The sequence below is a fragment of the Danio aesculapii genome, chromosome 8 (assembly GCF_903798145.1).
Source record: "Danio aesculapii chromosome 8, fDanAes4.1, whole genome shotgun sequence".
Lineage (NCBI taxonomy): Eukaryota > Metazoa > Chordata > Actinopteri > Cypriniformes > Danionidae > Danio > Danio aesculapii.
In genome coordinates this window covers 10588064-10732242 of record NC_079442.1, presented here as the reverse complement: position 1 = coordinate 10732242, position 144179 = coordinate 10588064, and the positions used below count along the sequence as shown (strand labels likewise).

At 37.4% G+C, this 144179-nt stretch overlaps 4 protein-coding genes across 4 annotated transcripts; 2 read left to right on the top strand and 2 right to left on the bottom strand.

Moving 5' to 3' along the window:
* Nucleotides 1-38226: 38226 nt before the first annotated feature.
* Nucleotides 38227-39448, top strand: foxb2 (forkhead box B2). Its single transcript, XM_056464509.1, has one exon. It carries the CDS (start codon nucleotides 38227-38229, stop codon nucleotides 39178-39180), a length of 954 nt encoding a protein of 317 aa, XP_056320484.1. The 3' UTR covers nucleotides 39181-39448.
* A 16248-nt stretch (nucleotides 39449-55696) lies between these two features.
* Nucleotides 55697-57139, bottom strand: LOC130234253 (C2 calcium-dependent domain-containing protein 4C). Its single transcript, XM_056464526.1, has one exon. It carries the CDS (start codon nucleotides 57137-57139, stop codon nucleotides 55973-55975), a length of 1167 nt encoding a protein of 388 aa, XP_056320501.1. The 3' UTR covers nucleotides 55697-55972.
* A 12373-nt stretch (nucleotides 57140-69512) lies between these two features.
* inpp5l (inositol polyphosphate-5-phosphatase L) lies at nucleotides 69513-134952 on the top strand. The gene is made up of 16 exons (XM_056463157.1): nucleotides 69513-69934; nucleotides 96668-96709; nucleotides 97923-98023; nucleotides 98909-98996; nucleotides 107437-107500; nucleotides 109913-110016; nucleotides 113643-113695; nucleotides 114027-114146; nucleotides 116852-116936; nucleotides 117021-117116; nucleotides 117766-117840; nucleotides 117947-118020; nucleotides 119712-119823; nucleotides 119975-120043; nucleotides 120244-120308; nucleotides 133351-134952. The coding sequence occupies exons 1-15, from the start codon at nucleotides 69875-69877 to the stop codon at nucleotides 120283-120285; spliced, it is 1185 nt and encodes a 394-aa protein (XP_056319132.1). The 5' UTR covers nucleotides 69513-69874; the 3' UTR covers nucleotides 120286-120308; nucleotides 133351-134952.
* A 3719-nt stretch (nucleotides 134953-138671) lies between these two features.
* Nucleotides 138672-141728, bottom strand: nkx6.3 (NK6 homeobox 3). The gene is made up of 3 exons (XM_056464460.1): nucleotides 141296-141728; nucleotides 139224-139393; nucleotides 138672-139004 (listed from the first exon to the last, which is right to left on the bottom strand). The coding sequence occupies exons 1-3, from the start codon at nucleotides 141711-141713 to the stop codon at nucleotides 138774-138776; spliced, it is 819 nt and encodes a 272-aa protein (XP_056320435.1). The 5' UTR covers nucleotides 141714-141728; the 3' UTR covers nucleotides 138672-138773.
* Nucleotides 141729-144179: the final 2451 nt, after the last annotated feature.

Here is a 144179-nt window from a genome sequence, read left to right as displayed (position 1 = left end):
AATCTTCTGAATCCCTTGAATGGGGGGTGCTAGAATCCTCTGAATCCCTCGAATATCAGGCACCAGATATCTCTGAATCCCTCGAACGGCGGGCACCAGGCACCTCTGAGTCCCTCGAATGGCGGGTGCCAGGTATCCCTGAATCACTTGAATGGCGGACACTAGAATCCTCTGAATCCCTTGAATGGCAGGCGCCACACACCTCTGAAATCCACAAAAGGCCACAATCGCAACCTGAATCCCACGAAAGGCCAGAGCTGAAAGGACCAGAATTACCACCTGAGTTCCACGAATGCCTCCCAGAGCCGTGTGACTTCCCAAAGCAGCCTAATCCGTATGAACCTTCGGTGCTTCCTGAACCAAAACCCCCTGATCCACTGGGGTTATACAAACTGCCAGTGACTCCTGAACCAAGGCCTCCTGATCCGCTGGGCTTGTATGAACTGCCAATGCCCCCTGAACCAAAGCCTCCTGACCCACTGGAGTTAAAGGAACTGCCAGTGTCCCCTGAACCAAAGCCTCCTGATCCACTGGAGTTAAAGGAACTGCCAGTGTCTCCTGAACCTAAGCCTCCTGACCCACTGGGGTTAAAAGAACTGCCAGTGCTCCTTGAATCAAAGCCTCCTGGTCCACTGGGGTTGAAAGAACTGCCAGTACTCCTTGAATACAACCCTCCTGACCCTCTGGGGTTGAAAGAACTGCCAGTACTCCTTGAACCAAAGCCTCCTGACCCACTGGAGTTAAAGAAACTGCCAGTGTCTCCTGAACCAAAGCCTCCTGACCCACTGGGGTTAAAAGAACTGCCAGTGCTCCTTGAATCAAAGCCTCCTGGTCCACTGGGGTTGAAAGGACTGCCTGTACTCCTTGAACCCAACCCTCTTGACCCACTGGGGTTGAAAGAACTGCCTGTACTCCTTGAACCAAAGCCTCCTGACCCACTGTGGTTTAATAAACCACCAGTGCTTTCTGAGCCTAAGCCTCCAGACCCACTAGAGTTGAAATAACAACTGTGCTCCTTGAACCAAAGCCCCATAACCCACTGGGGTTGAAAGAACTGCCAGTGCTCCTTGAACCTAAACCTCCTGACCCACTGGAGTTAAAGGAACTGCCAGTGTCTTCTGAACCCAAGCCTCCTGACCCACTGGAAGTAAAGGAACTACCAGTATCTCCTGAACTCAAACCTCCTGACCCACTAGGGCTAAATGAACTGTCAGTGCATCTTGAACCTAAGCCTCTTGACCCACTGGGGTTGAATACACTGCCAGTACCTCCTGAGCCTAGGCCTCCTGACCCACTGTGGGTGTATGACATGTCTATGCCTGCTGAACCAAAGCCTCCAGACATCCCACAGCTCTATGATCCAGGGCCACTGCAGCTCCACGCTCCAGGCCTACTACAGCTCCACACTCCAGTTTCAGGTACGCCTCCGCTGCATGGTCCTGGCCCTCCATCCCTCCCCCTGTTCTGCCTCCGCTTCACCTCCCGCCTGAACTGTATTAGGAGCGCCTGGAAGCCTCTCTTTAGAGGGGGGGCTTTGTCACTATCACCAGCAATCTTAACTCTCTAATTATAATCTCTCGCTGGAATTCACTCAATCGCTTATGGACTACAAATCCGCCAATGTTGGACTACATTTTTATACATGCACTCCACTCACACACTCATGCTTCCTCATTCTGACTGATTACACATGCACCACCTGAAAATTGTCAAAGACTGATTACACACACTATTTAAACAGCACACACACTCACTCAAGTTGCCGAGTCTTGTTTACATCCTGTGACATTACAACGCGTTTCCTTTGTCTTGTTTTGCCGTGTATTTACCCTCACTTTGTTGTTTTGTTTATCCCTGCCTGCTGCCAGCCTTGTCAGCATCTGCCTGTTATTGTGACTATGATTCTGGATTGCCTTCATGCACCTGTTGCCTGTGTTGACCATTGCTTGCCTGACTGCCTCAAACCTGCATTTGGATCATCACTCTGTTGTCAGTGTCACAATCCTGTGGTTACAAGTATTTACATGACAAGTATGCATAGACTCAATGCCTGCCCTTAATAGGTGTCAAAAAGTGTCAAATCTGAAGCTTAACAAGACTTAGTATTCCTTCATTCATTCATTTTCTTGTCGGCTCAGTCCCTTTATTAATCTAGGGTCGCCACAGCGGAATGAGCCGCCAACTTATCCAGTATTTGTCTTACACAGCGGATGCCCTTCCAGCCGCAACCCATCTCTGGGAAACATCCACACACACTCATTCACACACATACACTACGGACAATTTAGCCTACCCAATTCACCTGTACCACGTCTTTGGACCCACGCGAAAGCAGGGAGAACATGCAAACTGACCCAGCCAAGGCTCGAACCAGCGACCTTCTTGCTGTGAGGGGACAGCACTACCTACTACACCACTACGTCGCCCGACTTAGTATTTGAAATTTTACAAAGTTTATTCATAATTAGGCAGTTAAGAATATTAGTTTAATTTCTCTGGGTGCCAGCACATATGGGTGTAGATAGGAATGAGGAAGCTGATTTGCTGGCAAATAAAGATTTAAATCATTTGCAAATGGAAATTAAATTAGCTTTAAGCAAAATTGAATTTAAAAGAATGGTTGCAGTTGAGATATATAAAAAGTGGCAACAGGTGTGGAGCAATAAAACTAAAGGAAGACATCGGTACCAGATTAACGAATATGTTGAAAATGAGAGGAAAAGGTATGGAAATAGGAAGAAAGACGTCATCATTACAAGATTAAGGATTGGCCATCCATCATTAAAATACAGCCTGTATAAAATAGGAAAGGATGAATCAGGGAAGTGTGATAATTTGAGATATGGAAACAGTGAAGCATATCAGTTTAGAATGTCCTGCTTATAAAAGAGAGGTTTCAGTTAATCCATGAATTAGGGAAGCTGGATGTTGAGATAATTTCTTTAAAAGTTTTGTTAAGAAAAAGAATTCAGGAAATGTTAATGAAATATTTGAAAAACAGGAATAATGGATAGAATTTAGTTTTTTTTTTAAGCTTAAGCTTGAGTGTTTTCTTTCTCCCTAAAATATGTACAATCATAATCTCCAGTTCAGTAGGTGGTGGTAATGCACCTATACGTTGGTTTGCCAAACCGCCATAAAACACCAGAAGAAGAAGAAGAATAGAGTATTTGCATCAGGTAAAGATCGGGTATGATATATAATGATGTCTAATTTAAGTGAGATATATATATATAAAGATAATTTACTGGAATTTTATAATAGGGTATGGTAGAGTGGTAAGTTACATAGAACATGTAAAGATGCAATAATAATTTCAATATGTAAAGCAGGGAAGGAAGGTAATAGGCCAATTGATTACAGGCCAATTGTATTAACTCCTCATATATGTAAAATTATGGAATGATTAATAAAAGGTTAACATACTACACGGAAAGTAAAGGATATATTGTAAATTATCAAAATGGATTCAGAAAAGGGAGAAGTATTATAGATTCTAAAGTGTGTTTAGAGTAAGTGTTTAGCTTATGACATGATTTGATGAGAAGGGATGATAATTAAATTAAAGAAAGCAGGAAATAATGGAGAAATGGTAAGATGGATTAAAGACTTTTTATTTGGAAGAACTATCCAAGTTAGGAGTGTTTGGAAAATGGTACTTCTCAAGGAAGCATAATTAGCCCCTTGTTATTTTAATATATGATTAATGATGTATTTTAGGTTGTTCTCTGTTTGCAGATGATGGTAAAGAGAATAGATGAGAATCAAGAGGGCAATTCTAATATTCAAATGGTGCTAAAACATCTTAAAGTCAAATATTTTAATCATGTTTTAATATATACAGATGCATCTAAAGATCGTGGAAATATAGTGGGGGTAACATACACAGTAATAGATTTTAGAATAAAAGTTATTAAAAGAATCTCAGATGATCTTTCAGTTTGTACTGGAGAAATGGTGGCAATACTAATGGCACTTAAACGGGTTGAGGAAAACAGACCAATAAGAGCACTGGTATGTTCGGACTCAAATTCATCACTGATGACATTAGAGAGTGGGCGTTCTGAGAGCAGGAAGGATATGTTGCTTGAGATATTGCAAACACTATCACATCAGATGATGGGATTAGAAGTCAAGTTCTGTTAGGTTCCATCTCATAGTGGAATAACAGGGAATAAGTTGACAGATAAGAGTGCTAAAGAAGCTACAAGAAACCTAATTATAGACATGAAAATAAAATGTAGTAAAAGTGAGATGAAGGATTTAATCAACCGATTTTTATTTTTAAATATGTGGCAAAAACAATGGGAGGAAGGAAAAAATGGGAGGTGGTTGTTTAGTATACAAAAAAGGGGGATAAAGGAAGAATAACAAGCATAAATAGGAGGGAAGAGAGTATAAGTTCAAGACTTAGATTTGGACATGCAGGACTCAACAGTACATTGTACAAAATGAAACAACTTCGGACTGGAAAATTTGATTATTGTGGGCAAGAAGAAACAGTGGAGCACCTTATTATGAAATGTCCAAAGTACAATAGGTAAAGGAAAGTATTTATTTAAAATATTATAAGAGTTAAAATGAATTTTAATTTCGATAAAGAGCTACAAAACAAGTCAGATGAGGAATGCACAGAGTTTTTAATTCTATTTTTGTGTAGGAAGTTTTTTATTGGTTCGTTTGTTCAGGTGGCGGACATGCACCAAGAAGTTGTATACCAACCTCCAATAAAACTCAGAAGAAGAAGAAGAAGAAAAAAAAAGAAGGAACATGCAGCACCGAATGAAACTCAACGAAGTCTCTGAGTTTGGTGGTATATTCATGGGTGATTACGTGTGGGTAGGTAGGTTAGTCAGGAATTTCATGTATGCAGTGTCAATAGTCTATTTGAAAGATAGGAGGCGGTAATGCACTTAATAGTCTGCGATCCACCGTTAAACCACAAGAAGAAGAAGAAGAATAGGAAGCGAGTTGTGTTTGGTAGAGGGAACAGCACAGTGAACTAATGGCCCATTTCCACTGAGTGGTACAGTACGGTTTGGTATGGGTCACCTTTATCAGGCTTGCGTTTACACTGCTAAAAGGGTACCGATGGTACTCTTTTGGCGGGCATGGTGTATGACAGAAAGTTTCAGTCAACGTCATTTTCGCTCGAGAAAATGTCTACAGTAAAGCTGTACTGTCGTTCACATATCATATGAGAAGCACTTTTCACAAAACAGATGCTTTATACACATAAATACTTCTGTATAAATATTTATTACTAACTTTTCTATGAACATAATTTGAGTATAACTGCAGATCAATGACTCAATGATCAATGAAATAGCCGACTGTAACGTCGGCAATTATATAAAATAAATAAATAAATGCAACATATATGAACACATACAGACCCTTACAGTCTCCGATATGTTACCAATTAAAGAAAAACTACACACAGCATACATTTAGTCCTTATTTAGGTTCAAAAACACCATGAAATATAGCCCACAGTTAGAGCAAACCTCTCATCTGTGTCTTTAATTTTAAGCAGCACATGTAACCTTTTGTTAGAAAGTTATTCCATCATTCAAGTTCATAATAGTTTAAAAGGTGATGATAATAGTTAAACATGGCAGTTTGCTGAAGAAATAATTTGCTCCTTTGTTTTTTCTGGCTTCTGCTTTGTTTTTTCGTACGTCACTCTCGCGCTTGTCAGTTTCTGAAACGGATCGGGTTTCAAAAGCACGTCAATAATCAAGCGCACGTTATTATCATCAGCTCAAAAAGTTTGTTATTTTAAATATAGACGCACTTGTGAGCGCAAGCAAGAAAGTGAAACCGCTTGCGCTTTAGACTGACTCATCAAGATGACGACCAGGTTTGTTATAACTCGGGTCGACCATGGCTCGTTATTATATGTATATATTATTATAGTGTAGTCTCTCGGCTGTGTATTTAAAATTTGGCGGTTCCTTTGTTTTCATTCTGGCTTGTTGCGCGAGCAAATGACATATCTCTGAAAACCAATAATGTTCAGCTGCGCGTCTAGCTCTGCCTTTTGGTACCCTTGGTACCCTTTGCAAAGGGTACCCAAAAAATGGTACGGTATGGTTTGATTTGCATTTTGACAGTGGAAACGGACATAAAAGCGTACTGAACCAAACTGTACCGTACCATACCACTCAGTGGAAACAGGCCATAAGGCTACCAACTCACTCTGGTGTTGGTATTTTGACATTATTGTTGCTGCTCAAATGTGAGTGTTTACATTTGAGTGTATTTTCAATATTTAGGACTTGTTGTCCTGGAGGTTTCAATGAATGGTGATAGTTTGATGCATACTTTCAATGGACTACACTGTGATTGTTGATTGGTTTTTAAAGAACATAATAAATGGTCATAAGTAGGGTTTCCAGAAAGTGTGGCGGGGAGAACTATCACAGTATTCTGAGACTTGGATTGACACGGTCAGTGACTCTTTATTCTACATTTCTCTATCGTATTTACCAGAGAGAAGATTTGTGGATATCATTGCATCGCATTCAAACAATCTAAAGGATATATTCACCTCACCATCTATACTGTATAATTTAAACAGACTGTTTATGTTCAAAGTTAAAAAAAAAAAACAGGCTTGTGAAGTTAAATTTCAGTATGGTTGAAATTCTCTGAACTCCCTCAGCATAACATCATTCAGAGAGGTGTTACACTTTAATGACAGGTCCAAACTGAGGTTATGATAATTCCAGATACATTTTAAAATAACATGCATTATTTAAAAAGGTTTAAAAAAATAAAAACAATTGTTTAAAAAGCCAAAAAATTTCCAATTTACCAGTAATGTGTTCCATTTATTGTGAATTCAAAGACTGTAGTGAACGAAGATGTCATATTACTGCATTTATAGCAGTTGTCAGACTGTAGTGAAATCTTCAAAAAAAAAAAAGAATATATATATATATATAGACAAAATTATGAAGTAACTATATATATATATATATATATATATATATATATATATATATATATATATATATATATATATATATATATATATATATATATTTATTTATATATATATATATATATATATATATATATATATATATATATATATATATATATATATATATATATATATATATATATAAAGTATTCCCCTCACAAATCTCTGTTTTATCTAACAAAAAACTTCTGATAATGGTCTAAAAACAAGTACACAGAAATGTACATGTTGTAGAAAAAAATAAATACAAATTAAAAAAAAAGAAGAGAAGAAGAATCAGGAGAAGCAAAAAAAAACCCACAAAATTTTAGTTGAGTTTTTTTTTTTTTTTTTAATATTTTGCTTGAATTTAATTGTATTATCTTTCTATTTCTAAATCTGTTTGGATGTAAATATATCTGTTTAATAAATCTGTTTTGTTAAAATGCACCAAAATACATTGGCAATATAAATATTAGTATACTAATAATACACAAATTTGGATCTCTCAGATTAGTCTTGGTCTCAGTTCAGGTGGTCTTGACTACAACACAACCAGATACTTCAGTATGTGAGGTGACAAATGCTAATATTTTTTTGTATTATTATTATCTTGTAAATATTCAGAAATTAAAATATCCAAATATACTGGTTTATCACTTGTCTAGGAATTAGAACTATAAAACTGATTAAATTATGAAGGTGAACAGGATTTTAATAAAAATTACAGCACAGACGTCCAATAAGCATACACGTGATGAAGTGCATTTAAAATTGCCCCCTCTCTGTGTAAAAAGTATAAAGTGCGCTAGATGAAAAAGTACAAGTGCCACAGCACAGAGGGGGTATACAGAAAGCCAGACTTTTTGATTAATACTCCTCTAAATTAACTGTTTACTCTACAGACTCTTAACATTCACAGATTATGATAATTTTGTGACAGGCAGAAAGATTGATGTTTGAGAGCTTGTTTTAATTAATGGTTTTGTTTGTCTCTGGAGAATGGATTTTTTTCAGCTCCTCTTCATAGTTGCTTTTGAACACTTTTTTTAAGGAGCTTCTCTGCTATGTAATGGGACCCCCATGTGTGTTTTATAGTGTGTGAATAGAAAGAAAAGAATTGTCTACAATGATTATTTTATGTTTGAAGGAAAGGCTAATCACACATTTCGTGGTGTTTGTTTTTTTACATTAATGTAGAAGTGTTTATCTCATTTTTATGACTTTTAAAAAGGATCAGAAATGAAATTTGATTGTTTTGAGTGTGTGATTGTAGTGCAATTGTTAACCTTACTTTATGTGTTATTATAGTTGAATGTTCCATATTTTGTCGAAGTTTTAAGTAACTTTGTTTGAAATGCACTTAAAGTAGCATTATTTCAACTCTTGTTTAATGCAATTTCTTCATAAAAATGTACTTAATTAGGTTTAATCAGTATGAAGACAATGATTGTGCTGTTTATTAAATTCAATTCAAGTTTGTTTCTGTAGCGCTTATCACAACAATTATTGTTCCAAAGCAACTTTACAAAAGGTGCATGTTATTACATTACAGGCAAAATCAGAAAAGTCAAGGTGTTGTAAGGTGGACAGTGTATATAGTCAACCTAGAGTTAAGTGTCCTTTTCAAAAAGTATATTTGTGTATTGCTTAAATGCTGTCGTCAAAGTCATAAAATGATCTCAAAGACTAGGGGCACTATTTTAATGATCTAGGCGCAAATTCTAAAGCGCATGGTGCAAAAGCATTAAGGGCATGTCCGAATCCACTTTTGCTATTTTTAAGACAGAAAAATATGCTTTTGCGCCCTGGCACATGGTCTATAAGAGTTGTGCTTATTCTCTTAATGAGCTATGGATGTGTTTTGAGCATGACGTGTATTAAACCAATCAGAGTCTCATCTCACAATGCCTTTAAGAGTTAGTTTCGTCGCCCATGGCACATTTGCTATTTGCATGGTGGACTTTGTAAGAGGAAAAACTTATTGCTGTGCTAGCAAGAAAACAGTTAAACAAACCATCTGCAGTGCAAGGATAAAGAACGAGCCACCTCCATTCTGCCTCTTTACTATACTTTCTCTTTGTTTTACTTTTACTCGTCTTTACTCCTTTATTTTCGTGGATAAGGAAACAGTAGAAACTCACTCCACTAAAGGTATCCATTAGCCTACATATTTAATTTTGTTTCTTAAGCATAAAGATTTGTTTCAAAACTATTTCTAAATTCAGTTCTACAGACTGAAACTAATAAATAAAGAGCAAATGAATAAATAAACAATAATAATAAAGCCTGGTTATATGTAAGAGTTATATGCGAACACACGTCCTATTCTTATGCCCCTATATGGTGATGCATATATCTCCAAAACCCAACAGATGGACAAATTTAAACTTGTTTTTATTAAAAACAAATATAAATATGCATACAATAAATAATACTGCTAATAATAATAACATACAAATGAAAATTGTCATGAATATACTGAAAAAAGCACCCCAACATGAAGAAGGCATGAGATAGTGGTTTTTATATTTATGTAGGAAATAATATTTTTTTGTAATATTTTAATCCTTTAATTTTTTTTGTCATATATAAAGATATTTGTGTATTGCTGTACATTCTGTGTGTCTTAAGCAACGTGTTAGTGTTTTGGACCTGCATAGGCGTAAAACTAATGCACTCTGCACTGAACTTTAGACCAAGTTTTAGTTGGTCAATGGTGCTGTCTATTTCAGTTCTTCAAAATAGCAATGCGCCTTAACACACTTTCTTTTTAGACCGGAACACCCATTAGTCCACAAAGTGGTGCAAATGGATTTGCTAATATAACAACGTGGCACAAAACATGAAAATTAGGGCTGCGCTGGTCTGAAAATAGCAATAAATCGCGCCAAAAACGTATTGTGTCTTTTTGCACCGGGTGAATGATAGGGCCCCTAGGACTTGAAGAGATGCTGCCAACCCTATAAGGGTTCTATAGAAGTATATTTTGTGAATTTTTTTAGTTTGTGCACTTAAATTTAATAAGTTCAGATAAAGAACAAGGACTTTGAAAATTGACTGTAGAATAAAAAAGCTGCCATTTTATTACTGAAGAACAAATGTGGCAACAGGTACCCAAACACACTGCCAAAATGACACCATAAACATACATATCGTTTTATAGAATTATGTTGATGTACTTCTGTTGCTGATGAAAGTAGTTTTATTCCCTTGTAGGTCATTATTATACAGTGTATGCAAACAGATTACTATTATATACTACTTAATAAATATATACTATTCCAAATACTGACAGACAATATGAGAAAAAAATGTAATGTGTGTTTATACAGTGCATTTAGCGTGTATGGCCATACACCCAAAGCACTTCGCAATCATGAGTGGGGTCTCTCCACACCACCACCACTGTGCAGCATCCACTTTGATGATGTGACAGCAGCCAGAGGACAAAGGCGCCAATGTGCTTACCACACACCAGCTATTGGTGGTGTGGAGAGACAGTGATAGAGCCAGTTTGGTGGATAGGGAAGATTTGCAGGCCATGATTGGTAAGGACCGATGGTTGCGCCAAGGTTACGCCCCTTCTCTTTATGAGAAGTGGCATGGGATATTTTTAATAAACACAGAGACCATGGTTTAACATCTCATCCGAAAGACAGTGCTCACTGACAGTATAGTCTTCACTTTGCTTGATTGGGGTATTAGTACTTATATAGACCACAAATTGAGTGCCCCTGCTGGCCTCTCTAACACCACTTCCAACAGTAACCTAGTTTTCCCATGTGTTCTCCCATGCAGGCACTGACCAAGCTCAGCCCTGCTTTGTTTCAATGAGTTTTGGGTCTTGGGCTGCAGGGTAATATGGCTGTTACTAAAAAAGTAAAGCTGACAGGAACACCGTATGCAGCCAGTCCATTATTGTCACCTAAACATGGGGATTTTGTCAGACTTGGCCTATGGGTGATGGGCGCATGAGATAAAACCTTTTAATAATAAATAAGCATAAAAAAGATTTTAATAGTAATTCAGTATTCAGTATTTATTATTATTATTTTTTTTGGAAGAGCAAAATATGTTATTTTTTTTCTAAAAATATTCTTCAAAATATGTGCTATTTTGTTTTTTGTTATGGCTGTACACTTTCTCCCTGCATGCCCTCCACAGGTAGCAACTGTTAAACAGTGAATTTTGGCTTCTCCGACCTGCCATCATTATGTAGAATTGCCTAAGGTCCAAACTCCTGCTCGATAACTCATGCCCCGTGCAAATTCCCATGCAAACACAGTCAATGCAAAACACATTTCCTGCTGTCAACAACATTGCTGGCAAGAATCAATCAACCGTTCATCCATTTACTCTCTTTGCATACCCTTATGTCAAAGAAAAAAGCGCTTCGAGACTCCACAGCTCTTCTGAGGCGATCGTTCCATCGTTCTGAAGAATCCATCAAGCCGTGTTTGATTGATAAGTCTGTCTGTGTGCACAGCAGTACAGCTACAGCAAATGGGGTGGCAAAGCGCGAGCTGACATAATGCAAGTCTGCTCAAGTTTGGGAGACAGACTGAGCATGTCCGTGGGGGGTAAAAGTTTGATGCGACATGCTACAAGACACACACAGCACTGGTGATGGCACACATAAGGTGCCCCCCTGTCCAACCCTCCCGCAAAGACAGAGTTCAGCATGGGTTTGTAGAAGTGTTTTAGTGCTTTACACCATTGTAGATTTTACGTTGCAATTTATTTTCAGATATACAAGCGTATGTTTATCAGTTGTGGCACAGTTGTTTTTGGAATAAACTTTTGATAGATCCAGCTTGAAAATACTTAAAACATGGATCACTGAAAACGAAAAGAAAAAAAGAAAATCTGAGTGTCAAAGTAGTTGCGTGAGGAAAAAATACATAACATGCTGGTAAAAAGGTCCATTTCCACCAAGAATAATGTCCAACTATTTGAATTGTGTGTTTGAATCTTTACACATTAATTGATCACATCTGAAATGAATGAAATTTTCCAGTTTTACAAGCTTGGGCATTAACCCTTTAAATTTGGAAAGAAATCAAAATGTGCTTGTTATAAATGTGTCTGTGCCCTTCATTATTTAGTAAAAAATTATTTGACCTCATATTTGTAAATAAAATATCATAACCTTTCCTCTCCCCTTGAAACAAATTTCCCTAACATCTGGTCGGTCTCATGGGTGGCCTTTTGGGTGGGGATATTTTGTGTATGTCTCAGTCAAATAAATATCACACAATTCCATCTGCAAAATTTAGCTCCCCGTTCTTGTCACCATCGGGCATCTGAAAACATTCTGCACCAGAGTGTGCATGTCGACTGTGATTCTGGTGGACACTAATACTCCACAGCTGTGTACAAACTGGCATTCAAATCATCCAATGATCCATTCGATTCCCAAAGTACAAAATCATGCCTCAAATCAAGATTGTGGAGAGTGTTTTTCCTCATTAAGTGTTTCATATTTTAGGTATGTTTAGTTTGTTAAATCAAACTGAAAATATTCATATGTGTGAATTAATTAAGAATGTGTTCTTATTGTCACTGTTTCACCATTTCAGTTGTTCTCAAAAAAAGAGAAAGAATACAATCTACATTTGGATTATGCACTAATTTCATGTCACTATTACACTGTAAATGTGCATGGTATTTTGAAAACAATGAGTTTTGAGTATCACCTTGTATACATTTGAAAAGAACAACACAATGTAAATGCATTTATTTTCTTATTTTTATTTTATTTTAACATATATATATATGGGGCAACGTGGTGGCACAGTAGGTAGTGCTGTCGCCTCACAGCAAGAAGGTCGCTGGGTCAGTTGGCAATTCTGTGTGGACTTTGCATGTTCTCCCCGCATTAGCGTGGGTTTCCTGTGGTGCTCTGGTTTCCCCCACAGTCCAAAAACATATGGTACAGGTGAATTGGGTAGGCTAAATTGTCCGTAGTGTATGTGTGTGAATGAGTGTGTGTGGATGTTTCCCAGTGGTGGGATGCAGCTGGAAGGGCATCCGCTGTGTAAAACATGCTGGATAAGCTGGCGGTTCATTCTGCTGTGGCAACAGCGGATTAATAAATGGCCTAAGTTGAAAAGAAAATGAAATGAATATGTATGTGTGTATATATATCATAAAGTTAGCCTTAGTACATGCTCAGACACTGAGATGGCAAGTTTTCTCCTCATCTCTAAATTATATTGTGTGTGAAACAAAAGATGTGTGGAAAGTGTTTTTCCAGAGGTGATCTGAAGCCGTCCTTGCTGTCTCCAAATGCATTTTTTTTATTATGTGGAGATCAGGACTCAGTACACCAGTACTCAGTAGTCTGTTTTTTTTTTCATTGGAATTGGTTGGTCAAACAAAGTGGCATTGATGATCAAATATGTCTCATAATATAAATCTATAACGTTTGCGAATATTTGAGAAATTAATCAAAATTACATCCGGCCTCTTTGTGACCCTTTTAGTCTTAAATAGTTTTTTTCCTAGATCACTTCACTATGTTACACATAGCAGTTTGTAACTTTCTGCTTAACTGGCTATGGAGCCATTCACATATTGTGTCTAAACCTCCACAAACACAAGGCACCTCCAACAAGCATATGTGTGTGTTGTGGTCAATGTTCAAAATAGATCAACTTTTGCCAAAGTGTCAATTAATATTGAATTTATGTCATTGTTATTACTTGAAGTTATGATGAAGAATGTGCTGTATGTACAAATGCTGCTGTTGTACATCAATATTTTTATCTTGCATTGGGCTCACACATATACTCTGTGCCATGGCTACTTGTTGCATCAACACTGTCTTGGTAAGCCACGATGGGCATTTAGTTTCCAACATGTGCACTAGACCAGTTACAACAGAATGGGTCATCGAACCAATCACTGCAGATTAGTGTCATGGAGGGGTTTTGGAAAAGGAAGGTTTGGAAAAATGAATCACTGAACAAATCATATGGGAGTCGTTGGCATAATTAGGTAAAATGAAATGAATTTTGTATAGTAATGAAGAATTTTTTTGACCTTGCATGCATGACAGCCTGTTGTTGGGGACTCCCAAAACAAAACTACTTTTATAATCCATAACAAGGACACTTTAAATAAACAGTTTAAATTAACTTAACCTTTAAATAAGTAGAATTAAAATAAATATAATGTAAACTGAAACTAATTTCTAAATTAATCAAGTTGGTGTGAAAATAAACTAATAGGCTATATAATAGGCTACATGAGATTATATATATAATGCATCACAAACTGCTTGAGAAACTGTTCTACTATGATAATTGGTTATGAAAATAAATTATGTTCAATAAGATGTACTTACTGACTGTTTCAGTTAAACATGAATTTTGAACTGTAGGCCTACATAGCTCCAAACAGCGATTTTTGATTATCTTAATCCGACTACAGTCATAACTGAACTAAACAGAAATGGAATTAAGACATGTGGAGTATGCATATATTAGTGTACATGTGTCAACTACAAGGCCCGCGGGCGAAATTCGTCAAAACATTTAATCAGGCCAGACAACAAGATTTGATAATGAAGTTTAAGTGGCCCGCGCTCGCTTTAAATAGTAGGTCTGGGACCATTGCAACATTGCGACACAGGTGGTGCTGTTGCACTTCACCCTGCTCTCTAATTTAGACGTTAGCATAAATGTAAACAAGGGCTGTTTCTCAATTCCAAGAACGCAGAGAACGGACTTGTGTTCTTGTGAAGATTAGTCTTGCCAGGTGTCCTCGGAAGAAGGAACTCGGGAGACCGCAAGGAACGCATCCTCTGAGAAATGAGATGCTCCGTTCTTCCTGATGGCCACATGACCTTCTTGTGTATTTAATGGAAAATTACTTAAACATTGCAGCATTCTCTACTAAAAAAAACTGCCTAGACCAGCCTAGGCTGGTTGGCTGGTTTCAGCTGGTCAACGAGGCTGGTTTTAAAGGGGTTTTGGCCACTTCCAGGCTGGTTTCCAGCCATTTCCAGCCTGGTCTTAGCTGATCAAGCTGGTTTTGACCAGCTAAGACCAGGCTGGAAATGGCTGGAAAACAGCCTGGAAGTGGCAAAAACCCATCTAAAACCAGCCTTGTCAACCAGCTACAACCAGCCAACCAGCTTAGGCTGGTTTAAGCTGTTTTTTTCAGTAGGGTTCATACAACGATTTATTGTTTTTCCCCTTTTCAAAATATATACTCTGCATAAAGACTTAACAAATATATGCTGCACAATACAAATAAAACAGATTTTAATATGAATTTCAGCAAATAAACACCCTTAATGTGTTTATTCCTTTATTAAGATGCTCATGGTAATGTTTATATTCACCGTTTCATTTAGGGAAACTCCTGAGATAAATAAGTGATATCTTTAAGTCTATATAAAATGCTGCGCTTCCCACCTCCAGTCGCAATGACTTCTGGGACTTCCAGCGCGAGTTCGGTGCTCTAGTCTGCATCGGCGCGTCCTCGATATCAAGAACACATCCGGGAAGTTTCACGCGGCAGCTGATGATGACGTTACACGAGAACACGGATGCAAGACCGCTGAAGAACGCATATTGAGAAACAGCCAAGGTAAAATAGTTCTGGGACTAGCACAATGGCAAAAAAACGCAAAGTGGATAGAGAATATCGACAATTTCAACCAAGGTGGGAAACAATATTTATTCATATATTTATTCATATATTTATTCATATATTACAAGTGTCCTTTGAAGCAAAATAATCGAAATAATAACCTTTCTTACCATTTATTTTTTATATAGGCTACCATTTATCTATAATAGCTCAATAATAAATATATTGCTTCAGTTGTAGGCATCAACAGATGGCATGGATCATTTCATGATTAGGTTGCCTTTTTAAAGCTAAAAGAATAGGTTTAATAATACAATATCAGAAGCCATCTGTTGCTTGTTACAATGTGGTATATCAGTTGCTGGCTTTTTGTTTTATTATCAGTTTTTCTGAATATGAAATTGTTTTTACAGTAGACTACTGTTCTATGCTAGCCTACTGTACTGTTTTATACTTATATTGGTTAGAGACCTTATTTCATGTTTTGATAGAGATAAAAGCTGCTGTGACACAAATGTGGTCATAATTAAAATGAAATTTAAAACCTTGCTATTTTGATAGATGTAGTTTAATGAAGTGTAAGAGATGTTATACAGTTGTTAATACACTTTTATTTTCTCCAATAAATACATTTTTTTAAATGTGCATGTACGGCCCCTGACTTTATTCACGACACTCAGTGCGGCCCTTACCAAGTTTGGATTTGACACCCCTGTAATAGTGGTATTATTGAAGTAAACACCGCAATCAAACTATTACCATCATGTAGGACTTTTCGGCATATTTACCGACAAGATCCACACAAACGGCTGTCAGTAAAGGACCTCACACACACACGCACCCACACAGACACACACACATCACGAAATGCAAAAGTTTTTTCTTTCCATCGGCGTGCGTTAGTAAAAATGTTTAATGAGTTAGTGTGAAACTGCCAAATTGCAGTTAAAGTCAGGCATCCTGCTGATTTGATTCAGAAGGGCACTTGTTTGTCAGACGGCTCACCGGTCTGGTATACATCCGCGCTAAAATATCAAGGTGGAAATCATCATAGCTTGCATAGAATAGACCGAGCTCCAAACCCAACTTTGAGAATAGATTAACGGCGATATTTTTTTTATTGCGCGATAAGAGATAACGGCCCACCACTAATATATATATATATATATATATATATATATATATATATATATATATATATATATGAAGAGTGCAGATGCAAAAACCTCTAAGTGCCATCTGAAATTTCTATTGAAAGTTTACATTTTTCTCCTTTGTTTATGTTATTTTACTTTATAGACCAGGAAAAGAACTTATTCTTTGCCTAATATACACACAGGAGCCCTGATAAAAATAAAAATTTTTAAGGAATATACATATATGTATATATATATATATATATATATATAGAGAGAGAGAGAGAGAGAGAGAGAGAGAGAGAGAGAGAGAGAGATAAAATTGTTCTAACATTTACAAAATATAATTTGCATTTATAAACAAGAATACATAAACAAACAACAACAGAACAGCAGAAGCAGCAACAATAACAACAAAACTGTCAAGCATGATTCCTTTGATTATCAGCACAAAGTCTTTGGATCTCGGGTTAGATTCATCCAATAAATCTTAGCCCTTTATTTTGATTTGTATTAGGAAGATGTGTCTTAATGAAAAAGGTCCTTAAAAACAAGACAATCTTAAGGCCAGTGTAATGGGTCTCACACTAGGGGCTAGCTGCACACAATGTTATGCCCTCTGTGCTGAGAACAACCCCCCTATGTATAGCACATTATTCTTTGGGGGGTATGTTGAAGCGAAACGACCCATTCGCCTGTGGGACACGAGAGAGGAATATGGGCCCCCTCTTCAATTTGAGTCCCTAGGAGGGCCACCCAGCACCTGCTAACCAAAGGCAGTACTCATCAGAAAAGCATTTAGCGTGCTTGCTAACTCCAGGCCATAATTAGTGTGGGTAATTATTTACAGGCAGCACTGGGCAGAACTGGCCTAGCATAAACAAACAGGCGGCTTGGAGACACACGACAAACATCGTTAGCTCTTCGTTCATTTTCACCCAAACAGCAAAAACACTAGCAGCATGTAGACTCACTCCTGGGGCACTAAATTTCTGGTTTGAAAGCAATTCTTTCCCAAATAGCTAGAACATTTGAGACACACAAGCAGACTTATTGTAACATCTGTAATGTGCTTTACAAACATACACACACACACACACGCACACACACACACACACACACACACATATATGTAAAGATACACACCAAGACTCACAGGCTCATGAATATGATAAAGTGTGAAATGACAGATTTATTTGTGTGTGGCTCCAGGGTTTTATCTCTAGCACAGTTCATCAACTCCTCAGCACGAGGACTACTAACCAACGCAGTTCCTGCACATGCTAATTACTGGACCATTGTTAGCTAAAACCTCGGTTCTGCTCCCATTGCTATATGCCCTGCTTTTTATGACAATTTTATAAGACTGGGAAAAAGGAGTAAAGGTTTAAAATTTAGAGATTTTTATAGTGCGTGCTACAATACTAATGAGCTAATACCATTGTCAGCAAATTGAATATGATGTTTTTGTACACACAATCTGTTGTTTATTTGACTACTATTCCCATATTAAAATAAACTAAAATCTTAAAAAAGGGAAAACATTTCTTAAAGAGAATCCATCAAAATGATCACCACCAAGCTAACATGGCTAAATATTTTGTTCTTATAAACAATAATGATTTCAAGGATCGTAGTTACCAATCTGTTAGAAGTCTACATTAAGTTCACTTTATGGAATACTGTATCAAAGTAATATTGAACTCATTCATTTTCCTTTGGCTTAGTTTTATCAGGGGCCACCACAGCGGAATGAACCGCCAACTATTCCAACATTTGATATAAAATCTTGCAAATGTGTTAGGTGTGACCCAGCCCACAGCTCTACAGAGAAGCGGCATGTACTAACGGCCAAAAGAATTCAGCGCTTGTTAAGCATGCTCTCACTCCTGGGGGACATGGCTCACCGTCTTGAAAAAGACATGTTGCCTGACCTGTTGCTCTCTCAGGGAAAATCTGTTCTTTTAAAAGTACCCAGCAAAACACCCAGAGATGGGAGAATCACCTAGCTCCACCACCGCAGTCTACATCATCACCTGTACTGTATACGTAAAGTTTGATTCCTCTGATCTCTCTTGCTTGCTCTCTCACATGAGGCTTCTAAATGATTAACAGCTAATTTCACTACAAAATACGGAAAATAACTGTAAAAGATCTAACCTTTGTTTTTGTAAATAATGGGTTTTAAACTGCTTTAATTGAGCTCTTGATCCTTTATGGTTAAATTCTAATGTTTCTGAAACTCATCACTTGACAAGAAATGCATAGGGAAATTGTATATAGTTAACTGATACAGATGATTTAGTAAATAGTTAAGTCATAAACAAATTACAGCTTTCCATGAGAAGTTTACAAACAATTAAAAGAATTTAATGATGTTTCATGTTTTCATCAACTGTGTTCATCAACACATTTAAGACACACAGCTATCAAAAATCAGGATATGAACATTAACTTGGGTTGCTATATAAAATAAAACTGCTAAATTAATTCATGCCGCAATGCATGCTGGGTGCCATTGCAGCATGAATAAATTATGCAGTTTAATGTTCCTACAATTTCTTTACTTGCCATTATTTTATTTTGGGGGTAAAAAAAGTAGTTTGTTTTGTATTGTTCTGGGTAGATTTTTTATTTTATTTTTTATTGTCACCAATGTTGAGATTCAAAGAACTGTTGATGTGTGTGTTTTTAAGTTCTACCATAGTTCAAACAATTCCATTGAATGTTTTGTGCTTCAGTTAAAAGAAACTGTTAAAGAAAAGTAGCAATTAGTACTGAAACAAAAGTGCAACATCTGTTCAACATTACAAAAAAAGCATAACTCCTGCTTTCTGGTCTTGACATCAAGTTACAGTATTTACAGAAACTAGGACCTGGACCTTGTCTGACAGATTAATTGCACCTAGTCCCATAAAATGTTTTTAAAATACTTTAAAAGAGTACCTCAGGTTTTGTGAGAATGCAAGTTCAATGCGTAAATCACTAAAAGGATAAAAAATAAAACACATGCATTTGCCACATTGTCCAAGTTTTTGGATGCTTTCAGTTATGATTCCAACACCTTCACAAAGGTCTGTAGCATCTGCCTCTTCCTACAGGAAATGACGAGATGGTTTCCTCAGGTGGTTTTGTACAGCAAAGTTTGGGCTTCATCATGTTCAACATCCTAAAATCAAGAACAAGTACAAAATAAACAATTACCAGTAGATCAATGGTGAAATGAGTTCCATGTACCCCTTTAGTTTTGGAGGGACTTGAAGCAGACAACAAGGCTGCTTTCACATTTTCTTATGATGGTGACATTCTAAACATTGTAAAATGTATCAAGAGCCACTAAGGAATGGAAAGTTTTGCTTTTAAAAGTGCAAAAGCATAAAGCAATTCCATGTGACATTTGAAGCTTAAGAAAAGGAATTAATCATTGATTTCAGATGCAAAATAAGCATGACATGAATCACTAACTAATTATTGTTTATAATTACAATGAATTGAGAAAACCTACCTGATCCAATGCTGTGATCCTACTTAGGCCCAATCCCAATTCTATTTTTGTACCTCTAACCCTTCCCCTTGGCCCCTAAAAACAAGTGTGTAGGGGAAGGGCTTCAAATGTTACCCCTAAGAAATGGGACAGCACTACAGCACCTGTACACGTCCTCATATGTCATCACCATCTCTTGCTTCATATGAGATCAGACAATCGCGACTGCTGTAGTTATTCCAGTTGTGTTATTTTTTGGTATTTATCTTCAGGAAATTACAAAAGGCATATATTATGTTATCATAACCATCTTATGTGGCAATAAGATCGTAATTATACTGTGCATTTACAACATGGCCATATTCAGATGTAAACACACCAAAATCAACATTAACATTATAACAGACACTGTAAAAAGGTCATTCCCAGCCACTAGACTTTTCTGACAGGGTATTCGAGTGTCATCGATTGACAGAATGTTGTGGGACTGCCATACAGGAGTCATTATTAGGGATTATAGATTTTTTTATTTTAACATTTTTTAATAAAAGCATGACAGTAAAACATGAACACGGTTATAAATATATTAAAACATATGCTTGTTTGTTGTAAAATTTTTTAATAATGACAAAAAGTACTAATTTGTAGATCTTCTTACTTCCGGGTGCAACTATCCTGCCGTTGTAGCTGGTACATTCTGGGAAATCTTCGTACCCCTTGGTTTCGAGGTTTGGTCCTAAAAAAATCTTTATTCAAAAGGGTATTTACCCCTTCCCTTTAGCCCTACGCCTTCAAGCTAAAGAGAATTGGGACACCCCTACCCCTTCACGGGACCGCGCAAAACAAGGAGTATAGGGGGGGAGGGGAAGTGCTAAGGGGTAGAATTGGGATTGGGGTTTAATTCTGCAGAGACCTAATATAAACAAATAAATAAAAATTGTCAGGTTGGCAGCTGATAAATACAAGATAGGGCATAGGTTAATATACAGCACCACGAATAGCATTCCTTTAGCAGCACTACTGCCACATTGTCTAAAGTGAAGTATTTTGGATGCCTTCAATGATGATTCTATTAAAAAAATATCGGAAATAATTTACAGAAAAACACTGGCAGCTGTGGTTGACAGAATTTTTCTGTAAAAAATACAGAAGTTTTATAGAACTGTTTAAATTTACGGAAAAATAACCATATTTCATTAACTGATACAATGTTCAGTTCACAAAAATGTAGCTTAATGCACAAAAATGTAAAATCATTAAATGCATTAATGTGTTCATATGTGATTGAAACTAGCAAACAGATTTCCACTACATTAGTAACTACACAGTTAACTTTAAATAAAAAAGAAGCAGCATAACGTCAGACATTCTTAGTTCATCTTGGACTTGAACACAGGCGCTACTATCCTGCACAATGGTGACACAAAAAAGGTTTTACGCTATTGTGCTGTTTTTTTTCTTCTTCTTGATTTTATGGGAAAATACTGGCAGCTGTGATGACCAGTAATTTACTATTTTTAACATTTGTAAATTCTAGTTACAGAATAATTCTGTTAAAAATACATTCCACAGTGAACAAATTTAACCCCTTAAATCGCAGAGCAAAATCATCACTAGTGTCCTCACTACAGAGGGTTGAACACTAAGATAGTGATGAAGTTAATGAGATAATTAAATGTCTAATTAAAGGAGGATTGAGAATAATTGATGAACTGCTAACAAGCAGAATCACTTAAGAAAAGTAACACAAGACCAAATAACACAAATTACAACCAAAATTTTTCATAAAAATAATAATTAATGAAGATAAAACAAATTACACAATTAAAAATTTGGATTTTTCAAGATCTCAGAAGATCATTAAACATCTCCACAACCATCAGGAGCTTCACTTATTATTGACCTTATAGGCTTTATTTCTGTCACATGAACAAAAGCTCTTAAATTGATGTTGCTCATTTTAAATCATCATGATGGAGGTCAGCATCTGTTTTAGTTGGGCTCTTCAACTTTTTGTTTGAACACTAGTTTTTATTTTGGTTGCTATAATTAATTGTGTTAATAACACTATTTATATGACATGAAAAACCAAAAGAAAATATAAGAATAAGTCTGATGAGATTAACTGATATCAAAATCATTCTCACCTGCTTGTGTGCTCATTGAATATCTTGTTAGCTTTGCATGAGAAATTAATAATGTATGTAAATTAAACCACTATACACCATTCACAATGAAAATGTTTGATCTATGGCAGAACTTAAAAACACAGAGACATCAACAATTTGAATCTCAACATTGGTGACAATAAAATATAAAAATCCACCCAGAACAATACAAAACAATCTACTAAAATGTTACCCCCAAAAAACAAAATAAAATAAAGGCAGAGAAAGAAATTTTAAGAACTTTAAGCTGCTTAATTTATTCCTGCTGCAATGCGTGCTGGGAGTTTTGTACTACGCTGGCACCCAGCATGCATTGCGGCATGAATGAATTATGCAGCTTTTTTTTTTTTTTTTAGCAACCATGCAGTTGAGGTTCATATCCTGATGTATGTGTGTCTTAAATGTGCTGCTGGAGCTCTCACGATTTTGTGTATCAAACTCAATTATTAATTCCTTCATAATTGTTTGTTTACCCTCCTGGGAAGCTGTAGTATCACATAAAATAAAAATAAATAATTAGCTATTTTTTATGACTACTTTGGTGCTTTAGATTGTGCTTGTTAGCAGCAGGTGTTCATCAGTGTCTAAATTCACTTATTTATGGTCATTTAGTGGACTAATATAATTGACTAATTTGAGGACTAGTGAATGAGGCTGTATGGTGAAATTTCAGACACTCTGATTGTACAGAAATGAGCTGATAATCATTTAACAGGTTTTCACTGTATGTTGTTAGTTAGGGCTTCATCCTTTCATAATTTAGAATACATGATGCAAAACACAGCAAAAATAAATAAATAAATAAATAATATATACAGTTGAAGTCAGAATTATTAGCCCCCCTTTGAATTTTTTTTCTTTTTTAAATATTTCCCAAATTATGTTTAACAGAGCAAGGAAATTTTTACAGTATATCTGATAATATTTTTCTTCTGGAGAAAGTCTTATTTGTTTTATTTCGGCTAAAATAAAAGCAGTTATTAATTTTTTATGAACCAATTTAAAGTCAAAATTATTAGCCCTTTAAGCTAATTTTTTTTCGCCTGTATACAGAACAAACCATCGTTACACAATAACTTGCCTAATTACCCTAACCTGCATAGTTAACCTAATTAACCTAGTTAAGCCTTTAAATGTGAGTTTGAGCTGTATAGAAGTGTCTTGAAAAATATCTAGTAAAATATTATTCACTGTCATCATGGCAAAGATAATATAAATCAATTATTAGAAACGAGTTATTAAAACTATTGTGTTTAGCAATGTGTTGAAAAAAAATCTTCTCAGAAATTGGGGGAAAAAATAAAGAGAAGGGCTAATAATTCTGACTTCAACTGTTTATATATATATATATATATATATATATATATATATATATATATATATATATATATATATATATATATATATATATATATATATCTAAAGATGTCCATCTGTTCATATCACCCAAATTTCAATATATTTCAATAGTAAGTAGATTTTATTTTAACTTTATACTATATTAGCTTATTGTTGTTTATATATTATTTGTACTTGAAAATTATTTTATTGGAGAACTACAATTTTATTTCTATTTATTTATTTTTACATTTTTAAACCCAGCAAATATAAATAAAAAATTGAACACAATTGTTAATAATTATAATCCTAATAATAATAATAGTAGAAAGCAATTTAAGATTTAGATTTCTTTCCCCTAACTGTAGTAAAACTGAACAAAACTGTGAGTTAAAAACCAAGATACATACAGAAATATTATTTAAGTACCACTAGTTTGCAAACAGTGTCTATGTAGCAACTTCAAGTGTTTTAAAAGCTTCAACCTGGATGTGTTAGATGAGCCACCATCTCTGCACAGCCAGATGTAGATGTAATAAGACAAACTGTGAGAAAAAAAGAGAAAAGAATGAGAGTCAACAAATAATAATATTGGTATTAATAATATAAAATCATAATATAATATAATAAAATAAAATATTCATTTATTGATTCATTTTTGGCTTAGTCCCTTCGTTAATCAGGGGTTGCTACAGCAGAATCGCCATCTTATCCAGCATATATTTTACGCAGTGAATGCCCTTCCAGCCACAACCCAACACTGGGAAACACCCAAACACTCTTTTATTCATACACATACACTACGGGCAACTTAGCTTATTCAATTCACCTATACCGCATGTCTTTGGACTATGGGGGATACCAGAGCACCCAGAGGAAACACACGTGAACACAGAGAGAACTCCACACAGAAATGCCAACTGACCCAGCCAGGGCTAGAAACAGCGACCTTCTTGCAGTAAAAGTCAAAATCAACTGGTGGTTGATCTTTCTCATATCTGGCACCTAAACTCTAACACTCTGTCAGTTTAAAACTAGATTAAAGACACATCTCTTTGCATTAGCATACACATAAAACACAAATGCTTTTGAAATCCAAATCCTCTAAAGGATTGTTAGTCTGCATTATTTAAGGCAACCGGAGCCGGGAACACTTCTCAAAAGACATTATAATTTGAACGGCACCTGTGCTTGTGTTAGTCTTTTTTTATTAATCCAGAGGTTTCCATAATCCTGGACCAGGCCCAGGGCTTAATTTGTGCCAGAACATTTCGGATCCAGATTTTTGGCACCTCTGAAATCTGATCCGGCACCTCATATACCAATGCCTCTCCTCTACCGTCCTCCTCCCCCATCAGCTGTTCACTTTTACTTTCTTCCGCAACTCCCCAACCTTCTTCACTTTCTGCGACATCCCTCCACCATCCAATGCCCCGCCACAACCCAACAAGACCCCCCCCCCCCCCCCCCCCCCGCTCTTCACTTTCATCCGCGACACCACCTCCCTCAACGTGCCGGATCCGTTACCCCTATCTTTTCCGGGACCTCGCAATTTACAAATTAAACACTGACCAGGCCATATTCTGAGCAGCTACGTTGGTGGTCATGGAGGAGTTGAGAGCATGAGACCAAGTGAAAAGTTGTTCAGAACCTAAACACCAGTCGGTGACCTCTCCCACCTGCAGCTTCTTCACGATAGACGTCCAGCTCCTGGACGTGCCTAGACTGCAGCTCTACACAAGAAGTTTGGCCATAGGAGAAATGGTCATGCCCAACTGAGCATGCTTTCTCTCTAGGTTTTTTCCTTCACTTTGGCCAATTGGTGAAGTTTGTCGCAACTGTCGCCACTGGCTTGCATGGTTCAGGACTTGTGGAGCTGCGCATCGATAGATTTGCTCTTCAACGTTTGGACTCTCAGCAGTGAAAATCAAACCACAATGAACTGAACTAGGGTGACGTGGTGGTGCAGTAGGTAGTGCTGTCACCCCACAGCAAGAAGGTCGCTGGTTGGCATTTCTGTGTGTAAATTGCATGTTCTCCCCGCGTTCGTGTAGGTTTCTTCCGGGTGCTCCGGTTTCCCCCACAAGTCCAATGTGGTACATGTGAATTAGGTAAGCTAATATTGTCTGTAGTGTGTGTGTGTGAATGAGAGTGTATGGGGCGAGTGTATGTGGTGACCCCAGATTAATAAAGGGACTGAGCTGAAAAGAAAATGAATGAATGAATGAATGAATGAATGAATGAATGAATGAATGAACTAAACTGAACTTAAACTCTGAAAACTGGACTGACACTGTTTTAATTTACTAAATTTGTTTATGTTATGCTACTTTGACACAATCTACATTGTAAAAGCGCTATAGAAATAAAGATGAATTGAATTGTGAGGCGATCTTGCTACCCACTGTGCCACCCTTAAAATATAATTTAATATAATAATATAATATAATATAATATAATATAATATAATATAATATAATTACTTATTACTTTGGATGACAGCATCAGATTATATTATATCATTATCAAGTTTTATCTGGGCCTTCCAAAACTTTACATTTTTAAAGGTCTGCCAATAAATAAGAACATGTAACACAATTTGTAAGTTCACTTGGTATAAGTTTAACGTTAAGTTTACATAAATGGAGAAGCTCCTCCAAACTCCTACCTAAACTTTGCAATTTAATGTATCTCAGATCTTTGTGTGATGGAATTTCAACATTATCAATGTTCAACAAGTATATAAAATAACACAACCAAGTGAAAAAAATAATGTTAGAGATTCATTCATGTGTTTTTGTGCTAGATTGCTGGGGCTTTTTCTTATCCCTGATCTCACATTGCTCTAACTTAAGAGCAAGGTGAGAGGGACTTTTTTTTGCCTCTCTTTCCTGATTGTATTTTATTTCCTGTTCCACCTCCTGTGACCTGTCTTCCCTGGAGTTGTGATGTCTGTGCATAGTCGGGGGGTTCCATTTACCTGCATTTCGTTGCCTTGTACTTGTACATGTGTGATGACAATAAATTGAATCTAATCTAATCTAATCTAAACTTTAACCATGAGGTAAACACAAAACAAAACTTTTCATCCGGAGCTCCTTCACGGTACTCCGGGCTCACGCAGCTCTCGGTCCCGCCCACACTCGTCAGCGCTACCAAGCCGACCAATCGCAGAGCTTGTGCTATGCGTCGTTGCGACGTGTAGTTACATTTTTTGAGAGGTGCGCATCAGCGATGTCGACAGCCATGGCGAGGACTATGCGTATAAATCAGCCTTTTAGTCAAACTTACTTTATAAACTTCAGTACAGTTTGCTAAAGTTTGAGACATTGAGTAATTACTTTTACAGTGTGGTAAACAAAATAGGGTTATCTAAAAGTTGTCACTGAACGGATGTGCAAATATAAGACCAACTTTACCTCAATTAATTGTTGACATTGCTGAGGTTTACAAGCTGATTCTCTATGTCTCTTTGAACCAAAATTCTACCATAAAGCAAGTTGTTTTGCATGCAAACATTATATTACACTACTTTCATTCATTCATTCATTTTCTTTTCGGCTAAGTCCCTTTATTAATCAGGGGTCGTCACAGCAGAATGAACCACCAACTTATCCAGCACGTTTAACGCAGCGGAGCCCGTCCTACACTACTTTTAATAATGAATAAAACATTGTATAACATCTGTGTTATCACAACACTACAATATTATTGGTAAAAGCAAAAAACCCCGATATAATTAGCCATTCGTAAATTAACTGTAAGTAACAGCACATGGGTGACAACAGAGAGAGGATCCATGTGCAGCTTTATTCAGAGGCATAAGACAGGCAATGGTCAAATGGATACATACTGTACAGGGAAATTTGGGAGGCTCTGAGTCAGGAGGTACCAGTGGTTTAGACAACCCTAGTGGGTCAGGAGGCTCAAGTTCAGGAGTCACTGGCGGTTCACACAGTTCAAGTGGGTTAGGGGCTCTGGTTCAGGAGTAACTAGTGGTTCAGACAGCCCAAGTGGGTCAGGGGGTCAGGTTCAGGAATAACTGGCAGTTCAGACAACCCCAGTGGCTCAAGAGGCTCTGGTTCAGGAGACACTGGAGAGTCACATGGCTCTGGTGGCCAGTTGTGGGACGGCCGTACATGGGATTCAGGCAGTGACCACTCGTGGAATTAGGAATAATCTGGCACCCAGCATTCAGAGAATTCAGAGAAATGTAGATTTAATTCAGAGTGGTAAGCCCTGCAGCCAGCAGGTCTTGCTGTGGTACAGGTACAGGTGATGCCAGCATTAATGTAGCAGTGGCGTGTACAGCAAGCTTCATTGCAAACTGGTTTTGCTGTACACTGCCCCAAATAAATATTTAGGAGATTCCTCCTCAACCTCGCCAATGGTGAAGGATGAGCCCACAGTAAGCGGTGCAAAGTCCAGAAATTTCAATAGCGTCTGCGTCCCTCGAGAACCAATACAGGTAAGTATGCTTTTAAGCCATAGCAATATCACATATCAGCCAGAATTCAACCAAATGAACCAGAACTGACCCTATTCCGGGCCACAATTGGCTTTTATTCTGGCCCAGATCTGGCCTACACCTTACACTTGCTGGGTGTGGCAAAGTACAAAAATCCCAGCACGCATTGCAGTATGAATACATTCTATAGCTTATTGATGCTCCAGTTTTCATTATTTGCTGTTGATTCTTCTGTTTATGTTGGTGTTGTTGATTTTGTCACTTTTAGTATCCTGTTTATGATGTTTGTGAGTTTTGTTCATTTTGTTAATTGTCACCGTTGTTAAGGTTCATATGCTGACTATTGATGTTTCTGTGAGCAGAAGGTCAACCGTAGAATATTTTTTAGCTTATAAACCTTCATAATTCTATGGCATGTGCAAGCATGTTATTATGTTACTTTTAATAATGGATTAAACATTGGTTTACATCAGTGAATTACATTATTTCATCACAGGTTGTGTCTCACTTTTTATTTTATTTTATTTTATTTTTTTACTTGGCTTGTTTGCTGTAATCAATAAACTTTTCAAGGAAAGTTCTTAAAACTTACAGCAGCCCAAAAGAACATTCATATTAAGAGGTTCAGGGCTAAGAGCCCAACTAAAGCAAACACTTTTCTCCATGATGGTGACTTTAGTCTATGTGGTCCACATATGTTTTAAGATAACTGGGCCACATTTGCCATATCTTCTTTGGGTCGCTTTAGGCTCACAGCCACATTAGCCAGAGCTAACTCTGCCAAATATTTGCCAAAAGTGGCCCTTATTTGTTTTAGGATAACTGGGCCACATTTGCCATATCTTCTCTTGGCCACTATAGGCTCAAATCTACATTAGCCATAGCTTACTGTGTCGAATATTCACCAAAAGTGGACCACATATGTTTTAAGATAACTGGGCCACATTTTCTATATCTTCTCTGGGCCACTATAGGCTAACGGCTGCATTAGCCAGAGCCTACTGTGCCAAATATTTGACAAAAATGGCACACACATGTTTTAAGATAACTAGGCCACATTTGCACTTACACGTGAGCCACTTTAGGTTTAGACCCAGACTACCCTTAAATGACTATGCCACATTTTTGCCAACTGTGGCCCACATTTGTCCTCCATCATTTGGGCCAAATTTATCATTTTCCACATGGACAACATTAGGCTCACTTTCAGATTACATTTTGCCATAAGCACCAAATCTTTGCCTTAAATGGTCCATATATGAATTTGAATCTTTGGCCCCCCTTTGCCTTTGCCATTGGACAGGTGGGCCACTTCAGGCTCACATCCATTTTGTCTGGGCTGAAGGAATACCACCAGTGCCGCATAACTGCCTAAAGTGGCCCACATTCGCATGCTATCTGGGCAGTTGTAGCTGGTGTATTCTGGGAAATTTTCTTACTCCTTGGTTTCGAGTGTGGTCCTAAAAAAAACTCTATCTAGCCCTCCCCTTAGCCCTAAGCTTTTAAGCTCCCCTTCACATGAACATGCAAAACGAGGGGTAGGGGTAAGGGCTAAGAATTGGGATTGGGCCATATATGAGGTATGAACAGGGCTTTACACGCATACATGATCTCTTTCTCCTGCACACTCTGTCTCTGTCATTGCTGATTCAGTGGGGGAACTAGAGAATCTAACATGTCAAAACTGATGCAAATTCAGATTTTAAAAAATTGCCCTGCAAAGAGCAAAACTAGTTTGAACTTGAGTACAGGCCTACCTTAGCAAATGGCCATGGAACAAGCGGGATGATAAATGGTCATATGATTCTTTGCCTTCATGTCATGCATTAAAATCCTTAAACACACAGTAAACTATTGATTATCCCTTACATATGTGCACCTTAATTTAAAGTGCTACCGGTAAATCATTAGTTAAGATTAGGGTATGATTATTGGTAGGTTAAATATAATTTTAAATTCAATTTTTTTTTTTTTTTAAATCACGTAAACTAAAAAACGAATTGCAATGCGACATGTGTTGGCAAACTGACATGCATCCCAGAGTTTGCTCATGTATGCTTGAGCAGCATCACACAACATAATAAATTTAAATGAATGAGCACGGATCTCCACATCACTTTGGTTGAGTTCAGTTATTTGAACTTGTGTGGGAGACAATGCATTCTGCATCATTAGTGCTGTGTGGCAATTATTTAGTTTCCATTCATGCATTAGCATTGATTTTACATGTAATCTACTCACACGATTACTTAATTCATGTTTTTGGTGTAAACCATACACTGTAAAAGATTTGGACGTAGTATCCGTGACGTAACCCATAGGTTTCTGAAGAATGCAAAAGAAGCTACAAGTAGGTGTGGCCAACCGTCGCCATTTTGTACGCGCGTCATCGCACCAACTCTGAAAAGAGGCAGAGTGTGAGCGGAGCTACAGACGCCTGCTAGCATTTTGCTTAGACAGGGTTTTCTTTGGGAGAAATGCTTAATTCTTCATTACCTGTGACTCGTGCTTGGTTGTATACTATATCAATAAAGTGTTTAGACTTTTAAAAACACTGTTGTAATACATTGAGCCACTAAGCATTGTTCTTATGACGTTTTTCTACAGGAGGAAAACGCAAACTACTTCCAAACACTTAAACTATAGTCTGTGTTAGTAAATGCAAGGCTATTTATGAAATCCAGGCATAACACTGTATGACAACATTTCAGATAACTGTTCTAGAGCCTACAGCTAATCAGTCTGTCAGATTTTGGAGTGCATTCAAGTGCATTCTGCATACAGAATCATCCTCTTCTGCACTGCACCATAGTAAAAAATCACTTTGACACCCCTACTCAAGTGTTTTCCTAACTGTTATGAGTGTTATTCTTCTGTTCAACACAAAAGAAGTATGGTGAATACCAGTAGCCACTGACATCCATATTAAGAAAAAATGTGGCTACACATTTCCAAAAAGAAACAAAGTATGGTCTTAGCTTGGCATTTTTTAAGTCCATCTGAAGCACTGCAATCTCCAGTAAGATTTCTATGGTTATTGCCACACTTGACTAAGTATCATTTTGTCGTTTGCACAAACACATGTGGATGCATTCAGTTTCATGCACTAATCAAAGCAAGCTTTTTCAGTCCTTTTGTAAGAATTTATGGCCTAATCCTAAATGCTGTGCTCATGGCTTTGTTCTCTTCTCAAACACAATTAGAAGATAATATATAAATATATACATATTGCAAATGGCATGCATATAAAAGCTTCATTTGAAGCCCGCTCAGGTCATTAGTAACCCAACAGGGCGCTACAGAGCCGCCGGTCCCTTTCTGCCAGTCGACCAGTGGAGATTTATTTGATATTAACTCCCTAATGGCCTAGTTCCTTTTCTAGTAAAATATGCACAAAAGTCCAACATGAGCTCTGCCATTCAGTTGAATGCTTATTTATTCACTAAACGAGGATCTAATGTTCAATGTTCCCTGGATGCTAAGGTAGTTCTGGGGGAGGAAGTCTTCCCCCTACAGCTATATACATCATTTATTTTACACATATCCCGGTATCACACACTGGGCAGTGAGGGGAAAAGAATGGCTTTATGAAAATCAGAACAGTGAGTGTTACAGGGTACATTAAGAGTTGGGGGAGAGCTGCGGAAGTAGAATAGGGGAGAGTAAAAACGTTGTTGCTGGAGAGAGATGATGTCTCTAGTCGGCCACCCACAAGCAGCGGGCTGTGCTCGACACCCCTCGGATAGGAAGCGAGCTTTTACTTACTGTGTCTTTTGAACTCTGAGACCCTAGCAGTCAAGACAAATGGTTGTTATTGCACAGGTTTTTCACTTGAATTTATTTAATGCTTTAAAAAGTATGTTTATCTGCTGTGTTGTTTTTAATTGTAGTACTCATGGTGATGAGGCTGGGTGAGACTGTGTTTTTTTTGTTTATATTGTGTTAACCAAAGTATTGCAGAATTTAACATTTTGTATGATAAGCTATCATCTGTTTCTGATCACTTTTGCCTACAAATATTTTTTTACTGCTCTTCAAAAGATACAGAAAATACCCAGAATACAAATTCTAAACATTTTACCCCTATGCTCTTGATTCAGTAAGTGTTTGAACCTTCTTTAATTTAACCTTCTTAAAAAGATGAATTTCAAAATCACAGAGATATTACACCCCCCCCCCCCCCCCCCATGACATTGTTAGATAAAAAATGCTGTTTTACAGATGCTTCAAATGTGGCTGTCAAATAGCAGGTTGCTATCAAATATCACCCCAAATTTTTGACTGATGAAGAGGGCTGAACTAAACCTCCATCAAGGGTTAGTCAGTGTTTTAAGTTTTTGTGCAGGAGGATTTTGGGTTCAATAAGGAATACATCAGTTTTACCTCAATTTAGTAATAAAAATGTATTAGTCATCTAATTTTTTTATATCAGCTATGCAATCTGTTAATTTTGTGAATTTGCACAAATGATCAGGTTGATATAGAGTTATAGAGTTGTTTATTGTTGGCATAACAGTGGTAATGAGGACAGCCTTAATTTGGACTGCTGTGATTTGAAATATTAATATACAAATGTGTACATTCACTTTAAACTCAGACTTCGCCAACTGTTAAATATAGGTGTTCTGATGTTCGTGAGCTAAGAAATGGCACAAGTGTGAGTATTGAGTTTCTGCTGAGTCATGTGTTTGAATCTTTAAATTGACATAACCTGAAGCATGCACATTTGATGCATTGACTGTGAAAGATGCACTGTAAACTGTGGAGAAATGAACATAGTTAAACTGTAATGGGACTGAATAAACTGCGATGGGTCGTAACTACAATAACACACCATCAAACTGCTTCAAGAGGTCAAAATTGGGCTGTGCAGAGTGAGTGGCTGAGGAGGTGTGGAGATAGTGAGAGAGTGAATCACATCAGAGAAACATTCTACCCTAAACTCCTGAGTATTTACCAATTTTAATTCACAAAGTTAAACACAACTTCCATTTTTACTAGAAGAGAAATAGATTGTATCCTTCTGGCGGCACAATACATTAACGCCTGTCACAAAAAGAGAGAGGAGACCAATAAAAACATAAGTGATGCGCTTGCAAACACACACACACATGCACACACTCACACACACACACACACACACACACACACATTTCAAGATGGTTGTAAATTAATTATTGTGAATATACTGATCAATATTACTGTAATATTACTATCGTAAAATGGAGATTTTTAAAATGCTGTTTATTCTAATTCATTATTATGAATTCAATTTTGAAAAGCATTCATTCACTTCGAATGTTGACTACTGTGTGTGTGTATATATATATATATATATATATATATATATATATATATATATATATATATATATATATATATATATATATATATATATATATATATATATATCAACATTCAAAGTGAATGAATGCTTTTCAAAATAACAATATAACTATAAATATTTACAATATAAATCAGCTTGAATAAAAGCAGTTTTTAATAAAAAAATTTTTTTTTTTAATGTTTTAGGTCAATATTATTAGCCCTCTTAAACAATACTCAATATATTCAATATTTCATTGTTTACAGAACAAACCATTGTTATACAAGGAAATGCCTAATTACCCTAACTTGCCTAATTAACCTAGTTAAGCCTTTAAATCGCACTTTTAAGCTTAACACCAGTATCTTGAAAAATATCAAGAAAGATATTATTTTACTTTGTATTATGTATTATGTCATCATGGCAAAGATAATTTAAATCAGTTATAAAACATTATGTTGGACAAATATAGTGGCAGCAAAAAATTTTTTTTTTAATATATAAGGGGTAGATAACTTTAATAATAAATAATAATGCATTCATTTAATGATGAAATAATAAAATTAATTCACAGTGTTTTTATATATATATATATATATATATATATATATATATATATATATATATATATATATATATATATATATATATATATATATATATATATATATTTATATATATATTACTGTTTAGCCCAACAGTTTCAGTAGGCTTGAATAAATAAATTTTGATAAAAATTTTTGCTAAAAAAAATCTTTGACAGTTGTATGCTTTGAAATAACTAAAAACATTCAGCACAGTGAAATGGAACTGTAATCCAGTCAGTATCTCCTTGGAACTTTAGAGATGCAGTTCACTGAAAATAATTGCATATACCTTAATGTTCACAAGTCAATTAAGCATTCAATAACCTATAATATAATATAATATAATATACGATAATATAATATACGATAATATAATATAATATAATATAATATAATATAATATAATATAATATAATATAATATAATATAATATAATATAATATAATATAATACAATACAATACATGTTTACCAAATATTTTTAGCACAAATAGCCAACTGCCAATATAGGACATTTTAAGATTGAAGAAGGGTACAAGTGACATAAATGTCAAAGTCAGTGGTCCACTGCTTTGTAATGATGAACAAAATAGATTTTTAAAGGTCTGCTGGGAATGGATTACAACAGGTATTAAAGTATAGGGAGAAATGTTGATGTTATAGTGAAATAGGTATGGTTAATGAATTGGAATAAGCATTTTTAAAGGTAAGGAATAATAATAGGGAAAGGGTTTGTTAGGTAAGGGCCACTGACTGAGGGCCCCTTAGTGTGTCTGGGGGTGTGAGTGGATTGTATACCAGCTGCACGATTCACTAAGCTCTCACCGGGGGATAGAGATAGATAGTTTTAATGTGCGTAAGTTGAAAAAAAATGTAAGTAAGAGAGAGAGAGAGAGTGAGAGAGAGAGCGAGAGAGAGAGAGAGAGAGAGAGAGAGAGAGAGAGAGAGAGAGAGAGAGAGAGAGCGACAGAGAGAGAGAGAGAGAGAGAGAGAGAGAGAGAGAGAGAGAGAGAGAGAGAGAGAGAGAGAGAGAATGCAAATACAGAAAAACTAAAATATGTATTCCATATTATGTGAATAGGTTTTATAGTCTGTTGCGTATGTCAACTAGACATATGCAGGTACTGTAAGAAGATAAATTAGTTTGTCTATATTAAATATATAAACCAGAGGCAACGAGAAAGGACAGTTATACTGTACACCAAGTGTCCCTTTACAGCATCATATTTGTCAGAGTTTGTGGACAGATAAAGCATAATCTTAAAACTTTGCTTTAGGGTTGATATAACCAAGCATTCCTCTGATAAAAAAAATGCTCTGAATTTTTAAAGGTGTAAATGGATGACCAGGACTGCCTTAAAATGAGACATTAAACAGATGAACTTGATCACTTTAAGTGTGATGAGGAACTCATATGTTAATCGGCATCAATAAATCATTTGGAGGCCATGAAGTCCTCTTGCTGGTGCCAAAGTCTCATTTCCCAATAGGATCACTCTAATTGATTTAAATGCTTCACCCTTGCGGCAACCGCTACTATTCTCACTAAGTAAGGGGTCTTTAACATTATTATTATTACCGATTCTCTATTTTCTATCGTACGACGTTAGTCAGAATCTTTCGCCCAAAGCTGAAAAATATTTATTAGCATCTTGCAACAAACAGACGAGCCCCCAGCATTCATCGCCACCCCCCGTAGCGGCCCAGAGCCGACGCCCCCTCCCGCCTCGACCCTCCCTGCACAGCCCCGCAATAGCGCACTCATCTCCCCATCTCCGTTTTTACCACGTTCAGCTCTTAATTTATGCCAAATTAATTGATACATCTTTTATAATTGATGTGCTGTAAAATTAATGAGTAATTTATGTAATTAGTCAATTAAGGCTAATTCCAGCATATGTTCAATATGCCCAGAAGGTGCGCTTTACAAGTTGTTATTTGTCCAGGAGTTGAATGCAGCGAAAACTCGACTAATTAATTTCTTATGCATATCAGTGTGTTGTCTACTTAACACTGCGCTTTGTGGGATTAGGTTTAATATTGATCTAAACAACACGGTTAGGAGGAACACGCGCGCTCCCGCTGCTGCATCGGAGGGCCTTTCCTGTGCCAAGAGCTCCACATGATTCGTGTCAAAGGCGCTTTTAAATGCACGTTATTCTTAGGTTGAATTTCAAAATACATTTAGCCCGGAGGATAATGACGCTGGGTGTTGCCGCGTGTGAAATATGCACGCGACTCGACCCTTTAAACTAGAGATAAACCATAGCTCTTCAGGAAAATAATGAGAAGGATCTGTTGGCTAATTAATTGACACCGTTTTGAATATTCATCTCTAATATAACCACTACGCCTTTAATTATATTGTTGGACATCTCTCTCTGGAAGGTAAATCACAGAAGGCTTAATTAATATAATGTATTCGCTACCCGCCGGGAAGCCAAGTAAGAAGGCGCCTGGTGGGACCGTGCCGTGACACCTGGCCGCACAAGAGCGGCGGCGCTTTTGTTATTTTGTTTACCGGAGTAAATGTTCTCAGGTTTTGTAGAGAAGCGTTTATCTTTGTGAAATACGAGTAAAGCGCAAACAGCTTGACAAGTTTACTTTTTTTCTCGGCCCGATGAAAACTAGCGCGCTCTTGAGAAATGTATGCGCTTTCAGCTTTTTTGTCACAATAAAAAAAATTAAAGACAAACAAAAAAGAAGAAAAAAAAAAAGAAAATGCTCAGACATAGTGAAGGAGTATAAATATGTTTGCAGGTTAAACTGTGGTTTTCGGGTGGAAGCAAAGGCCAGAAATAATTAACGCATGCATGAACTTTGATGGAATTTCGAAGTCTTTAAACTAACAGTCAAACGGATATGTTATTATTACACATTTCAGAATAACATAAATGTTATTTAAACCTAAAAAACGATAACAAAATGTGCATAATTAAACATTATTCAAGAGAATGTGCAATTGTATGATATAATGAAGTATAGAAAAAAATAAAGATTTAATCTAAATGCACGTCTGTATTCTTTTCACACTAAAAAATATTTAAAACAAATGAACTTCACTTCACTATAAAATATTTTAATCTCTCATATTATTAGTCATTAGTCTCGTAGAACAACAACAAAAATGTATGTATATTGAAGTGCATATTTTACATCTTTAAAATAATTTTTATATTCTATACATATACAATTAAGTAATAAGAGCAGACTGAGATGTAGGTACAATAAGGAAACAGCATAAAATATGATCAAATGTACATAACAGATTACCAAATAATAATATAACCATTTTAATTAGATAAATACTTTGGCTTGTACCGGGAATGCCCGTTTTGTCGTATTGATTTACTTTTAATTTTACAATGTTCGTGTGTGAGAGAGATAAAAATATCACAATGCAGTGAAAGTAAGCATGAAGTATAATCTTTTTTTCTGCAATTCGACACGTTTAAAAAATGTCAAAAAATTCATTTCTAGCGCATGAAATCCAACATGCATAGCATTAGTCTTGCAATGTGTGTTATCATTATCAGACTCATTAGTGTGCGCGCTGCTCTTTGGCTCTGATTGGTGCAGATGAATGGGTCTAAACGCATATGAATTTAGACACTCCCCTGTTTACCCCTTATTCGTCCAAAAGTCAGTGTCATCATAATAAAACGCAACTAGCTGGGGGTCTGGACCTCTGCCATTCTTACAAAAGCGTCGCGGATCCTCTGTGTGTCTAAGCCAAGTTCATGCATCCCCTGCAGGAGAAGTTCTTGCGCTCTGAGAGGACACCTGTGTCGCAGGCACTTGAGGAGTATCATAAGAAAGGTAACTTTGTAAATGACTCGTTCTGTTTTACATTGGTTTGTCTTACTCATGTTGATATTTATTATTATAATTATTATTTTTTAAATTAATTTATTGCTTTACTTTGAGAAATGTATCCATATGGTTAATTAAAGCAGATGTAAAAATGCAAACAGGTGAAGTAGTCTAAATCAAATTAATGCTATAGTGTGCTAAATAATAATTGAAAGAAAGCAAAAAAAATGTTTTAACATTTAATGTTCATATTATTATTATTATTTTTTTTTTTTTAAATAGAGAATATGCTGGCTTGCTTCTGATTGAAGCAATCTGAGAATTTTAAAAGCCATGCCCCGGCCAGGGAAGAACTCCTACAGTGACCAGAAACCTCCATACTCATACATCTCTCTGACCGCCATGGCCATCCAAAGTTGCTCTGAGAAGATGCTCCCTCTCAGTGACATCTACAAATTCATCATGGACCGTTTCCCATATTACCGTGAGAACACTCAGCGTTGGCAAAACTCACTCCGGCACAACCTTTCCTTCAACGACTGCTTCATTAAGATCCCTCGACGCCCTGACCAGCCTGGCAAGGGAAGCTTCTGGGCCCTGCATCCAGACTGTGGAGACATGTTTGAGAATGGCAGCTTCCTGCGCCGCCGCAAACGTTTTAAGCTCCTTCGAGTAGAACATTCGGCATGCAAGAGTAGCCCCTTGCTACACTCCTACCATTCTCACCATCATACTCAGCACTCATTGCATCAGTCCCACCATCATTCGGGAAAGCTGGGTGTGGGACATCCAGAGTACCTGAGCACCATGGGCCGACTTTCCCACTTTCAGAGCTACACGCTCAGTGGTGGGCAGACTGGCAGCTTCAAGCATCCGTTTGCCATCGAGAGTCTGATCGGCCGAGACTATAAAGGAGTGATGGCTAGCGGTTTGCCTATTGCATCGGTCATGCATCACCTGGGCTATCCCATGCCCCCTCAGCTGGGTGGTATGGTCAATTCTGTGTGGCCACACGTTGGCATGCTGTCCGAGCCAGTGTCATCAGACTATCCCCCATTCAGTGTGGCAGTGAAGGGGCTTTACCATCACCATCCTGGAACCCAGAGCTTGCCTGCTGTGCCCATGCCCATCAAACCTACACCAACCCTGGGCACAGTGCCCTCCTTAACTGCCATTACACCAGGAGTTACACAGTTATGCCCAAGAACAGCAGCAATGATGGAGAGGGATGCAGCTCTTATTGAGGAAAAAAGTGGGTCTCTTCATCCTGCTCACCTGCAGTCTTGAAACATAAACTGATGACGAGAGCACGTTTTGGATCTCTTTGGACTTAAGATGCCAACCTTTTCCTGAAGATCTGTAGTGTCATTTAAAAACTGTTAAAAAAGCACTTTTGGCTTTGTATTTTAGGCTACTTTATATTATGCAGAGGGCAGATTTTATCAGAAGTTTTGCCGTTTTCTGCTTCGTGTTTAATGAGGTATGTGTACATGCTTTAACTTCTTTAAAATGTATACTGTACAAACAAAGGACTGTATAAACTTGAAAAAGAAAATACGTGACTGATTTAACTTTTTTAACATTTAATTAAGCCTTATACATGTTACTATAACTACACAAACTGTGTGAAATTAAATAAAAAAGGATGGGTTTGCATACAACTATGATTTGCATGCTAGTACGCTACAGTTAAATCAACCAAGAAGACTGCTGTGTATCTGGAAAAATATCAACTAACCCATAGTGAATTTTGCTAAATCATTGTATGTAAAATAGAAATGCATTTATGTTAAACATGTTGTTATTTATTGTAATAAATGTTAGACGGTATATCTATAGAATATAATGACTATCATCATTTGAATTGCACTTGTAGTACTTACCAATATCTGCTCAAAACATTTTATGAAAATCAAACAGTCAAACAGATAATTAAAGTAAATAAAAGTTGACCTTGGCTGTATGATATTTTAAAGTGATATGAGTTTCAAAAGTGAGCAGTATAACTGTATAATTTTCTGAAAATTAAATGTTTTTACAGTAAAATCGTGTCTAGTCACTGCATGTTTCAGCATTTGTGTGTGTGTTAAATAAGAAAAGAAAAAAAAACAGATTAATCAAATCAGTCGTGTGTGTGTGTGTGTGTGTGTGTGTGTGTGTGTGTGTGTGTGTGTGTTGTATACTGTATGTGCCTTTAATTCTATTTAAAAGAAAGGAATTTTTCAAGGAAAAGAAAAGGGAAGTACAATATAACAATTTGTTCCACTTTGTAGATTATTTATGCATCTATGATTTCTCACAATACTCAAGCATAACAGCATAAAATAGCTTCACATCCTCACCATTTTTGAACATTAACACAAATTTTACTCCAACGGATAGAGATAAAATCCGAGTCTGTTAGACTCCAGAAAGACTCCAGAAAGCATGATGCTGTCCAGCTGAGGAGCATTTGACTAATAATTTAGTTGCTAAATGCTGGTTTATTATGATTATTATTATTATTATTATTATTATTATTATTATTTATATTATTATATTATTTATGTTGCTATTCACATGTTTGATAACCAATTAATTTTCAGGTATTGGTATTTTATGTTCCTTTCTAATGTGGCGAGGGATATTTCATGAGCTCCATAATTAGTGGAGAGATGTATCTCTTTTCTAGCTACGTTTTTTTTATACATAAATTATGGTCATTCATTATTAACTATTTAAATTTAGTCGTTCATTTAAAGTATCAAACGTAAATTTAAAAGGGCATTTAACAACAAACAAGTAAACAAACAAACAAGTAAACAAAACATAATATAAAATTTACATATAACATGTGTAACAAAACTAATTGCTAAATAAATGCAATTTAGTTTCTTTCTTTCTTTCTTTCTTTCTTTCTTTCTCTATGTTTTGCTGATATAGATACACATAAAGTTAAATGAATCATGATGACAATAGGGTCAATTAAGTGATAAATTTTTATGTCAGCTTAAAAAAAATCTACTAATTTTCTTTGCCAGATTATGAATGATTATATATAAGAATCCTTAACTGCTTGCTCTCTCTCTTTCTTTCTCTGTGTCTGTGTGTGTTTGTCTGTGAGTGTTTGTCTGAGATGCCGTGTTTCACATAATTTACCAGAAGGAGAAGGCCACATTACTTCAAAAGCAGCCGTTTCATAAAGTTGTTTTGTGCTGCTCTTCTTGACATAAATTTCACCTTTGAAGCTGACAAGCTGGTCCTCTTCACAACACAAAAGCTGCCAGTTGGGAGGCCATTTAGAGTGTCACTGTTTAGCATGGCAAAGGTTCTTTTATACATCTTGATATGTGCACACCAGGAGTGAACGGAACCTGCTCTCTGAACAAATAAGATGCACAAGTGGCTGGCTCATATAAAGACTACACCCACCTCAAATCTAGTCAATGTAATCTTTCTTGCACTTGTTCTTTTCATTTCTCTCTGATTCTTGACATCTTAAAGGACATAAAATTTGTCATGTCATAAGCAGCTACATTATACATTTCAAACAAAATGTGACATTTTGCTTATGTAAGTTCCTGATGAAAAAATAAAATACACTGTGTGCAAGAAATCATCCCATTTAAAGCAAATCTGTAACCATTTACTGAAATTATGATTATGCTATAATATTTCAGTAAGAAAAATATGATGATTTTTTTTTAGCCCTTGAGTCTTTTTAATATGGATTATCTGGAAAACTATGATGAATAGGAATGAGGTCATTGTGAAGTTGCTGGTTTGCGGATTGTAAAAGCCCAGAATTTAATATGAGGTATTATTGTTAATTACTGTGCAACAGGGTTGAGGTGACACATTCATGCCTGTCTTAATGACTGCAAAGACTTTGCCTTTGTAATGAACCTTTTTATTCATGAATCTACTCGTCTCAGCAACACCACAGAAAATTAGTATGATTGCATAATTATTTATAAATGTTATAATATAAATTTGGGCAGCACATTGGAGCAGTGGGTAGCACTCTTGCCTCACAGCAAGAAGGTCACTGGTTCGAGCCTTGGCTGGGTCAATTGGCGTTTCTCTGTGAAGTTTGCATGTTAATCCTGTGTTTGCGTGGGTTTCTTCCGGGTGCTCCGGTTTCCCCCACCAGTCCAAAGACATGCTGTATAGGTGAATTGGGTAGGCTAAATTGTCCATTGAGTATGTGTGTGAATGGAAGTGTATAGGTGTTTCCCAGTGATGGGTTGCAGGTGAAAGGGCATCTGCTGTGTAAAACATGTGCTGGATAAATTGGCAGTTTATTCAGAATCAGTTTTGGCTACAGAAGCTTCCAGTGTCATAAAGTGACAAGTGACAACACAAAATAAATATAAGAAAAAAAAAAAAAAAAGATAACATTAAACAGATGCGGTTAGTCAAGAAACCTGGATGTTGAGTTGTATGTACAGATTGTTATAAATATACAGGTTATAAGGTCCTGTGTACAAGTGCGAATGTAGAAAGTATTGCATTGTATATTGATATAAGGTGCTGTGTACAAGTGCGTATGAGAAAGTATTGCACATATTTATTGCACAGTAGGGGAATATTTAACTGTTCATAAGGTAGACAGCCTGAGGAAAGAAACTTTTACGCTGTGGTGACCCCAGAATATTAAAGGGACTAAGCCGAAAAGAAAATGAATGAATTAATAATATACATTTATGTGTTCTTGCAAGATTTCATATATAGTTTATTTTCTTTTATATTTAGTTTCTTTCTTTTCGTTTTGATTCATGCGTGGCTGTTTTCAGTTACTGGAGTTCAGTGAAAGCACATAGATTAAATTTTTTGGTTAATTGTTTGGCAGGTTCTTTTTGCTTTTCACCTTCAACACACCTCGAGCCATAAGTCACCATCTCATAATAAAAAGCTCATCTGCTGTGCATTAACAAAAGATGAGAAGAGGTCACCAGAGTTGTAGAGCTGATCACTAAATCTCTTTCTCTGTGATTCAAACACCCACATTCAGATTGCCCCCTGGGCTAATTGAAATGGTTGGAGGTTGTCCTTTTAACAAGGATTGTTAGATGCAGCCAAGTCCTGTGTTAATGGTCCTCAATATAGCAGATTGTCTGGTGCTAAACTGCTTTCTCTTATTACCTCCATGAATTTTGAACAATTAATGTCAATTTTTGAGACTTTTTGGAAACAATTTTAAGTATTTTATAATTTTCAGATATCCTAAAAAAATAGAGGAGACCAGAGTTAAGCATAGTCTTAAAAATAATAATAATAATAAATATTAATAATAATAAATATAATAATTATCCTTGTGACAACATATTTCATAGCATTTAAGGAAAGCTTTCACACTAGATACTGACATTAATCACCTGAGCATTATGACCACACTAAACTTCTAAATTTCTTAAACTGGTTCTAGACTGTTTTTCAGCAACCGTGTGATGCTGTACATCGATTTGATCTCTTAAGAAAAGCATCCAGCACCTTATTGAATCTATACCATGAACAATTTATGTAATTGTAAAGGTAAAAGAAGGCCCAACATGGCATTAGCAAGATGTATATTCATATAAAGTCTTTTGTAATTAGTCTTTTGTCCCAAAACTTCTTTGACTGTTTGCAGTGTGAATTAGTAGTTTTCTTTTAAATGGCAGTAGCTATTTGCACTAAACAACAGATGCTATTTACGCTCAGTATTAGAATATAGTTGCTATTTTACACTCAGTGTTAATATATTGCACTTCACCTAAATAATAATCAAATGAAGCGTGTTGTAAAGATGCAGGATGACTTACTATGGTGAAATTTACAGTAGTGTCAGTGCATGAGGACATACTATACATGTAAAAATAGCTATGTTTCTATCCAAAGATGTTAATTAAATGTATGCGCAAAACTGAAATATTGCATAAATGACGTGTGAAAGATGTGAATCAGAATTTCAAATGATCACATGATCTCCTTTAACAAAATCACATGACTTTTTTAATTCAGTGCATAATGAATTTTTTTCGGTCAAAGTGTTTCCATCATAGTTTACGCTAATTGTTTCATATCGAATAAACAGTTTATCCTACTCAGTTATTCAAAAATCTTATGTGCATATTCAAAATGTATGCGCATCTTGGCCTTACCATCGTTTTTTTTTTATTCATATATTCAAAATACACTTAAAAATAAGTGGATGGAAACATAGCTAGTGTGTTAGGGTAATTTAATTTGGTGTAAATTGTATACAAAAAGTTAATAATAACATCAATTATTTAAATTGATTCATTCATTTTCCTTCAGCTTAAGCCCTTTATTCATCAGGGGTTGCCACAGCGAAATTAACCACCAACTTATCCAGCATCCATACACACTCATTCACACACATACACTACGGCCAATTTAGTTTATTTAATTCACCTGTACCGCTTGTCTTTGGACTGTGTGGGAAATTGCCGCACCCGGAGAAAACCCACATGAACATGGGAAGAACATGCAAACCACAGAATTGCCAGCTGACCAAGCCGGGGCTCGAACCAGCGACCTTATTATTGTGAGGCGACAGACAGTGCTAACCACTGAGCCACTGTACCCCCCCATTATTTAAATTAAATCTGAAAATAAACAGACAGGGCTGCACGGTGGCGCAGTGAGTGGCAAAATCACCTCACAGCATAAAGGTCGCTGGTTCGAACCTCAGCTGTGTCAGATACTTGCACTGTAATGAAAGAGGATATGGCAACAGAGGTGGAGTTCCAAATGCAGCTATTGATTTAAATACGGATGATCATACAGGCATTGGTCAAAAGGAGCAGACAGCAACCAGTGCAATGCAAAAAGCATGATCAAATGAAACAGGCAACTGTCAGGGCAGGCAGAAAGCAACCATAATCCAAAAAAAAACTGGCAGACAAAACAAACCATGCACGAGTAGAGCAAACAAGAAAAAGGTGGCTCAAAAAAGTCTGGTGAGTATGCTACTTGTTGACCATGACATAGCAACCCCCCCCCCCCCCACCACCACCACATACAAAGCGGCTTCCAGATGCTGCCTGAACAATTCAGGAGGGTGGTGGAGCAGAAGCGGAACAAGGGAGGGATGGAGGGCCAGGTTCATGAAGTGGAATAAGGAATAGAACATGAAGCTGGGGCAACTCTGGAGTTGAATCTCCCCTGAAGTGTGGAGCAGCGAAGGGCCTGGAGCGTGAAGCTGAGAAGAGCCAAGCTTAGGAGAACCTGAAGTGTGCAACAGAGGAGGGTCTGGAGTGTGGAGCTGTGGAGGCCGTGGAGCACGGGAATAAGGGCTCAGGAGGCACTGGCATGTCAGACAACCCCAGCGGGGCAGGAGGTTCTGATAGGTCACACAGTTCTAAAGGTACTGACAGTTCACATGGCTCTTGCAGCAATGGAAAGTGACATAGTGGGACTCAGGGACTAAGATGGCTGCTCCAGCCATTCGTGGCACTCAGGTAGCAGTGGTGGTGGATCTGGCAGTTTTGGCAGCGACAGAGGCTCTATCAATGACAGCTCAGAAGGTGGCAGTGGCATCTGTAGCAGTAATAGCTCTGGAGGCGAGGTGGCAGTTTTGGCAACTCTGGTGGCTGTGGCCATTCCTGTAGCTCAGGCGGTGGTAACTTGGGAACAGAAACCATGACGGGAAGAGACTGAGAACAGGAAGGCAACTTGTGAGCTAGACTAGCAGTAGCCATTTTGTGAGCTAGTAAATTAGCAGCGGACATCTTTTGTGCTGGTGGATTGCCGGTGACCATATTGAAAGATTGCAGATTGATGCTAGCCGATGTGCTTTGTTAGTTGATGCTCTAGTAATTTTAGACTAATAATTCATACAACAACACTACAACAGCTAAATGATACTTTGTCAGCTTATATCATCAGTGAACATCATCTGCGTGATCACATAGATCCAATATCCACATGTGTAGTTTAATGTTAGCATTCAAGTGACACTTGAAATATCTATAAAAATGGGTGTCAATTTCAGGCCCCGTTTACACTAATTCCACTGTTAATAGGTATATGGAATGTTCAGCAGTAGGTGAGGAAGAACTGTCTAAACTGAAATTCATCCAAATCAACAACATCTATGCTAGATCCTATACCAAATTATTAAAACAATTGTTTTTAGAAGTTTCTGAACCTGTTTTAACATTTTGAATTCATCCCTACTTTTAGGATATGTTCCTAAAACTTTTAACATTATTATTAGACATTATTAGAAGACATGGGATCAGCTTTCACTGCTATGCAGGTGATACTCAATTATATATTTCAAATAAACCTGACGAGATGTCTAAACTGTCCAAGCTAACTGAGTGTATTAAAGATGTTAAAGACTTGATGACCAACAATTATCTTCTCTTAAACTCAGACAAAACAGAATTATTACTTATTGGGCCTAAATCCTGTACACAGCAGATCTCACAACTCCACCTACAATTACAGGGATACAAAGTTAGCGTTAGCTCTACTATAAAAGATCTGGGTGTCATATTAGACAGCAATTTAACTTTTAAAAGTCATATATCCCATGTCACAAAAACTGCTTTCTTTCATCTGAGAAATATTGCTAAGTTACGAAGTATGCTATCCATCTCAGATGCAGAAAAGCTAGTCCATGCTTTTATGACTTCTAGGCTGGACTACTGTAATGCTCTGTTTGCTGGCTGCCCAGCATTCTCTATTAACAAACTTCAATTAGTACAAAATGCAGCTGCCAGAGTTCTTACCAGGTCTAGAAAATTTGATCACATCACCCCAATTTTATCCTCCTTACACTGGCTGCCTGTTAAGTTTCGTATTGAATTTAAAATATTGCTTCTTACATATAAAGCTTTAAATAATCTAGCTCCTGTTTATCTAACCAACCTTCTGTCTCGCTACAATCCAACTCGCTCTTTAAGATCTCAAAACTCAAGACTTCTGGTAGTACCTAGAATAGCAAAGTCGAGTAAAGGAGGTCGAGCCTTCTCATTTATAGCTCCTAAACTCTGGAATAGCCTTCCTGATAACGTCCAAGGTTCAGACACACTCTCCCAATTCAAAACTAGATTAAAGACCTATCTGTTTAGTAAAGCATACACTCAGTGCACTACTTAGCAGGCTTTCACACAGGTTTCTGCACCTTGTTTATATACACTATGAACATCAGCTACGCTAATTATTCTCTTTATTCTCCACTTCCACCTGGGGATACTTTTCTCGAGGCCCTCAGACTATGCAGAGTCACTGATTCGATTCAAGACCAACGAGGAGATGATCCCAAGGTTTCCATATCCTGGACCAGGCTGTATCCTGAGCAGCTACTGTGGTGGTCATAGAGGAGTGGATAACATGAGACTGATTCCTGTGATGCTCCAGGGACAGACGCCGCTGAGACTGCAGCTCTGCACAAGACGTTTGGCCAGCGGAGAAATTAAAATGGTCGTGCCCAACTGAGTCTGGTTTCTCTCAAGGTTTTTTTTCTTTACTTTCGCCAATTAGTGAAGTTGTTTTCCCTCTCTGCTGTCGCCACTGGCTTGCATGGTTCGGGATCTGTAGAGCTGCGCATCGTTGGATTTGCTCTTTAGTGTTTGGACTCTCAGTAGTGATTTTTAATCCACACTGAACTGAGCTAAACTGAACTGAACTTAAACACTAAAAAACTGAACTACACTGTTCCAATTTACTATGACTCATTGTGACCCATTACATACTATGACTCATTGGGAAGCTGCTTTGGCACAATCTACATTGTAAAAGCGCTATACAAATAAAGGTGAATTGAATTGAATTAACCCTCTTAATAAAAAAACACAGTTTGATCTAAAAGAACTAGTAAATTATAGACCCTTTTCAAACCTGCCTTTTCTATCAAAGATACTAGAAAAAGTTGTATCTGCTACTATGTTCCTTCCTAAAAAGAAACAATATTTATGAAAAATTTCAATCTGGATTTAGAGCATTTCAAAGCACAGAAACAGCACTCCTAAGAGTTACAAATGACCTCCTTCTGTCATTCGATCGTGGTTGCATTTCCTCTTAGTGTTATTGGACCTCAGTGCTGCATTTGATACAATTGATCATAATATTCTCCTTGGTAGGCTTGAAAATTATGTTGGTATTACAAAAACTGCATTGGCCTGGTTCAGGTCTTATCTATCTGAATGTAATTTTTGGTGTCTGTTTTGCTAATATCAAAATAAAAATAGGGAGTTCCTCATATCATGTTTTCATCTTATTGTTAAAAAAGTGAAACAACATAGCCACGGTGATGTGAATGAGATTATAAAGTGCACTGTTCCCTTTGAAGATTTACCCGATGTGTCCTCTGGAGTTTGTTTTCCATATCAAACTTGCGAAGTCTGATCTTACAAGGAGCCCAGCTTGCAAAATTCATGTGGCTCAAATCTAGCCCACACTGGACACTTACATCTGGCCCACATACCGCATGGAATGATGGCACTTGGGCGGTCCACTCCTGTTTGCCAGATCTGGGCCACAATTAAGCCATAGCAATATCACATATGAGCCAGAATTCAACCAAATGAATAAGAACTGACCCTATTCTGGGCCACAATTTGCTTTTATTCTGGCCCAGATCTGGCCTACACCTTACACTTGCTGGGTGTGGCAAAGTACAAAAATCCCAGCATGCATTGCAGTATGAATACATTATATAGCTTATTGATGCTCCAGTTTTCATTATTTGGTTTTGATTCTGCTGTTTATGTTGACGTTGTTGATTTTGTCACTTTTAGTATCCTGTTTGGGATGTTTGTGTGTTTTGTTCATTTTGTTAATTGTCACCGTTGTTGAGGTTCATATGCTGACTATTGATGTCTCTGTGAGCAGAAGTTGAACCATAGAATGTTTTAGCTTATAAACCTTCAAAATTCTGTGGCATGTGCAAGCATGTTATCACGTTCCTTTTAATAATGGATTAAACTTTGGTTAACATCAGTAAATTATATTATTTCATCACAGGTTGTGCAACACCTAATTTTGTTTGCTGTTATGAATAAACTTTTCAAGCAAAGTTACAGCAGCCCAAAACAAAATTTATAATAAGATTTTCAGGGCTATGAGCCCAACTAAAGCAAACACTTTTCTCCATGATGGTGACTTTAGTCTATGTGGCTCACATATGTTTTAAGATAACTGGGCCACATTTTTCATAAATGCTCTGGGTCACTATAGGCTCAAATCCACATTAGCCAGGGCTTACTGTGCTGAATATTCGCCAAAAGTGGCCCGCATATGTCTTAAGATAACTGCGCTACATTTGCACTTACACATGTGAGCCACTTTAGGTTTAGACCCAGATTACCCTTAAATGACTATGCCACATTTTTGCCAACTTTGGCCCACATTTGTCTTCCATCATTTGGGCCAAATTTTGCATTTTCCACAAGGGCCACATTAGGCTCACATTCAGATTACATTTTGCCATAAGTGCCAAATCTTTGCCTTAAATGGCCCATATATGAATATAAATCTTTGGCCCCCCCTTTGCCATTGCACAGGTGGGCCACTTCAGGCTCACATTCATTTTGTCTGGGCCGAAGGAAGACCACCAGTGTCGCATAACTGCCTAAAGTGGCCCACATTCACATGCTATCTGGGAGAGGAATGCAAGACTGAACTTTGTTTAGGCTACTTAATATTGAGGAAAAAGCCCCAATCATATAGGCGAATGTCTGCAGCGCCGCCTCCGTTTTCAGATATCTCCATTTTCCCCCGTCCACACTAAAACGGAGCAGCAGCGTTTCAAAATGAAAACGGCCCCTTCGTTTTCAGAAGCGTTTTGAAAAAGCTCTGTTTTCGGCGCTCGAAAAATCCACCGTAGTGTGGACGGATGGCGTAACCGTAGCAAAACATATGCGTTTTAAAACTAAAATGTATTAGTGTAAACGGGGCCTCAGTTCCTGGAGGGCCAAAGCCCAGCAGAGTTTACTTCTAACACTTACTCAAAATACTTAACTGTAGGCAAGCCTGAATGACTTAAATACGTTTGATCTGGAGATTATATAAGATTGAAGCTAAACTGTGCAGGGGTTTGGCCCTCCTGGACTGGAGCCTGACAATCCTGGTGATCAGGCAACTTGAAGTATAGAGATAAATGGTAAGCAGCAACTCAGTTGAAGTTTAAGTGAAAACTTTAAAAGCATAATTTACTTAAATAAAAAGCTGTAGGTTATTTACTAATTCTCAGGCCATCAAAGATATATGTGATCCCTTTCACCCTCAGTCGAACATTAAATATGTAAATGATAAAACTATGGTCCTGGGTGATTAATAAAAAATAACTCTTTGAGAGTGAAAAAATTGCAGTTTTGAACATTAGTATCCTTCCCTTTCATAGTACTTATTTCATGTTACATATAATGATGCATGTGCAATGTAGGTGCAAAAATGTATGATTAAATGGAGATAGAGCAGATGCTTATGCTGAATTGCTAATCAGAATAGCCCATTGATGCTGGAAGCTAAAGGGAAAACTGTTTGTTCATGATTTCAGTTAGGAAGACAGATGTTTAACATATTCCCAATGCTTGCAATACAGAGACTATTGTTTTTTACTCTTCAAGTGAGATTTGTAACTTTTGATTTATGATATGACATCACTCACCATGGTCCACAGTTAAAAGAAAAAATGTTTCTGTTTTATTGGAGGAAGAAGTCACCTACGTCTTAGATGCAATGGCCCGATGGTGACCTATGCATTTAACCTAAGATAGAAAAGCAACAAAACAGCTGCCCACCTTGTTTTTAATTATTAGGCTTAATTCTAACCATAATTCTACATTTTTTGCTTTTTTAATTTGGCAGGTTATTATCAATTAGTTGGCAACTAACTTTCAATTCAATTCGTTATTTCTATAGCGCTTTTAGAAAGTAGATTGTGTCAAAGCAGCTTAATGAATACATTTTTTTTGTAAAAACAAAATACAATGTAAAATGTTTTTACAGAAATTTTTACCATAGCTGCAAGTATTTTTCCAAATCATTACAGTTTGTTCCCTTGCATATATTCTTTATTTGTATACAATATTTAAAGAAAAGTACACTTTGGCTGAACTTATTATACTTAAAAAAAAGAGGTAACTAATTTATATATATATATATATATATATATATATATATATATATATATATATATATATATATATATATATATACACAGTTGAAGTCAGAATTTTTAGCACCCCTGTTTATTTTTTGCCCCAATTTCTGTTTAACGGAGAGAAGATTTTTTTCAACACATTTCTGAGCATAATAGTCTTAATAACTCATTTCTAATACCTGATTTATTTTATCTTTGCTATGATGACAGTAAATAATATTTACTACATATTTTTCAAGACACTTCTATACAGCTTAAGGTGACATTTAAAGGCTTAACTAGGTTAATTAAGTTAACTAGACAGGTTAGGGTAACTAGGCAGGATAGAGTAATCAGGCAAGTTATTGTATAACGATGGTTTGTTCTGTAGACTATCAGGAAAAAAAAATTGCTTAAAGGGGCTAATAATTTTCACCTTAAAATGGTTTATAAAAAAAAAAAATACGTATATATATATATATATATATATATATATATATATATATAGAAATTCAGTTAAAAACGTCTTTCTTTCTTTCTTTCTTTCTTTTTTTTGACCAACTAGATATTATACTGCATAATGAAAGCCTAAATGTCCAAATTATTAAATTGACAAACAAGGCTATTAGATATCTGAATAACTTAAATAACCAACATAAATATTTATAAATAGGCCTATAGAATAATATAACTATAATAAAAGAATCACCCCAGGATTGCGCATGAAGTAGCTCATGCAAGTTTATATATTTTTTCATATATTTGTTAATGTGTTAATGTGTGTGTGTATGCATGGATGGAGTTTATATGTATGTGCGTGTGTTAATGTGGGTGTGTATGCGTGGATGGAGTATATATCTATGTGTGTGTGTTAATGTGGGTGTATATGCATGGATGGAGTTTATATGTATGTGCACGTGTGTCGATGTGTTTGCATAGATGGAGTTTATATGTATGTGCGTGTGTGTGTGGGTGTATGCGAGTGTCAAGTTTATATGTATATACACAAGTTTCATATATGTTGTTTTGAACATCTAAAAGTATAGGTGTATATGCGAGTAATTTATAGGTGTATATGCACGTGTTTATGTGTGTGTTGATAAGCAAAGTTTGATTTAAATCCTACACGGCGCCTCATAGAAAATAAGGGAAAGCCCAGTCAAAAGTTCTCATTCATCAAAAAATAGCTTATCCTTAATTACTTGTTAAATATATTATTTTAATTCAGAAATTTAAATATTAAATACTGAGCACACCTGCCGACTCAAAAACATGAAAGTTTTAAAGTTAATAAATCTAAAAAACAACTCCTGCTCACAGATGTTGATTTTCACAAATAACACTGTTTCAACTGAGAGGCTTATGGGTGTTTTTATTGCTTACTGGTAAACAGACATTAAAAGAAAAGTTTTTTGGATGTACCTCTTTTACCCAGAATCATATTTTAAGCGTGCTGAGGTTTTCCACAGACATAATTCTTTGACCCTGTAACAGGGATAGGGCTACAATTGTAACAGATTCAGTCACCGCTAGGGGTCGCTTGTGGACAACTTTTTTTTTTTTTGCAGGTAAGCACTTATGCCTATAATTCTAACATGGTCTGGTGAAGTCTCAAAACACAGTCAAGTGCCAGAAATGCATACAATACATATATTTTTATTAGCAGCAATAATAAATTAAGCAGCTGTAGTGCATTGTCTCACTTAAATAGTGTGATTACATACACAGGCAGGGCTGAACTGGGACACAAAAAAAACAGCCCTGGACATCATCTAGATCCACCTACCATGCACTCACATGATTTGCTATTCTGTGGGGACAGCCTTTTCATAGGCAAAATGGTTGTTATATTGTACTAACTGTACTTTCTATCACACTACACTTAAACCTAAGTGAACTGAGTAAAATGAGTTGAGATAATGTGTGGTCCCTCTCTAAATTGAGTTTAAGCTACTCAGCAGCTGAGTTAAAGTTAATGAGACAGTGAAAGAATTAATTAAGTGATGATGGAGCACTGATGATGAACTCCTGCTGTTCAGTGCCACGTCCCTCATGTTGGTTTCATGCTTCACTGTTCTGGGTTGCTCCCTAAACTATGTTTGCTTCACTATAAACAAAGGGCTTGTTCCCTCAAAATATAAAATTGCCCCATAATTTTCTCACAATCAAGCAATATTGTCCCTTAAACAGTCAGGAGTGAAAAATAATAAGCAAAATTTAAATTTAAAATTTAAATTCAAGTAAATTTTATATATAAACTGGACCTACTGTAACTAAAACCTATCAAAATACATTTTAAAATATTTGATGTATTAAAGAGTAACAAGGTGGCTCAGAGCACACTGAACCAACAGGCTGCAATAATGGCAAATTTACTGTATGCTGGGCTAACATCAAAGGGGTAATTAAGTATTTGCACGAGTTGCATATAAATAAATGCAAACGTGAGAACAGAGGTGGATTACCATCCTGCAGGCGAACAACACAAAATATTCAATGTGTTTGCACTGAATGTGCAGAATTTTGCATCATTTACGTCTTTTGCATTTGGTGTGAACCCAGCTGTGTTGGCCAATCAGAAAGGAGAAAACAGCACGCACGCTGATGTCATGAGTACAAAACTCCAGTTGTAGTATCTACATGACAACACTGTACCTTTAGTTTTGGAAAATCTTCACCCTGGTCTGAATTTTCAGAAAGTTTTGGTTTCAGTCACCTGACACTGCGCTTCAGTGTGGACGAACAGCGAAACCATGAAGAGAAAAAGTGTGGTTTTGACAATGCCCATGTTTGTGTAGACAAGGAGAAGCCCAGATCAAACCTGACTCTTGACAGTTAACTGTTTAAGCCTATATTAAACTAAATCAAAAACATATCAACATCATAAAACATATATTAAATGTCTAATTTACATTTAAAGAAATGGTGCATTGGTAACTAAGTGAAAGAGAACAGCAAAGTTTAACACTAGATTTAGAATATTCTGTGAAGGCCGCAGCTGCACAGTTTAGTCAACATAATCTTACAGCAATTCGTAACGTTTTGATTTAGTGGCTAATTCGTACTAATTCGTACAATTTAGTATGATTAGCTCATCCCGCAATGACGGTTGGGTTTAGGGATGGGGTTAGGTGCCACGCCTCCTTTTTAAAATTAGCCACTAAAGTGACAAAACATAAAATACTTACATTTTTTAGTAAGATCAGGCTGGTTTAGTTACAACTCTAATTAAACACACCTGATCAAACAAATGGGCTATATGCACAGCTAGTGTTTTTCAGTCATTGATAACTTTCGGTGAGAGCTTTGTGTGACTATTTTCAATTTCATAAGGTTCTTTTTACAGTTTCGATGTTGTAATGTAATTCAAATACAATCAGTTAAATAAACTTAAGCATCCATTTGGTTGTTAAAGTGTAAAAAGAGAAAAGATGAGTAAATGCTGGCAATGTCATTAGTCGCAGGCTAGCGCAGAAATTCCATTGAAAATACTGGCAGAAAATAAATTTCCATATTTTAAATACATGGTGCAGAAAAATGTAATTTAATGCAATGCTTCTTGTTTGGCTTACTGGTTTTTAAAGAAATCTGATCTTAAATGCAGCGATTTTGTATGGGATGACAATTGACCGGAAGCCCAGGGGCTGGCTGATTGAAATTAAAAGTCTGTGTGCACATACCCCATTGAGTCCTTCAGGCTTGTTCGAAACCTACAGGTAAAATATGTTGGAATTTGGTTGAAACTAAACTGTGCAGGGCTGTGGCCCTGCAGGAACTGAGTTTGACACCCGTTTTAAAGAAAATAAAGCACAACCAAAATGTAAACATTATGATTAGCACAACATTGATTAGATATTTTAATATACACAATGTAATTTAAATAATAATTTTTTTTGTCATTACAACTGGATAAAATATTATTTAGCCCAAAATACACTAGCAAACATTTACAGTTTTTTTTTTTTAACAACTGCTTATGCGGTAAATGTTCCACTCCATAAACCCACACATAAAAACCACATCATAAGACTGAAGAACATAAGTCTGAAAAAGCATGCATATTAACATATTCCTCTACATTAGATATTTCGTTCAAAAAAACATTAGCATTTAAGTGCAACACTTATTTAATTCTTACATATATTTAATGACTGTGTGAATTATTTATTTATTTGGAAAGCAAAACATTAAGTTTGAAACAAAACATCTTTAATGATTATATTTCTTTTTGACTATCCATTTTAGTCATCACCTTTATTTCTATATTTATATAACAGTTTATACATGACTATACATTTAAGCTTTATTAAATTTTAAGAAACATGTTTGTCTGATCAATAAACCAGATACTTTTTGATCATGTAATGATGATCCTTCATTGCTCAAAAATTCTTCCTAGCTTAAAGCTACAAACAGCTTTATCATAGTCAATAGTTTAAGAAAAGGAATCTAGAACATTTTGTTTTCCAATAAAAGACAGTAGCGGCGTCCCAAATGGCATACTACACTATCCACTTATGCACTATACACTATGCACAACATAGTACATGTATGTAGTGTCGTCCCAAGTGGAACACTAATGTTTTTTTTTTTTACTAAGCAGGAATTTGAACCGTGTCCCAGATGACGTTTGAAGGTTGCCAAATTAGTGAAATAAATGACCAAACTATCAAATAAAACCTGCCATGAGTATAACCGCATTCATCGGGAGGCGGTAAAATCACTCTCGAAGGAGAATTTTGCTTTCACAATCTCAAATAAAGTAATCCAACATCAGTGCCCAAAGCTCCACCCCTTTTGCTACGTGAGCAAAGCTGCGACTGTTGAGTGCGTGAAGTGTCCAAAATTCCACACTTAATTTTAACGTTTGAATAAGTGCATCATCCGTTAAAGTTTACTTATTATTTTTAGACTTTTCAGTGTGAATGCACTTACACTATTTACTACAAAATGTCATAGAATAGTGCATAAGTATGCAATTTGGGGTGCACCTAATGTCTTTCACAGTGGCACTAGGTGATATAGAGGTTTGATGACAATACCCAGCACTATTCCTCTGCCCATTCCTGAGGCCTTGTCCAAGACCTTCAGTCTGAGGGCAAAATCTCTCAGACTGCCATGCTCCTCTGGCTCTTGGAAGAAGAAATCTTCATTAAACACAGGGTTACGGCAGTTCCTGATGATGGCACTGTTTTGTTGCTGTAGCTTGCCTGGGATTATGGTCAGGGTCAAGCTGCAGGTCAGTGGGCGAAGGTCTCCAGGATCTCGCAAGTCTTCCACTGATACAACACGAATGCGAATTGTTGTAGAGCTCCCAGCTGAACTGCACCTGAAGGCAGAGATGCGCACTCTGCCTCGCTGAGGAAGAGGAAGCACATGCTCCTGATGGAAGCGTTCTTGGCAGTGCAGCATGTCCAGTGGGAACTGGACTGGTGGGGCTAGTTTGCTGCAATGGGATGTTTGAAGAACTTTAGCATGCTGAAAGACTTTTGGAATAAGCTTTTTGTTTGGAGTGGAGTAAACTTTCTTTTTCTCATTTCTAGAAGCATGAAGATCTTTTTGAAGTGTATCTCCAGAGAATGCATATTCACTTGTGAAATCCTTTCTTCTGAGTGGTGTTGTTGAATAAGGGAAGGAGTCTGCAGAGGGTGTGTCACTCTCAGCGTGGGCTATCATCACAGCACTGGAGGAATGTTTATTTGATTTGATGGTCATTCTCTCCACATTGTAACTGGTAAGCGCAGAATGGAACAATGATTCTTTTCGACGTGTGTTTGGACTCTCAAACAAACCAGACTCAAAGCATGTCAGTGAATATGGAAGAGGTTTGAATTTGTTCAAAGCTGTTGTAGATCTGTTCATACTTGCTTTCAGTGGCTGGGTAGTATCAGTTCTTGGCAATAGTGTTTTTGGTGAGTTGGAAACATTTTTTTCTTCATTCAAACACTGTGAGATTTTTTCTGTGTCTACCATGTGGCAGCGCTTGGCCAACTTGGGTGGCAGGAAAAAATCAGGAATTTTATCACGTGTGAGGACTTTACTGTGCATTTCATCGAAGACGTTGGTCTGAAATCTGGCTGAAATCTCCTCTTTATTGTTGCTGATGAGATGACTGATCTGCAATGGAAGACTTTGTGCTCCTTCTTGCACTTTCTGAAGGATCCACATTGTGAATGATGATGATCAGCTTACGCAATTGACGATATGTTCTCTTCTTGCTGGTGCAAAAGAAATTTTATAAACTTACCCATTTCTGCCTGTTAATATCCAACATTCCACACTTTGCTTCTTCTTTGCTATATATGAGCATTATTAATTTAAAAAGTTAACAATCTTTTACAACGTTCTTTATATATTTTAAAGAATCAAAATTAATACAATTCATATTTGGTACCCTGGACCACAAATAGTTTTGGAAAATGAAATGTGCATATGAAAGCTGAATGAATAAGCTTTCCAGGATTTTTGTTAGGATAGAACAATATTTGCCTGAGATATAACTAATTGAAAATCTGGAATTTGATGGTTTTGAAAAATCTAAATACAGAGAAAATTACCTTTAAAATTGTTCAAATTAAGTTCTTAGTGATACAAATGACTATTCAAAAAAGAGGTTTATATTTATGGAATATATTTACAAAATATCTTCCTGCAAGATGATCTTTACTTAATATTCTAATGACTTTTAGGAATAAAATAAAAATGTACAATGTTTTATTTTGTGATCCAGGGTCTCATAGTATAATCATTTACTGTTGTCGTTTTTTAAGGCTCACAATGAAGATAAAATCTTCTATAAAAAAAGCCACAATTGTTATTCATACACTTTTCTACATTGCTGTTGTTTTTAATCAATACTTTTATTCAACAAGGATGTAACTAGTGATTAAAAATACATTTAATCTTTAAATATCTAAAAATAATTCCATCACAGTCAATAATATTTTAAAATATAATAAAACAGAAAACACTTTACTAAACATTATTAACCATTTAAAAAATACTGCCATTGTCTGTTTCTCTCTGTTCATCTATTTGATGTCTTTTCAATATTCCTCACTTGCAGTTAATGATTTCTATAAATAATGATGATTTTTGTCCTTACCTGTTTTGGATGATCTGTAGCAGAGATATTCATCTATGTTTAACTGAATGTGAAAGTTTTAATGTTCAGTTTATCTGTTCGTGTTTTTTTTTTTTGATACACAGTAGCCAATCACACTACATGTTCTATTCTAAAGGCCACCTCTCTATTCTGTATGAAGCTTGACATTTCCTTTTAATCTAAAATGGCCACAACTGTTTTCAGACAAGCCTCGCACCCAATACCCTTCCCTATAACAGATATATCACAGATAGCCACACTGTTCTCAGACCAGATGGTTATGGATAATTAAATATATATCTGTTTCCCTTTCACATTTAAAGGTCAACAATGACATCACTTGTGTCACTTCAAAGAGAAACCTTTCCCTAGAAAACAGTCTGGGGTGTGAGGTTCCCAAAAAACAACTTTACTTGGAGCTGAACTACACTGTACAAAATGAACATGAGCAGTTGTTGACTTTGTTGAAAGCACTATTTTATTTATTCATTCATTCGATCATTTTCTTTTCAGCTTAGTCTCTTTATTTATCAGGGGTCGTCACAGCGGATTGAACGGCCAACTTATCCAGCATATGTTTAATGCAGCAGATGCCCTTCCAGCTGCAACCCATCTCTAGGAAACACCCATGCACACTCATACACTACAGTCAATTTTAGCTTACCCAATTCACATATAGCGCATGTCTATATTTTTGTACAGTTTTTGATAATAGACATGGCCAATAATAGTTTTTTACAACTATATTCTATATAGTTACACATGAATTATATAGTTGTATAATATATTATTCTCTGTGGGCAATACTTGCAGGTTCACTATGTGGTCTGAAAAAAGCACAATAGGAACCTCGAGCAGCTGGATGGGCCGGGGTATTAAGAAAATGTGAGAGTGGGCTGGCCCGAATTGCTGGCAGACTTCGCTGACCAAAAATGCCTCCAGATACCCGACCCTCTTGACCGATGGTAACGCAGCCAGCAGAGCTGTCTACCTAGATAGAATCTTTAAGATACTGAGTCGAGTGGATCGAGCTGACCTTGCCTACAGAGAGATCTCCAAGAGGGCATAAGAAGGGCCCAGAATTGATTTAATCATTCAGCGTCTCGCACCTCTGGTAACTGGATGATGAGGCAATACTTTCCCAATGCCGTCATCCCTGCATCCTCAGAGCGGGGCTGTTCATAACGCCAACCCCTCAGTGCGAAGGGGACAGCTTTAGCTCCAGCCAGCTGACGGAGTATAGCATCAGGGTCCTTCTTGGAGAGAACCACACCACACAGTGAATAGACTCCACTTCAGGGTGTAGGCATGCCTCGTAGAGGGTGGTCTAGCCTGAGTGATGGTGTTAAACAGCGAACTGGAAGGTCACCTAAATCCTCCGCACTCCATCTATGGACCACACGTGAGGTTCCAGAGATCTGGGCATGGGTGCCAGATGGTGCCTGTCCCAGAGAAGAAGGACTTCCTCAAAAGGCTTTGCCAGGGAGGAGCCATCACGAGGAGAGAGGGTTCTGATATGCAGGTCCGGTTGGGCCAGAGAGGTGCAATTTCCCCCTCTAGCACCGGTAAAAAAATGGCGCAGCACAAGATCTGCCACCAGCTCCAGGCAATTGATATGCCAATATAACCGGGTTCCTTTCCACGTACCCGCAGCTGCATGGCCCAACACACGGCCCCCAGCCTGTACTGAAAGCATCCGTCGGAACGACGACATGCTTGGAAACGCAGGGTTCATCCAACGGCTGAGGCCACGGTGACACAGAGGAGTGACAACCACCCAATGCGTGCAAACGTGCCATGCTGAAGCGGTTTTATTTGAAGCAATCTGAGCAGCGTGACAGTGGCTGAGGATGCCATATGCCCCAGGAGCCTCTGAAATGATTTCCTGTTGAACTCTCTCACACAGGTCAGTATCAGCTTGGCGTGCTCTTGGGAAAGGTGCAACTACCTGGTGATTGTGTCCAGCTCCAACCTAAGAAAAGAGATGCTCTGCTACTCTTTTTCTCGGTTGACCTGAGACCCGAACAGGTTGAGGTGCCGGAGTACCCTGTCCCCATCCATAACCAACTGATCCCATGAGTGAGCTAAAATCAGCTAGTTGTTGAGATACTTGAGTATGTGGATGCCAGCAAGCTGGAGGGGCATTAGGACACCCTGTGAGCTTGGAGAAAACCTACGGAGACAGGAAAAGCCCGTAATAGAAGACTTTGTACTGACATTCTCGACCCTTGAATGAAAACCGCAGAAACTGTGGAACTGTGTGGAAGAATGGAGACATGAACGTATGCATCCATCAGGTCTATCGCTGCAAAGCTATCCTGAGGACGGATGCACTAGGGGATGTGCTTCTGCATGAGCATTCTGAACAACTGCTTGTGAAGGCAGCCGCTCAAAACGCACAGAATTAGAATTGGTCATAACCAAGGGGCAACCTTCCGCTCTCCCTCGGGAAGCCAATACGGAAGTAACTAAAACTGCAATTCATCGACTCGCCTTGGGGGGCTGGCTCCAGGAAGTCCAGGTCATTTCTGACTGCAATGGGAAATTGGCCATTTTTACAGCTGATAAAAACATGCTTACAGCCTGGTACAAATGATGGCTTTGGTGCATATAGCCATGATTAACCTTCATGACAACTGTGAGGGGGGTGAATTTTTTTATAACTCATCCGTTTCGTTTTATTAAGTTATATTAAATCTGCATAATTAAGGCGTGGCCACTTGAGTGACAGCTAGGTCTCGCTGCTCGCTGTCTCGTCACCTGAGCTGATTACGGCTAATTAGCCGATAACCTCGCCATATACATCACATTTTTGTGTTGGTTAATGTTTCTTTATACAGTCAATTGCCTTTTGGGATTATTTCCTACAATTATCAGACGATATGGTATGCTGTGTGCACTTAATTGTGCTCACAAACCATTCACGTGGCCTCCATTTCCCATGTGAGTAAAGTTATATACTTATATACCATCTCTATAAATGTGTGTGTTTTATTTAAGATCATTTATCATTTATAATGTTCTTTAGAGCTGTAATGCCCTTCAAAATGTGACAGATTGATTAGCTGTAGGCTAATAGTGTTGTAATACAGTGTTTTGCCTGGATTTCATCAATAGTCTTGCATTTACTAACACAGACTATAATTGAAGTGTTTGGACGTATTTCGGGTTTTCCTCCTGTTGAAAAATGTCATAAGAACACCGCTTAGTGGCTCAATGTATTACAGCAGTGTTTTTAAAAGTCTAAACCCTTTTTGATATAGTGTACAACCAAGCACATGTGGTCAGAACACAAATGAGTCACAGGTAATAAAGTATTAAGCGTTTTTCCCAAAGTAAGCTCTGTCTAAACCAGGTCCAAGCAAAATGCCAGCACGTGTCTGTAGCTCCGCTCACTCTCCACCTTTTTGCCCTTGTTTGGTATCCCACCGTGGGTGCGATGACGCGCGAACAAAATGGCGACTGTTGGCCGCGCCTGCTTTTAGCTTCATTTGCGCTCTTCAGAAACCTATGGGTGACGTCACGGATGCTCCGTCCATATATTTTATAGTCTATGGTCAAAACCCACCACTCTTTTTGGGTACAATGAAGTAAAGGCTGTAAAACCCATACCTCATCTCGGCTGGAGGGACTGACTTGATTGCATCCTTCACCAGGACAGCAATCTCCTCGCAAAAGACAGGGGCAGACACAGGGCTGATCCCAATCGGCAACCTCCCGCTCTCCCTCGGGAAGCCAATACGGAAGTAGCTGAAACTGCAATTCATCAAAATTCCGCTAGTCCTGGCTCCATAATAGAGCAAATTTTAATTGAGCCCACTGTTAGAATGGCCAACTTTACAGCAGAAAAAAAGGTGTTTACAGCCTGGTACAAAGAACGATTTTGGGTCATATAGCTATTATTACCCTCCATGACAACTGTGAGGGGGGTGAATTTTTTTATAACTCATCCATTTCCTTTATATTAGGTTATAGTAAGTTTGCATAATTAAGGGTGTGGCCACTTGAGTGAGAGCTAGGTCCCGCTGGTCGCCGTCACTACACCTCAGCTGAATCCGGCAGATTAGCCACTGATCTCTGCATATTCATCGTATTTTTGTTTTGTTTTATGTGGCTTTACACAGTCAGTTGCCTTTTAGACTTATTTCTTACAATTATCAGATGATATGGCATGCTGTGTGCACTTAATTGTGCTCACAAACCATTCACGTGGCCTCCGTTTCCCATGTGAGTAAAGTTATATACTTGTATACCATCTCTATAAATGTATTTGTTTTATTTAAGATCATTTATCATTAATATTTTTCTTTAGACCCGTAAAGCACTCCAGAATGTGACAGATTGATTAGCTGTAGGCTCTAGAACAGTCATCTGAAGCGTTATCATACAGTATTATGCCTGGAGTTCATCAATAGTCTTGCATTTACTAACACAGACTATATCTGAAGTGTTTGGAAGTAATTCGCGTAGAAAAACGTCATAAAAACAATGCTTAGAGGCTCAATTTACAGTGTTTTTAAAAGTCTAAACACTTTATTGACATAGTATACAGCCGAGCACATGTGGTCAGAACACAAACGAGTCGCAGGTAATAGAGTACTAAGCGTTTCTCCCAAAGTAAAGTCTGTCTGCCAGGTCTAAGCAAAGTGAAAGCAGGTGTCTGTAGCTCCGCTCACTCTCCGCCTCTTTGCCCTTGTTTGGTATCCCGCCGTGGGTGCGATGACGCGCGAACAAAATGGCGACGGTTGGCCGCGCCTACTTGTAGCTTCTTTTGTAGTGTTCAGAAACCTATGGGTGACGTCACGGATACTACGTCCATATATTTTACAGTCTATGGCTGACCCTGGTGTCATACACGCTCTTGAACTTGGGGGCAGTTTAGTGACTGAATCGCATAGCCGAGTCTGATTGTCAGAATGAGCGCAACGGGCTGGGCAGCACTAACCAGGCTGGTGGAGCCTGCGTGAGTGACATCAGCTCAATCAGTGACACACCAGTAGTGGGCAGCAAGGGATGGGATAGCTCACCCCGGGAGGCGGTGCGTCCTGAGGAGAAGTTGAAAATAAGAGGTTTTATCTTAACTTCTTCCCAAAAGCCCGCAAGGTGGATGACACTGCGAGAGAAAGGAGCCCATCCTCTGGCACTCTCAGAGCCTGTGGCAAAGAGCACTGATCCTGTGAGCTGGAAGGCATAGCGTGCCAAGCTGGCAGTGTTTTTTCTCCGAGTGGCCCATCTCAGGGCCACAGACGAGCACCACTGACAAGTAGCAACCGAAGTGGATGGGTCGGTGGGGAGAGGGTTTTGAGAGCCCACCTGTAGATGACTATCCCCATCACACTTGACTGCTTTTTCACTGTGGTGAATTCCTGGGTGAACTCACCCACGGTGTTGCCGAGCAGGCCAGCCTGGGACATGGGTGCATTAAGAAACTGTCAACGTTATGCATATCTGCCAAGTTTAGCCAGAGGTGGCATTCCTGGACCGCTAGTTTGGCCATTTTCTTTCCCAAAACACTCGCAGCTGATTTAGGGGTTCTCAGAGCATAGTCGATTGCAGTGGATAGTGCATTAAGTCTGGGTCGGAACCTCCCTTGTGCAGCTGGGACAATGCCTGCACCATGAAGCGCTGATATGTGGCCATAGCAAGCAAAGCGGAAGCAGCCTGGCCCACAGCAGTGTAGGTACAAGGGACGCAGACAACCTACATGCTTTGGACGAGAGCCGAGGCTTGTGGCGCCAGGAAGAGGCACCATGTGGGCAAGATTGACCGCGATAGCACACTTGACCTGGGGAATTGCCTCTTACCCCTTGGCTGCTCCATCATCGAGGAAGGTGAGGGCAGAAGCGCATGCAGACCGGGCAAAAAAGGTAGACCGGGAAGCACTCACTTGGAAAGTACAGAATTTCAAGTGCAAGTGATGGAAACTTCTAAGGCAGGCACTCGGGAAACTCCAGAAGAGAGAGGATGATTAGCAGAGGCAATTAGCAGAGGCTTTGCCTCTTTTGTATGATGAAAACAAATGCTTTTTACATGTTCTTAGTCATGTTGAAGATACTGCATTTCCTTCTTTCTAGAACATTCCATTCAAAGTGAAAATTAATCAAAATGGCCAAGTGATAGAAGCTACCTTAGACACTGGTGCATCTCTTTAGGCTATTCAAGCTGATATTGTTAAAACTCACCCTAAATTTACAGCTAATATTAAACCGTGGACTACTTCACTAATTTTAGTGACTGATGGTAGTACTTGTGATGATGTTGGCTTTACCTAGTTGAATTTTGGATTCATGGAGGAGAGCTTCTATCTCCGTTTTGCTGTTGTTACACATCTGCCACCTACTTTGGTCCTTGGTATGGACTTCATGCAATGTGCTTCAGTCTCCATTCACATTCCTTCAAGGATGGTTGTCAGTGGAAACAGTCCCTTGATTGCTGATGAAATGGAGGTGATATAAATGATTCAGGAAGTAGTCTGTTCCCCAGCGGGAGGGGAACTTCAATGCTATATGGAAAACTTCCATTTGGGGGATTTCGCCAGAAAGCCAATCATCTGAAGAGAAATAAAACAGGCCAATGAAATGCCAATGAATTGGCTGCGCCAGTGCACGCAGGTGGCAGCAATCACAATGAATTGTGTAAAGAATGCCAGCCACACATCACAAAAACACATTTTAGCTTTCAGAAGCTTCACGTGAAGACTGAAAGAGATGTTTTGCTGTCATCCTCTGACTTAGTTTGAGAGAGGGAGAGAGTGAGAGAAAGCTGCTAGAATTAGATGTTCGGGCGCCAGTTGTAGCGTTTTGTGCCAGATAGCCAATAGGAAAAAAAGAGCTTAAAGATTAGCCTCCTTTGGCATAAAAAAATAAAAATACCCTTGACATTACAAGCCATGGTTGTGTCCATTGCAAGTTGTCACAGTAGCTCATTACAGCTCATTAACATTACTAAAAAGCTCACCTAACTTCAACTATCCCAGACAACCACACAGTCCAGGAAGCAATGACCAATTGCACATTGAAAATGGATTGCACCTTCATATCCACTGATATCCACCGTATCATAGTTAACGTGCATAATTTAAATTTCAAGGGTTAATCTGCCCCATCCATCATCTTTATGATGACACGTGAATAAACATAACATAGACTAGAATTGGGTTAACGTCAAACATTTCAAACAGGAATAAAAATATGTACCAACTGAGCTCATACTGAATATGTAACATTATTGAGTACAAGCAGAAACCGTAAGACGAACGTTAATGACACTCACGCTTCATACAGCACATCTTTGCACCTGCATATTTAACTGTAGTCTACGCATCTTTCTTAAAATGCAATAGAGCAAAAGTTAAAGTTAGCTTGGCAAGAGGTTTTTAAAAATAGCGCAAGGACGGTTGATGAATTTAAAATGAAAAGGCATGACATGATTGGGTGAACAAAAAGCAACTGTTACTCATTTACGCTTTATGTAATCAGATTTCTAAAATTGATTTGATTTTTAATTTTTATTTGTTTTGGGACGCCACGGTGACTCAGTGGTTTGCACTGCCACCTCACAGCAAGAAAGTTGCTGGTTCAAGTCCCAGTTAGACCAGTAGGCATTTCTGTGTGGAGTTTGCATGTTCTCCCCATGCTCTATTAAGTGAATTGAATAAACTAAATTGGCCATAATGAGTGAATGAGTGAATGCGTGTGTGTGTGTGTGTGTGTGTGTGTGTGTGTGTGTGTGAATGATAGTGTGGCTGGGTGTTTCCCAGTACTGAGTTGTGGCTAAAAAAAAATAAAAACTGCCCTCTTCCCAGGAGATAACACATGTACTGTAGATCTATGCAAAAGCATAAAAAACCAAATGACATAATGTGTTAAAAATCTACACAATATGCCAGATTGTGATGATAAAAAAACTATTAAATATTTTTTGTTTTTAAATTGTGCATTGAATAACAGAAAAAAAAGTTCAGTTATTGAACTCTTCATATACATTTATATCAAAAATCAATTAAATCAAATTTTTTTATTTAATTATTACTCATTCTGATTTTTCTGTGTATGATATGCTGTTAAATGAAAGAATGACGTTTTTTAATTCGTTTTTGACTTCTCTTGCGTTGCAATAGTGTCTGTATCTTTTCACTTCAGAATGGCCGCAGCACCATCTAGTGGCTATTGCACAAATAGCTACAGCTTCTTTTCTTTTGCTCTTTGGTAGAATTAACTTCCAGTAAATTGAGTACACTTGCTAAACTTGTTTCATTTTGGTTAACTTGACTATAAGGTTTTACAGTGTGCCTTTTCATTGTTTTTTTTTAGCCCTAAAGGGGATGACATCACCTAAAAGAGAATACCTCATCTTTTTCCTATTTTTGTTCACAAGTTAACAGCAATCTTGAACCACACCCTAGCTTGTGCAAGGACTTGCCCTTGTCTTCCCATTAATCAAAGATCAGTAGACTGACACTGTTTCTCTCTTATAAACCAACTTCAGCCTCAGTATTTTCTTTCAAACAGGTATTTTCAAAGGTATGTTTATTTTAAACAAAATAAGCAAGACTCAAACTTAGGCTTCTTAACTGATACATCTACACCTTTTTACAAATGTGTTTTGATTATGAAGCTGATATATCCTTCAGGCTTTATAGAAAAGGCTATTATAATGTCATGCTTTTATTATTTATTTTTTACTGACTCTTTATGGCCTCTCCCTCTATTAACTGAATGTGTGCGTATGTCATAATAGTTTAAGGGATTAAGGTAGTTGATAAAGCATTTTTTGTATTACAGTCTGTTTTAATGGTTTTGCTAATAACTGTCGTCCCTAATCTGTCAAGGTTATGCGGGTGACAGAAATAAAGTCAAAGGTCAGTAATAAGTGAAGCTCCGCTCCTGATGTTTTTGGAGTTGTTTAAAGATTCTCTGCTGAGATCTTAAGAAGGAAAAAAAAAATTATAAAAAAAAAATAAAAAAAAAATAAAAATAAAAATAAAAAAAAAATAATATATATATATATATATATATATATATATATATATATATATATATATATATATATATATATATATATATATATATATATATATATATATATGCACAGTTGAAGTCAAAATTATTAGCCCCCTTTGATTTTTTTTTTTTCTTTTTAAATATTTCTCAAATGATGTTTAACAGAGCAAATAAATTTTCACAGTATGTCTGATAATATTTTTTTTTTCTTTTGGGGAAAGTGTTATTTGTTTTATTTTGGCTAGAATAAAAGCAGTTTTTAATTTTTTAAACAATTTTAAGGTCAAAATTATTAGCCCTCCTTCTAAATGCTCCTTTAATTCATTCATTTTCTTGTCGCCTTGGTCCCTTTATTAATCCGGGGTCACGACAACGAAATGAACTGCCAACTTATCCAGCACGTTTTTACGCAGCGGATGCCCTTCCAGCCACAACCCATCTCTGGGAAACATCCACACATACTCATTCACACTCATACACTATGGACAATTTAGCCTACCCAATTCAGCCTAACAAGTCTCAATACCAATATGCTCACATTAATAAGACATTATAAATATTGTTTTATAAGCAAATGACAGTTGGCTAATTTAAGAGTAGTCAGTTCAGCAAATAAAACGAGGTTACTCATTCATTCATTCATTCATTTTCTTTTCGGATTAGTCACTTTATTAATCTGGGGTCACCACAGCGGAATGAACCGCCAACTTATCCAGCATTTGTTTTATGCAAACCCACGCAAACGCAAGGAGAACATGCAAACTCCACACAAAAATGCCAACTGACCCAGCCGAGGCTCAAACCAGCGACCTTCCACTGCGTCGCCCACAAGGTTACTCAAATGTTTGTAAATTAAGATTGCATCAGTTAATGAAATACAGTTACTTTCTGTAAATTTAAACAGTTCTATAAGACATATTTTTACAGAAAACTTACGGCAATCAAATCTGCTGGCATTTGTATGTACTTTTTTTAAACAGAGCAACTTTTCTGCCAACTGTACAAAACAAAAATCACAGAATACCTGTGAGACACTAATATAGTTGTAAAATAACTACTTTTTATGAGATTTTTACAAAAGTATAGTAGTGGATATATAACCCCTTCATCTACATAGTTAAAGAGAGTAATACATATTTCCTCAGATAGTCTGTTTTTATATAATAATTAAAAAAGTAACACTGTTTAAAAATGTAAATGAATTGCAAATGCAACATTGCTACCACATCACATTACGGCTCAGTAATAACAGGATAATACTATGGTAATATCTACATTATCACCTAAGAAATTACAATTTATGTTATTACCAAGCTATAATATGAAGTAGTACATTGTTGGTAGTCTTTTCTAACCTTGAAGACCTTGGTCCTGTCTCTTACCCTTTTGATGGCCCTGGAACTGCATCCGTTATCCTAGTTATCCTAATCTTTTTTTCTATCTCTTTAAGTATGTTCTCTTTTTTTTTTCTTTACCTTGTCTTCTTTTTCTGCCTCCATCTCTCCTATTCTTTCAGAAGATGTCTCCTTTCTCTCAAGATCTCATTTAGTCATGGCCAACATTGCCTTTGTCTCTCAGCTGCACTAACTGGAGCCATCTAACTGCAACCTATATAAAATGGATATAATTAGTCACCATAACTCAGAGATATTATAAATGACAATTATGTACTAAGATGTCATTAATAAACTAAGTCAACCAAAAACAAACAAACAAAAAAACCACAAAAGCAGTGCAGCAAAGTTCTGTGTAAAAGAGGGTCAAAATTATAATTTGTCGATACATAGACATAAAAACATAAAATACTTTATTTACAGTACAAGCTTTATTTGTTGAAATGTTTATTTATATTATTTGCAAAAAATATATAATAATAATAATATAAATAATAAAAATAAACAAAAATAATAAAATAATAACAATGCCATTCAGTTGTCATGTCATTTTTGAACATTTCCAGAAAATGAAAAAAAGCTTTCAAATGATGCCTTGTTTTTGATAGATGTTTGAATATTTTTTTTAACAAATTAGGGTAATAAATTCTACAGACAAGGCCAGACGGTCTGTGAGGTGAGGTTAAACTACCATTACACTGTCTGCTAGCATAAAAACTGTAAACATGAAATCAAGGAATTGTATTTAAGGCTTTTTGAAAAGTTTTGATTTTAAACAATTCCATTTTTTTTCTGGAATGTTTTACCGTGACATGTCTCATAAGCTCGTCCTTTTTATTTATTTATTTTTAGTTAAATAAATAAATAAATAAATAAATAAATAAATAAATAAATACCCCTGATAAGAAGAAAAATGATTCTGTAAATCCTATGCAAGGCCTAGATATTTTAACTCACTTGACTGACGCACGGAAACTTTGACGCTGAGCATTTGAACAGCAACTCACAGTAACAGTACATGTGCGGGGCGGAGCTTCACATGCAACATAACACTGACAGCGCAACTAGTTTGGTTTTGCCTGGCACGTCAAGAACTCCAAGACTACATGCTTCAAAGCTGGGTTAATTCAGTTTAAGAAATGCAAGTATAATTACAATGAATAAAGGCGGAGATCTTCATGTCTACAGTTGAGCAACCGAAGAAATAAAAAACGTGAAAGTGAATATTTCCTCATGACAGAAGGACAAGAGATGCAGTCGTCGCTCATGTGGGCTCTGTCTTCAGGGCGAGATAGCTAGTCTTTCCTAATCTTATCTGTAAGCCGTTTGTTATTCCACCTTTAAAGAGCTACGAGTGGGATTCCCTACATCTGATTAGACTTTTCTACAACTTGTTCTTATCATGGAGATGTACACGGACATCTTACTGGTCACTGCAAACGTGGGATCACTGTTTGACAATGTAAGTAACGTCTGCTTAAACCCCTTATTACTTTCCAGCTTCATATAATGCGCCTTGTAAACGAGTAACGTTAGTGAAGCAAAATATTCTAACTTTGTTATTTCACCGCTGGTTACTTTACTCCACGCAGCTGACATGCGGTTTAACATTATCTGTTTCTTAAAAAAAAATCGTAAAATTATTATAGGCCAATACACCGTCCTAAAAAGCTGCCGTATTAAACGGCCCCGAAACAATTTCAGTAGCGTTATTTGTATAAGCCAGCCGTTGTGAGTGAAGCCTTCTTGCGTCATTTCGCGCTGTTTTAATTTACTATGTAAACACGCGGTATACTATTGAGTCTTATCGTTGCATTTTTTTCTGCGTTTTGTTTAAGACGCCTAAAGAAGATTATTTTATAAAACGCTTCTCGAGAAACCTATGCTGCGTCTCGCTGTTTTTGAACGCAAGAACTCGTTCTGCTCGAGAGGGCCCGATGCCTCTTTCAGCAGTAATACAGTTGGACGTTCTCGCGCGGCTCCTCTATACTAGGGGTACTGCAGTAAACACGTCGGGTTTCTTCGCTCTATTGGGCCTTTCTAGCACATGAGTCCCCAGTCTAGAGTGATATCGTTTCCCATCCACCGTGTGCTGTCTTGCAGCACCTCCCCATAGGTCTAATGACCTATCACACACTGCGCGCCCGGCCTGCGTGTGTATTCAAATAAAACAGGAAACTGAAAGCCAGTTCAAAAAGCTCTACCGCGAAAGTGGTTATTTGAGCTGCTGCAACAGGAGGCTTCAGTTTAGTCTAAATTTAAAAGAAAAAGAAACACAAGTGATTTCATAAACACACATTTATGTTGTGAATAACTGGAAAATAAAGTAGGGCAGGGTTGTCACACTCATTTCATGAAGGGCCACAGCTCTGCAGTTTAGATCCAGCCCTGCTTCAACACACCTAGCTGTAAGTATCAAACAAGCCTTAAGCACTCGATTACTTTGATCAGGTGTGTTTAGTTAGGGCTGGAACTAAACTGTGTAGACTTTGACACCTGTGATGTAGGGTGACTATTTAGGGTGGCACGGTTCACAAAATCGTTCAGTTCGTATCACAGTGTGGTCAGTTTTACAGTTGACTCAGTTTACATGGTATAAAAAAAACCCTATTTTAACATATTGAAATATCACACACCAGAAAATAAAATACACATCATAATTGTCATATCATAAGGATAAAATACACAGCCTTACTGTTTATAGCAGGGGTGCCCAAACTCGGTCCTGGAGGGCCGGGCTTCTGTGGAGTTTAGCTTCAACCGCAATTAAACACACCTGAACCAGCTAATCAAGCCCTAACCAACTAATCAAGATCTAGGTAGACTAGAAACTTCCAGGCAGGTGTGATGAGGCAAATTGGAGCTAAACTGTGCAGGACACAGGCCCTCCAGGACTGGAGTTTTGGCATTTTAGTTTTTTAAAAAGTTATTCTCTATGTAATCAAAAAACTGCAAAAAATAATAAAAAAAAACTAGGCAGCTTGATATTAGACACATTATTTTAATATATGACATGTAATTCTGATACAGAAAGTGGGGACATATAATTTAGGCAGCTGTCATTTAAAATATAAATCTCAAGAGTGTTTACCTAACTTTAGTCTGAGATTAGCTAACTGTTAGAGATGGGGATTCTAACGTTATGTTTCATGCATTCAAGCCTATATGAACATGTATATAAAAATATTTTAGTATTTGTGAGCTGACTGAGAAATGCACAAGCGAGTATTGAGTTTTTGTCATGTCTTGCATTAAAATCTTTAATCTGAAAAAAACCTGATACATGCAAGTTTGCAGCATTAACTGAAAAAATACACTGTACACTCTGGAGAAAGTAACAAAGTGAAACCATGATGGGACAGAATAAACTGCAATAGGCCATAGCCATAGTAACACACCAACAAACTGCTGCAGGGGCCGTTTACATATCATGTCTTTTCTGTGTGCAAGTTTGCTGTGAAACAGCAGTGTCTTTGAAGAATTATTATTATTTTTTTAAATAAACAGAACAAAAATCCTAAACCCATCTGTACACATCGTCACCTTGGAATTATAAGGTTCTATCTGTGTTCTGAATGATTTTGAGGTATTGAGCTTCAAAGTTTTTGCATTCCATAGCAAACAGTATGTGTGTAACATTTGCTTTTTAAATTAAAAGCCTTAAAATGTAAACAAGTTGCCATAAATGTAAAAAAATACCATAATGTAAATAAGTTGTCATTTAATAAGAATATGTCAATAACTCAATTTTGACAAAAATGTCAAATAGAACCTTATGATTTTAAGGTGACGATATGCGTACCGAACTGTGAGAGGAGAACTGTTCAACAGTTTATTTTTTTAATGGACCATCCCATTATTTTTTCACCTTCATTCATATTTTAGCTTGCAAGCATTGACAACTGTTACTGAATGGGCTACATAAAATAAAAACAATTATTCATTCATTTTCTTTTCGCCTTAATCCCTTTATTAATCAGGGGTCGCCACAGTGGAATGAATTGACAACTTATCCAGCATATGTTTTACCAGCGGATACCCTTCCAGCCACAACCCAACAATGCCCACACACACTCTTTCACACATACACTACGGCCGATTTAGCTTACCCATTTCATGTTTCATAGCTTACCCTATAGTGCATGTCTTTAGACTATAGGGGAAACCCACGCGAACACGGGGAGAACATGCAAACTCCACACAGAAATTCCAACTGACCCAGGCGGTGCTTGAACCAGCGACTTTCTTGCTTTGAGGCGATCGTGCTACCCACTGCGCCACCATGACAGCCCAAAAACATCATTAAATTATATTAAACTTTTGGCCCTCAAAAATAGAATAATAATGAATAAAAATATTTAGCATTAAATGCACTTTTACGTGACAGTTTTTTTTTCAATGGGTCAAAGTAAAATAAATGTAAAAAATCAGTTGAAATTAAAAAAGAAAGAAGTTCAAGCTTTATTGTCATTCTGTTACTTGTGTGGACATATAGTGAAATGAAATGTTGTCTCGCAGGACCACAGTGTTACTTAAACATAATCATAATTGATTAATCACAGTCATAATTATTGATAAAAACACTTAGCAGCAGGAATAGTGTACTGCTGCTTTAAGAGCCATACAGTTTTGTTTAGGTTTTCACTTTCACATGCCGTCTCATTCTTAACTTTATGTTCAGTTATATGTGGATAAAGTGCTATTGTGCTATTAGATATATTTTTGCATGTATTTGACCATAGGCACTCTGGTGTGTACAGTATGTCACAAAAGTGAGTACACCCCTCACATTTCTGCAAATATTTATTTATATCTTTTCATAGGACAACAGTGCAGAAATGACTCTTTGACACAATGAAAAGTAGTCACTGTAAAGTTCATTTAGGAGTGTAAGTTTTTTTGTGCTCTTAAAATAACTAAAAATACAGCCAATAATAGCTGAACCCCTAGCAACAAAAGTGAGTACACCCCTAAGTAAAAATGTGAAATGTCAATATTTTGTGTGGCCACTATCATTTTCTAGCATGGTTTTAATTCTCTTGGGCATGGAGTTGACCAGAGCTTTACAGGTTGCCACTGGAATTCTCTTGCACTCCTCCATAACAATATCATGGAGGTGGTGGACAATTGACACCTTGTGCTTCTCCAGCTTCCTTTTCAGCATGTCCCAGAGGTGTTCTATGGGGTTTAGGTCTGGAGACATGCTTGGCCAGTCCATCACCTTTACCCTCAGCCACTTTAACAAGCCAGTGGTCATTTTGGAGGTGTGTTTGGGGTCATTATCATGCTAGAACACTGCTCTGCAGCCCAGTTTCCTAAGGGAACTGCTTCAGTATGTCACAGTACATGTTAGAATTCATGTTTTCCTCAATGAAATGTAGCTCCCCAATGCCAGCAGCACTCATGCAGCCCCACATCATGACACTCCCACCACCATGTTTGACAGTAAGCAGGACACACTTGTCTTTGAACTCCTCACCTGGTTGCAGCCACACATGCTTGACACCATTTTAACCAAATGGGTTTATCTTGGTCTCATCAGACCACAGGACATGGTTCCAGTAATCCTGGTCCCTAGTTTGCATGTCTGCAGCAAATTGTTTGTGAGCTTTCTTGTGCATCATCTTTAGAACAGGTTTCCTTCTAGGATGACAACCATGCAGACCAATTTAATGACGTGTGCAGCGTACGGTCTGAGCACTGACAGGCTGACCTCCCATCCCTTCAATCTCTGCAGCAATACAGGAAGCACTCATCCATCTGTTTTTCAAAGAAAATCTTTGGATGTGACGCTGAGAACGTGCACTCAGCTTCTTGGGCCGACCATGTCAAACCCTTTTCTATAAAGAACCTGTCCTCTTAAAGTGCTGGATAGTCTAAGCCACTGTGCTGCAACATAGTTTCAGAGTGTTGGCTATCTTCTTATAGTCTTGGCCATCTTTATGCAATGCAAGAATTTGTTTTTTCAGGTCTTCTGAGAGAAGTTTGCCATGAGGTGCCTTGTTGAACTTTCAGTGGCCAAGTTGAGAGAGTGGAAGAGCTTTTATACCAAATTTAACTCACCTGCTATCTGGTGACACTTGAGACAGTGTAACACGAATAAATCACATGACACAGGGGAAGGAAAATTACTAATTGTGAGCAATTTGTACATTTTCACTTAGGGGTGTACTCACTCTTGTTGCCAGGGGTTCAGCTATTATTGGCTGTATTTTTAGTTATTTTAAGAGGACAATAAATTGACACTGTTATACAAACTTTACAGTGACTACTTTTCATTGTGTCAAAGAGTCATTTCTGCAGTGTTGTCCTATGAAAAGATATAAATGAATATTTGCAGAAATGTGAGGGGTGTACTCACTTTTGTGACATACTGTATGTGTGTTCTTATAATTTCTTCTCACACACACACAACAGCATGCATTCTCTTTCACGCTTTTAAAAACATGAATGAATCAAATACACGTCAATAAATGAATTGCATGCCATGCTGCAAAAGATGTTTTGAAATGTTTTTTTGGTCATTCTAAAATGCTTAACCAAATACACACAGTCTTTGTGAATGGCTCTACAGTGGTTGCATTGCTGTGTGCACAACATCTGGACTGACTGTCGTAAGAGCACGTAAACCGAACCTTGAATACATACAGGGCTTGTGCAATGAAGGTAAAACACTGGGCAATTTAGTGTTGGAGGTTTCATGGCTAAATTTGACCAGCCTGGTGGTCAATCTTTTAAGAGCAGAGTGTGAAGGTTTAGTCAGCAAGGTAATAGCAGTTCCCCTTCATAAGGGAACTTCTACGTGTGTCTGTATAAACAGACTTTGGGAGTGCTTTAGACGACCAATCACTTCTGAAGATAAGAAAACGGGCCAGCTGAAACTGATGAGCCAATTAGGGCTATATCAGTCGGCTGCTGGAGCCAGCTCATCAGAATTGTTGCTTTAGACCCGATCTGAGACTGAAGAACCCTTCTGCTGAGCTGACTTCCAACACTGAAGAAAGCATTATTCTCACCAGTGCGGGGGAAGACGTTCTAGCGGCAGTCGAGCTGGGTTTCCCGTCTCCTTGGCGTTTCACTGGTGACCTAAAAGAGCAGTTTTTTGAAAGAGCAGAATTCCCTAAGAGAGCACATGGTCGTGCAGCGCGTCTTTTTAAAGATGTCGTTTCAACCGTGCGTTTCTGGATGCGGTGGTTTCCTCGCCCCGGATGACAGGCACGAGTACTGCATCACATGCTTGGGGGTCCAACATGTTGATGCATTGCTCGCGGACAGTTCTTGCCCGCATTGCGATGGCTTGACTGTTGCGCAACTGAGGTCGCGGCGAGCTCGTTTATTAGGGCAAGTCACCCCTGCTGCTCCCCGGAAAGCGGTTAGCACTCGGGCAGGCCTGAGGGTTACAGTGGGGGCTAATCCATCGCCTTCGGGCCCGCGGCCCCCTCGCTCCTCGTCGTTGCGCTCTGTTTCTGCTTCAAGTGTTAGCACTGGTCCAGTCACGTCGCGGTGGCTCATACGGATGGTCAGACTCGGCTTTGCGATTCAGTTCGCTATTCGCCCTCCCAAGTTCACAGGTGTCCTTTTTACGAGGGTTATCCCCGAGAGCGCCCCTGTCTTGCGAGAGGAGATTGCTGTCCTCCTGGCGAAGGATGCAATCGAGCAGGTCCCTCCAGCTGAGATGAAGTCCGGGTTTTACAGCCCGTATTTCATCGTGCCCAAAAAGAGTGGGGGGTTAAGACCAATCCTAGATCTGCGCAGACTGAACTGTCATTTACACAAAATGCCTTTCAGAATGCTCACGCAGAAACGCTTGCTTCAGAGCGTCCGTCCACAGGATTGGTTTGCAACCATAGACCTGAAGGACGTGTATTTTCATGTCTCTATTCTTCCACGCCACCGTCCCTTTCTCTGGTTTGCGTTCAAAGGATGAGCGTGGCAGTACAAAGTCCTCCCCTTCGGGCTCTCTCTGTCTCCGCGGGTTTTCTCCAAGCTCGCGGAGGGTGCTCTAGCGCCACTGCGGTTCGCGGGTATCCGCAATCTCGACGACTGGCTCATTCTAGCTTCCTCTCGCGATCAGTTGATGATGCACAGAGACAAAGTGCTTCGGCACCTCGACTAGTTGGGGTTTCAGGTCAACCGAGAGAAGAGCAAACTTTTCCCTGTGCAAAGGATCTCTTATCTCGGGCTGGAGCTGGATTCGATCACCATGGTTGCGCGCCTCTCCGAGGAGCGCGCCAGGGTAATGCTTTCCTGTATAAACGAGCTCCACAGGAAGATGGATGTTTTCAGAGGCTCCTGGGGCATATGGCATCCGCAGCGACGGTCACACCGCTCGGTTTGCTTTATATGAGACCATTTCAGCGTTGGCTTCGCGATCGAGTCCCCCAGACGGGCATGGCGCGCGGATACGCACCGGGTGCACATCACTCCGCTGTGTCTCCGCACCCTCAGCCCCTGGACGGATCTGGCTTTTCTACGGGCCAGAGTGCCCCTAGGGCTAGTATCCAGGCATGTTGTCCCAACGACAGATGCCTCCAGCACGGGCTGGGAGGCCGTGTGCAATGAGCATGCAGCCGCGGGTTCGTTGTCCGGACCCCGCCTGCATTGGCATATCAAATGCCTGGACCTGTTGGGAGTGTATCTGGCTCTCCTCCGCTTTTTTCCGGTGTTGGAGCAGAAACACGTGCTGGTCAGGATGGACAGCATGGAGACGGTGGCTTATATCAACCGTATGGGGGGTATACGCTCTCGCCACATGTCTCAGCTCGCTCGCCGTCTGCTCCTTTGGAGTCACACGCGGCTGAAATCGCTGCGTGCCATTCACATTCCGGGCGAGCTCAACCGTGCAGCCGATGCGCTCTCACGGCAGCTAGTGTCCCGAGGAGAGTGGAGACTCCACCACGATTCGGTCCAGCTGATATGGGTGCGCTTCGGGGAAGCTCAGATCAATCTGTTTGCTTCCGCCGAGAAAGCACATTGCCAGCTGTTTTATTCCCTGACCGAGGCCCCCCTCGGCACGGATGCACTGGCTCACAGCTGGCCATCGGGCACGCGCAAATATGTGTTTCCCCTAGTGAGCCTAATCGCACAAACTTTGTGCAAAGTCAGGGAGGACGAGGAGCAGGTCTTGTTTGTTGCGCCCTCTGGCCCAACCAGACCTGGGTTTCGGAGCTCACACTCCTCGCGGCGGCCCCTCCTTGGCGCATTCCCCTAAGACAGAACCTCCTCTCTCAGGGACGGGGCACCATCTGGCACCCACGCCCAGATCTCTGGAACCTCCACGTGTGGTCCATAGACGGAGCGCGGAGGACTTAGGTGACTTACCGCCCGCGGTACTTAACAACATCACTCATGCTAGAGCACCCTCTACGAGGCATGCCTACGCCCTGAAGTGGAGTCTATTCTCAGAGTGGTGCGCTTCTCGCCGAGAAGACCCCTGAACTTGCCAGATTAGCATTGTGTTATCCTTCCTTCAGGATAAGCTGGAGCGTAGGCTGTCACCCTCCACACTGAAGGTTTACGTGGCTGCGATCTCCGCTCATCATGACGCGGTGGATGGCAACACGCTCGGGAAGCATGATCTAATCATCCGATTCCTCAGAGGCGCACGGCGATTAAATGCATCCCGCCCCCCTCTCATGCCCTCTTGGGATCTCTCTATAGTCCTGGTGGGTCTGCAGAGAGATCCGTTCGAGCCACTCGATTCGGTATCTCTTAGAATTCTGTCATTTAAGACAGCTCTGCTGACGCATTGGAGTCATTCAAGAGAGTTGGGGATCTGGAGGCATTTTTACGGTCAGCGAATCGTGCCTTGAATTCGGGCCGGGTTACTCTCACTTTGTCCCGAGACCCTGACCTGGGTGTGTGCCCAAGGTTCCTACCACCCCATTTAGAGATCAGGTGGTGAACCTGCAAGCGCTGCCTGCGGAGGAGGCAGGCCCAGCCCATTCACTGCTTTGTCCCGTTCGCGCTTTGCGCCTTTACATGGAACGAACGCAAAATGTAAGATCATGTGAACAGCTCTTTATCTGTTATAGTGGTCGGCAGAAGGGAAGTGCCGTGTCAAAACAGAGGTTGGCCCACTGGTTAAGTGATGCTATCGCCCTCGCTTATCAATGCCAGGGCGAGCCCTGCCCTCCTAACGTGAGAGCGCACTCTACTAGAGGTGACACCTAACACATTTGCGAGGTTCTATAACCTCCGAGTAGAGCCAATTTCCTCCCGGTTATTGGGTAATCCCAATCAATCCGGGGGGGAATTAAGCTCGGTGTCACAAACGCTTGCTGCGCCAGGCTCCCTAACCCGGAGATGCGTGCGCTTTTCCTATTCTACTAGTAAGTTCCCCTTCCCAGGCGAACCCTAGAGAATTCCTCTGAGGCCCCCAGCATCGACTCAGCGGAGGAGTCGAGTGCATGGCTCAGTGTGCGGTTGGTATGCCTATTAGGTCTACACGCATATTGAGGATCGGTGCCAGCTATGTGCATCCCCATTTGGTGATGCCTTATGCATTATTACCATGGTGTGTTCCCCCTTATTAGGCGATGCCGTGTCTTCCCTAAACCGCTAACCAGCTTATCATATGTAGCACTCCCCCTCATTAGGGCTAGTCCATATGTCTCCTTACCATCAGGTCTCCCCTTCTAGGGTAGCAGGTGGTCTCCGCTGCGTCCTCCCCCTTCGGGACTGGCACGCTTTCCCAACGTACTGTTGTATTTCCAAAATTCCTAGTCTATATTAGCTAGGTAAAAGCACACTTACGACCCCCGATTTAAAACTTTATTCCCATGTAATGGTAATATGTTGGGCCTAGGGGACGTTGGAAGGTTGCGCTCTTGGTGATGTCAGTGCGCTCACGCTTTGCCTTGGCAAACTACACATCAGGAGCACAACAGGCTTAGCTGTTGTGGCGCTTTCCATACAGTCTCCCAAAGTCTGTTTATACAGACACACGTAGAAGTTCCCTTATGAAGGGCAACGTCCTGGTTACGTACGTAACCCACGTTCCCCGAATAGAGAACGGAGACGTGTGTCTCCACTGCCACAGCACCTGAGTCTCCAGCTGGGAGCTGAGCAATCGGCTCTTCAGCAGGCAAATTCTGATGAGCTGGCTCCAGCAGCCGACTGATATAGCCCTAATTGGCTCATCAGTTTCAGCTGTGGAGCTAAGCTCCGTCAATTCAATTGGCATTTCATTGGCCCGTTTTCTTATCTTCAGAAGTGATTGGTCGTCTAAAGCACTCCCAAAGTCTGTTTATACAGACACACGTCTCTGTTGCCTATTCGGGGAATGTGAATTACGTACGTAACCAGGACGTTTTGCTTAAAACATTGCAATGCACACAACATTATATCAGAGTTCAAAAGAAGACAAATTGTTGGTGCACGTCTCTTTGGTGCACCTGTAATCAAAACAGCAAATCTTAGTGATGATTGAAGAGCCATGGTATCTAGGGAAATGTCAGCATACCACCAAGGATGAACCACGTCCAACAGGAGTAACTGTGGACTTAAGACGAAGCTGCATATTTTTTTAATTTGTTGCGTTGTGAAGATTTGCCACACGTATACTGTCAAACCGATGACGATCTTTTCTTAATTTGCATACCATAGATAAGTAACAACAAACTGACAATGAAACAGCAATGAAGACAATGACGGTGACAGCCACCAGATGACACAAGCAGCAGAAACCATGTGATAAAAACAGACACAGACAGGACAATGCGCAAACACACACATAGCAGCGCATAACACACATAAAGACCACACACAGACCCATAAACCGTCATAGCCCATATAATTGATGATTATTAATAGCAACCTGTACATATATTCATCTATTGTAAATCTCTGTTTATAGCTAATACAACCTGTATATAATGTAGTACATCTATCTGTAAATATTTTTACAGATATTTTATTATATCCATAGTTTTTCTATAATTGCACTTTATAACTTATGCCTATATCCTGCATTTCATTGCCTTGTACTTGTACATGTGAAATGCCAATAAAGTTGGACCTATATATATATATAAAGAGAGAGAGAGAGAGAGAGAGAGAGAGAGAGAGAGAGAAAGATTTTAAAAAATAAATCATTTATTAAAAAAAAACACGTATATTAGCAACCCTTAATTAAAGCATCATTTATATTAAAATAAGAGCAACCTCTTTTTACCAACCTCTTGAAATTGTTCATACAACTCTGCATATCCATCTTTCAAGTGCTTCGCTAAATTAATTGTATTAGCATATTTGCTTAGCACTACTCTGTAGCAATACTTTTATGGGCCTGTTTGTGCTCTTCTTTGCTTATTTGTACGTTTGTTCACGAACCCAAAACCTGCTCAACCAAAACTGGTCAGTGTTGCTTCAGCACTTGACATCTTGCCACTGGATACCGAGAAGTTGGGGCTGTGGGCCCTCATGTGCAGTGAGAGAGAGAGAACAAAGCTAGTATAGATACTAACCAAAAGCAAGACTATCATTTTAAATATTCCAGTATCTATACTCATAGAAGTACCAATATTTTTAACAACACTACTGGAGACTTTTACTCCTCTCAACGGCCCATCCCTCGGTCTCAAAGCTTTCATAGTCCTTGTGCTGTCAGTCTGAGCAGATACAGTATCCTCCTGTTTGTGTACCAATTGTTAATGATTTAGCAACTTTTCAGACCTCATTAGTGACTTTATTTTTAAAATAGTAATTTCTTGACCTGCAAGCAGGAGGTATTGCTTCAATGGCCCATTCAGCCCTCTTCTTCTCCTTTGTTTTAAATTGAAACAATTCAATTTATTGTTAACAATATACAATCACAGTGCTTTATTGGCACCAGAGTCTGAATTAGTTTATATCTGAGATCTACACTGTTTTATTGTAATCAAACAGGAATAAATTTAATGAAACTGATATACATATATAAAGCTTTGTTCAAATATAACTACCACTTTATTAAACCATACACTGTATTAAACAAACATATAGTTGGGAGTGATGTCATTAGCAATATACAAATTTACACCTTACCTCTTTTAGCAACATTTTGAGCAAAACTTAGCTACTTTTTATGGCTGTACTGCTTTCCTAGTTTTTCCAGTACTGGGTTGCTGCTGGAAGGACATCCGCTGTGTAAAACATATGCTGGATAAATTGGCAGTTCATTCCGCTGTGGCGACCCATGATAAATAATAGACTAAGGCAATGAAAATGTATGTACTTTCCAAGTAAACCAGTTGTCATTCATTGAAGCCATTAGTCGATCACCCTAATCACCCTAAGGCTGGGCCAATAAACAATATCCTATTGAATTGTGATCAAATTTATTTGGATAACGATAAAAAGCTCTGGACAATTACACTCAATATTGATCAAAGAGCCAATCACACAGCAGCAATATGAGACGGTAACTAATGTTTTGTTACCACCATGATGAAGCAAAACATCAAGCTGTATGTTTTTTAACTACACATACATAGGCCTATATATTAGGGATGTTAACGTTTACCCTGATCAATTGATTGTCGGTAAACCTTTCAATCGATAAGACCTAGGGGTGGGCGGTACACCAGTGTCATAGTCATCACCGGTGTGACATTGCGCCACGACATGGATTTTCTAATACCGTCAATACCGTAATAAATCAATTATGCGCCTTGAACGGCTGCATTTACATCAATAATAGCTAATTCTAAATAATGAGGCATTCAGTTTTCTTCAAACGTTCAGTTGTGGTCTGAATACATGTCCTTATACTACAGGGCTCGAAATTGCTACCATTTTGGTCGCATGAGCGCCCGAAATTTAATCTATGCGCCCTCATAATATATGGGAGCATTTGTGCGACTGAACATAATGGTTGTAGTGCAATCTGATTTGATTTTCTCTAAAAACTTGCTGAAATGCTCTACCCTGCTGCTGTATTGGTTCATATTAGCTGTCAGTCACTCAACGCTTCCCGCTGTCAGATAACAGGGAGCTTTTGTTACTGCAGGAAATGCAAACGGCTGAAGAGTGAAAAGTGCACAGGTTTGCAAACCTCACCTAAAGTTATAATAAAAATAATGGCGCAGATGACAGCGATCATGACATAAGGTAAATGTTGATCCGCCAGCTGAGATCAATCGAGTGTTTTCGGAGAAGGTGCCCGAATCTCGATGCGTTGCATTCACCGCGTGTTCAGCGCAAATGTCCGCTAAATATAAAATCTAACACTGTACACATCATCGCCAAAGAAACTCACCTTTACTAAGTTTACACTGAAACTACGGCTCATAACAAAGAGCGGAATTGCGCTGGTGGTCATCGCGAGAATCCTGCTCTGTCTGCTCATAAATTGGTGCGGCTGACTCGCCTGCTTTATTCCACCAACACAGAGAAATGAAGATCAGCTCATAACGAGACTGAGCATTTACAATGACCCAAACCAAAACTTTTAAAGAGTGATAGAAGTGAGACTTTCTTTTGTCCGTTCTTCCTTGAGATGTATATTATTCTGCTATTGAAAGTAATACCATGATATTATACCGTCACCGTTCAAAAGATGAAAAATACCGTGATATTAATTTTAGGTCATATCGCCCACCCCTAATAAGACCTTATCAATGACAATTAAGCGTGAACATTTAATTGATAAGTTATGCATTGTGCATTGAAATTTAAATACATAATTGCATCAAATTAAATTTGTTTTTAAAAAAAAAATTCTGACAACAATATATGAATTTTATAGTTTTGTGCATGCCCATACGATACACAGCTTTGTGTTTGTTACACTTCACGGTAAAATAAGGATTTAATTATGCTCCACTGTAATTGCATGACAAAACTCTGTGATATATATTGGCTACATTTTTTATAAACTTAATTTATACAAAATTATTACATGCTATAAGCCTAGCCTATAGCCTACTTTAAATAAGTCAACATATATGCAATTTGTTGTTTCTCATCACCGCAACCCTAGCATGCGAGTCTGTTTGTAGCTTTTTTTTTTAAAGACCTACATTTGACCAGCCATTTAGCAAAGCCTATACTGATGTTTCTGTGCCAGTTTGACACTATTCACTACACTGAGCATAGTTTAACTAATTCAAAGCACTGAGTTCAGTCAACTGAACTCACCGCAAGTGAGACGGAGAAAATGAAAGCGCATCGCTGAGGTAAAATCAGATTCTCAGGTGATAATCTTTAAAATGGCTTATATTAAAAATGTTTATTTTTCTTACCTCGTAATGCCAGACCTTAAACCGATTAGTCTTTTTGAATGTATTTTACTATTTGTTTTAATTTAAGGCCAAATGTGTAATCTGCTTTGTTAATAAATAATATTTTAAATTGTAATTTAATGACTGTCTAATTTTTGTTGCATCGGTCATTGTTAGGATAATAACTTTTAAAGCTGGAAGCATTAACAACTTGTATTGAAATTTATCGTTACTGTTTAAAATGGGAAAAAAATATATTGAGTTTGCATTTTTGCCACATCGCCCAGCCCTAAATCACCCAGTTATTAAGTTTGATTATGAGTGCTTAAGCAAATATGGGGGAAACAGTTAAGAGTTTAAGGCCTGAGAAAGAATTTTATTTGTAACATTGTTGAAATAATAATAATAGATATTAAATACTAATAAAGAAATACTATAATAAAAAAATTTAAAATTTAACATTAAGGACTTGCACAGGCATAAAACGGAACCAATGAATTATATGCTTTTAAATGGGTCAGGAAAAAAAATCACAATAATTTGATTCACATCATCATATCATTTTGTCATACTGTACTGAGGGGCTCCAAATAAAATTCTGCTTAGGACCCCCTGAAAGATTGGGCTGGCCCTGTATTGATTGCCCAGCCTCTGCTACGCCATTTAATATAATAGACTATTAACAGTTTGATTTCCTATCAGTCATTATTTGTAACAAATTCAATATAGCAGATACTGCCATATTTTTACTGCCAGTTTGCTGGCTTTGGTGAAACATTTTTCAGGGATATATGCAATGATCTAATTGGGACTGCTTTTATTTAATTGATTCATGGGTGATTAATCTAAAAGTAATCGTAATCGACATTCAGAATCTATAATCAATCAAATTTGTCCAGGTCAATTTTTTTCAGTTACTTTCCCTACCGTGTGTGGAGTCACGTGACCCCGCTTTGTTAAGGCTAATTTATACTTGTTATATTATGATTTATACTTATATTATTCTGACATTATACTTCTATTAAGCGCATGGTACAGTCTGGCGCGTTTTAGGCAATGTGTGTTTTAGTTTCAGTTGTTCAGCATTGATGTTCAATAATCATAGTAGATGATTAGTAGTGTGTGTTTCCATCAATTATCATAACCAAGTTAAAATGTCCAATTAATCAAGATTTTGATTTTAGGCCTAATCGCACAGCCCTATTCATGATAATGGAGGAAATAATAGCAAGGTAATATGTTCATAAAACATCTTCATATGTTTTTAATATTTTTTTAAGTTTAGTAAAGATGTGTTGTTAAATATTACAATATATTAATATTTTTACTTCAGCGATTGAATAGTATTTATTTGCTTCAGTTTCTAGGTTTTAGTAATGATTTCCCACATGAAACACTATAGTACTTTATAGTAAATATTATATTGTTTTTGAAACATATTGAAGTACTTGAATTAATTTGTGGTAATAGTTAAAAAATATATTAATTACTGTCACGAGTATTAGCTGGAGTACCCACTAGACTTGAGGGGACTATTTTCACTCCATCAGCCAGCCATTCATCCAGACTACACCTACCATAAGTGGTGTAACGGATCACAAATCTCACCAGTCACTGATCGGATCATTTGTTTGATCAACCAAAAAAAGGAGGAGACAAATGTAATTTGCTTTCTATTTATTACAAAATAAGTAATGCAAAAAACTTTTGGTTTTAACAAACCTAACATAGAACCTATTTTTATAAAAATAAAATCAACAAATAACCAGCTGAATAAAAATAAATGATAAAATATTCAATGCTGAGAAAAATGATCAACACTACTGATGCTGACAATGCTAAACATAGAAATCTAACATTATAATTTGTACTACACATCATTTTTATTTTAAGGATTATTTTAATCATAATTAATGATTCTGTAACTTATTCAAAATACTTTATTAGATCTATGTTTCTTTATTAGATCTATCATTTTTGAAGAATTATTGAGCGGCATATTTTTTATGGCTGCTTGGCCAACTATTGGTTAAGTAATGTAAGTTAAAAGCATAAGAGGGCGATTGAACAGTGATTTTAATCTTCACCATAAGCGTCAGTGTTTATATCTGAACTATAAACTGTTATCCAATGGTAGAAACAGTTTTTCAATCTGGACACTGATTAAAATGACAGCTGCAGCATATTGCACCCACTATTCCAGCACCACACTCACACTTTTTGATTGTGGGATATTGTTTTGTGTCGTGGACTTTTGTTCTTGGTTTTGATTCTCAGTTTTGATTCTCAGACTTTTTTTTGTTTTATGATTGTTTGTCCCCTGCCCCAACCTCTGCCTGTCTATTGAATTAACCCTTTTTGTACTATCCTTTATATTGTTGTTTGCTACCTGCCTGACCATTCTTTATAATAAAGATGAAAGTGGAACTTTACCTTCACTGCCACACCCTCATCATTAAAATACATTTGCTACAGTTTAGCAAAAGATAGAGTATCAGTTTAAGATAACACTACAGAATGCAGTATCATTCATTAACCCATATTACTATATGACTATGTTATACAGTATTTAAAAAGTTACTATTGTAATAAACATACTATACACTGCGAGGTTTAGTGCTCAAATCTGATTTTTTTCAGATCTGATTTTTTTGCATGGCTGTTCACATTGTTGTTATAAATGTGGCAAATATCAGATTTGCAGTGTGAACAGATCATGGTCCTAAACTGACCGGCATATGCAAAAGTACAGTTACAGACAGCACAAAATGTCTAATTATGCACACAGTGTGTATACTGCATGAAGCACATTGTCAGATTATGCTTACTATGACTATTGCCCTTTTCACAGACAACCATGGTGTATTTCATGAACTATAAAGGGTTGTTCTGCTACTACTAATGTGTATTTCGACATTTGAAACCTAAAATAAGTCACTTGTGATTGAAAATACTGATCATTTGGGATTTATGACAACCGTGGTGCCCGTCTTTCTGACCACCGATGTAGTGAACTCATCAAGGGTTAATGAGCAGCCGCAGACTGAACTGTGAAGGCGGAGTTGGTTTATCTCTGTTTGCTGAGTTATTTCATTTTACTTTGTTATAAACAAAAAGCACGTGCAGAAGGGGGGCTTAGGTTTTTTCTTCTCAGAGAGAAAGTTTATCCTTAAAATGAAAGTGCATTTCCTTTTCGCACGAATCCCCTATGTGCAACAACCCTCTTCAGCTTTGCGATCAACCCGTGCCCCAATCGTTAACCAGATTGGTTAACAAGCACCAGTTTTGCCTTCAGAAATTTTTTTTCAACATGAACAACCAACTTTCTGTGGTAAAGTAATTGCCCTGTGTGCCATTCTACTATGCTGCTAAGGAGTAGAAGATGATGTTTGCAGCACAGAATGATGGCGTATGTCGCTCAAAGATTATGTAAAAGTCACATGAAATCCGCCATAACCGTTCACACTGCAGTCGCATTACAAAACATCAGATCTGTGTCTGATTTAATACGACATATGAAAGTGGCACAAATCTGAACTGAAAGATTCCATGTGGTTTGGGCTGTTCACACTGTCATTACAGTTACATTACATTAATGTAATGTTACATTACATAGCAGTCACATCAGATTTGTGAAAAAATCAGATTTGGGCCACATTACGCTGCAGTGTGAATGTAGCCTCACAATATTGTTTGTTTTTATATTTTATTAAAAAAATAATATAAAAATAAGTAAACAAGTTAAAGAATATATAAATTAACATTTTGTTCATGGGCGATATACTGAATGTGCAGAAATTTGGTAGGAAAATGCTCCCATCTACTAAAAAAAAAACTATTTTTTTTAACTAAGTAAACTAAATAAGGCAATATTAAGATCTTGAATTTGTTTTGCAGAGTGCAGCTTTAGCTCAGCTAGGATTTTGAAGCTTTAATAACCAATTATAATTTGTGTTCAAGTGAGAAAGTTTTTCTAATCCGCATTTAAACCACATCCAGGGCTAGAGCCACATCCAGGGCTTGCTGGGCTAAAATGGAGATTAAGGTCGCTTTAAATGATTCAGAGTCCATGGTAGAAAAAGTCAATGAGTATGCAGTCCAGCAGAGATGTATCATTAGAAATGTCCTGACAATTGGTTACGTGGTCCTCAAGGCAATTGAAAATTTGCCGGTTACAGTTGATAATACATTCAAGCCCATTGAAACTGCTTTGGCTCACCTCTTCCAAGTAGTCCAGGGCCGGCCAAATGAATTCCATTCAGGCACAGTACATAGTGCTCACAAAAGTCAAATGAAGTGAGGATCGACGTGCAGTTTATTAAACAGAATGGTCGAACAGGCAAAGTTAACACGGACAGACAGGAGCATGCAGGTAATCCAGAGAGTAGTCAGTAAAGAAGGCAAATGGTTGGGACTGGTAGCAAAACAACATAAACAGTGAAACAAAGCTAAGGTCAAAACACTGGACAGCTGGACAAGGCAAGGGAACTGATTAGAATTGCTCACTTACATCTTACAAGACTCAGCCACGTGTGTGTGCGTGTGTGTGTGTGTGTGTGTGTGTGTGTGTGTGTGTGTGTGTAAGTGAGATGCATTTTTAGTACTGGTAATCAGTCTATCATGAGATTCCAGCTGTGTGTAATCAGGGGGATCAGGAACTGGTGTGTGAGTGCAAAGACTTCTGGGAGTTCTTCAGTAGTGTAGTTCTCCAGTGATCGGCAAATGCTAGACCGCTGCTGATCGAGTTTGATTACACCCTGGGCTTGTTCATACAGAATGCACACTACATTTCCATTGGAAACACATGCATAACAGAGGTGCATGACAGTTGCTTGCGTCTCATGAACGCACATAAGCACCACGTTTTTTAAACACCATGTCATGTTAAAAGAACTTTGAAATGCAGAGCCACTCATCAGTGTCAGTTCCAAAGCAGTGAACCAATCAGAAGAACTTGGAGGCAAGGAAAATGTTGCAAGTTTCTGTTTACAGGCTCTCATAGGCTGTGTCCAGATATGCTTTATTTCATGGCTGTAAAACTCCTGGAGGAGTTCCTAGAGGGCTGCAGCTCTGGACAGTTTAGTTCCAACTCTTATTAAATACACCTGATCAAACTGAGTCCTTCAGACTTGTTTGAAACCTATACAGGTAGATGTGTTAAAGCGGGGTTGGAACTAAATTGTGTAGAGCTGCGGTTCTTCAGGAACTAAGTTTGGCACCCCTGCTCGATTTAAACATCAGCCCTACAGAACTGAGTTTGAGCCCCCCCTGTTTCAAATAATCAGGAAACTGTACTAAACAGATAAATCGGTCCATTAAAACAACAGAAAAGCTTTTATTGTAGATTGAATTCAGTAATCTTCAAAACAAATCTCTTTTAATGAAATGTTATGAGTGCTGCATCAGAACTGCTGAAAACATCCCAGTTCATGTATGGCCAGCATACTCACTGGACATGTCAGACTTTTCTGGGTTGCTCTGGATTGCATATATCGGCTTGTTTACACCTGGTCACTTCATCTGATTTCTGAAAATGGATTAATTTTCATTTGACCACATAATTGCATCTCCGCTAAACCGACATGATCCTGATCCTCAAATCCCATGCAAATTTAATTAAGGTATGTAAACTAAAGCATCAGTTACACCATGTTTTATTCACTTAATATTCTTCAAAGAAACATAAGCTAAATATCTTATTTGGTATTCAAATTATTTTATATGCAGGCTGTAAAACATCATTACTAGCACACAAGGCAGGCTCCATGATTACTTTCATTATAGTTTAAATTAAACATCTATTTTTGTAATACAGATGTGCATGCAAGACATCGTTCAAAACTAAAGGGTTTAAAGTAATTAGTGTATAACACTCTCCCAAAAACAAAACAATATGCCTTTGTAAACAATGAAACGTTACATCTTTTTATTATTATTTCTCTCTTTCATGAAGATGTATAAATAAAAGCATAAAAAAGCTATGACTTTCAAAGAAGGAAAAACAAATATGGGAGTCAGTGGATACATGTTTGCAGCATTCTTCAAAATATCTTTTTTTTGTGTTCCACATAAGAAAGAGAATCAAACAGATTTATTACAAGCAAAGGGTGAGTAAGTGTCAGAATTGTTAGTTTAAGATGTACTGGTCCTTTAGGCACACTACATGATATGCTCCACTAAGGGTAGGAAATATTTAAGCCTAACATCATTTCTATGGAACATTATCAGACTTAGTTCTCCCACATTTCTGTGCAGTTTATGATCATTTCAGGCTATATTGACTGCAGTGCCCATGTGTGTGGTGAAGTTTATAGATCTATCTATCTGTCTGTCCGTTCGTCGGTCCGTCCGTCTGTCTGTCTATCTGTTTTCTGCAGCATAAAGTTCCAAATTACACACATAAGAGGACAGGCATGACCTAATTTATAATGATAGCAAATAGCTTACCTTGTTATTGCTGGGATTGACAGGCATTTTGCTGATAAACTTTTTAAAATCCGGCAATACATCAAACTCCTGCAGCAGTAAAAACTTTACAACACTTAAAACAAAACATACTTCAGTAAAAGTAAGTCAGATTATCTTTTTTAAGTAAAAAAAGATTATCTCAGCAAAGGAGAAGTGCTCACTTATGTCGAAGTCACAAAATGTCACACTTGTGTCATGGTTTTCAAAGTTATCAGATCGCACTTTTCACACTGCATAACTATCTGGGGTAGCATTCAGTTGCTGCTGTGTTCACACTGCACAATTCATCAGGACAGGAAGATACACTTTGCATGACTTCACTAGAAACAGTCACCAACAGTGGTCGAAAGAGTACTGAAAAATCATACTTAAGTAAAAGTACCATTACATGCCCAAAAATGTAGTGCAAGTAGATTAAAAGTATCAGTTGTAAATATTACTCAAAGGATGAGTAAAAAGTAGCCATTTTAAAAGTACTCAAGAGTAGTGAGTATAACACTGCGAAAAGCTGATGCTTTTACATACAGTTTGTGCAGGGATGTGTAAACGTACCATTCTGTAGTGCATTTAGTAATCTTCCTATTTTCGTTTGTTCCTTCCAACCTTCCTTCCATTGTTTGTTTGTTTGTTCTGTCCTTCCTTTATTCATTCGGTTGTTCCTTCCTTCCTTCATTCATTTGTTCCCTTCTTCGTTCCTCTCTTCATTCATTTGCTCATTCATTTGTTAGTTTGTTCATATTTTTTGTTTCTTCCTCCATCAGGTCCTTTGTTCATTCATGCGTTCATTCGTTCCTTACTTAGTTTGTTCAGTCCTTCTTTAAATCCTTCGTCCAATCATTTGGTCCTTCCTTCATTCCTCTCTTCATTCGTTTGCTCATGCATTCATTCGTTTGTTCATTCATATTTTGTTCCTTCCCTCATTAGGTCCTTTGTTCATTAATTCGTTCTTTCTTTCCTTCGTTCCGTAGCTTGTTCAGTCCTTCCTTGAATCCTTCCTTCTATCATCTGGTCCTTCTTTCCTTCATTATTTCGGTCCTTCCTTCATTCGGTCCTTCCTTCCATTCCTTGTTCAGTCCCTCCTTCATTCGACTCTTACTTCCATTCTTTATTCATTCCATTTAGTTATTGTTTAAGGCTTTTTGGTGATTTCAGTCATCATACAGTCAAAGTTTTTCATTTTCTCATCAGTGACATGAAGTCTATAAAATGTCTCAGGGTCATTGCGTGTAAATATTTTGGACATCTTCTTGGACATTTTTATTGCTTCCAAAAGGTTTGCTGCATTTAAAAAGCGCCCATGTCTTGAGGTAGTTCAGTATGATTTGATTTATTTGCTATGTGTGATTGGACAGGAATCGCAGGACTGATTTTTCTACTGTAGCCAATCACCATAGAGAAGTAAAAAATAAAGTAGTGATTGCAGGTTGAAGGAAAATAGTGGAGTAAAAGTGCTGATACAGCACTAAAAATGTACTCAATGGAAAGTAAAAGAACACATTTTTAAAACTAGTAAATTACAATTCCTGACAAAACTACTCAATTACAGTAATTGGAGTATTTGTAATTTGTTACTTTACACCACTGGTCACCAACATCTCTGACTTACAAAAACACACAAGAACCAATAAGTAAATAACTCAAGATTACACATGAGACTGAAGTTGAGAGTGGGGTCAATAAATAATTGTGCAATGTGCTGCCGTGGAAAATGTTTCAGCTTTGCTTCTTTTTAATGTTATTGTAAAGCTTATTTATTCTGATGTTGTGGTTATATCTTCACCTCGAAGAGGCCTGATGTGTTTTTCAGGCAGAACTAATTTAACAAACATGATTTTGAATAGCCAATAGGTCAAGATATTTAGTATGGATATAATATATAAGAGAAATATACCTTTTGTATACATAGAAAAAGTTTTAGATATTTGGGTTTAGCTCATGAAAAATGGCACAAATTCTATTTTTTATTGAGTGCATGAAATGTATTGTTTCATCATCGATATTGCAATGTGCAAATCTTCAATAGTTACATCACAGATTCGGCAATGAGTACATTTACATAGACACCAATAATCTGATTTTAAAGGGCACCTATTGTGAAAAATCTACTTTTCAAGCTGTTTGCACAGACATGTGTGTAGATATAGTGTATAGACAGTCATATTGGGGTAATATAAACACACCCAGTCCTTTTTTTCATTTTAATAACATAAAAACGGTGGACCAATTGGAGCGGTTTTCAGATCGACCGCAACTTTAAGCAGGAGTTCAATCCCCCCACCCACCGAATTGATTGACAACTGTGCGTATTAACTTGTCCCGGTAGTCACGTGTATAATCATATCAACAAGACCAGACGTGCGCAAAGCAACTGGGAATAAAAAGTCTATTCAGTTCGCTAGGATCCTTAATCATCATCAAATGTGATCAAGAGTGAGTTTTACAAGTTTAAAATGCTTTTAAAACAGTGCATGTGTGTAATGAATTACAGCGATTTAGCTTAACTTTACTTCATCAGCACAGCCACGTGTCAGAACAATTATAAAGAAAGATGCTTCAATCCCGGTTTGTGGACGTTAAATCAAGTTTATTTTGTTCATTAACATAACAGATATCCATACTGCTGTGAAGATTAACCTGTATCCTGTCACATAAGCGTGAAAACAGAGTGCGAAAGTATTAAAATATAGAACAGTATTAAAATATAGAAATTAAACAATTGAACATCAAAATAACATGGTTATCACTGTATAAATATAATAATATCTTTATCCTTTAATCTTTAATAAATAATCAAGTCTTGCGATGTGACTATTGCGGAAACACACAATGTGATATCGATTTTCAAATGATGTATTGGTCAGCCCTAATAAAATGTCCTATATACAGTATATGGCCAGGCTACTTTAGCCAAAACTTGGTCACTTGAGTCCACATTCACTGTCTTTCCCACATCTGAGAGAGTTAAGGTGTGGAGAAGCCCCAAGGAGTCACACCACCCAGACTGTTTCATGCCCAGAGTAAAGCACGGCAGTGGATCAGTGATGGTTTGAGCTGCAATATCATGGCATTCCCTAGGCCCAATACTTTTGCTAGATTGGCGAGTCATTGCCAAGGACTTCTGAACCATATTGGAGCACCATGTGGACCCAATGTCCCCACCATAGTATCCTGAAGATGGTGCACAGCAAGACTGATGACAAAGGGGTTTCATGAACATGAAAGTGTAGTTGAACATCTCCCATGACCTGCACAGTCACCAAATCTAAGTATTATTGAACGACTTTGGGGTGTTATGAAGGAGCGAGTCAGAAAACAGTTTTTTCCAACAGCATCTCATAGTGACCTGGCCACTATTCTGCAAGAATGGCTCAAAGTCCCTCTGGCCACAGTGCAGGACTTGTTTCTGTCATTTCCAAGATGAGTTGATGCTGTAATGGCCACAGAAGGAGGCCCTACACCAATTAATTATTGTGGTGTTGAGTGTGATGATGGTAATGATTTAATTATATGCCCTTTATAAATCAGAAAAACAAACTATATACATTACCACATACAATAAAAAATACATAGTTTTTCCAGTGTTGTGGAGCCCTAATATAAATACACACATATTTATGTTAAAAAAAAAAAAACTCATAACCATAACATTTCAATACTTGCATTGTGTCTTTGGCTCAAGGCTTTTCTGTCAACATTTTTTTTTTTGATGGAAGGACTGGATGCTCAGGTGCATTCATGCCTAAAGAAGGCAAACCTAGTTAAATGTATCTTGTCCCTCTGAGAGTGTCCCCCATTGACACTGCCATTTAAAAGCACACTAAGTCAATGAGCTTTGTTCTTCTATACTATTTTAAGATGGATGTAATCACAGGCTAGAGCGAACAGGAAATGATGCATTGGAAATGTAGGAAATCCTCTTCAGAGATGAGATTAAGGAAATTTCCAGTGGCCTCCCCACCCTTTAAATTGGGTTTAACTAACAACACAATGATAGAAAACATAGAAATGGTAGTCCCATTAAAAGAACATAAAAAGCTATTCTGTGCTTATAGGAATTCAGTTTAGGAATTCAATTTAGTGAGTGTCTGCTTCTACATTTTTTACCATTTGACAGTCACATTCTATTGAGCTGGTTTCGCTTCATGCTTGAAGGGAATGATCAGTTTTTGCAATCTTTTTGTGGTCACAATATACAAAATATAAGAAAGTTCAATGTTGCAAGCAGTATGTTTCAATTAAGCAGTAAATAGACAGTGTCTGACTTCTTTTACAGTTCTCTTCACAGAACTTTAAACCTTTAAACCTCGTACCTTTTTACTTTGCATTGTGTTGAAAGGACAGAAATAAAAGTCACATTTGGGGTTATAGTATAACAGTCTACAGGGGCATGCATCTATGACACTGAAAAAACAACAAGAATGGACTTTTTTGTTGCAAACAGTGTTATTATTAGATGGATGCCTTTGAATATGCTGTGTGACGTTCAGTAATTTTTTGGCACAATTTGTTATTTTTATAAAATTGTATTAAATTTGTTATAAATGTCTCAGTTGATATGATCATCTTTTGAATAGTTTATTTTCATTAGTAATTACTTTCACAAGTTTTGCATAACCAGCTTTTTTGCTTTATATATATATATATATATATATATATATATATATATATATATATATATATATATATATATATATATATATATATATATATATATATATATATAATGTATAATGTATTTTGGTTATCAGAATATCACTAGGAATACTCATTTGAAATATGATGATTTTTGTTGTGTATAATATATTAACCTATATATATATATATATATATATATATATATATATATATATATATATATATATATATATATATATATATATATATATATATATATATATATATATAGGTTGATAATGTATCTTGGTTAATTTCAAAAAGCATTAAACTATCAGAATTTCACTAGAAATACCCATTTGAAATGTGATGATTTTTGTTGTGTATAATATATATATACAGTTGAAGTCAGAATTATTAACCCCCCTGTTTATTTTTCCCCAATTTATGTTTAAGAGAGAGGGGATTTTTTAAACACATTTCTGAACATAATAGTTTTAATAACTTATTTCTAATAACTGATTTATTTTATCTTTGCCATGATGACAGTAAATAATATTTTACTAGAACAATTTCAAGACACTTCTATACAGCTTAAAGTGACATTTAAAGTCTTAACTAGGTTAATTAGGTTAACTAGACAGGTTAGGGTAAATAGGCAAGTTATTGTATAACGATATTTTGTTCTGTAGACTATCGAAAATACAATTAGCTTAAAGGGGCTAATAATTCTGACCTTAAAAAAGACTTTCTTCAGGAGAAAATATATTATCAGACATATTGTTAGAAATGTTATTGCTCTGTTAAACATTATTTATGAAATATTTAAAAAGGAAAAAAAAATTAAAAGGGGGGCTAATAATTCTGACTTCAATATATACTATATATATATATATATATATATATATATATATATATATATATATATAGATAGATAGATAGATAGATAGATAGATAGATAGATAGATAGATAGATAGATAGATAGATAGATAGATAGATAGATAGATAGATAGATAGATAGATAGATATAATGTAAAGTAGTGAGTGTAAATCTTGTATAGCAATGTAAATTTTCAAAATAACTTGAAACACAGCCATTAATGTAAATCCATAATACTGTTGCCAATATTTGATGGGCCAATAAGTGTTCAGTTTTTTTTTTTTTTACAGAAACCAGGTCTTAAACATGGCGATTATGTAATGTCATGGCAGTTCACCAAGTGCTTGAGCTGGCTTACTGAAAATTTAAAATAATTGTGCATATACTCCATTATTTAATAAATGTTTAATTCAATTCAATTATCTGAAAAAAATTCTGTTTGCAATTATATTTCAAAGTACATTTACACCTAATGGTCTTTTTTAAAAATGGGTATATATATTTTTTTCTGCTAGCAATACCCCTTTCAAAAATGTGTAAAATTACTAAAATATATCACACATCTAAATATATACTACTTCAGTTGAGACTATATCAGCCAAATCCTCAGAAGCCTTATGTGTAACCATTGTGTAAGCACAAAACAGGCCCTTAAATATGCATCTGCCACTTTCTATGCAAAAGATGGGATTTATACAAAAACTTGTGCGCACACTAGGGAATGTCATGATATTATAACCCATATCACCACTGATTCCTTTTTTTTGGATACAATCTAGGTTAGCACCAGCAGATCCATGTCAGACAGCTTCCTCTAGCATCTCTAGTTACTCCTGTGGGATGTGGTTACCAACTACTTATGTTAGTTACCCACTACATTAGTTACCAACTACTGTATGTTTAGCTGAACTATTTGGTCTAGTAAATATAATACTCACTGCAGTGCAAAATTTAACCCAGTTATTTTGACAATGTTATTAGTTAAAAATTAAAAGTGCCCTAACAGGTCATTCTTGTTGTTGTCCTCAGGTGGGCGAGATTGAAAGAGACTGGCTGCGAGAGTTCTTTACTGTGAGTTTGATTCCTTTAACATCTCCAATTAAATCACTTATCCTGCTCTAGCACAGTCAAAAAATAAAAGAACACAAGCTTTTTAAAAACAAAAAGTAAAAATTCTGTGATATAGCCCCCCTTACTGATCGAGCAGTCACATTTTTTTGGCAGAGCTCTCCATCTGTTCAAGCCTGCTCCAAACAAGCACATGTATTTGCAGAGTGAACTTTACTTTATTGTCACTGTAAACCTAAGGTTTGTCACTTCACCCTGTTCTTGGTACACCATAAAATTGTTGTTATCTGCTATTGCCACATTGCTGACAAAAGGAAGTTGAGACAGATGATTATTATATTTATGATAGAGGGAAAATAGAGCTAGACATGCCCATGAATTCATAAACGCATGCGTTATATGTTATTAATCATCAGGAACTAACATGAGTTCTAAGTCTTTCATTTAAGAAGTTTAAGACATGTCAATTAAGACATTTACTAACATATCTACATAATCTTATAAATTATTAAACATGATCATGTTTTTTTTTGTTAACAGGAATATATCAAATAAATATTAAAGGAATATGCAATGAAACAGACATGTTCATTCATTTGAGAACCAGTATTTTTATATTATAATTTGAGTCAGCAAGCAGGTTCATATCTTCATTATAGTAGCCTGCAGGTGAATAGACGGACTCCAACACTAGCCAAGCATGTGACATCTGCCAGTTGTGAGCAACATAATGTGGGCTCTTCAAAGGCATAAAACTTTAGGGCTGAGAATTCCTGTGTGCAGGAAAAAAAACACCAAGAATACTATATAATTAATGCATAACACAAGCATATATTCATGGTAGTTTATTTAATGTAAAGCGTTACCAAATAACGTAACACATTTTTTTTAATCTTATTTTATTTTGTAACATCAATTGTGCAAATTTTAAATTTTTTATTGAAATATAGTAATGTCTGCAATATTATTGGAGAGAGTTCTAAAAACACTAGACATTGGTTAACTATACATGGAAGGTAATGTGCTCATTCATCTGTCTAATTTTAGAAAATTATAGAAGTTTGGAATGAAACATTTTCTGCTCTCTAGTTTTAATAACAGCTGTAGTATTTATTTGAAATACAGCTATATGATTCTCATGATAAGATCCCTTAAACATTCAAAGAACCAACAACTGATAAAGTGAATGAATTTTATGTAAATCATATCTTCATAGACGGTCCACATGTACAAGCCACGCTTCGTCGCCCTACACTTTCAGGAAGTTGGTGGAAAGGACTATATGGTGAACATGGGCCATGCAGAGAACTTTTTCTGGTAAGAATATTGCAAATTCTGTGCAGTAAACTTTATTCAACCAAAAGTGTGGTGCTTCAAAATGTTTGTAAGGAGATGCTGGTTGCTTTATTAGGTGAATTGAGGTGATTTACTATTTTAGATTAGTTTTATTTCTTTATATACACTGATAAATGAAATATATGTATAAATCTAATCTAAAAAAAAAAGCCTACATTGGTTGGTGGTTAGCACTGTCGCCTCACAGCAAAAAGGTCACTGGTTTGAGTTCCGGCTGGGCCTTTCTGGCATTTCTGTGTGGAGAGTTTGCATGTTCTTCCTCCAGGTGCTCCGTTTTCACCCACAGTCCAAAGACATGCAGTGAATTGGATGAACTAAATTGGCCGTAATGTTTGTGTGTGAATGAGAGAGTGTAAGTATTTCCTAGCACATTGCTGGGTTGTGGCTGGAAGTGCATCTACTGTGTGAAACATGCCAGAGTAGTTGTCAGTTCATTCTGCTGTGGCGACACCTGGAAAATCAGGCACTAAACTGAAGGAAAATGAATTCATGAAAAGTTAACAAACTTATATGATTAACAAATAATTTGTTAATCATATAAAGTGATCATGTCTCTTCTGAAGACTTTTTATTTGGATTTATTTTAAAACCTCTTGATGTATATTTTGAAGCAGGTTTTAGATGAATAAACAATTTTACTGGAGGGACAGATTTAGTTTAAATAGTAAATCCCTTCATTTATGTTCCACTAAATGAAAAATTTAACAAAATCTAATGGGTTTGTAATGAAATGAAGGTGAATGACTGGTAACAGAATTTTCAGTTTCGTGTGAACAACAAATCATAAAAGGTTGATTATTTCTGTTTCAATATTAATTTTAGCCCATTTTTATCTTCTTATTATAGGACCATAGAGTCTAGCTCTGAGATGGCAGACTTCGATAGAGTATGTGTCTATGTGGACAGTCATTTCAAGGCTGTGGACAATTTCACGGTGAGTGATATGGTTGTAGCAATATCTGTTAAGATAATTCTACTTGGTTTCTTAGCGATTTAGGTCAAGTGAAACATCTAACCATTACACAAATCACTACATTATGTTGTGCTGTGGTTAGTATTATGTCCACTAGGTGGAGCTCTATTACAGTTTTGTGAAGGCTACGCCAAGTCACAGGCTGCATTCGAAAGTGTAGGCTATTGTGTGCAAATGCTGCATTCAAAGTCAAGTGCCCTTTGCTTTAAAAGAAGCAATTGCACACAAAGGCGCCTCACGTATATATATGTATATATATATATATATATATATATATATATATATATATATATATATATATATATATATATATATATATAAATATAAGTACACCCCTCACAAATGTCTCTTTAAAATTTTCTACAAGATGCTATACAATTTTATATTTGAACATGTACATTAGATTAGTCAGTACTGAAGCCAAATCTGGAGCTAATCTAACAGATAACCTAAGATAATGGTCCATAAATTAGTTCGCCCAAATTGATATGTTAAGGGAAAATATTAAATAAAAAATGTAAGAAGAAAAATCAGGAGAAGCAATCTTTCTATTTCTAAAGATGTTCAGCGAAAAAACTATTATTTTAATGATTATAATTGTTTAATAAAGTTGTTTTTGTTTAAATGCAACAAATATGTTGGCTATATACACTGAGAAATGGATAAAAATATTAACTGCTGGGTATTGCCTCCGTATAGAATGCCAGTTAATGTTGCTGGCCACTTTAGCACTGAGATTAAGGCCTCTTTACACTAATATGTTTTAGTTTTAAAACTCATACGTTTTGCTACGGTTAAGCCTTCCATCCACACTACCCCAGAGTTTTAGAGCCCTGAAAATGAAGCGCTTTTAAAACACTGAAGAGGCCGGTTTCGTTTTAAAACGCTGCTGCTCAGTGTGGATGGGAAAAACGGAGACATTTGAAAATGGAGACATGGCTGCAGACATTCGCCTGATTAGGGCTTTTTCCTCAATATTAAGTAGCCTACACAAAGTTCAGTCTTGCATCTTTTCCTTGTGAATTTAGACATCGCAAGTTAGATATAGAAAACAAACTTCCGAGGACACATCGGGTAAATCTTCAAAGGGAACAGGGTACTTTATAACCTCATTCACATCACCCTAGTTACACTGTTTTCGCTGTCTCAACAATAAAATGAAAACATGATATAAGGAATTGTCTATTTTTATTTTGATATTAACAACTTAAAAGACACCATAAATTGTGTAGCTACATATTTATATGACGTCATCTTCAATGTATGCATATTTACAACTAAACTGAGCCTATAACATAATTGCCTTCTTTCATTTTAATAATTGCCTGTCTCTTTTGCTGAATATCAGTAATAATAATTAATAATGGCCATTATAAAATTATAACATACAATAAGATTATACAATATAGGAAATAAAGGCAAGCAATCAGCCAAATGTGCAGAATCAGTGTACGTGTATACATAAATTAATATATTAACTTATCTTTGTGCTCAGCTAAAACATGTTACCTGAGAACAAGTAAAAGATTCAAAAGACCAAAGTTGGGGAATATGTCGTTAGATATAGACAACAAGATGAATTAAATATCATGGTTAACAAATAAAGTGAGATTAGATCCAGCGGTAGATCCTTGATAAATCGTCCAACATGCACAGCTCTCACCTGGGGTTCTGTGCTCAAAGCACCCGCTGACTGCCTGGAGGTCAGATGTTCGCATACGCTGCAGTGCAGGTCAGAGTGAATGTGTGGCCACGTGATGTGCTTTTTCAATGGTGTATTGTGGACGGAGAGCTGTTCAGAAACCCTAGGTGAAACGCCAATGTGGACAGGGATCGTTTTCATTTTAAAACACGTTTTTTTAAACTAAAACTTATAGTGTAAATGGGCCTAAGGAGTAGGAGTCATGCATGCAAAGTTATTGGATGTAAATGCGTACAAACAAACCCAGACCCTCTTGTTGTTCGGTCACAAACGGTATTTCAAAAAGTGGGGGTGACAAGTCCTTCCTGTCCCACGCCTAAAAATATATAAAGATATATATATATATATATATATATATATATATATATATATATATATATATATATATATATATATATATATATATATATATATATATATTATTAGCCATCCTGTTTATTTTTTCCCCTATTTCTGTTTAACGGAGAGAAGATTTTTTCAACACATTTTTAAACATAATAGTTTTAATAACTCATTTCTAATAACTGATTTCTTTTATCTTTGCCATGATGACAGTAAATAACATTTTACTAGATACTTTTCAAGACACTTCTATACAGATTAAAGGGACATTTAAGAGCTTAACTAGGTTAATTAGGTTAACTAGGCAGGTTAGGGTAATTATGCAAGTGATTACAGGCAAGTTTGTTCTGTAGACTATCGGAAAAAAAAAATTGCTTAAAGGGGCTAATAATTTTGACCTTAAATAGTCTTTTAAAAAATTAAAAACTACTTTTCTTCAAGCCAAAATAAAAGGTGGAAGGCATTCTCCAGAAGGAAAATTATTATCAGACAAACTGTGAAAATGTCCTTGCTCTGTTGAACATCATTTGGGAAACGGGGCTAATAATTCTGATTAAGCTGTATGTATGTGTATATATATATATATATATATATATATATATATATATATATATATATATATATATATATATATATATAGCAATCAAACTTTGAAGATTGATTGATATATGCGTTGCTACAACCAGATCTAGTTAGTATGTTAAGGCCTGGTTATGCAAAATGGCAGTAGATAAGGATGGTCCATATTGAAAATTAGTATTCAGAATCAAATTTAAATATGCAAACACAAAGAAAATGTTCTAATTTGTTTTAAAATGTATGTATTATTTATTTTAAAATAAATTTTAAAAAGTTAAACAAATCATCTTTATTTGACCTCTTCAGTAAATGCTTGCTTTAGCTGCTGTCTAATGGCAGTGATGGGCCAGAGAACAAAAAGAGTCCTGAGGTACCCCATTCATCACTCAGTATAAAATGTCTATGAAATAAGACAATTTGTTGGTGTCTGTCAGGGTATTAACCCTCACAGCCCACCCAGGTGAGAGGTGCTGTGTGTGTGTTTGCTTGCTTGCTATACATTTGGTTTATACCTTGATGGACTGGGTTAATGTGCAGGAGTGGCCAGGCAGTGGACTGAGTCAATACGTTTAACTCCAGATTAAAACTATTGATTAGACCCCTCTCATCCTAACATGATAAATAAACTGAAAGTCTACGTGTGAGTGAGAGTGTGTACTTGTTTCAGTAAGGTTAGGGAGATTTTTTTTTCTGTTTTTTTTTTCTCTGAGTTTTATTTATTTTTTTGCTTCAAAATTATGAGACAATGTAAAAATATCATAGAAAAATTATCTTGTCAAGCCAAATTTGGCTTATTACATGGGTCTTTTTCAGTGTTAAAACCACCCCCACGCATGGGCACACACACACACACACACACACACACACACACACACACACACACGCACGCACGCACGCACGCACGCACACACACACACACACACACACACACACACACACACACACACACACACACACAAAGGCACACTTGCAGCTTCACAAATCTTCATCAATCAGGCCAATGCAGCATTTATGTATTGATTTAAAAGTGATTTTTTTATCTAAACACCATTTGTACAATTTGTCCACACCCTCTTTCCAGTCAAGTGATGATTCACAACCCTCAGAAAACTAATTACAAATCAATACACATGATGTGAGACAAATCAGAATGAAGGTGCGTGTTCATACAGCTGATGGCTGTGTTAGAGAGAGTCTGTGTGTGTACCGTACGGTCATGCACTGCAATTGGGGTTTTCATTTTAAAAAGTTGTAACATTTTAGTAAAATTTTAGCATTTTATTTTTAGCAATCATACAGTTATTTGCATTGGGAATAATTTTTTCTCAAGCCTCTGACTTTCTGACAGTAAAATAAATTTTTCTTCATTTATTAAAACAGGAGTACAGTAGTAGAACAGTGCATTCAGGATAATGTTGTAGCCTACAGTCTAACTGACAGTAAACACTCATCTCATCCTACAGCAGCAGACCGAACAAAATAATGATTAAAAGTCATGATTATTACACTTGAAAAAAAAATAATATGTATAATTTACTCAATTTTTGTTTTTGCACAATTTTTTTTTAAAATAAAATTCACATATCTGAAAATTAAGTATATTTACTTAGCTTGGTTGAATAAAATTAACAACCTGAATAAGTGAGTGTAACTTGACCTGATACATTTTATTGAGTAATTTTTACTTAGACATCTGATGGAATTAATACAATTAAGTAAAACCACTTGTTCTTTTTTATTGCATTTTGTTTATTTTATGCAATTCACTGTTAAAAAAAAAATACAGAAAAATAACAGCAGTGGTGGTTGGCAGAATTCCTGTAAAAAAACAAGTTTTATAGAACTGTTTAAATTTAAGAAAAATAATCTCACATTTATGATATCTTAGTAATGTGAGCAGTGTGGTGTTAAGAATGGTCTAGATAAGTTCGTAACCCACATTTCCTGAAGGAGAGAATGAAGACATGTGTCGATAAGGATGATATGGGAGATCGCTAGACGACCAATCACTTTGAAGAGTTTAGAAAATGAGCCAATGAATGCCTATTAGGAATGTGGGTTACGAAATTAACCAGGATGTTCCCCATCAGGTCGGGAACTTTGATGTGTGTCTATAAGGACACTATGGGAGAGTGTATGTAAAGCACCACAGCAGCTGTGCCCGTCACACATTCGGTGAGAAGATTGCTAAGCCCAATGTGAGAGCACAACATCACAAAAAGTGCAAACTTTCAGCTTCTCATGGCTCTTTAATTAAGTATGAGAATAATTTAGAATTTAGGGGGTTGTATGTTATCTTTTACCTAACTCACTGTAGTCTAGGGATTTTAGAAATATGCAAGTACATTGGGGAAGCGTGGCAGTCCCGAAGAGGAAAGACACTGCGGAGACCACCTGCTACCCAATGGGGAGACCCAGCGGCAATATAACCCGCTGGTTAGCTGGTAGGTAAGACACGGTCGACATGGAAAGGGTAGACCAAGCAGGCATACCAGACATCATACTGGGCCAGGCAACCCCCTCTGCGGGTTGGGTACGTGGGGCCTCGGGTTGGGTGTGTGGGGCCTCAGAGGAACCCTCTAGGGTTTGTCGGATGGGGAACCCGCTAAGCAGAGCAGAATAAACACACACACATATCTGATGGCGCTGCAAGCGTTTTTGGACAGGTTCACTACCTGTTCTCAAAAGGTGTGGTAGGCATAGCTTGGCCAGGGTCTCAGGATAACGTGAGAATAGGCTGACCCAAATTCCTGGCAAGATTTGATGACCGAAAAAGCCCAACCCTCTTGATCGATACCAATGTGACCAGCAGAGCTGTCTTAATGGACAGAAATCTTAAAAATACTGAATTGTGTGGCTCAAATTGACCTTGCTGCAGACAGCACACAGAGGGATCCCAGCAGAGCATGAGAAGGGGGTCGGGATGCCTCTGAGGAACCACCTCATGCCTCTGAGGAACCAGATAATGAGGTTACGCTTACCCAGAAAGCTGCCATCTGCCTCGTCATAGTGAGCGGAGATGGCAGCAATGTGAAACCTTTAGTGTGGAGGGTGACAGCCTCTACTCTAGCATATCCTGAAGGAAGGCTGACATAACACTAATCTGGCATGTCCTTGGTGAGAAGCGCACCTCACAGTAAATAGTCTCCACTTCAGGGTAAGGCATACCTTATAGAGGCTGCTCTAGCCTGAGTGATTGTATTAACCACCAACACGAGTAGGTCACCAAGTCTTCCACGCTCCATCTAGAAAACACCTATGGGATTTTCAGAGATCCATACAAGTGTCAGAGGGTGCCCCCATCCCTGAGAAAGGTAGTGCTTCCTCAGGGGAATTCGACAAGGAGGGGCTGTCGCGAGAAGTGTGAGTTCGGAAACTCAGGTCCAGTTGGGCCATGGAGACACAACAAGCAAGACCTGCTTCTCATCCTCCCTGACCTTGCACAGGGTCTGTGCGAGCAGGCTTACAGGAAAATGCATATTGCACAAGCCCTGGGGGCAGTTGAGAGCCAGTGCATCCGTGAAAGTGCGTACGGGTGGAGCCAGTTTCCTCCTGATTGCTGGGTACTGCAAGTCAGTCAGAAGACACCAGGCTCAGTGTTAAAAGTGCTTGTTGCGCCATTCTTCTTAACCTGGAGGTACGTTCGCCTATTAACCTCTGCAAGTAAGTTTCTGGTGAATCCTATGGAGTTCCTCCAAGAACCCCATCACCTGACTCGGCAGATAAGCTGTGTGCTTGGCTCATTACATTGTCTGGTATGTCCACTTGGTTACCTTGCATTCTGGGGATTGGTGCCTACAATGCACATCCCCGCTCAGTGATGCCAAATTAGTCAGCAACAGTGAGTCCCCCTTCCAGGCTGGACCCAGTGTTCCCTACAAGCTAACCATCCTGCCCATATGTAGCGCTCCTCCTAATTAGGGCTAGCACATATTTGTGTATTGTCACAGTGTCTCCCCATTTGGCTTGATAGTGGCCTCCACAGCGCCCCGTCCTCACTTTGGGACTGGCATGCTTTCCCAACGTACTGTCATAACTTAAAAATCTCTAGCCTACAGTATGTAGGTTCAAGTTTTACAGCAAAATGATTTCTTTCTTGATTTTAAGGTAAACTGCTGCCAGCAATCCACAGTTTTTTTTTGTTTTGTTTTTCCCTCCACAGTTTAATGTACTGTTAGTTTTTTTTTTACATTGTGTTTTTGCTTCTCACTCCTTTAAACCCAAGAGCAAATTCTTCAGTTTTAATTGACCCTTCGATAAGACCCACCCAAACACCACCACAGACCAATTGGGCTTAGCAACTGTAGCTTGGTGGGGGTGTCCGTCAAGCTTTTGAGCGAGTGAAACAAGCCAAAGAGTTGTGCATATGGATTATGCATATCTGATATTCAGAGTTTGTATGGGGCGGTTTGTATCACCCCAAAGTTTGTATGGGGTGGTGGAATTTTTTCCCTTCCTAAATCCTAAAAGCCAAAGGGAAAATTTCCTTTTGTGAATCAAGCAATGTGGGCCATAAACGCAGCACAATCCAGTCATATTTCCATCAAGCTACGAATATTTTAATCACATTAGAGATATGATCACAAACGGAATTGTGAGGACTTGCAATCCATATTCTGTCATTTAAAGCTATCGTGTCCCTGTCAGAGCTTCAATTGGGCGATTTTTATGTCTATGTGGAAAGTCTTCAGCAGTTTAGTCAATAGTGAAGGCGTTATTGCACATGTCTTCTTTACATGTCTTTTGCTTAGATTTACTGGTAGGGAAACTATTCGTTCACCTCTTCTATTTATGCTGGTAGAGAAAATCTATACATTCACGTCTTCTATTTATGCTTTGACTTTGCATTTCAAGTTATACTTTACTTGCACTTTAGAATTAATTGCAAATTAGAATGGAAACTGTATAAAAAGCATACAAACACACTGACAGTTAAAGGGACTGTACATTGTTTTAGGTCAATAATTCTACCATTCGGCACAATCTATAGATTTCCCTTTTCAAATTTTGTATTTTTTTTTAAATGTAAGTTCTTGCCAGTCAATATGAGCCCTGAACAGTTTAGAATCTGTTATTTTCAGTGTCTCCTAATTTCCCCACACATCGTCTCTCTCCACCTAGAAATCCTTGTTCTCACTTTGTGTATGTGCCCGGTGTAATGTTTAGTCTCTTAAGACTGGTCATCTAGAAAGCACTGTCATATTAAAAACACATAATTTCTTACAAGATTGATATCTTTCTCCTGGGATGGATTATTTGAAGAAAACATGACTGTGTAAACGTGTGTTTATGGTGTGGTGTACTTCATGTCAAAACAGCGCTCAACAGCAGGTCATTTTTCCCTGCCAGGCATGGGGATTTTGTTGGGCTAACAGCAGGGCCCTGTGTTTAATCCCTGTATGATTGTTTTAATTTTCAGTTCGTATTGATCTCTCTGGGGATGGATTGATGTGCACTCACTGAAGCAAACAGCTAGTACATTAAATCCATTCGGCGTGCTGTCAGAAAAGACACAAGAAGTGTTTGTGAGAGGTTTGCAGTATCATATGAGCAGAAGTGTGTTTTTTTTTAGTAGTATTGAAGGTCACTGTGTATTAATTTTGATGTGAGCACATCATCAACTGAAAATCTGAGCCGATCTTCAAATACTGGGGATTTATTTGAGCCTGATTCTAACTAGGTCAAAAGCCCAGTATCTATTGAGTACAATATTAGGGCTTCTTTTAGAAGATCACTTGAAATTATGTAATGTTAACTGATTAATTTATTTGATTTTAGGCTTTGGGAAGCATGTATTTCATCCATAAATCACTGAAGAATATCCAGCAGTATGATTTCAATGGTAAGAGCCTTATTCAATAAATATACTGTAAATTTGTTATACTTCTATACAATGCATCCAGAAAGCATCCATAGCGCTTCACTTTTTCCACATTTTTTTGTTACAGCCTTATTCCATAATGGATCAAATTAATTTATTACCTCAAAATTCTACATACAATACCCCATAATGACAATGTGAAAATATATTTTTTTACAATTTTGCAAATTTATTAAAAATAAAAAACCTGAAAATCACATATACATAAGTATTCACCGTGAAGCTCTAAATTTAGCTCAGGTACATTCTGTTTCCACTGATCAATCTTGAGTTTTTTCAGCAGCTTAATTGAAGTTTGCCTGTGGTAAATTCAGTTGATTGGACATGATTTGAAAAGGCGTACAACTGTCTATATAAGGTCCCAGGGTTGACAGTACATGTCAAAGCACAATTCAAGCATGAAGACAAAGGAATTGTCTGTATACCTCCAAGACAGGATTGTCTCGAGGCACAAGGCTGGGGAAGGTTATAGAAAAATTTCTGCTACTCAGCTCTTCCTAGAGCTGGCTGGCTATCTAGGCTGAGTGATCGGGGGAGTAGGGCCTTAGTCAGGGAGGTGATCAATAACCTAATGGTCACTCTGTCTGAGCTCCAGCGTTCTACTGTGGAGAGAGGAGAAGCTTACAGAAGGACAACCATCTGTGCAGCAATCCACCAACCAGGCCTGTATGGTAGGGTGGCCAGACGGAAGCCACTCCCCTCCTGGAATTTGCCAAAAGGCACCTGAAGGACTCTCAGACCATAAGAAACTAAATTCTCTGTTCTGATGAGACTAAAATAGAACTCTTTGGAGTGAATGCCAGGCGTTACCTTTAGAGAAAACAAGGCACCGCTCATCCCTAAGCTAATACCATCCCTTCAGTGAAGCATGGTGGTGGCAGCATCATGCTGTGGAGATGTTTTTCAGCAGCAGGAACTGGAAGACTAGTCAGGATAGAGGGAAAGATGAATCCAGCAATGTACAGAGACATCCTGAATGAAAACCTGCTTCTGAGGTCAAGAGCACTCTGAAGCAGGTTTTCATTGATGTCTCTGTACATTGCTGCATTCATCTTTCCCTCACAACAACTCAGTGATTGTCCTTGAGTGGCCCAGCCAGAGCCCAGACCTAAATCCTATCGAACATCTCTGGAGAGATCTGAAATTGGATGTACACCATCACTTCCCATCCAACCTGATAGAGCTTGAGAGGTACAGAAATGGTACAGAGGCTGTAATTGCTGCCAAAGGTGCATCAAAAAAGTATTGAGCAAAGGCTGTGAATACTTATGTACATGTGATTTTTTTAGGGTTTTTTATTTTTAATAAATTTGCAATAATTTCAAAAAAATTTTTTTTTCACATTGTCATTATGGGGTATTGCATGTACAATTTTGAGGAAATAAATGAATTTAATCCATTTTGGAATAAGGCTGAAAAATAAAAATGTGGAAAAGTGAAGCGCTATGAATACTTTCTGGATGCACTGTTAATGATTATGGTTGATTCTAATACTAAAAAGTTGATTTTAAACTTTTATACAAGACTCCAGGTCACAAAATCTATTACAATATGAATATAGAGTCTCAATACTGATTAATGTATTGCTCTGATTGCCTATTTTGGATATATTTTGTTATAATGGCTAGCTTAAACCACTTTTCTTTAAATCAAGTAAATTCACAAAAAAAAAATTGGAAAAATATTTTAGGATTTAAAAAAGGCCTGAGATGTCCAACCCTGCCTCTGGTTCAGGTGTTTTGATAGGATAATAGCTGTCCAGGAGCAGGGTTGGAGCTATGTGTAATAGGAAATTATAATATTTCTTAAATACCTATTTTTAGGAGGTGATGATGTTGAGTTGTGAATTCCACAGTGAAATGGAATAAAATATCTATGTCTTTTTATTGCATGAAGTGAGTTCCATGGTCAAACCATTTAATTTATGAACTGAATTTTGTACTAAAAATCTAAATTGTTTATTTCATGAATTTTAAATAATTTTACACATAATCTCACAAAAAGGAAATTAACATATTTACTGACCTTAGCAAAGTAATACATTTCCATAAAAATGCTAAACAAATAAATGTTCTCCTATAAATCATTTGGTTACTGTCTTTTATTGAACTGGATATAATCTCATAAGCTTTTTTCACTTGTCTTCATTTGTAATGGTCACAGCATTTCATGAAAAAGCTCTCAAGAAGAAGTCTAATAGAAGAGCCATTAAGATCAGTTGACCAATGAATTTAGTGCCCCATCAAATCAGTGTCTCACAGATTCTGCTCTTATAGCCTACAGTGACATGACAACTCCAGCATTAGTAAATCGGTTTTACATTTGCATTTTCCTTTGCAATATGTCTTACTTGTTCCTTCCTCTTTCTTGTAGTGAAGGATTTTAAAGTTGTCTCAGGCCATAACAAGTATGTGGGCTCGCTGGATGGAGTGACAACCATGGAAAAAGAGAAATTTCCCAAGAACTTTTGGCCTGATGTAAGTGTGTGTAGTGAATTTCCATTCACTTCAGTTTCTTATACCAAAATTCAGTCAGAACAAAAATGACTAGCATTCATGTCATGAATTAACTGAACTTTTCTGAACATGTATTATTGTGAAGTAAGTTTAATTACTGATCTTCCCATCATGCGGCAAAAAGTATTCAAATTACAGTAATACTTGGTATTTTTATAATCCTAAAGTTGGCATGAAATCTAAATGTATCCTTTTTTATATGTGTATATAAGTGTTTGTTATAAACAGTGTATCTGCATTTCTTTAATCAAATAATACATAATGCATACTCTTTAATCAAATACCGTAAACTTCCCCTACCCCCTGGAAATGACAGTTCTATTCTTCTGGTCACATGGAATACCTTTCTTGAAGGGCTGTCAGAGTATTTTTCGTTTTTATTCGTTTCATCCATTTGTCAGTTTTCCTCGATTTTTTTGAACTTCCAGCGATCCAATTCGTTCCCAAAGGACGAAATCATGCACCACACTACTTTTTTTTTCAATTTAGGACTGTTTTAATTGGATGTACATCACAATATCTGTTTTATGCCAACTTTAAAAATGTGTAGTGAAATATATATATATTTTTTAAAGAGTGATAAATAATGTATTCATTATATTATGTGGCTGTTTATTCTGATATAGTTTATCATTTTGAATTCTTGTGAAGGCTGAGACCTCCATCCTAAAGAGGGGAAAAAAATATCAGAATCAGAATCAGAATCAGTTTTATTGCCAAGTGTGCTTCACACACACAAGGAATTTGTTTTGGTTACAGAAGCTTCCAGTGTACATAAAGTGACAAGTGACAACACAAAATAATAACAAAACAAAAAAATAAAATAAAATAATAATAAAAAATGATGAACATTAAACAGATGCGGTTAGTGAAGAAACCTGGATGTTGAGTTGTATGTACAGATTGTTTTAAATATACAGGTTATAAGGTGCTGTGTACAAGTGCGAATGTAGAGAGTATTGCATTGTATATTGATATAAGGTGCTGTGTACAAGTGCGTATGAGAAAGTATTGCACATATTTATTGCACAGTAGGGGAATATTTAACTGTTCATGAGGTAGACAGCCTGAGGAAAGAAACTTTTCCTGTGTCTGGCTGTTTTTGTGCTTGGTGCTCTGAAGCGCCGACCAGACGGTAACAGTTCGAACAGGTAGTGTGCTGGGTGTAAGGCGTCCAGAGTGATTTTGCGAGCCCTTTTACTCACTCTGGAAGAGTACAGTTCTTGAAGTGTAGGAAGGGTTGTGCCAGTGATTCGTTCAGCAGTCCGGACTATTCGCTGTAGTCTACGGAGGTCGGTTTTGGCAGCTGAGCCGAACCAGACGGTGATTGAAGTGCAGAGGATGGATTGGATGACAGCTGAGTAGAACTGTACGAGTAGCTCCTGTGGCAGGTTGAACTTCCTCAGCTGACGAAGGAAGTACAGTCTCTGCTGGGCTTTCTTCACAATAGAGTCTATATGAATGTCCCACTTCAGATCCTGAGAGATGGTGGTGCCCAGGAACCTGAATGACTCTACTGCAGCCACAGTGCTGTTCATGATGGTGAGTGGGGGGAGTGCAGGGGGGTTTCTCCTGAAGTCCACTATCATCTCCACTGTTTTGAGCGTGTTCAGCTCCAGGTTGTTGTATCTGCACCATAACGCCAGCCGCTCCACCTCCTGTCTGTATGCAGACTCGTCACCGTTCTGGATGAGGCCGATAACAGTAGTGTCGTCTGCAAACTTAATGAGTTTGATGGAGGGGTCTTTTGCAGTGCAGTCGTTGGTGTACAGGGAGAAGAGCAGTGGAGAAAGAACACATCCCTGGGGGGCACCAGTGCTGATGGTGCGGCTGTCGGATGTGATTTTGCCCATTCTGACTAGCTGTTGTCTATCTGTCAGAAAGCTGGTGATCCATTGACAGACAGAGCTAGGAACAGAGAGCTGGGCCAGTTTGTACTCAAGCAGTGATGGGACGATGGTGTTAAAGGCAGAACTGAAGTCCACAAACAGAATCCTTGCGTAGTTCCCTGGTTTGTCCAGATGTTGTAGGGTATAATGCAGTCCCATGTTGACAGCATCATCCACAGACCGGTTTGCTCTATAGGCAAACTGCAGGGGGTCCAGCAGGGGTCCAGTGATGTCCTTCAGATATGCTAGCACCAGTCTTTCGAATGTCTTTCGAATATCTTGTTATGTATAAAATTGACAAAAAGTGTTATCATTATTTAATGAAATAAGCCAGTTCACCTTTTATGAATGAGATTCTACACTCACCGGCCACTTTATTAGGTATACCTTACAAGTGCCTTAATCCTTCATGGCATAGATTCAACAAGGTACTGGAAATATTCCTCAGAGATTTCGGTTCATATTGACCTGATAGCATCATGCAGTTGCTGCAGATTTGTCGGCTGCACATCCATGATGCAAATCTCCCTTTCCACCACATCCCAAAGGTGCTCTATTGGATTGAGATCTGGTGACTATGGAGGCCATTTGAGTACAGTGAACTCATTGTCATGTTCAAGAAACCAGTCTGAGATGATTTGCACTTTATGACATGGCACGTTTTCCTGCTGAGAGCAGCCATCAGAAGATGGGTACACTGTGATCATAAAGGGATGGACATGGTCAGCAACAATACTCAGGTGGGTTGTGGCGTTAACACAATGCTCAATTGGTACTAATAAGCCCAACATGTGCCAAGAAAATATTCCCCACACCACTACACAGCCACCACCAGCCTGAACCATTGATACAAGGCAGGAGGGATCCATGCTTTCAGGTTGTTGATGCTAAATTCTGACCCTACTATTGAGACTCATCAGGCCAGGCAACGTTTTTCCAATCTATTGTCCAGTTTTGGCTAGCCTGTGCGAATTGTAGCCTCAGTTTCCTATTCTTAGCTGACAAGAATGTTACCTGGTGTGGTCTTCTGCTGCTGTAGCACTTGTTGTGCATTCAGATGTGCTCTTCTGCGTACGTTGGTTTTAACGAGTGGTTATTTGAGTTACTGTTGCCTTTCCATCAGCTGGAACCAGTCTGGTCATTCTCCTCTGACCTCTGGCATCAACAAGGCATTTGCGGCCTCAAAACTGCCGCTCACTGGATATTTTCTCTTTTTCGAACCATTAGTAAAACCTAAAGTAAACCCTAGAAAAGCTAGTGCGTGAAAATCCCAGTAGATCAGCAGTTTCTGAAATACTCAGACCAGCCATCTGGCACCAACAACCATGCCACATTCAAAGTCATGATGCTCAGTTTGAACTGCAGCAGATCATCTAAATGCAGTGAGTTTCTGTCATGTGATTGGCTGATCAGAAATATGCGTTAATGAGCAGTTAGACAGGTGTACCTAATAAAGTGATCGGTGAGTTTTTGTTGGTAAAACAGCATTTAATTTTTTGGTCATTTTCTTTAGTATCTTATACGGTATGTTATGGCATTCAAACGAAATTGTTGGATCATTAAAATAATAAACAAGAAGTCTTTTACTATTTTTCTGGCAAGTACAACAAAGTACAGGGGCTCATGCTTGGTCTGTCAATCCCTGTCAAATGTCTCTATTTGTAATTTGTATATGTGTGTGTGTGGATTTTATTACAGTTCAAGTGGTCCAGAAAAGGCTACATGAGGACACGATGGATCATTCACGACCAGTACGTTTTTACACACACAATTCTTCACCTTTTGTGATGACTCCTTACAATTTTCATTACAGTCTATCATGTATGTGTTTTTGGCCCCCACTCAAAGCATACATGTTATGTTAGTTGTTTGTTATTGGAAGAGATTGTCATCATAAAAAAATTAAAAGCAGCTACAGTATATGGCAGCAGTACAACAGAGCATTGTAGAATCCTGCAGACTGAGTGATAAATAAATGCAGTCTTTGCTTTCCATCAGCTAATGTCCCAGATCAGTCACTGACACTGACAAGATACTGACAGGACTTATGTACCGTCAAAATCTGTCTTTCTGTATATACAGGGGCTTAGATCTGGTGAATGTTCATCTGTTTCATGATGCCTCCAACCTCATAGCTTGCAACTCTAGTCCATCAGTGTATTCTGCAAACCGCAAGAAAGCACTCAGATATGTCATCAACAGGTTTGTGCTTCTTAATTATTCACTTGAATTATTCAAATAATCCTTTGATCTGTTTGATTGCTAAAATGGGAAGTAGTGATATGCACTCATGTGGATATTCTTGTTTTGACTTTTTATTTTACATTCATCAGGAAACACACAAAGCCTTCCTCAGTGTGTAGAGGAAAAGTAAAGACTGAAAAATAACCAAACTCAAAATAAAACCAAAAAAAGAATCAAAACTCAATAAAATGTATTAGCGTATGTGATATCTTGTGATATCTTTTCTTCACATTGAAACTAATTGCAAGCAGTAGTTTTAAAGGGGTGGCCCAGAGTGTATTTTTAAGGCTTGGTTGTGTTTATAAGATACAAAACAATGTGTGCTCATGCTTCATTTGTAGAAAAATTACATTATTTTTTCATATATTTTACTTAGATTATATACAGCATATACTGTCTTTAACATATATTCGGTTATAAAAATGAAACGTTTACACATCTTTTGCGAGTTTGTTATTTGAGATGTTGAACACAGGGAAAGCAGCTGCATATTATATGAGACACTGTACGCGCTGGTGAAGATTGTTGCTGTTTATTGGGGTTTGATGGATAAATATGAATTTGTAGCTAAATTGTTAACGGTGCCAAAGAGCATTTCCTTTTGTTTACATACTTGTTTACATCCTCGCTTCAACATACTGTTAACGCCAGACATTATGCATGTAATAGATTAATTTTAACAAATAAAAATACTTATAGGTTGTGGCTCACAAACCACAGCTTTGTCTAATATGGTTGGAGTTTTTAGCCAAATCCAGCACTGAACTGAGATTCTGAAAGCTGTCCTTTGTCAAATGCTAGCTACAGTATATATTTTTTTATAATTCTCTGGAACATTGAAATAAAAATTGTAAGCAATTCTCTCTTTGTGTCATGTCCTTTGGAAGCCCAAATACAGAAACAAAAGAAACTCTGTAAAAATAGCATTTTAGCTTTATCTGCTATAACATTACAGCACCTCTGGCAACGCCATTTGCTTCACAGGGAGTATATGCGTGGTGAATGCACGTAACCTGAAGCATTCGGGATCTCAACCAACTCAACCAATGTATTTTTTTGTAGTCCCCAAACTTCGTTCGCTATAGGCGTTGTTAACTCTGTAAAAGCCAATGTCTCCCTTTGCATTGGAATGTGAGCGTGTTACATTCAGAGATGTTGTTTATGTTTACCCTGCTACATTACACATCAACTAAAGTTTAAAATATGATATCATCAAATATAATGGACCACCCTTTTTAAAAATGTAAACATTAAACATTGATAAGAACAGGTGAAAGAACTAAACCAAACTGGGGAATTTAATGTGAAGTGAAGTGAGCCTTGTCAATTATGGTTTTACCTATACTAGTCATGGGCCGGTATAAGATTCTATTGGTATGATAACCTTAAATAAGTTTCACGGTATCATGGTATTGTGCTCACTGTTCTAAAGTATATTCTTTTAAAATATTTGGGTAAAAAACAGAAACTTTTTTCCCTTTTGAAAACAATATATTTACATAAGATTTACAAAATTTTGTAAGTATACAGTAAACATGTCGGGCTAAATAATTAAAATGAATGAAAAACACTGATTTCTTTACAATTTAAAATGTCATCTTTGGATATTTTTTCTGCTGGAGATACTGTTGTCCTAAAAAACAAAAGAAAAGTCAATAAAAAAATTACACATACCTTAGGAACGGTATAGCAGAAAATTTTGGTGTTTTTAAAACCTTGACTTTTCCAAACCGCGGTATACCTTGAAAACGGTTAGCATCCCATGCCTAACCTATACTCAAAATTGGACCTCTGCTTCAACCCATCCAATTGCACACATGTTTTGAGTGAGGAGTGTGAGCACAGACAGACACACACTGTGAGCAAAGCTATTGCTCAGCTTGGTATCGAAGATGGAGAGAGTGAGGATCATTCACTCCCCCATCTTCACTTCCTGCCAGGAACTTTCTATCACAAGTCCAATCCCCTTAGGTCACAACTGCCTCAATATACAAGTTATTGAGGGAAAAAATAAGGCCCAGGTGGGCAACTATCTAATAAAAAACGACAGCATCAAAGCATAATGGATAGAAATAATGTAATGTAATATGTATTTATATAGCACATTTATTGTGTATGGCCATACACTCCAAACGTTTCACAATCATTGGGTCACTCTCCACACCACCACCAGTCCACTTGGATGATGCGACAGCAGCCACAGGACAACAGCGCCATTGTGCTCACCACACACCAGCTATCGGTGGAGTGGAGAGACAGTGATAGAGCCAATTCAGTGGATGGGGATGATTGGAAGGCCATGATGGGTAAGGGGCGATGGAGGGAATTTGGACAGGACACCGGGGTTACAACCCCACTCTTTACAAGAAGTGCCATAGGATTTTTAGGACCTCGGTTTAACGTCTCATCCGAAAGATGGTTCTCAATGACAGTATATTGTCCCTTTCACTTTACTGGGGCTAGCGTCACTAACACCACTTCCAACATCAACCTAGTTTTCGCATGTGGTTTCCCATCAGGTACTGACCAGGCTCAGCCCTGCTTAGCTTTAGTAAATAACCAGTCTTGGGCTGCAGAGTGATAATATACTGTTCAATACTGTGTCTTCTAGCATAAATGACATTGAATGTAATGTATCAAACTCTTGTTCTCTTCTCTTGAAGGATAACAGATAACACATACAGCCCTCTCCCTTTCTTCCTATTTGGAGATTTCAATTTTCGCCTTGACACACTCAGTCTAGTACAGGTAGACCTGATTAATATGTTCTTCACAGATCAGCAAAACACATACATTCTACAAAGACTAATATGATTACTTGTTTGTTCACAGAACCTCTCCCTGTCGGCTGAGATCCAGACGGTTAAAAAAGGCAGTAGCAATGAGGTGGAAAAAATCATTTGTGAAGAGAAAGACAATGACCACAAGGTGAATACAATTTTTGAAGTCATCTTGAGAGAGAAAAGAAAAAAGCTTACAAATTCTGTGTACATCACTAAAGGGGTGAATGTATGGGCCATTTGCACATTTTCAGTTTGTGATTTGTACATATAGCGTACATTACTATTTGTGAAAGGTTTTATTGTAGATCAAATAAAACACATATAAAATAAAAATACAATTAAATACACATATAAACATATATATTGATTTTGTTTTGAATTTAATTGAGCGTGCATAATTTTAAAGCCTTCAGCAAATCTACTGTGACCCCTGCTTTACTAAAATATTGTAAGCATATATGTTCAACGCTCTGATCTTATATGCTGGAGATGATTATTTTTTTTTTCTTTTTGTGTGCGCTCAGACTTATCCAGTACACTGTCCAGCCAGATTTATGGTTCTTAGAGGGTTGATATTGACTTCATGCCAGTCCAGAAAATGCGAGCTTGCATTTAGATCACTCTTGCGGACGTGTGCTTCATTTTATGTGCCAGCAAAGTTGGAGTTACTCTCCATTCTTTACTAGTTTTATATGCCCTGCATTCATTTATCTTTCTTCTTTCACTCTTTTGTTTTGCCTCTAGACTATTTTATACTAATGTTTTGTTCCTGTTTTTATTCATTTGATCACTAGGTCCTCCTTCATATAGAGACAAAGTTATTTGCTTACTTGCACCAGGCTGTGTTCAGAGAAAACAATGGAAAAGAGGTCTGAAATTTGTTTGAGCAATAAAACATTTGACTAGAATTAAATAATAGAAAAATAATATATTTATCGATACAAGTCTGTGCTTATATATTTTTATCACTCTCAGCTGCTGAAGTACGATAAGGAGATCTCTGCATTCCATGACGTCATCACAGAGGAAGATATCCCATTTCCTCCGAGGTGCGCAGCTTTAGAAATTTTTCTTAAAAACATGAATTTAAAGTATTCATAACAACAATCCAAAGGTAAATATCTCAGAATAATAAAATTTCCATTCAAATCTTTTGTCAACTGGATCTTCTTGTTTATCAAATCTTGAAAGAATATATCACACTTTACAGGAATTTATTATCATCCCAACTGTATGTATGTTAGTGCCGAGAAAAAAAAAATTGCATCCAAAACAAAAGTTTGTTTTACCATAATATATGTGTGTGTGCTGTGTATTTTTATGTTGTAGCACACACATGCATGCATCTATTTGGGAAAAAGTTAAATTGGTTTAGATACAAAATATTTATGTAAATAATACAAATTATATATGCAAATTAAAATTTCTATATATATATATATATAGTGGCACACAGTGGCTCAGTGGTTTGCACTGTCGCCTCACAGCAAGAAGGTCAGCTGGGATTTCTGTGTGCAGTTTGCATGTTCTCCCCGTGTTCTCCTCCGGTTGCTCCGGTTCCCCCCCCAGTCCAAAGACATGCGCTATAGGTGAATTGAATAAACTAAATTGGCCGTAGTGTATGTGTGTGAATTTACGTGTGTATGGGTGTTTTCCTGTACTGGGTTGCAGCCTGAAGGGCATCCGCTGTGTAAAACAATTGCTCAATAAGTTGGTGGTGACCCCTGATAAGTAATGTGACTAAGCTGAAGGAAGCTAAATGAACGAATAATTGAGATAAATTTTTGCCTAGCACTAATTTATACTGTATGTAATTAATAATACAAAAAGTTTCTTGAGCATCAAATCAGCATTTTTGAATGTTTTCTCGAACATGTGTCCTTAAAAGCTGGAGCAGTGGCTACTAAAAAATAATCATTGAAATAAATGACATTTTAAGATATTTTCGAATAGAAAAAAGTTATTGTACTTCAAATGTTATTGATATACATTAGAAGTCAGAATTATAAGCCCCCCTTTAATTTTTTTTCTTTTTTAAATATTTCCCAAATTATGTTTAACAGAGCAAGGAAATTTTCACAGTATGTTTGATAATATTTTTTCTTCTGGAGATAGTTTTATTTGTTTTATTTCTGATTAAATAAAAAATTATGTTTTAACAGCGCAAGGAAATTTTCACAGTATGTCTGATAATATTTTTTCTTCTGGAGAAAGTTTTATTTGTTTTATTTCCGCTAAAATAAAAGCAATTTTTAATTTTTTAAACACCATTTTAAGGTCAAAATTATTAGCAACTTTAAGCAAATTTTTTTTCAATAGTCTACAGAACAAACCATCATTATACAATAACTTGCTTTATACCCTAACCTGCTTAGTTAAACTAATTAACCTAGTTAAGCCTTTAAATGTCACTTTAAGGTGTATAGAAGTGTCTTGAAGAATATCTAGTAAAATATTGTTTACTGTCATCATGGCAAAGATCAAATAAATCAGTTATTACAGATGAGTTATTAAAACTATTATGTTTAGAAATGTGTTGAAAATGTGTTCTTTCCGTTAAACAGAAATTGAGGGAAAAATAAACAGGGGGCTAATAATTCAGGAGGGCTAATAAATCTGACTTTAACTGTTTAACCATATTGTTGTCAATTCCAGAGTTGTAGTGTGAAATGTGATTAAATGTCTTTAAATATTGAATTGTGAGTCAGAAATTTATGTGTTCATCATTTTTACTTTTCAGTTACCCATACAGTGAAGATTACACTAAACCAACACAGTACATGAATACACGATGTCCTGCATGGTGTGACCGCATCCTAATGTCTCATAGTGCAAGAGACATCATCCATCGGGTGGGTTTATATTACCTTTAGCTTTTTATAGTATAAATAAATATGTTCTTACATAAAGAAATATAACTAACAAAAATATGTAATAAATTTGAATTTAATGAACAATTACTTGTATTGTTTTATTTGTTTATTCAATGTTTGTTGTTTGCAGAGGGAGGATGGTGAGGGTAGTGTAGTTTATGACACACTGGGTTCTAACATCTGCATGGGAGACCACAAGGTGAGTTAGATTTTTTTTTCCGATATATAACCTTATTTGTATTGTGTCAAAAATTGCTGATGAATGAATCAATTAATTATAATTGATTTCGTTGCCTTGTACTGCATTTCGTTGCCTTGTACTTGTACATGTGTGATGACAATAAATTGAATCTAATCTAATAACCGTTTACCAAAAAATCATGTTTTTTTTCCATCCAGCCTGTTTTCCTGTTTTTTCCACTAAAGACATATGCACATTGACACAGTGTTGGGAAAGTCAAAGGGTAAGCCATTTGATCAGTTTGTTTGTGTTGTGTTGTTTTTACTGTTTTATATTAGACACAAGTATTTGCATTAGCCTAAGCCCAGTATGAGAATTGTGCTTGTCAATAAGACTGCATGTTGATTATATACCTGCATCTAGCATATTTGCAGGGAGTGCTTAAAAGAAACATCACATAGGCAGTAATAATTCTTGAGTTGTTTCTTTTTATTCTTATTTATCCTTTAATTTAATTTCAGTTAAATAAAATTTAAGTTAAATAAAAGTAAATTTTCTGTAATGATCTGAAGCTATTGCCTGCATAAAGAATAAAATTCATTCATCTTTATTTCTATAGTGCTTTTACGATGTAAATTGTGTCAAAGCAGCTTAACATAGAAGATTATAGTAAACTGAAACTGTGTCAGTCCAGTTTTCAGAGTTTAAGTTCAGTGTGGTTTATTTTTCACTACTGAAAGTCCAAACACTAACGAGCAAATCCATCGGTGTGCAGCTCCACAAAATACATTAAACTACAAATGTGTAAAAAACAACAACAAAAAGATTGAAATCAGCAATCTCAAGCAAGTTATTGTGCTGTTTGTGATTGTGAAGATTGTGAAGTTTAATCAATCAAAATATTGCGTGAGAAATCTCTGATTGGTGGATTTCACAGAGATTCTCTGCAAGACTAAATAAATGCAAAATCAGTCAGTTATTTTGAGTTATTTGATTATATATATATATATATATATATATATATATATATATATATATATATATATATATATATATATATATATATATATATATATATATGTGTGTGTGTGTGTGTCACGTGTAAATAAGGGTACAGAGAAGGATCCAATATGCAAGTGAAAGTTTAATAGACACTGTCAAATAAAGCCAACAGGGCTACAAATGGAGGGCGAGGACACTGGGATACTGGGGCAGGAACAGAAGGGCAAAACGAAGTCCAGCAGTCACTCCTCTTAGTCCTGAGCACATACAGACTCACATAAGCAAACGCAACAAACTGACAAGGAGTCATAGAAACGTAGCCCAGATATAGGCACAATAATGAACCTCAGCTGGTGATCAAATCAAACAGCTGAGTGCCGTCATAACACGTGACCAAACAAATACACGTGGACAAACAAACAACACAAACCCACGTGACAAAACAGATACTCTGGAAAGCGCACAAACCTGCAACCGTGATAGTACCCCTCCTCTTAAGAGCACCTCCTGGTGCTCCCAGAAGAGCTTACCTGGCGATTGAAATCATCGATAAGAGAGTGATCCAATATGTAATGTAGCGCCACCTAGGTGTATTATGTTTAAGATAGCGCTCCAGGTTCAATACACTAAACGCCTACAGAGATGTTGAAGTTAGGCCCCTCTGATATATTTCAATGATGTAGTGTAAATAAGGCAGATTAGAATATAAACATTTGTTGAGTTTGAATAAATTACCAGAAATAAACTCTGTGAATAATAAAACTCTTAGATAAATCAGAAAAATGTAATAAATTTAATTAGAATAGAAATGTAAATATTGGGAAAAGAACCCAGGTGTAAAACAAAATACAAAAATTTGAATTTATGCACAGCCTAAAGAAAGTAAAATGACCCAAATATAAGTCAACACAAGGAATTTACAATGAAGAATAATAATTTAACGAATATAGAAAAATATCACCTTTACACACTCGACCAATAAAAGTTATAAATTAACAAGTGACTAAAGGGTGACAGAATAGGTTTCTTTTTAAAAATACCTACAATTGTGTCACTCAATTACACACAGAAGTACACCTATATAAACTATTCACAGTTTAAATCTGTATAGTAAAAACATGCAGGAGTATATTATGCTCACTGCATAAACATCAACAAATCAAAACTCAGTGGGCCCTCACACACACACATTCAAACCCCATCCCGTTGCAGGCCTGTATCGTTGCTAGTGTACGTTGGGGCCGGGAAAATGAAAATGGCCTCTTCACTCTCCTGAGCACAAATAAAATTAAACAAAATACCTCAGATCCAGATGACAGTGATCCAGATGACAGCAGTCAAGATGACAACACTCCAGATGACAACACTCGTGGACAACGATCTAACAAGCAGCGATTGATCGGCGAATACTCCTGCAGCAGGTCACTATTAAATCCTAGCTTTCACTTTTAACTGTCAGCTGACAAAATGCAACTCCCCCGTAGTCAGAGAAACCACCAAATCTGCTCCTCCAAGACTCTTTCTGCACCGTCCGATCCTAAGTTGGCAGTCTTTTCTTTTCTCTCCTGATTTTCAGTTTAACTGTCTCTCTTCGGATTTATGTTTAAATCCGCGGTACGGTCAGTTAACGCTATAGGCGTTTAAAAAATGCCTACTCACTCTGAACTGACTAATAACTGACACTGGTAACTTTTCTGACAAAACACACAGCGAACTCCAAAACAAACTCAAAGTAATCAGAACTGTGTTTTTCACACGCGATCTACATTACAGTGTCGTGTTTTTTTACTCTCCGTGTATGTTTCTCAATCATTCCAGCCCGCAGCGCGTCTCTCCTTCAGTTTCCAAAACTGCCGGCTGTCAAATCCCTCTCTCCTCAACAACCAATCACATTTCACATTCCAAACCGGAGGGCGGGACTAGACACATATAAACCAATCAAGGAACACCTAACAAACTTGTTAACCCCTTGTATTTCAGTGAAGGTTGATCAAACTTGCTATCTGATCATGTTCTCAAAGACAAACGCAGATATCATTATACATCAACATTAGGAGGTATATATTCACAAATGTACGCAAAACGCATTTTATATTTATTTCTGTTCTAGAACTAATATGAATAAATAAATAAATAAATAAATAGATAGATAATAAATAAATAAATAAATAACCTTAAGATTATTTCAACACTTAAAACGTGTAGAACTTCATTCTACTGGGTTACAGTAATATGAAGGTATAAATAATACCTTCCCAGTCCACCAAGTACTGAAATCCTCGCCCCCTCCGTCTTGAATCCAGAATGCGCTTAATCGAATCAACAGTCTCCCCATCTACGAGACGCGGCGGGGGAGGGACCGGCGTGGGCGGGTTAATGGCCGTATGAAAAACGGGCTTTAATTTGGAAACATGAAACACGGGATGTATTCTCCTGTACGCTGGAGGAAGTTTGAGGCGGACTGCCACCGGACTAATGATCTTGATGACAGTGAATGGGCCAATAAATTTAGGTGCAAGTTTATTACATACGGAACGCAATGGAATATTCTTGGTTGAAAGCCACACTTTTTGACCGACGACGTAAACGGGAGGCTTAGACCGGTGGCGATCGGCTTTAGCCTTGGTGCGCGCACCCACTTGGAGGAGGGTCTGTCGGGCCCTGTTTCAAGTGCGTCGGCACCTCTGGACAAAGGCGTGAGCGGAGGGAACCGCGACTTCAGATTACAGACTGGGAAAAATTGGTGGCTGGTAACCTAAACTACACTGAAACGGAGAAAGGCCCGTGGCTGACACTGGTAATGAGTTGTGTGCGTACCCCACCCATGGGAGCTGCTGACTCCAAGAGATGGGATTCTGGGAAACCAAACAACGTAACATACGCTCGAGATCTTGGTTGGCCCTTTCAGTCTGTCCGTTACTCTGAGGATGGGAACCAGAAGAAAGACTTACAGTCGCCCCCAATAAACGACAAAATTCTCTCCAAAATTTAGAGACAAACTGAGGCCCCCTGTCAGAAACCACGTCCGTCGGGAGGCCATGAATGCGAAAGACGTGATTAATGACTGCATCCGCTGTCTCTCTGGCTGAGGGTAATTTGGGCAGAGAGATAAAATGAGTAGCCTTCGAGAACCGGTCCACAACGGTCAAAACAGCCGTATTGCCACCAGATGGCGGGAGACCTGTGACAAAATCTAGCGAAATGTGCGACCAGGGTCTCAAAGGCACTGACAGAGGATGAAGGAGTCCAGCAGGAGGTCGATTAGAAGTCTTAGAAACAGCACAAACAGAACAGGCCAAAACAAACTCACGTATGTCCCTTGCCATAGCTGACCACCAGAATCGCTGTTTAACTAAAAATATAGTTGACTCACCCCAGGATGACAAGCCACTTTGGAGGAATGTCCCCATCGAATGACGTCAGACCGAATCTCCTCCGGCACAAACAAGCGGCTGGGTGGGCATCCAGCCGGGGACGTTACCCCATCCAGGGCTGTGCGAACCCTGCTCTCGATCTCCCATGTCACCGCAGAAATACAAATACTCTGAGGAACGATGGGCTCAAGAGACGTATTGCGCTCGGAAATATAAAAAAGATGGGATAACGCATCGGGTTTGATGTTCTTAGAACCCGGTCGATAAGAGATGGTAAAGTCGAATCGTCCGAAAAATAATGCCCACCGAGCCTGCCTGGAGCTAAGTCGTTTGGCAGACTTGATGTATTCAAGGTTCTTATGGTCGGTCCAAACGATAAAGGGAAGAACCGAACCCTCCAACCAATGACGCCACTCCTCCAAAGCGAGTTTGACAGCCAACAACTCCCTATTACCAATGTCGTAATTACGTTCTGCGGGAGATAATCGGTGTGAAAAAAATGCGCAAGGATGAATTCTGTCGTCCGAGGATGCACGCTGGGACAGGATAGCGCCCACCCCCACCTCTGACGCGTCAACCTCCACCACAAACTACCGGGAGGGATCAGGAGTCACCAGAATGGGGGCTGAAACAAAGCGGCCCTTTAATTTTGTGAATGCAGCCTGTGCTGCACTCGACCACCTGAAGAAAGTTTTGGAGGAGGTTAATGACATCAGAGGGGTGGCGAGCTGGCTGAAATTGTGAATAAAACGCCGGTAAAAATTGGAGAAGCCCAGATATCTCTGCAGGGCCTTACGAGACTCCGTAATTGGCCTATTCACCACAGCCTGAATCTTCTCTGGATCCATGCGCACCCCCTCGACCGACACAATGTGTCCTAGAAAAGGAACAGACTGTGCCTGGAACACGCATTTCTCCGCCTTGACAAAAAGCCCATTCTCTAGCAGCCTCTGAAGCACTCGCCTGACGTGCTGCACATGTTCCTGAAGATAACCGGAAACAATCAAAATGTCATCCAGGTAGCCATAAATAAACTGATCTATCATGTCTCGCAACATATCATTAACGAGTGCTTGGAAAACTGCAGGGGCGTTGGAAAGCCCAAAAGGGAGAACACAATATTCAAAATTACCCCTGGGGGTATTAAATGCAGTTTTCCATTCATGACCCTGCTTAATGCGAACCAAATGATATGCGTTGCGGAGATCTAATTTCGTGAAAAAAGATGTCCCTTGCAGACGCTCGAACACTGAAGACATCAGTGGCAAAGGATATGTATTCTTCACCGTGATGTTGTTCAGCCCTCGATAATCTATGCAAGGTCGAAGAGACCCATCTTTCTTTTTCACGAAAAAGAACCCCGCCCCCGCCGGTGAAGAAGAAGGGCGAATGATCTTAGCCGCTAGAGAATCAGATATGTATTTCTCCATGGCCTCCCTCTCAGGAATAGAAAGAGAGTATAGTTTGCCTTTAGGCTGAGATGTACCTGGCAATAAGTCTATAGCACAGTCATAGGGACGATGAGGAGGCAGAGAAGCAGCCCGAGACTTACTGAACACTCTCTTCAGGTCGAGGTACTCATTGGGCACGTTTGACAGGTCCATGCGCTCCTCCTGAAACACAGAACAGGACACAACAGAACGAGCAGACGAAAGAGAAGACTCATGACAGTTCTCACTCCACGAGAATATCGTATTAAGACCCCAGTTAATGTGAGGTTTATGGAGGACCAGCCAAGGATGACCTAAAACCACCGGTGTGTTTGAACAGTCTGTTAAAAAAAATGATATTTTTTCAACATGATTTCCGGACGTGATCATCTTTATGGGTTTAGTGGAGTGAGTGATAGTAGGGAAGGGAAAGTCCGCTGAGGGCACGTACTGCAATGGGTTGTGAAAGGGCGATAACCGGAAGTTTAAAACTGAAAGCAAAACTGGAATCAATGAAATTCCCCTCTGCCCCGGAATCAACAAGGGCATGGGTGTTCTGGCTTCCGGAACCTCATGATAAGGTGACGGGCAATAAGGTAGCCGCCGCAGAGGGTTTATCCAGATTAATTTCATCCATCAGTAACCTCTTACCTACTGATGGGTGTTGTCTTTTACTGGACAAGAAACCACACAATGTCCCGCGCCACCACAGTAAAGGCAGAGTCCCTCCTCTCTCCGCCGGCGCTTTTCCTGCACGGACAAGAGGGATCTGCCCACCTGCCTCGGTTCCGGGTCAACGCTCTTCACTTCCGCCACCGCAGCCAAAGCCGGAGGACCAGAGACCGGCTCCAAAAACCTGACTTGCTGCCTGCGGTTCTCTCGGCGAAGCAATCTGGCGTCCACCTGGACCGCCAGATCCACTAGTTCATCCAAAGTCTTTGGAATATCTACTGTATTGATCTCGTCCTGAAGACGCTCTGATAGTCCATGCAGGAACATGTCCCACTGCGCCTCCTCGTTCAGCGAGGATTCGGGCGGCCTCTCTCCTGGAAGCGGCCCGATCAAAAACTTTCTTGAGCTCTTTGGACATCAGCTCGAAAGTATAACAGCATGGCAGTTTCTGTTCCCAGGCTGTAGTTCCCCATTGAGCCACCTTACCCGAAAGGAGAGTGATCACAAAGGTGACCTTAGACTGCTCCGTGGAGAACAACGACGGTTGCAGCGTAATATACAAGGAACACTTGGATAGAAAGGACCGGCATTAGTGAGGCTCTCCGGAATAGCAGGTCGGAGGAGGAAGGCGAGGTTCAACAAGGCGATTAGTAACCACTGGTGCTAGCAACACTTCAGGGGCTGGTGCGGCCTTAGCTTGAGCCGGTCCAGTAACCAGCTGTTGGACCTGAGTGGTGAGCAAAGAGACCTAGCCGACCAGAGCCTGAATCGCCTGGGCGGTGGTGGCTAATGCCTCATCCTGCCGATCAATCCTGGCGTTACTGAGTGAGACGTACTCGGAGATCTGGGATACACTCGCTGGATCCATGACAAGGTCAGTTCGTTCTGTCACGTGTAAATAAGGGTACAGAGAAGGATCCAATATGCAAGTAAAAGTTTAAGAGACACTGTCAAATAAAGCCAACAGGGCTACAAATGGAGGGCGAGGACACTGGGATACTGGGGCAGGAACAGAAGGGCGAAACGAAGTCCAGCAGTCACTCCTCTTAATCCTGAGCACATACAGACTCACATAAGCAAACGTATATGTTTATGTATATGTAAATGTATATATATATGTGTGTGTGTGTGTGTATATATAAGTATATATAAGTATATATATATATATATATATATATATATATATATATATATATATATATATATATATATATATATATATATAAATTATCTAATACATATATCCCATTCTTGACCCCTTTAAATGACTGCAGTTTAGACATAACTACCTAGCTATTTCAATGTGCCCACCTTTAAACAAACTATGGACTACAGCCTTGTCCCACCCCTTTTTTTTAAAAAAAGATAGTAATGTGGCTAACAATTGGGCCTTTTATTTTTCTGCATTTGAACAATGAATCGATCCTGGCATGCAGTTGGCTGTGTGTTCAGATGTGTCTTTAGAGGTTCATATGTTTCCTCTTCCAGAATCCAAATAGCAAATAGAATAAATTTGTATATTCATTCATTCATTCGTTTTCTTTTCGTTTAGTCCCTTTATTAATCTGAGGTTGCCACAGCGGAATGAACCGCCAATGCCAGCATATGTGTTTTTACACGGCGGAAGCCCTTGATCCATGCACACTCATTCACTATGGACAATTTAGCCTTCCCAATTCATCTATACCACATGTCTTTGGACTTGTGGGGGAAACCGGAGCACCCGAAGGAAATTCTCACAAACACAGGGAGAACATGCAAGAAGGTGAGGGCAAAACTTGCTTTATGAAAGATAAAAATATATACAGACAAAAATCAGCAGATGTTCAAGGCTTGGTTGAGAGCTGTGTGTGATGCACAGGTTTAGCTCCTCAAGTATGGATCAGTAGGGTACCACTGCCATTCATGATCCAGCCTTTTAAAGCGGCAGAGTGAGCTCCACCCCAATAGTGTATAAAGAGATAAAATGTGAAACGCTCACTGTGGACTGAAGGGTTTTTTACAGGGTGAAATGGTGCTTAATTACACTTACCATTAAGAAATATAACCAATGAAAAGTTATTCACTTTTAATTAAGACCCTAAAGAAGCATATCAACTTGTGTAGAATGGGCCGATGTCACTTAAAAAAAAAAAAAAAAAGGTAACAGTGGACTGTCTTCAAAAAACAGTTAGTTTTAATAGGCAATCTCTAGATGAAAATGGCTCCAGGAGGAAGAAAATGCCTCCAACAGGAAGATGTATTAAGAAAAAATAAAAACTGTTCACATTTAAATGGTCTGTTTCGACTGTCAATGGTACTTATGCAGCAACAGTAGTCATGACACTGGTAGCAGACAATTATGCTTATTAACCGAAAAAACTCATATAGAACAGATTTAAGGACTCTGTTCTGATCTTCCACAAGGAGCCATTAGCAGCCCTTATGCCCTCATTTATTGTGACACTCAACTGAGATCAAGCATGAGGCAAGATACACCCCTTATTTATGTCTGTAGGATTCTCTGCCTCTTAAGCCTACATAAACAAATCTTTGCACAGCACCTTAAAAGCACCAGTGTTCATTAATTAGAGAAACACAGTATACACATCTATCTTGCATTGTTGTCCCCTATTGGCATTTTTAGGGCAGGGATTTTGTTTGGCTGCTAGTTTTATGCGTGTTCTATAGGTTACACTTGTCTGGGCATTAGATAGGTATAATATTGCTGTCGGTTTGCCATGTGGTCAGCCAGTGGTGATCAAATAAACTTAATTTATAGACAGAAGTAATCCTAGGGTTTTACATTAAATATTGTTGGTGTAAAATGCATTGATTGCCTTTTTTAAAATTTAAGACAATGTCAATATAACATCCTTTGTAAAAATTTTAGTCTGCTATAATTGAAAACTAAAAAACCTAAATAGTATAATTTAAAGGGTTAGTTCATCTAAACATTATAATTCTACTATTTATTACTCCAAGTCCATAAAAGGAACCAAAAACCTCTAAATGACTTCAGTGGTTTAACTAGTCAAATGAAGCTCCATGAACACTTTAGTGTCCCAAAAAAAATTGTAAAAACAACTTTGTTCGCCAGTGTCTTCTCTTTCTCATGAAGTCATTAGCATGCATTATGGCCTGTTCAATTTACTGCCATTAGATTCACAACTTCACGAGGAAGATATAGGCAAACAAAATCGTTTTGATTGCACAAAAGTATCCTTGGAACTGTGTATGATTACAGTTGGATCACTGAACTAATTTTATTTGTGTTCCAAAGATGAACAAAGGTCTCAGGGACAGGAACGATACGAGGGTGAGTAATTAAAGGGAGAGTCCATCTGAAAATATACATTTACTTACAATATAATCAACAGATAAAAGAATTTCATAATTTCAAGTGGTTCCAAACCACTTGAAATTATGAAATTCTTTTATCTGTTGATTTATATTGTAAAACACAAGATAAGATATTTACCTGCGGTCATTGACTTCCATAGTAGGAAAAAAATCTTCTTTTCTATTTCTAATTTTGTTAGCATTCCCTTTGTCACAGTCGGTAAGGGGAAAAAGGGGGCAAGGACTCAAGTGCAGAAATTATATGGGTTTTATTAAACTAAAACAAAAAAATAAATAGTAAAATAAACTACCCCAAGGGGGAAAACACCAATGAAATCAATAAACAAACAAGACTGGGCAGGCTGGCAGGGATCAGGGCTGGAACACACAGGACTGGAAAATATCGACGACGAACTGGCACAGGACAGCAGACATGAGGAGAATATAAGCAGAACTAAATTAACACACAGGTGAACAAAACAGGTGTTAGACATGTGAATCTCATAAATTAATAATGGGTTAACAAGGAGGGTGGGACTAGACGATAGAGCACCTGACACAAAGAGACAACACAAGCCAGGTGCTCACGTTAAACAGGACAAGAACACGCAGCCAATGAGAGAACTCATTAACCGCGTGTTCTTATGACTAGACAAACACTGAAGCACACAAAAGCACGCGACCAATGTAAACACAGAGCCACGTGCTTTGACAGACGCAAGACACGAGCACACGATAAGTGAAAACACTTTACCGTGCGCTCACATAAATGCAACGCACATGTTTCATCTCAGCGCCAACCAAAACCGAAACCAACTAGACTGAGACGCTGAGAATGAAACAGCGCGATGCTGACGAAACACAAACACGAGTACAAGAGACACAAACACGAGTACACCTATGATGACGCGCACCCAGATAATGACAAAACAAGTGCTCAACCCAAGAAAACTCGAGCCAAGCACTACAAGACAAGACAGAGCTAGTGTCAGGACTCTGCCACCAAAACAAGAATTTACAAGACCAGAGTGGCAGAACCCTGACATCCTTAAATAGCATTTATAACAAATAACATAATAGAATATTTAAATATAAAATATATAGAATTAATAAATAGAAAAATATAAACATATTTCTATTACAGAATGTAAACAAATTATGTGCTTTCAATACAATATAACACAAATGCAATATAGAGCTATATAATCATCAAACTGTCGGACAAAACTATGTACTGCAAGTATATGTGAGTGACTGTAATTTGCAGTACGTTACACGGACATAATGAGAAAGAATAAAAAATAAATACTTCTCTGAATTTACTCAAAAATATTATACATTTTAATTCCAAACAAATCATTCATAATTTCCATAACAACAAATCAGTAAAAGTTGGGACAGTATGGCAAAAGAAAATAGTGATTCTAAATGAACTTTTACTTGCATTTCAGTGCAGGCAATACAACATAGTGTACATTATTTGTTGTGTTTTTTTTTCAACATAAACACATATTCCAATTTTGGTTCTTGCAACACATTTCGAAAAAAGAAGCAACCGTGAAGCACGAAAGATGTTTAGGGACTAAAGACACCAGGTGATGAAATGTTTCAGGTGTAATTTTGTCCCATTTCTGTTAAGGTGGGCAACAGTATGGGGTCTTCATCAACGCATTTTGCACTTCAAAATGTGCCACACATTCTCTATTGGAGACAGGTCGGGACTGCAGGCAGGCCAGTCAAGTATTGGTATCCTCTTCCTCTGCAGCCAGGACTTTGTAGTGTGTGCAGAATGTGGTTTTGCATTGTCTTGTTGAAATATGCATGGTTGACCTTGGAAAAGAAGGCAGCATATTGTGCTCCAAAATCTCAATGTATCAAAATGTATTTTTCAGCATTAATGGTTACATCACAGAAGTGCAAGTTACCTTTGACAAGGGCACTGACACAGCCCCATACCATGACAGACCCTGGCTTTTAGACTTGTTGCTGGTAACAGTCTGGATAATCCTTTTCTTCTTTGGTCCACAACAGACAGCGTCCATTTTTCCCAAAACATACCCAACAAACTGATTCATCTGACCACAGTACATGTTTCCACAGTGTGATGGTTCATCCAGTTGTCTTCGAACCCAGAGGTTTGCCAAAGTTGTCTTGAGCCATGTGCCACCTGACAAATTGACGGCAGTTCAACTAAGGCTTGCGCCCTTGTCCTTTCCGCACTAAAAATCCTCCAGTTTCCTTAAATCTTTTATTTATGTTATGCACTGTTGATGGTGAAAAATCCAAAATGTCTTCCTATCTTTCTTTAAGGAACATTGTTTTTACACATTTCAATAACTTTCTCACATATTTGGTAATTCTCAGCTCATCTTTTCTCCTAAAGGAGTAGATGCTGCTTTTGTACCAAATTTGAATTACAATAAACTGTTGACATCACCTGTTTTCAAATCACATCATTATTTAACCAATTTACCCGATTACTAGCACTAAATTTCTCCTGTCCCAACTTTTTTTGGAATGTGTTGCAAGTTTGAATGACAGGAAAGGATGTACAGTTGAAGTCAGAGTTATTAGCCCCCCTGAATTATTAGCCCCCTTGTTTATTTTTTTCCCCAATTTCTGTTTAATGGAGAGAAGACTTTTTCAACACATTTCTAAACATAATAGTTTTAATAACTCATTTCTAATACCTGATTTATTTTATCTTTGCCATGATGACAATAAATAATATTTTACTAGACATTTTTCAAGATACTTCCATACAGCTTAAAGTGACATTTAAAGGCTTAACTAGGTTAATTAGGTAACTAGGCAGGTTAGGGTAATTAGGCAAGTTGTTGTATAATTATGGTTTGTTCTGTAGACTATTGAAAAAAATATAACTTAAAGGGTCTAATAATTTTGTCCTTAAAATGGTGTTTAAAAAATTAAAAGCTTTTATTCTATCCGTAATAAAACAAATAAGACTTTCTCCAGAAGACAAAATATTATTAGACATACAAATTAATTTCCTTGCTCTGTTAAACATCATTTGGGAAATATTAAAAAAAAAAAAAAATCAAAGGGGGGCTAATAATTCTGACGTCAACTGTATATTTACAAATGAAATAAAGTTGACCAGACAAAACAGACAATATTTTGTGTTCATATTGTCTTCAGTGGAAAACAAGTCAAAGTAAATTTGGAAATCACTACTTTCTTTTTTTGTGCGTTCTCCATACTGTTCTAACTTTCTCTTATTTTTTGGGGTTGTATATCTTTATAAGCACATTTTTACATACTCATAAACCCAATTTCTTTCTTTAGATTTACACTCTTTACATCTTTTACAATATCAAGATGTTGGTTTAAAAATTTAGTCACTATTTATTTTAACCTTTTTCCTCCATATATTATTTTCAGTAGCCTTTCAAAATATATGTCAAATACCCATAATAAAAACTAATGAATTAAAAGGTTTTTATAAGCACATAAATAAAGGCTATAAATGTAAATATATGTGTAACTCGTTTCTCTCTTCATCAAGGTTTCCTGTGTTGTTCATTGTCTACCAAGAGGTTATTCTTTGGACGTCTCTACCCACCATGCCAGGCTACACAGCAAGTACATGTTCACTTTTACACATGGAGACAATGAGCAGGCCCCTACCCAACCCAGCACACATGACCATTGAAATCTCCTGGCAAGCTTACGTGGAAATGCTACTTTTCTTCTTTTTGCCGTCTGGTTTTCTCATCAAAGTTTTTAACAAAGACTTCAAGCATGATCAGCATGACTTTAGAAATGTCTGAACAAAAAAAATAAAAAGGGATAAATTTAAGAGAAGAACACAGACACTTTACTCACAAGCTCACAACTCCTCACCTTTTACAAGCAGCCAAGTTTCAGATTATACATCTAGTATAAGAACTCAAGATTACAACTTCATTGGTTTGCTTCGAATCATTGTAAGGATTGCTAAAAAAAAGCACAGCATATCCAAACGCAAGCTGCTGCGACGCACAAGCTTTGGTTTCAGTCCGGAATCATCATCTGCATTTCATCCATGTGAATTTGCCTTTAATAGGAATTGTTCAGCTAGTATCTTTTTAGTCTTTACACTTCTAGATGTGTGAGTATAAATTTACACTCACCTCAGCACTTATGGGCTTCGGTGAGTTTTCAGCGTCAGTCATTGTCTCTGTGGAGTTGTTAGTCAGACTCTGGGATCAATAGAATATGTACAGGACAGCAAGGGACAAATTATTAAGCCATTAGCACTTGAGAATTATGGAAATCCAACCCAGAGTGCTCTGGCCTGGAAGCCTCCCAGACTTTTAATTAGAGCACTAGTGAAATGTTGAATGCTAATGTGGAGCCTAAATTCTGAAATGTGTTTATTGTTGTAATTGTGTTAAATCGTCAGTGCATGCTATTGTTTTCATCTGTGTTGGTTTAGCGTTAAATACATTTAAAGCTAGTTGCTATTACCAAGGTTCATATTTTAGGATTCAGAGTGGTAATAACCTGGTTTGTAAATTGTTTTATATTTTACTTTGCGTTACTAATTGACTTTAAATTATAAATAGGTTGGGCTGCATAGCTATTTTTAAATCATCTTGTTTTACCGTCAAAATGTTGAGCAGTCAAAATATGTAGAAATCATATTAGTAATATCTTCATTCTAAAACATCCCTCCACAACACATTGCTCATTTCCTTTCAAAATCAAGCAACTTGCAAAGTATGACAAGCTCAGACATCTTAACCCAACATGAATTTATTGATTAAATCAATAGAATCTGAACTTCCATGCATAATTTACGTGTGAGGGTTAAATGGTGCAGCCCACCTGTCAATAATGGACTTGTTGTAGTTGATTCATGGTATGGTCAACATAATTTACTGTTCTCGGGGGCATTGCTCCAAACCGTGTTCAATAGGAGGCCACGGAGTCACTGTAGGAGCGGCGTCAATGTCATTTAGCATTTGAGATTTTACTGATAAACACAAACACTACAGTCTTTTAAGATTTATGTTCACTGTCGTTAGCATGCTAAGTTAAACATGTATGTAGCCTTTCATATTTGCACTTCTTTTGGGGGCTTACTTTACTTTGCGGTGAGCAATTTAAGACCATACATAATAAAAGGAATATATATATATATATATATATATATATATATATATATATATATATATATATATATATAGATAGATAGATATAGATATTATTTTTAAAAAAAAAATTTCAGAGTTATAAAATCGTCATGTAGCTTATTTTTTTAAAAAAAATTCTTTGTCTCTTTTGTGCTTATTTCTTTCGTATGTCTTAGAATGTGAGGCAATGTTTAAAGCATTGTTATGGTGTGAGCCCAGAACCATTGAAAATTGCGTTTGTCCAGAAGATGGATAGTGCTGTTGTGAGAAGTTTAAAATAAATGGAATACTGCTTGGCCAGGGGGAAACTTGTCGATAGGATTAGATTTGCCACTAGGAAATTATAGGTTGTTTAGAGTAAACATATGCATAAATCTTGCCTAAACAGTCATATTCACACTTAAAAATTCACTTTCCACTCTATATAGTGACTAATGATGTACACAATGCTTGAGACTGTGCCAAATATTCTTTTATTTCCTAAAAATAAAGTTTTTTATTTCTTAAAGTTTTATTATATTTGTCTAATCTTGTGTTTGGTAGATCTGTTGAAACAGTTGTAAAATGCAGTAGATACAATAGCTGCAGTGCATTTACTCTAATCATACCTCATGTGCTGGGGAAAGTTGAATTGACCTGAAACAGTGTGAAGACCCCCTTGATGTACTACCTTGAGCTGCACAAATGAATGTTTTCTTAAATATGCTGTAGTATTTCGTAATAAACTGTAAATTATATTCATGAGCATTGTGTTTTTTATTCCTAAAAGATGATTTTGTAGCATGTTGATATAATGTACAGTGTAATCAAATTGTAAAATCTGTTCAAACTAAGATATTGATTATTGTTGATTGTAATGACTTGTAATTGACTATGAATTATTAGCACTCCACCCCCCAAAAATATTAGACCGTTTATTTTTTTCCCATTTTCTGTTTAACGAACAGAAAAAAAATTTTAAACACAAAGAGGATTTATTTAATCTTTGCCATGATGACAGCACTTAATATTTTACTAGATATTTTTTCAAGACACTAGTATTCAGCTTAAAGTGACATTTAAAGGCTTAACTAGGTTAATACAGGTTAACTCTGCAGGTTAGCCAAGTCATTGTAACAGTGGTTTGTTCTGTAGACAATGGAAAAAAATAGCTTAAAGGGGCTAATAATTTTGACCATACATTTTTTTTATTAAAACTGCTTTTATTCTAGCCAAAATAAAACAAATAATACTTTCTCCAGAGGAAAAAATATTATCGGACATACTGTGAAAATGTCCTTGCTCTGTTAACATCATTTGGGAAATATTAGAAAATGTAAGAAAAAAATCAAATGGGGTGGCTAATAATTCGGACTTCAACTATAGATAGATAGATCAGTTTGACCTCAGTATACAAAGAACTTTAGTCACGATGGATCAATTTAATATTAATTTCTTTAAAGTAACATATGACTTACTGGGGTTAGGAAAATTAAGAAACCAGTTTATTATTCAGAAACACTATGAATCCTAATATATTGAGTTTTATTAACAATTAAAGTTGTGCAGCTGTTGTTAAAATTAGCATTAATGGGAAGATCGATTAATGACTGTTTGGTCAGTTGTTTCAAACTGAGTCAGTTTACATTAATTGATCATATCATAATCATTATGAGTCCATTTAACTGAAGTGCAGTTAAGATGTGCATACAAACAGATACTCAACACACACACACATACACCAACACCATCTGCTGTGTGATGTTGATTAAAGGATCTTAGATCTGACTAATCTCTCCCTGTAGACAACTGGTCTGAAAGGAGCCATTAGTTGACAGTTGACAAATGACCACTTTATATCAAGTGCTTGCTGATTTGCTTTTGAATTATCAGAGGTAATTTTACATTCAGTGGCATTTTTCGACACAAGCTTAAAGCTAAACCATTATCTTATTATCCTTAAAACGAATTCTTTTTATAATCTGAGTTTTGGAATTTTTACCATTTTAAAATGTCAATTTTTGCAAATGTAAGGATAAAAGAGATTGTAGCTTTCAACATAACAGGACAAACTCAACACTGAAAACAGACATTTATTGTGCATTTCCATCATAATTCATTTACAGATACACGTTTTAAATTAGCAACATTTGGTTTTTATTTGTTCATTTTAATTTCATGTTTTGAATTATTGGGGGAATATCGGTCTACCCTATATTCGAGAGCTTTTAAAAAGTCAATAAGTAATATCTCTTTACAATTATTGTATGGCACAGTGAAAACATGCTAAACATCACGATCTGAACTTGAGCCGATCTATGACTGAAAATGTTGCAGGTTAGTTAGCCTTTACTCGCACTACATGCTGTACCTGCATTTCGTTGCCTTGTACTTGTACATGTGTGATGACAATAAATTGAATCTAATCTAATCTAAATCTAAAGAGCAGCTTAAATCAATGGTAGTGACAGCAGATTTTATGTGCTAAACAAGACATCACTGTGTGTGAATATTATTGGACAAATTGTAACATTTTATAACAAGGACAAACAAAACACACGTCATATCATAATTGTGGAAACATTTGAGAGAAAAGAAAAAATAACATAGGCCTACATCTATACTGTTTATTCATAAAAAAGAGCAAGAATAGCCTACACTATAAAGTCGCGTGTCTGCTTGCATTTTACTGAATTATTAAAAATGCATTTTTATCTTTGAATAAGTTTCAGCATTTTAAATACAGATTTTAACTCAGTAACACTTTCTATGAAACCTTGTAAATGCAAAATTAAATAGAATTCATATAAATATCAGTATAAATATGTTGTATTAATTTGTGTAATGCAAAAAAATGCTATTACATTAGAATTTCGATTCATTTGCAGCTTAATGAGTAAATGATTCACAAATGTCAGTAAACGGTCAAACCAGTGTGTTTATGCCATACGTTAAAAGTAAAATAATATGGTAAGAAATTCATATAAAATAGAATTAAATAAGACTTGCAAATCTCGACACACATTTGTCACGCCCGCGGCGTTCTCATGTGAAAATAAATGTGACTTTCACGCAATAAATCTGACTTTTCAAGTTGCTGTAATCTTCATTCGCAATTCCAGTTAGCCTACATTCTAAAAAAAAATCCGTTAACCGATTCCGTAGTTTGTGTTTTCCGTTTATTTAGGGTTGTGAAATGCGCATTATGGGACCTTGATCTCTGCTCTGTCGACTTTTGATATTGAAACCTTAACAAAGTGACTTTTGTGACTGTTTAACAAATTAACATTTTAGTAGTTTGAAATAATATCCGGTGTAAGAAATAATAGAAATAAATGTAAACAGAAAATGTACTGGCAGCTTATAACAAGGTGTTTGTAGGCTACCATAATATACAACACCAACTCACTTTTTCCAACTTTTTAAGAATTGTCAAGGTACCATAACGCGAATCAAAAGCATGAATAAAGAAGGAAAATAAATTATATATATATATATATATATATATATATATATATATATATATATATATATATATATATATATATATATATATATATATATATATATAAACATGAATTACAGAATACGAAAAACTGCTAATTTACGGACGCATTCTCTGTTTTTTTTTTTACCACTTTATAGGCTAAAGGTTGTCTTTTTTTGACAAAAATGGTAGACATTTTTTGAATATTGTTAATAGAAAGTGCTACCAAGTTATTTAACGGTTATTTGTCACTGTATCTTTGTATAATTTCAGACCTCTCGGGTTTATTATGGAATAAATATGTATGTTATTGTCCCGTTGTAGGTGATATGGAAGCGTTCTCTTTCAGATATGGTGCGGCCCCAGGCGCAGTACTGAGAAAGCTCTACGGTGTTTGCGCAGCAGCTGTCGTATCTTCTCATCGTCTGTGTCGGGGTCCAGAGGTTTGTTGTACTCCTCGTCCTCCACCTCATTCTCCGACCCGTCTCCTGCACTCTCCCCACGCGAGGTCTGTGTGGAACTGGGCTCCGTTGCGCTCTTTTTCCGCCATTTAGTACGCCGATTCTGGAACCACACCTGCGACGAAAAAAAAATCGTCAAATGCACAATGGTACTGTTATTTGTGCTGTAATGAGAAATAAGTAAAAATAAATTCTCTCTTTGATAATGTTTATACGACAGGGATACCTCCCTGCAACTTAACCAACTTTACCATCTGCATTATCCATGATGTAGTTTTGTTGGAAAATGCTATATAATGACCTTAAAATTCTATATTATTGTGTGTTCTCTTACTTTAACTTGTGACTCCGTCATCCCTAGCGAATATGCCAGTCGGGCTCGCTCTGGTCCTGCCAAGTACTTGGTCTGTTCAAAGGTTTTCTCCAGAGCAAAGATTTGATGCCCACTGAATGTAGGTCTTGTGTGCTTTTTTTTCCCCACATTCTCAGGATTATGCCCCATATCTACAGATAAAACACACTATTATTTAGTTTCACTGAACATTATGACATGTATGCTGATCAAATGGATCAAGGAAAAACTAGTTAAACAAATAAATAAGCATGTCATTCATTCAGTTACATTTTTTAATTGTTTATGCAACAAAACATTTTTAAGACAACACTAAGAGATGACAACTTCTAAGACTATAGAAACTAAGAGGTAAAAAAACAATAACATCTGATGATATATATTTTAAGGTGTTTCTTTAACTGTATGCTTGACAGCTGTATTGTCCAAACAACACCATTACTCTTTCTGATAATTATTCTAAAAAGCGCTATACAAATTAACTTGAATAGACTTAAAAATTAACAAATGTTAATCATTTATTTGTATTGTTTTTTAATGTTTAAATTTTTTAATTGTATACACAGCACAATATGCTGTAAAATGCTTATGAAGTTTTCTGTTATACAGTTGTATGTTTATATATTTAATATTATTTATTTATATTTAAGTATATTTTTAACATTTACGACCAGATATTAACATAATGAATAGTTTAAAAGGATGGAATTATTTATTTTTTTTATTTTATTGAGCAATTTGAAAAATAGCCAGTTGTATGTATACACTATAAAATCACATAGATATCCAACCCAATCTCATCAATCTAATTTGTTTTGCTCACCTACTATAAAGTCAACATTTGCAGTGGATCAAATAATGGTTTGCCGAACAATTTTAATCCAATTAAAATGTTGCTATATTTCTTGTTATCTCTCTTTTAATTTAATACTCTTCTATAGGAGGCTTTAAAATAATACATATTTATGCATATACATTGGATAAGTCAGTACCAAAGCCAAAACTAGAACTAATCTAACAAAAAAAAACTTAAGGTCACAGTCCAAAAATGAATATACTAAAGTAATATGTTGTGAAAAAATCTTAAATAAAATTTTAATAAACTGGGAAAATCTATAGAAAATTTAAAAATAGTAATACGTTTAGTAGAGATTTTGAACTTGTTTGCATGTAAATGTATTGTCTTTCTATTTCTAAAGGTGTTATGTGACCAAGCTCTTATTTTAATGGATATAACTGTTTAATAAAACTTTTCTCTAGATAGATAGATAGATAGATAGATAGATAGATAGATAGATAGATAGATAGATAGATAGATAGATAGATAGATAGATAGATAGATAGATAGATAGATAGATAGATAGATAGATAGATAGATACTGTACACGCATATACAGTTCATACATGCACACAGGGATGTGGATTGGATTTGCTCTTCAGTGTTTGAACTCTCAGTAGTGATTTTTAAATCACACTGAACTGAGCTAAACTGAACTGAATTTAAACACTAAAAACTGAACTACACTGTTCCTATTTACTATGACCTTTTATGTAAAGCTGCTTTGACACAACCTACTGTACATTGTAAAAGCGCTATACAAATAAAGGTGACATGAATTGAATTGAATGTGCACAGTCATTTTGAGGGGCTTTATTTATTCTTTTTTTCAAAAAAAAAAAAAAAATAAAAAAAGGATAGTTCTCCCTAAAATAAAAAATTAACTAATCCTTAAATGGTTCCAAATTTTCACATGTTTATATTGCACAAAAAAAATATTTTTAAGTATGTTGGAAACTGGTAACTATTGACATTCATAGGGAAATATATGGAAATCAATGACTAACGGTTAAACAAGTTTTATCAAAACACCTTTTGTGCTCAACAGAACAAATAAACAGGTTTGGAACTAGTGGACAGTGAGTAAATGATGACAAATGTATATATAAATGACACACATAAATAAATAAAATTGATACATTTATTAACCAGCAAACTAGGAAAACGTTACATTGTTAGTACCACACATAATACTTTAATCAAAGCTCAGACTTACTGTTGCCACACTGCTGTCTTGCTCCTCTCCACTCATACCCTCCATCCACCCAGCAGCTGCTGCTTTTACCCTTCATACCTGCACATTCGACAACAGATTTAGGGAAAGTGCTCAGCCCTGATGGGGTGTAATCCCGATTATAATACACCCCCGGACTGGGAACAGTTGTCCCAAAGCCACCCATGGATGGGTACCCGGACAATAGTGCAGGGGTTCCTGGACCGCTCACCATGGATCGACTCAGAATGTCACTGATGCCATGCGGAGTGCCAGCCTGTAACTGTGAGTTGATATTGGCAGGGCCGAGCTTGTAGAAGGAGTTGGGAATGGAGTACTGGCACACTGGGGCCTTGATGTCTGAGGGAAATTGGTTCAAGCTGTTGTTAAAGAGGAAGGATCCTGAGATATTGGACTCCATGGAAACCAGTGTGCGCTTCTTCTGTTTTCTGTGATGATAATGTTGATTGGAGGTGAATTTCTTACCAAGGTCCTGGCATTACTTGCACTTGAAGTGTCTAGTCCAGTTCTAATTTACCACTGCTCGACAATATTCTGTTTAAAAAACTAAAGTAATTCCTGTGCTCAGTGTGATCCTCTTCTAACCCAGAGTTCAAAATGCCTCAAAGGTCAGGTGAGAGTCTGTTTCTCCCCTCTTCTCAACTCTTTAATTAGTCCATAATGGATGCTGTAGTGGGACATCTGTCTGTGAAAGTGAGAGTGCACGAGGTCTTTCCTTTACTATCCTAAACAAAATGTACCTTACACCAAAATGGCACTTTCTTCATAATGATTGACAATATTCGAATGGTCTTTCTGATTGGTTGAGCTCTCAGCATTCCTGATCTCCTCATTGGTCTGTTGCAGGAGGAAAGCTTTTGATTGGTTGTCAGCTGATTAATAGTTTTTTAAAATGTCTGGGTGAAAATAAGCTGCTTTTTGATGGGGTGTCTGCTCTGGCTCTGGAGGAGCGGGTGAGAGGCATAACAAGGAAATTGGATTTTCTGTCCTCTTTCATGGTCATTTAGGAATGCAGTTACATCATCATGCTCATCAATTTATTTGGTGTTGTGGATAATGAATAAGAATTAGTTTGGTGAGTGCTATTTTTTGTTGTGAATTTCTGGTATCAGCCAGACTGATTCATTTTATACAGAGTAGTGTTACAAGTGAAAAATATTATATAAAATTATGTAATTAATGCAAAATATAATGATAACTCAACAAAAATGTGTATAAGTGTAAAAGATTAACACATATTTAGTATATAATTTGACACTTCCCACGCAACATTTGTGATCTATAACGTGATGGGTACTCACAGCTGTAAGTAAACACTAACATATTTAACTTAATTATTGACTCAATTGAATCACTTTAAAACATTGTATGAGCCATTATCATAAATAAATGCAATTACATTATTATTAGAGGTTTTTGTACATAAAGTTTTATACATATTATAAACAAGACCCCTGGAGTAATTTCAATATATCAGTAGATATACAGTATATAGAAATTGCTATTAGCAAAATATTGACGACCTTTCATTTCTTGCGCAACGACAACAAGACCAAGCAGGCATACTGAAAGCATGCTTAAAAAAGGTAAATGCCAAGCACAGGAGCTGAACCTAAAAAAAGGGTTGTCAGTGTTTTGAAAATTACAACCAATGTAGATTATGCATCTGATCTTGCCTCAACTTGAACTTGGCTTTGTATTGAGACAAGAAATAAAAGAAAACTCTTGATTCACTTAGAGGCTTCATATACTAATATAAAATACACCATTATAACAAAAATAGGCATTTCAGCAAAGGCAATCCCATTCTTATCTTATTTATTTGTGAATTGTATGTATTTTATACAATGGTGTGAAAAAGTGTTTGCCCCCATACTGATTCCTTATTATTCTGCATGTTTGTCACACTTTAATGTTACAAATCATCAAACAAATTTAAACATTATTCAAAGATAATACAAGTAAACACATCATGCAGTTTTGAAATGAAGAGTTGTTATAATTAAAGGAAAGCAAAATAAAGTGTTTTTAATAACTTGCAATGAGTCTGTTACAGCGCTGTGGAGGAATTTTGGCCCACTCATCTATGCAGAATTTTTGTAATTTGTCAATATTTGAAGCATGAGCCAGGTCATACCACTGAATCGCATACCTTTTTCAGGTCATACCACTGAATCTCAATTGAATTTAGATCAGGACTTTGACTAGGCCACTCCAAAGTGTTCATTTTGGTTTTCTTCAACCATTCAGAAGTGGACTTGCTGGTGTGCTTTGGATCATTGTCCAGCTGCAGAACCCAAGTTTGCTTCAGCTTGAGATCAATAGATGGCTGGACAGTCTCCATCAGGATATTTTGATACACAGCATAATTTATGGTTCCATTTATCACAGCAAGTCTTCCAGGTCATCAAGTGGCAAAACGCCCCAGACCATCACACAACTATCAACACATTTAATTGTTGGTATGACGTGCTATTTCTGAAATGCAGTGTTACTTTTACACAACACATAACAGGACACATAGACTCAAATTTTGTCGTGTCAGTCCACAGAGTATTTTGCTAACTGTCTTGGGGATCATCAAGATGTTATCTGGCCCTGTTTACACTAATACATTTTAGTTTTAAAACGCATAAGTTTTTCACAGTTACAAAGAGCTTTTTGAAAAATGCTGATGAGGCTGTTTTCATTTTATAACGCTGCTGCTCCATGTCACTGTGGATGGAGGAAAACAGACTTCGGAAAACAAATGCGTGGCTGCAGACATTCGCCCCATCTGATTGGGGCTTTTTTCTCAATATTACACTGTAAAACCCAACAGTCAACTTTATCAAATGAAATGAGTGTAGTTCACTCAAGATTGACT

Excerpts from the sequence above, each read along its gene's own strand:
- inpp5l (XM_056463157.1), top strand. The coding sequence starts at position 69,875 with ATGGAGATGTACACGGACATCTTACTGGTCACTGCAAACGTGGGATCA. Across the intron at positions 107,501-109,912 it reads CCAGCAGTATGATTTCAATG|TGAAGGATTTTAAAGTTGTC; the intron begins GTAAGAGCCTTA and ends TCTTTCTTGTAG. Across the intron at positions 116,937-117,020 it reads ACACACTCAGTCTAGTACAG|AACCTCTCCCTGTCGGCTGA; the intron begins GTAGACCTGATT and ends GTTTGTTCACAG.
- nkx6.3 (XM_056464460.1), bottom strand. The coding sequence starts at position 141,713 with ATGGAGTCCAATATCTCAGGATCCTTCCTCTTTAACAACAGCTTGAAC. Across the intron at positions 139,394-141,295 it reads AAGACAGCAGTGTGGCAACA|ATATGGGGCATAATCCTGAG; the intron begins GTAAGTCTGAGC and ends TTTTATCTGTAG. Across the intron at positions 139,005-139,223 it reads TGACGGAGTCACAAGTTAAA|GTGTGGTTCCAGAATCGGCG; the intron begins GTAAGAGAACAC and ends TTTTCGTCGCAG.
- foxb2 (XM_056464509.1), top strand. The coding sequence starts at position 38,227 with ATGCCCCGGCCAGGGAAGAACTCCTACAGTGACCAGAAACCTCCATAC.
- LOC130234253 (XM_056464526.1), bottom strand. The coding sequence starts at position 57,139 with ATGTGGATCCTTCAGAAAGTGCAAGAAGGAGCACAAAGTCTTCCATTG.